Source organism: Urocampus carinirostris, chromosome 2 (assembly GCF_059441175.1).
Source record: "Urocampus carinirostris isolate Australia breed hairy pipefish chromosome 2, RoL_Ucar_1.0, whole genome shotgun sequence".
Taxonomy (NCBI): domain Eukaryota; kingdom Metazoa; phylum Chordata; class Actinopteri; order Syngnathiformes; family Syngnathidae; genus Urocampus; species Urocampus carinirostris.
This window is the reverse complement of record NC_142350.1, coordinates 46,097,138-46,234,551: the sequence shown is the minus strand read 5'-3', so window position 1 is coordinate 46,234,551 and position 137,414 is coordinate 46,097,138. Positions and strand designations below refer to the sequence as shown.

Below are 137,414 nucleotides of genomic sequence, written 5' to 3'. Positions count from 1 at the left end.
TTTCCTTTTAATAACACTCAATAAACGTTTAGGAAGTGAGGAGACTAGTTGTTGAATCGTTGATAGTGGAATCCTTTCCCATTCTTGCTTTATGTACAGCTTCAGCTGTTCAACAGTCCGGGGTCTCCTTTGTCTTATTCTGCGCTTTATAATGCGCCACACATTTTCAATGGGAGACAGGTCAGGACTGCAGGCAGGCCAGTCAAGCACCCGCACCCTCTTACTACGAAGCGACGCTGTCGTGAGACGTGCAGTGTGTGGCTTGGCATTATCCTGCTGGAAGAAGCAAGGGCGCCCATGGTAAAGATTCTGTTTGGATGGCAACATACTTTGTTCCAAAACCTGAATGTACTTTTCTGCATTAATGGTGCCTTCACAGATGTGCAGGTTACCCATTCCTTGGCCACTCATGCACCCCCATACCATCACAGATGCTGGCTTTTGCACTTTGCGTGCATAACAGTCTGGGTGGTTCTGTTCTTCTTTGGACCGGAGGACACGACGTCCACAATTTCCAAACACAATTTGGAAAACTGACTCATCAGACCACAGAACACTTTTCCACTTTGTATCAGTCCATTTTAGATGGGCTCGGGCCCAGAGAACCCTGCGGCGTTTCTGGATGTTGTTGATGAATGGCTTACGCTTTGCAACATAAAGTTTTAACCCACACTTACGGATATAGCGTCGAACTGTATTGACTGACAGTGGTTTTCCAAAGTGTTCCTGAGCCCATGTGGTGATGTCCTTTACACATTGATGTCGGTTCTTAATGCAGTACCGCTTGAGGGCTCGGAGGTCACGGGCATTCAATAATGGTTTACGGCCATGCCGTTTACGCACAGTGATTTCTCCAGATTCCCTGAACCTTTTCACAATATTATGGACTGTAGATGATGATATCCCTAAATTCCTTGCAATTGTACTTTGAGGAATGTTGTTTTTAAACTGTTCAACAATTTGCTCACGCAGTTGTTCACAAAGAGGTGAACCTCGCCCCATCCTTGCATGTGAATGACTTAGCTTGTTCGGGTCTCCCTTTTTTATACCCAGTAACAACTCTCACCTGTTGCTAATTCATCTGTTCACCTGCAAATAGTTGGTTGATTTCCATTCATCCACTTTCTGAGTAGTTATTGACACCTGTCCCAACTATTTTGGCACGTGTTGCTGTCATCAAATTACAGAGTTGATGATTTTCTCCCAAAACAATAAAGTTTATGAGTGAAGACAATAAATATGTTGTCTTTGCTGTGCATTCATTTAAATATGGGTTGAAAAGAATTTGCAATTTACTTGGATCAATTTTTATTTGCAATTAACACACTTTCCCAACTTCATTGGAATTGAGTTTTGTACAAAGCAGTTATCACTTCAGTTTTGTCAGTTCACAAAAATATTGTACATTATACAAAATATTATTGCTGAAACATTAGTCTATATATTCATGCAGTTTTAATCACTTCAGATTTTTCAGTGCATATATTCTTTGCGGTTTGCTGTCCCGCCACAATTGTAATGCCTTCTCAAGGTCCAATTGCAGCAAAGGAATTTCCATAGCTAATTTGTGGTTTTCTTTGTCGTTGTGCCGATCCAATGTGCTTTTCTGAAAGTTCGTAAATGATTTATGCAATCCCGTTTTTTTGTCACGCTGGGTGCACGCATGACAGAACATGTAGCCTCCATTATCATCCTCCTCATAGCGTAAACAGGAATATAATTGAGTCCATTTTGGCAGAAAAGTCATTTTTTTGCTAGGAGTATTCTTTTGTTTATCTTTCGTCGAATCGTTCGCTTCAAAACACGTGTTTTCCTTGCCTTCGCGGTCTTCTGAAGAAATTCTCTGCTGTTTTTTCGTGCCGAAATTATTGCCGTTGTTATCACTTTCTGTATTATGTTTTCGACTTATTACCGACACTGAAGAAATGACCATTTTATTGTTGATTTGCACCTAATACCAACTGTTTCTACGGAGGCATACTTATCTTTCACTCAACGACAACCAGCACAACAATGACGTCATCTCGAAGCAACGAGATCTCGTTTGCCGAGATCGGCGTGAGACCAAAACAACAATGGCGTATCTGCCTGTTGAAAAGTTTGGAGTGTGGTAAATCTTTGTTTAAAAAAAAGTAATTGGGTAATGATGACAATTTGGTGTCAAAATAGTTGCGTCCGGGGGACGTACGTTGATTTGACACGATGCGTCCCCAGCAAAAATGATGCGTCTAGTACGCAGGGACGCGGGCAAATGAGAACACTGCTTGTATAATGGAAAATATGAAAGATACAAATGAAAATGCATTGTTACATCCATCCATTCCATCCATTATCTGCACTGCTTATCCTCAGTAGGGTCACAGGGGTTCTGGAGCAGTGGGCAGGGGACACCATGAACTGATTGTCAGCCAGTCACAGGGCACACAGAGACAAACAACCATTCACACTTAGGGACAATTTTGAGAGGAAACCGGAGTGCTCGGAAGAAACCCACGCAAGTACGGGAAGAACATGAAAACCCCGCACAGGAAGGCTGGATTTAATCCCATGACTTCAGAACTGTGCCACAGACGCGCTAACTATTTATGCGCCCTGCATAGTTACAATTAAATGATATTGCATACGGTTACCGTATTTTCCGCACTATAAGGCGCACATCTCTCATCTCATCTCATTAGCCGTACCGCTTATCCTCATTAGGGTCGCGGGGGGGCTGGAGCCCATCCCAGCCATCTTCGGGCAGTGGGCAGGGGACACCCTGAACTGGTTGCCAGCCAATCGCAGGGCACACGGGGACAGACAACTCATTCGCTCATTCACACCTAGGGACAATTTGGACCGGCCAATTCACCTGAAATGCATGTTTTTGGAATGTGGGAGGAAACCGGAGTGCCCGGAGGAAACCCACGCAAGCACGGGGAGAACATACAAACTCCGCACAGAAAGTCTGGAGCTGGATTTGAACCCACGACAGGTTCCCATGACATGAACTGTGCCGCACAAGCGCTAACCACTGCGCCGCCGTGCTGCCTTAAGGCGCACATAAAATCTGTTTTTTTTTTTAAAAAAAAGCTGACAATGCGCCTTATAATCCGGTGCGCCTTATATATGGATCAATATTGAATTACAAGGTCTCGCAACTTACGGTAAGCAGCCACCGACTCTATTTTTCGCGTAGAAGAAGAAGTCCGCTGTGCATACTGGGAAATATTAAACAACAATTCTCTTTTATTTGTGCGTTTGTATAAAGACCCTGAAATGGCTCCTATTAAGAGACACGCTTACAACGCAGAGTTTAAACTCAAGGCGATCAGTCACGCAGTAGAACACGGGAATAGAGCAGCAGCGAGAGAGTTCAACATTAATGGATCGAACACGAGAGTGGCTCGAGCCGGCAGAATTAAGAGTCCCCCTAGGAACTCGCTAACTGAACAATGGTTCCATGGGTGAATTATGTAAAACCCACTACAACGTTTTACATTTTACAGTTATTATGTTATTGCTTTACTGTTATTGTTTTTGCACTTTGTTTTTGCACATTACGTGTCACTATATTGCGATTGCACTAATGTTTAATTTACCATCACAGTATCAGACGTTTTTTTGCGTGTTGACTAAATGGAGGAAAAGTAAAATGTTATGCCTTGCTGTTGTTCAAAGATGTTAAAGATGTGTCACAAAAATGCTTTACCTCAGAGAAAATAATAAAACTGCTGTTTATTCATTTTGGGAGTGAATGGAGTTGTGGAAAGCTTGTTTGTTATCTATTAATAAAGTTTGACTGACCTATCTGACTGTTTTGTTGACATTCCCTTTAGCGCGGCACCATCTAACGGTTGCATAATGTAACTACATCCTCTACTGTAGCCAAGTCAAGTTAAGTCACATTCATTTATGACGCCCCTAATCAGAAAAATGTCTCGAAGGACTGCACAGGATTACAATTACAAAATTGCACAATTACCTGATCTTAAACCAGCATGCACTTACAGCGCCTTATGATGGGGTGCGCCTTATGTATGGAAAAATTTTAAAAATATATAATTCATTGAAGGTGCGCCTTATAACACGGTGCGCCTTATAGTGCGGAAAATACGGTGCTGTTCACTATTGATTATATATATATATATATATATATATATATATATATATATATATATATATATATATATATATAGTGGTCTTTGAGTGCCCTTTTCAGGTTTACATGTTAATTTTTTGTTGCAGAAATAATTTCTTGTAGTGTAACCACGTGTGATAATGTTAATTTACGCCCTTTGGAATTAATTATTTTAATTTCAATGTATTTATTTATTTCCATTTATGCAACCCTAGTGCTTACTGTAGTTTTAATCCCACGCGCCGTGTATTCTAGCTCGCCTAATATAGGAAATAGATACCATGTCATGTTTATATGTATAGCCCTTAATCACAAGGAGTCTCAAGAGCTTCACTGACTATTGCAAACCACAGAATATTATGACACCATCCCCTGATCTATAACCAACATGAGGGCAAGGAAAAACTCAAAAACCTCAACATGAGGAAAATGAAGAAACCTTGAGGACCGCTCATGAGGTAATGCCCCTTCCAGGATCTTAAAAGACAAATTTGTGCGCCTTATTAACCAGTGCACCTTATGGTGCAGAAAACACATTAGTACTTTTTTTTACCTTTTTTTTTTTCATTAAATTTGACTGTTTTAACTATTTTTATTTTTTTATGGGAGGAAGACATACAAACTGGGGACAAGAGTGGCACCAAATCAACAAATTATTATTTTTTTAATTACATGTATAATAACATGTATATGTATATTGTTGTCATAGTAACCATTTTAACATTTTTTACGGGGTCATTGGGGACAAAAGTGGCACCTAAACAAAATAGTATCATTAATAACAAGAGCATTATAGATGACCAATGTAAAAATCAAATGTAAAAATGGACACTTTAAAAGAATACACAAGATGATCCGAGTCATTCCCTGATAGGCTCCCATAGGCCTCAGTAATATGACCTCAACTTTAAGCACATGTCATTTGGTTGATTTGATTTATTTTGTTCATTTTTTTTTCAATTCTAATAATCATATCTATTTATTATGTTGAATTTTCTTTTGCTCATTTTTTTAACATTTTCATATTTATTTCTTTAGTGTATTTTAATCATTTTTTTTGCTTTTCATTTTTCATCTTTTGTATATATTTTTTAATTTACTTACATTTATTTTTTACTTATTTTTATTTTTATTTTGATTGTCTTGAATTTCTTTTTTGCTTTGGCCTTGGATGGCCACCACCAGGCTGTACTTGCCCAAGACACACCACAGGAAATAGACCGGTGAGGTTAAGGGATCCAACACACCAACCAACTAGCCAACCACCCATTTTCAAATATTTTCTTTACATAAAATTACAACATTTTAAACTGATCTGAATTTGTTTTCTTATCTATGTATTTTGTATATTTTTACTATATACATTTTTAAGTATTTGAGTTTATTTTATACTTTGTGTATATATATATAAAAGAGATATATATATATATATATATATATATATATATATATATATATATATATATATATATATATATATATATATATATACATATATGTATGTATGTCAATACATACATATATATATATATATGTGTGTGTGTGTGTATATTTATATATATATGATGTATTTAAATTATTACTTTTTGTTGTCATTTTATAATTTTGGATTTGAATGTATTCTATTTACTTTTTAATATATGATTTTAAACATAATTTCAATTTACTTTTTTCTTTGTATTTTTATTTATTTGTAACATTTTAAAATACATATTTGTTATCCATCTTGCAGTATTTTATATCCATTATATTTCCAAACTTGAACCTTTAAACACTTTAAATATTTGAATTAGGAGATTTTCAGTTTTGAAACAAAAATGAAACACTAGAGGGCAATACCACACTACCTTTCTTCACTAAGAAGTCATTTTCCGTTGATTGTGGATGGACTGTGGCCCTTTGCACAGCTAGGTAGTCTCTTTTCCTTTTCCGGAAGAACATTTCCCCATAAGATGAAATGGACGTTCGAGGAATATTTTGCGTCGTCTCGGCGGCTTTCGCAGGTAGGAACTCTTCTAGTTGACCTAAAAACAGCAAAATGGTATGATTATGGTAGATTATTATAGACTGTCAAAGTCCAACAAACTAAACCCAGTCATAAACTTAATGATAGTATACCCCAGGAACACAGCACCACTGATTTATAACTTTTTCAACGTAATGGAACAAGATCATTTCGGGGCCCTCTTTCCCCGACTATTTTTCAATGCATCAATTTGCTTTGGGTCCCAAGGCTTGCAGTGAAGCTAAAGGGAGAAGCAAAAACATGATAACCATGGAAGCGAAGCCTGCAATCATCGATACATATACTAGTTAGCAACTCAGTTTCTCAATTTCGACAAACAGTAGACCTAAGGGATGCAGTAACACCACCTTATGATGCTTTCACTTCATGGTGTGGAATACAATGTTTTTTGGGCCCCTTTACGACATCAACGACAAATTATTGCACATACGCAAACACTTGGAACTAAATAATGTCTATAAGATACATGGCCGCTATTGATCGACGTTATATAAAATGCAGGTCGGCTACTGCGCTGCGTCACAATATACAGAAATTGTCAATATGCTATTGGCTGAACTACCTCCCACAATCCCTTTCTCTCTCTTTGTTCAGTTCAAAATCGGATGTGTTTCGTAAAGACATAGCGAGTTGTACTGTATTCATTTTCTATGGGTCCCAAGGCTTGCATTGATGCTATAGAGAAAAGGAAACACGTGGTAACTAAGGAAAATAAATCATCAAGAAATATAAAGGAGGCACACATATTTCTACCCTTGCATGGCTGTAATCAATTAACAATCTGGACTATTGTTAAAAATAAATATGCAATTAAAACAAGGAATGGGCATGACAGTCCTCGCAATTGGAAGTTTTATGATCAGTTTTGATATGAATCCGACATCCCCCACCCTTCATCCACCTGCTACTCCACTGTACCAGTTCAAGTTGAAATGCCGAAGAGCTATCAGTCGGGTCGTAAAGACTTAGCGATTCCGCGATACAATAATATATTTTGTCCTGTTTTTATTGGCTATGGGTCCCAAGGCTTGCAGTGATGCTAAAAGGAGAAGCAATAACGTTATAACCATAGAAATGAAGCTTGCTATGGTCAAGAAATATGGAGAAGGCACAGAAATGGCTACCCTTGCTAAGTCGCATGACCGTAACCAATCGGTCATCGGGACTAAGGAAATCTGTAAGGCCACGACTATCCTTGCAAGTGGAAGTTTTAAAATCAATTTTAATGTAAACCTAGTGTTTCCCCACCTGCTACCGGTTTTATGCCAACATCTTCCAGATCCAGCACCAACTCTCACAATTGCCTCTGGAATTGTCTAGTATTGTACAGCTGATTTTTGGGAGGATATTTAGTTGTTTCCTTTTGTCAATTTGTGCTTGATGTTTTCTCTTTTTTTGTACTGGCAAATATGTTTTGCAGGTCTGACCACGGGATCCGGCGTCCTACCCGATGGGCCTTTAACCGCAGCCGTGGGACATTCAGTGACGCTCCAAACGACGTTAATTCCCACGCCGAATCTCTTCTTGACGCTCACTTGGACCTTCATCAACAGCAGCAACCACGAGATCCCGGTGATCACCGCCACGCCTTCCGGAAACACGTCGGATTCCCATTTTGCGGACAGGATCACCCTCTTCTTACTCAACGGGTCTCTGGAGATTGCTCAGTTGAGTCTGGACGACAGCGGAGAATATAGACTTGCTATCGTGACGGATGAGGGAAAGCAAATCACGGGGTCTACCAGGCTGCAGACGTTAGGTAAGCAGATGTGTACAGAGGACCCTGGGATACGGCATTGAATCGTTCTGAGGTGGGGATTGAATACCTGTCAACATGTACGTTTTTGCCGTACAAAGTACGTTTATTATGCATTTTAAGACATGTACGACGTACAAGAAAATCTGTACGAAAAAACTCAAATATATCCGTTATGGGTACCATCCGGTATATACCGACTATGACAAAACGGCAAATAAATCAAGTCAAACGAGTTCGCCGCGATAGCCTCTATCTCAGTATCGTTTCTTTTCGTTGCAAACGAAGCGAGCGGTTTGATGCTACTGTGCGCATGCGTCTGCCGCCTCGGATTTCATGTGGTAGTTATGTAGTAAAAGGAAGTCCGTCTTTTTCTAGAGAATCGGCTTTTTTGGCTCAACTCATTAAAGAGAGCCGGCTCTCAAACGGCTCACTTGCTTTGATGCATTATATTACGAATCATTAATGTTGTATAAAGATGTTAAGAAAAAAAGGAAGTATAAAAGGAGAAAATGAAAAAAGACAGCCTTGTGGTTATCCCTTAAATCCGAATAGTATCAACAATAATTTAATGCAGAAAATGAATTAATAATTTGAAAGAAAAAATGTATTATTCTACTTAATTATATTTGCATGTATTTTTTCCTTCTACAATGAACGTCCAAGTTTTTTTATAATAAACCTCATTCATGTCGAGCAACTCAGTATCTCACAACCAAATGTTAACAATATATATGCATGATATAACGAAACACATGTACAATATAACATGTCAAACTACATATATAAACATGTTTGAAAAAAAATATATGGTGTAAGATTATTTTGTAAGGGAATATATAACATTTTGTAAGGGCATGGAGCCCTGGAGGTTGACAGGTATGGGAATGTAAGGTGAAATTGCTGTATATACGAATATATGGTGATTTGATTACGCCTTCTAAACCCAAAGCAAAGAAATATTATTATATTGTATGTTACTTTTGAGTTCATGCATTGTCCCTTTAAGAAAAGACGTGTCGTGAGGGAGGGGGTGAAAGATGCGGATGCTTTGTGATTTAAAGTTGGTGTGTGTTATGTCCAACATTAGCTTCTGTGTGAATGTTATACCGCCTGTTATGTTGTCACTTAATGGCCGACGAGACTTAATCAGCGACTGAGTGATTCGTTGAGCAGACCAAGGGGTATTACAGTACATAGTAAGTATTGCGCTCTTTGCATGATATACATGCTTTTGTTTAATAACCTAATACATAATATAGATATCAAGGAACAAGGACATTTACCTGTTGTGTGACATGACTTGAGTTGAACTGGTGCAGTGGAGTAGCGTATGGATGCAGAGGGGGGAGGAGACAGGCCGTTGGATTAGTAATGAAACTCATTTTAAACTTCCTACTTGCAAGTCAAGTCAAGTCAAATTTATTTATATAGCCCTTAATCACAAAAATGTCTCAAAGGACTGCACAGGATTACAATGACACAATTACCTGATCTTAAACCAACATGCGGGCAAGGAACAACTCAAAACCTCAGCGTGAGGAAAAAGAGAAACCTGACTAGTGTGAATTACATTTAGCATTAGAGTACACTAACATAGTAAACACTAGGTAACATGTTGAAAATTTGTCCGGAAAGTGCCTGACAGCAGCGACGCCCCCAGACTGCAAACTAGTCCAGAAAGTCTATGACGGCAACGACACAGCTTCCCATCTCTGCCAGCTGGTCCATGCAGGCGTTCACATGCTTCAGGTCAAACGCTTGTCCGCTGACTCATCTTGCAAGGATTCCAATGCCCTTAAATATTTTCCTGCTTGAATCAGTCCTCAATTCTAATAATTGTCCCAAACATTGATTGGTTACAGACATGCAAGTTCGCTAGGATAGTGATTTGTGTGCCTCCTTTTAAATATTTTGACAATTATTAGGTTCATTTCCATCGTTATCATGCTTTTGCATCACTGCAAAAAGGACAAAAATGGTACATTGCCAACTTTTGAAGTCTGGAGTTATTCTGAACTGAATTATACGAGGCAAAGGTATTGTGGGAGGTAGTTGAGCTAATTGTATTTTTAATAATAGTCCTGATTGTTGATTGGTTATAGCCATGCAACTTAGCTAAGGTAGCAGGTCGTGTTCCTTCTTTGTATTTCTTGACGTTAGCAATCTTTGTTTCAATGTTTATCATGGTTTTGCTTTTTATCTCAAAAATAGTTTGTCAATCTTAATATAGTATAACCCAAACTCACCATAGCTCTGGCGTCGCTCAAGTAAAACAAGTTTGAGATCCACATGTGAAAGTTAGGCCCCAGGGGCCACATCCAGCCAGGTTTTCAATGGCCCCTGAGAATTTCTTGATTCATTATTGTATCATACACCAGGAATTGTATTTTTGTACTATACATTACTTTTGCTAAAGCCTTTAACATTGCTGTAAGAGATTTTACAGATTTTTCTAAGGGGAGCATTTCCAAAAGTGGCTATTTGGAGATGACCAGTTTACAACTATAAAACATCTGCAACTGAGTATTTTACTTTGGCCATTTTTTTATACATTTTGAAAGAGTTATAAAACTTGTCTTTCCAGAAGTCAATCAATTATTGTGCACACTGGCTAAAGCTATTTGGAGATAACAGGGGCGGTGTTTATTTTATCAATACAGGCCCTTATAGGCTAATGAGGGCTGTGGACCGTGGAAAAAAGCATGCTATTGGCTGAGAGTTGTGTCAATCAAAAGGTCAGAGGCGAACTGCCATATTGGGAATAATTTTACGAGTCTGTTTATTTGTAAACGGGAATTATGTCGAAACAGACGGATGACAAGATGGAATATCCAATGATGCAGAAATGCTTTTAGGTGAATTTTTTTTATCCGTCAGAAATATCGTGTGTTTCCACACAAATTCCACACGGTTGGATTCACTGGATGGTCCTGGATGTAACGAGTCCATGTTTGAAGAATATATTCTCATGAGCTGACTACCCAGGGAACTTATATGCTATCCCAGCTTTACAGTTTTTGGGTATCTTGTTTCAGACTCATCGTGACGGGGTTAAACGTTAAGGGGTGAAAGAAAGTGTTGTTTCTGGATAATAGACGTTTGCACCTAATGTTGTTGTAATTTCAAATGAGTGAAAGAAAATTGCTAACATTATTTTTGTCTTTATAGTCAATTCAGCCAGCTTTTGTTAAAATAAAACCTAAGGTTACTGATGGTGTGAGTTACATTGGCTTCAATCAGTACATGTTCATTTAATGGGGCTTTTTATATCAAGGTCTTTTTTACTTGTTGAAAGATATGGATTACTGAAAGAGGCATAAGAAAATATTGCTCTATTTATCTGATTTGAATATATGTGTTGGGTTTTCAGTAGGTCAGGTTCCCACATTTTAAAATTCAATCAGTCCGGCCCTCGGCTTGTAGTAAATTGTTTTATTTGACCCCCAGTCCATTTGACAGGGTTCGTACGGGTGCTTGAAATCCATGAAAATGCTTCAATTTTAATGTTGTTTTATGATTATTGAAAAGTGCTTGAATTTTGGATGAAGTACTGTTTAAATCTAGGCTGAAAATGCACTTATATTCTATAGCTTATGAATGACCTATATTTCATGTTGCTGATGTTTGCTGATGCCCTCGCAACATGCATTGCACCCTGGTCATCCTGGAAGGGGGATATCTCATGTGCAGCCCCTTTTCAAGGTTTCTTCATTTCCTCATGTTGAGGTTTTTGAGTGTTTCCTTGCCCTAATGCAGGTTTTAGATCGGGGGTTGATGTAATAATATCTGTAGTTTGCAATAATCTGTGGTCTATGCAGCATTTTGAGACTTATCTTGAGTGAGGGCGTCACAAATAAACATGACTTGCTTTATAAGTGCTTGAAATTGTTGCCATGTTTCTTAACAAGTCAGCTGAAAAATGATGCAACACTGCTCTCTGGTGGCTTTGCTTTACCATGCATTTCTTCTTCCCATGTGATTAACGGCGAGTGGTCATTAGTTTGTACGGCGTTGTCCTTTGAAGCTTCATGGCCCCCAACGGATGGCGCCTAAAAGGAGAGGTGCATCCCACTCCTACAATCCAAGGATTACGTATCAATTATGGATTATGTTATAGGACTACAAAAAACTATCGTTTCCCAGTGGTAAATTGTAACGGAAAGAACTTCCAGCAACTGAAAATGTCATTTTTACCTACCAATAATATGTGGAGGGATTTGTCTCAAAATTTACACACATGTTCAGATCTACAAATTTATATTTGCAATTTACTCAAGATCTAATAATGAACTGTTTTAATAAAAGTACACGTAAGATTAAAAAACACATATTTAAATTGCAAAAACATTTGTGGCTCTGCAAAATACATGATCCGCACCATATTTATTTAATTTGTACTGGAGAAGTTGCTTTGAAAGTCTTTAAACATGCTTGAACTGGGCCATGAAAAAAGGTGTATAAACCCTGATTTTATTTTGACACCCTGGGTCTAGAGCAGAGATTTTCAACCTTTTTTAATTCACATTTCTTTTATTGAAAATATCCTGTGGCACAACACCAGACGGTGTCTTTGAGTCTCCTGTAAACGTAAATCCAAATTAAAGAAAGCCTTCGCTAGACCGCACAGGCACACAATTTGGACAATTTCCCACAGCACAATACGGCAATTAATAATTGTGCGCACCAATGTGCCGCGGAACAATGGTCTGAAAACACTGGTCTGAAAACACTAGTCTAGAGTATTTTTAATACCTTCTCCTGATTGTTATTTTCTCTGCAGTCCCAGTCTCGGACATCGAGTTAAACTTCAACACCACAGACCTGGTAGAGTTCAACAGCACCCTCCGACTGTCCTGCTCGTCTTCGGGATCGCTTACCTCCTTCCAATGGCTCAACGGCAGCGCCGAGATCTCGGCCGGTGACAGGGTCCAGTTCTTCGATGGGGGCGCCACCCTTGCCATCGCTCCCGTGACCCGATACGACCAGAACCGGTACAGATGCCGGGTCACCAATGCTGTCAGCCAAAGTTCCAGTGAATCGGTGCAGCTCTCCATCAGCTGTAAGGGACGCCTTGCAAACACCTGTAAATTTCAGACTCCTGTCCTGCTTAAAGATCTCATCTCATCTCATTAGCTACACCGCTTATCCTCAGTAGGGTCGCGGGGGTCTCTGCTTAAAGATATACAATGAAAAAGCCACTATTACGATATTTTCCAGACTATAAGGCGCACCTAAAAAAACAAAAAAATGCCGGAAGTCAGAAAGTGTGCCTTCTGGATTGAAAATGCTGTACAGTAAATAAAGTCAGAAATGCATAACAGTAAAATGAAAAGCTTCTACATGCGGTAACCATTTATGAACGACTTGTGTTAATTTAGTTGTGAAATCAGATTTCCTATTTATGTTCTATGAAGTATGTTTTTCTAGATGTGTTGTTGTTGTGCAACACTGTAGTTTTAATTCAATGCGCCTTATAGTCAGCTGCGCCTTATATATCAAATAAATAGCTCACATAGGAATATTCCGAGGCCTTACAATCAGGTGTGCCTTACAGTCCAGAAGATACAGTATATTCGAAGAGTTGATCCTAAGACTGAATTTCACATGTTATGGTTCATTTTCAAAACTCATATATATCACTGCAAAAAGTATTTATTAACGCATTCACTACCAGCCTTGATAAAAATATTTTATGTCTATAGATGTCTATGGCAGCCTAGCTAGAATTGATCTTTGATGTCCTCAGCCATCTACTGCAATCTAGTTAAATATTTTAGGAATTGTTTGATCTAAATGAGAAAAATGTATTTAAAATGAGTAAATGGCTGTAAAAGCCTGGCTAAAATGTATATTTGACATCTATAGCTGTCTATGGCTGCATAGCTTTAATAGATCTTTGATGTCTTTATCTGTTTATTGCAATCTAGTCAAGAAATATTTTATCAAATATCATAATGACCAAAATAAATTTGAAATTAGTAAACACCTTTGGCAGACTAGCTAAAATTGATATTTGATATATATGGCCGTTTATGGCAGCCTAGCTAGAATGGATCTTTCTCCTAATTAACCGTCAATGGCAATCCAGACAAAAATGTTTATAGCCCAGCAAAAAACGACAATCCAGCTAAAACAGTTATTTGACATCTACAGCTGTCAATCGCAACAAATTATTTGATTAAATAAAATAAAAAAAGCGAATATAGTATCATATTCATATATAATATAATATTTTTCAATTCGAGTAATTTTAGGAAATAATTGACCCAAAATAAGAAGAGAAATATTCAAATTTGTCATCTGTATGCCTTATTTGCATTTCTTAATAAATCACAAGTTATTTTCTGCTTCTCCCTTAAGCATTACTGCAATTCTTGGCAGCCATAGCGACGAAATACAGTGCAAATAAATGATTGTATCAGTGAATTCGATACAAAGTACACAATATTCTAAATTGAATAAAGAGAAAGGCATTGTGGGAGGTAGTTCAGCCAATGGCATATCAGCATTTTCAGGCTGTCGAGATGTAATCCAGACCAGCATTTTTTATGATGTCGACCAATAGCAGCAAGGCTTCTTAGAGACACATCAAGCAAGTTAGATGCACAAAATCCGCAAATTTACGGGGGCACGCAAAATAATTTGTTGCAGACGTCATAAAGTGTGGAAAATGCCGTAAAAAGTGGAAGAAAAATATCTAATTCCACACCGTAAAGTGAAATAGTTGTAAGGTAGGGTAGCCATGTCCCGAGGGTCCACTGTATTTACAACCTAAACTGAAACTCATTTCAAATTCTTTGTGTCCAGATGGTCCGGACGACGCGCATCTCGAAGTTTCGCCAAATCAAGAATACATTGCAGAAGGATCGGATGTGTTTCTTTCCTGCTCCGCCAATTCCAGGCCGGCGGCCATCTTTGCCTGGTTCCTGGACGGACGACTTTTGTCATCCTTGGAATCGAAACTGTCCCTACTCGACATTCGGCAGGGTCAGAGTGGAAACTACAGCTGCCGGTCTTTTAACGGCATCACTCTGAGACACAAAGAATCTCGGAAATCGCCTGTTAAAGTCATAGGTGTGTTAAAAATGATCCCACGCAACATAAATACGGACGTTTTTTTGTTGTCGCTTTTTCTTCTCTTAATAATCCTGCTTTCAACAGAGAAAATTTCCAACACTTTCCTCAGACTGTCAACGGGTCAACCAATTGAAGGTCTGCCGATGAATATGACCTGCGTCTCTTCTGGGTCTGTTTTCTTCAGACAATGGACGAAGGACAGTTCGGATTTGGTCCTGGACAAACGAGTGACACTGATCGACGAGAACCGAACTTTATCCTTCCAAACCGTCAATAGATCTGACAGCGCTGAGTATTCCTGTCGGGTTATAAACCCCATTAACCAGGATGAAAAATCGGCGAGCATGGTTGTAAACTGTACGTCATTTCAAAAGTTACTATTAAGGATGCAGGCTAACAGTTTTTTTTCTCCCAATACTGAAAATCGATAAAATCTTGCCTCAAAGCCAATATTGATAACAAGTTTTTTGAAATGCATGTTATACAGTGAAGAAAATAAGTATTTGAACACCGTGCTATTCTGCTATTTCTCCCATTTAGAAATAATGGAGGGGTCTGAATTTTTCATCATAGGTGCATGTCCACTTTGAGAGAGATAAACTAAAAAGAAAAATCCAGACATCACAATGCATGTTTTTTTAACCATTTATTTGTGTGATACAGCTGCAAATAAGTATTTGAACACCTGTGTATGATCAAGAATTTTGACCCTTAAAGACCTGTTTGGCCGCCCATTAGAAGTCCACCTGCACTCTATGTATCATCCTGAATCAGAAGCACCTGTTTGAGGTCGTTAGCTGCAGAAAGACACCTGTCCACCCCATACAATCAGTAAGACTTTAACTTGTAACATGGCGAAGACCAAAGAGCTGTCCAAAGACACCAGAGACAAAATTGTACACCTCTACGAGGCTAGAAAGGGATACGGAGCAATTGCAGAGCAGCTTGGTGAAAAAAGGTCCACTGTTGGAGCAATCAGTAGAAAATGGAAGAAGCTAAACATGAAGGTCAATCTCAATCGGAGTGGAGCCCCATGCAAGAGATCACCTCGTGGTACTCTACCAAATATTAACCAAATATTACCATTCATTTTCTCAGGTGTTCAAATACATATTTGCAGCTGTATCACACAAATAAATCGTTAAAAAATCATGCATTGTGATTTCTGGAAAAAATGAATGTCTAGGTTGCTTGTTAAACGTGAATAAGTTACTGTTCGGGATGCATGATAAATGTTTTTTCTAACGATATAGATAATCACTAAAATCCTGCCTCTGGAGACCAGTATCGATCACTTTTTTTTTATATGCATGCTTTATTCAGAAAAGAACTGACAACGCATGCAAAGTTACTAATACTGTTATGTTTTGGGTAGACGGATCCAAGCACAGAAATGCAAGCGGACTGACAAGACGTCAAGGGAATCAACAGAAGGGGTGCGAACATTGGAGGGAGGGAGTATACGAGTAACAAAAAACAGAGTTCAGAAACACTCATTGCCTGAAAAGTTCAGGAATTTAAAACTAAATTGACGACAGGTGTACTCGGGGAGGAGATTTTAAACATCAAGGGCAAAAAAATTATCAAACAGCTTTTGCTGTCGGCACAGTCCTTAAATACCTGATTACAATCAGGTTCAGGTGATGAGGATCAAGTGTGGGATCTTCCAGTTTGTCTGCCTGTTGGCATCCTCTGGTGAACAGTAGTGTGCTGAATTCAGTTTCTATAAACCTTACTTTTTTTGCCATTAACTATGATAAACTATAATAAGCTATTGTTTTGAGGACCATAATAATAACCTATAGATATCACAGAAAGTCCATATAATTATGATTATGGGTGTATCCAATACATGACAAAAACATTACACAAACGCTCAAATACTTAATGTCACACATGCCTTGGCCAAAATCAATTCATAAACGCTTCAAATCTTTCGAACAAGTAATGTCGGCTTGTTAAATATTATTGTGGATCCAAGTGACTTACTATCAGGTCTTTTTTTTTTCTATCGAGCAGATAACTGACGTCAAATTTTATCGTTATCCAGTAATTGTTTACCCGATAGTTAGCTTGCATCCCTAGTTACTATTAAACCATACAGACCAATTAAAACATGTCCCTGTTTTTCAGATGGTCCAGATCCAGTCCAAATAACCGGACCTAGCCAAATAGCGGTGAAGCAAACGTTAACGTTGTCCTGTTCGGCTTCGTCCGTCCCATCTGCCACGTTTACGTGGACCATTTGGAACCAATCAACGGTGCTTCACAATTCTTCAACTTTCGTCAAAAACGACATCGGTTTTCAAGATGGCGGAAGCTACGTCTGTACGGCGACAAATAACGTCACTGGGAAAAACGTGTCGGCAGTACACGTGTTGGCAGTGACGGGTGAGAATAATCGATTTTTTGTAAATGGCATTTTACAGGAAGATCGGTACAGCGAACCCTCGGACTTTTCACGTTTCCGGTACTTGATTGATTTGCAGCGTGCATTCTGATTGGCTAAACAATCTCTCCACTTCTTCTGACATTAATCGGTTCCCATGTGGGGGGCCCAAAGTGAGATATCTGTTAGCAGGTGACAAACACCTATGATAATGCGTAGCTAATGGGTTGTGAACCCCCAGTACACAAGATAAAAACATTAAAATAACAAATTAGTATATAGAAAGTACTTCTCATTTGTAATATACATGCATATAATTAAATAGCAAAAGTAAACGAAAAAATACATTTGATCTACCATTGGTCTGATGTGACTTGAGCTGGTCAAGTGGACTAGTGGGGTGGATGCAGAGAGTTACAAGATGGCAGATTGAAATTACAACTAATTTAATGACTTGAAGGTTTGTCATGCCCTTAGAGGATTTCCTATCTTTAATTGCCTCTATGAAACTTAGCGAGGTAAGCCTTGGGAACAATAGCAAATACTGAAAATACAGTATAAAAAATACAGTATTTTATCAAAGTCTCATTCCACCCGTAAAATGAAAAAGCTGCAAGGCGGGGATGCCTTAACTGGGGGGTCTATTGTTCTCCTGCAGCGGTCACCAACCTTTGTAAAACCAACAGCTACTTTTTTGATACTGTTCAGCGCAAAAGGCTACTTGTTCCATATGCTTTTCTAAAATAACATGTTATTACTATGTTGTTGCTATGTTATTACTATGATATTACCTTCTTGTAATATTAGACTTTAAAATAGGCTCAGTCAACCACTAAACATCAGGCCAGTTAAAAATCAAGTTTTCTAGAAAATCACAATAACCCTTGTTATATTTTCAGAACCAGTACGCAGGCTATTCGGGATTATAGGGGGCTACCTGGTGCCTGGGCGTATAGTATTAGAAGTTATATTACTGATGCATTTTAGCCAAATTTGGGGAAGCTATGCACATGAATAATGATATCTTGAGCGAAAATTTGGTCCCCGGACCTGAGCTTGATGCCAATCCTTAAAGAACATTTTACTACGTATTTTAATACGTCATATATGTGCAAATTCTTTTACAATACCAATTTGCTCTAAAACCCGTAATGTAATGATAACAGTAGAAAAAAAAGGTTTCTTTTTCACAAATTTTCAACTTTTTGGCAATAAACGAATGTTCACTGTATTGTTTTAAACCTTCACAGACGAAGCAGTTGCTACGTGTTCGGCCGGCTGCATCGCGGGAATCGTAGTTGGGTGTTTAATTGTTTGTGGCGCGGCTGCTGGCGGTGGATACGCCGTTTACTGGAAACGGTAAATATACTAAATGCACATTTTGACATTGCATATCACAGAAATTATAGAGGATATATAAACACGTGTGGTAAAACCAGAAAGCGTGTGATCTTAAGTTTTACTTGAAATGTTTGAAGATGTTCAATGTGAGCACACAACACATACCAAATTATTGCCAAACATTTCCAGCATTGCATTGTTAATGGTTACAACCACTTCTGCTATTAGTGCCTTCAGCTCATTCTACGTCTCTTGGAATACGGCGCACATAGACCAATCCTTTCACCAATCCCCAAAATAAGAAATGGCATGGTGTGAGATGTGGAGATCAGAGATTGTGATGATTCTTCCTTGACCATCCAATCGATCTGCTAGCAGTGTTGTGTTCAGAAATGAAATAGTCTAACCCTGAAGCTCCAGTGTGGTGGTCACCTGACTCTTTCTCACTCAATTCATCCATTAACCTGTTTTCCAGCATGTGGAGGTACATCTCACCACTTACTGTTGCCCTTTCAAAGAACAATGGTTCGTAGACAGCTTTCTTAGAAATGGCACAAAACACAGTCACCTTTGGTGAATCTCGCTGATGCTCAAGAGGCTCATGAGTGTTCTTAGTACCCCATATTCAAGTGTTGTTGTTTTTTTTAACTTTGCCATTTACGTGGAAAGTCGCCTCATTGCTAAAAACAAGCCAGTCGTCAAAGATGTCATCTTCTGTTGCATTTTACTGCAAAAGTCGCAACAAACTGGTTTATCAGTGTTTTTCAACTGTAGGCCTAGTTGTAGCCTGTAACGCATCATGTACAGTCATCCATTTTATGACACACGAAACGGAAGTTGGAGGACGCTAAAGTTCCCTACTGGCTCTTCTTATCCATTTACAGGAGCTCCGCTGAAAAGCAGTTCAATCACATCTTCTGAAGTTGAAGTTCTTTTAGCCTGTAATAGGCACCCGTCTACTGTGAATTTACCAGGCCATCTGACTTTGGACTTCCTCTTTGGTGGCTCTTTTCTGTATTTTCTCTGAAATGCACGTTGAACAGTCTATGATTCCGTTTTTTTTCAAGCACACATAACGCCTTATCTGGTTGATTGAACGCCATTAATGGGTCTGAAAAGAAATAAAAAACTCTATAGCCTTACAACAAACTTAATGTTACTAGTTTTAAACTAGCACAACTTTTATCCTACTACCATGTATAGTTGTGGAGATATTTGGACTTCAAATGTGCCCAATACTTTTGGAACACTCTGTATTTCCAACTGATATAGAAATAACTCCTCGAACTAAACTCTGTTTTTTGTCTAATAACGGTACAATGCAGTCAAAAGCTGAAGAATCGCAATAACACAAATTCCTCGAAACAGACAGGTACGTCAAATTATACTTTATTTTGTTTTTGTACTTCGAATTACAAGAGATGGACTGTTATATTTTACAGGAGGAAAAAGCCAGGACAACATAACAGGATCGACAGATCAGGTACAAAAATTCAATTGGTTCTATAACTGACCGATCTTCAAAGAACCAGGAAGTGGTTTGCCATTATAAACCGATAAACTGGAAAATCAGGCTCATTTTTTTGTATACTAGCTCAACCAATCTAACCGTGAATTGACAACCAAAGTACATTCTGTTGCACATAATAAGGTACCCAGCCTTACAATATTTTTATTTTACGGTGTTGAATACCATAATTTTCCCCACAATTCCAGATCAATAACAAAGTATTTCGAAATTCGAACTTTGAAGTGTTTGTGCGCATGTCAAATTACATCTCTATGATGCAGGTCTGCTATTGGTTTGGGTCACAGCATTATGAAGATGCTGATATGCTATTGGTTGAACTACCTCCCACAATGCTTTACCTCCCTTCACAGAATCTCAAATTCTTAATAAAGACTGAGTTAGTTCAATGCAACACTGTATTTTTTGCCCTGTATTTATTTGCTACAGGGCTAAAGGCTTGAATTGATGCTAAAGGAAGAAGCAAAAACATGATAACCAAGGAAAAGAAGCTTGCAATTATCAAGAAATACCAAGAGGGAACACAAATGTTAAGTTGCACGCTTGGCACTAATCGACGGTCTGGACTATTATTAAGAATAAGTATGAGAAGAAAGCAGGAACATATTCTAATTTTATTCAATTTGAAACCTCCATCCCCCTTGCTGCATCCACTCGCTACTCCACCTGACCAGATCAATTCATGTCACTATAGGTAAATAACATTTATACATGTACAGTATATTCATTCATGTTATTTAATCATTAACCATTCTAAATTACACATATTGTAAGTAGTATACACTATTCAGAACGCATTAGCCAATGACCATAGGGTTCAACAAACGTTTTATAATCCCCCCCTCAGAATGGATCAATATTGTATCCCAGGGGTCTTCTGTAAATTTACTTTTAGAATTGCAACAATATTTTTTTTTCCAATTCATAAGTGTAGTAAGTTTTGTTAGACCTTCTGGTTTGTCAGCTGACTTATTGCCCCAATTTTCTTGATCTCTGAGTGGTCGATTTCAAATAATGTAAACTGATATTTTTTCAAACACCAATCTCAGCGAATTCCATCAAGGTATAAAAATGTTTTCTGAAATGACTTGAAAGTTTTTTATTTTTATTCATCAAAGTTACTGTTTGATTGCTTTTCAGGTATTTTTTAATATTATACAATACAACCGGGTTAGAACGTAGGATATTAAAGGTATTCATTTTTTTTTAAAGGATATCTTGGCTGTTGAGTACAAGGCACAGTCAGGTTAAATATCCAAGCTACTTTTATGGTTCCGATATGCTTCCATTGTTTTATGGCTGATGACTCCGAGTGTGTTTGCGTCATTTCTCTTTGGACTTCGGACCAGGAAGAAGATACTTCACTAACACTTTTATTGATACAGGAAGTATGCAAGATAAAGATGCCATGTGATTATCACCAGTAACAAAAATACAGTACAGAGCCGGGATACGACATATACCAGTTCTGAGGTTGGGATCGACACATGAAATACCCTTATAGCGGGGGAAAGAAACCTATGATTATTAGAGAATGCCTTCCAAAGGTGAATTAGAATTAAAAAACTGCTCTTAAATAGTTAATGGACTAAGGCCATGCAACTTAACGGTAGCGATTTGTGAGTCTTTTTCCTTTTCCTCTATGAACACAAGATTCATTTCAATTATTGTCAGGTTTTTGTTTCCTCCTTGAGCTTTGCTGCAAGCTTTGGGGATCATAGCAAATAAACACAGTATTGTATCGCCGACTAAACAATGCACACCAGACTCTGAACTGAATAGAGAGATAGAAGGGCATTGTGGGTGGTAGTTCAGCCATGAGCATATTTTCATAATGCCATGACGCAAACTAGTAGCAAACCAACATTTCCCAAGACCTTGACCGATGGCAAACAGGACTCATACACACACACTGTTATCCTTTTTGGGTGGACACATATTGGGGAACCAGAGACTGAGGCAGGCGTGATCCAAATAATGATGGTATTTATTTACAAAGCAGCAAACAAACACCAAAATGCCCAAACAAAACCAAACCTGACAGAATGAACAAACCATTAAATGACTCAACAGGAAGCGTCCATCTCCTCTGTCCCTTTCTTGGCAACAAAGTACTGTCTGCCACACCCGTTCCTTGTCCCAAAGGTGAGGAGAAGGTCCCTCAGGGGCTTCTGTTTCCTGCCCCAAGGGCAAAGAGAAGCTCCCTTGGCCGCTTCTGTTTACTATCCAGTCGAGAAGGTTCATGTCCTGACAACCAGATGGTCACTTTGTCGCTTAATGGCCCTGTTTCGGCGAGGAAGGATAAGAACCTTCAGCTGTCCTCTGTTCTGACTTTCCTGCATTTGGGTCCACTGCAAAACGTGACACAAATACCGCAATGGTTTAAGTTTTCGGGATTGAAAAATAATTCGTTGATGTCATAAAATGCCATAAAGACGGGCTGAACAATTTTTTTCCACTCTGTAAAGTGCCGTATCCTGGATGTCCACTGAAGTGAATATATTTTGTTAACATTCCCAACCAGGAGTTGAACTACGCAGACCTGAGTCATCTTCACAAAAAGTCCAGTGGAAGAGTTCAAGTCCAGTTTGAGGATAGCCGGACAGAATACGCTGAAATCAGAATTAACGGTGGGCCGCCGTCCTATGAGGCGCACATGCGACGCATGAAGGGACGAGAGCCCCGCTCATTGGAAACCAACGGAGGACGAATCCGCCCGCAGGTAACTATTTAGCGATTCCTGATCATCATTCATCTTAGTATCGCCGCCTAATGGATCAAATCAACAGATCTAATGACTCCCAACACCTCAGTTGGGTTGAGTGAGGGGGCTTGGAATCCCCACCTCTGTATCAATCTCCCAAAAAGAGTCAGAAATGACTCTATCCACCAATGTGTTGCAATGTTACTCTTATGAAGGCTGCCACTAGGGGGATATGGCTGCGGTATATAATACAGAATATAATACTCTAAAAGTTATTTCACAAACAACATTATATTATCCCATTTTTATGTGGCTTTTTCCCTGGTTTTAGCCAGCCCCCTTCAAGTCCTGGGCCAATCCCAAAGATGACTCAAGTTGTCACGGCAACCCAAAACCGGAGACAAGTGGCCCCAGGAATTACTTCTAGCCTTCAAAGAAACTATTTTTTTCACCGCTGATGGCCGCACTTCAGCTAGCATTGTGATCATCACTGATAGCTAGCGCTTGATTATGCTAACTCTGCTTACAGTGAGAGTATAAAATGTATTTATTTGACCAAAAAGAATGTGTAAAGTGACTGAAAAAGACAAATAAACTACTTCTTCTAATTGGTTGCTTCATTTTTATTCATTGTTAATTATTATCTAGACTGGAAGTTGTTTTTCTGAATTTTTGCTATTATATGCAAAAATTGTAGCTGGCTATAAGATCTTGTGGCCAAGATAGTTTATATTACTGTAAGAATTGGCCGAGAAAATAAATATCTCATGTTTGGGCTTTACAGTAGACTTTTGTTATGAGTTGGAAATCCCAAAGTAAAAATGATGTATAGTAGGTGATACAAAACTATGCTAATGTGCTAATGCCATCCAAACCAACTGTACCCCAAACAAAGCTTTGATATATTTTAGCCAAATTTGAGGAAGTTATGCACAATAAAAAATGATATCATGGGCCAGATTTGGCCACTGGACCCGAGCTTCACATACCGATTTGTTAGCTGTTCTGTATCGTTTAGGGAAAAAACAATTAAGATTGTTCAGTTTTATGGATTTATTATCATTAAAAAAATTATCTGCTTTATCAAAGCACAACAACAAAAATCAAATAAATAAACTGGCTAGGAAAGCGAGCTCTGTTGTGGGCAAAGAGCTGGACAGCCTAACAACAGTAGCTGAGAGACGAGCACTGAAAAAGCTGAGGTCAATCATGGACAATCCATCGCATCCACTACACAGCATTATCTCCAGACAGAAGAGCAGTTTCAGCGACAGACTGCTGTCACTGTCTTGTACTACGGACAGACTGAAGAGATCTTTTCTTCCTCATGCCATGAGGCTCTTTAACTCCACCCGGCAGAGTAAAGGCCCACATTAAACCACACCACCTACATTGGATATTACTGAATCTTACTGCAATATGTATTCTGTGTAACACTATTTAGTTACTCTATATAACACGCTACAGTGGGCATTTGCACGTCACACTGGGTATTTGTATATTGTATTCTTTTTGGCTTTATTATTGTACTGTTCTCAGCTCAGGGATGCTGCTGGAAATGTGAATTTCCCTTAGGGGATGAATAAAGTATCTATCTATCTATCTATCTATCTATCTATCTAAATACTTTTTTAAAATAATTGGGTCTGTTTTTCATGTTAAGTCTGCCAAAATGTCTTTTTCTTATACAATAATTGCATAAATAGCAGGAAACAAAACCAAAGTAGGTAGTTTTATTTGGGTGTAGGAAACCATTCTGCAACCAATACATTTCCCCTAACCTATTCAAACACATCACTCTGCAAACACAACCAATGGCTTACAATCCGTCACACAAGAGCAGGGCACACAAGGGCCCTTTCATCTAAAGGTAGATCTCCAGCTGTATAATAAAGTTTTGAACCCCAGCGTGGTCGTTTGTAATCACAAGATTGATTAAGTTCCTATTCATATTGTTATCATTCATGTCAGAGATTTTTTTCGTTGCGTGTCCGAATAATGTTTTGGCCAATTAATCAGCAAACTGGAGAACTTTATTTTAAAAGGTGTCAACCGGAAACTTCAACAGATCACAGGACACAACTCTGGTGACCGATGACATCATCAACATTTGAAAGGGCAGGCGGCAACGCTGTCGCTCTTTCTTTGCTCCTGCTTCCAGGACAGCGGCCCAAAAGGGGGCCCTGGCTGGCCTTTGCCCCCTTTGGAAAATGGGGACAACGAAGACCAAAGCCCAGGGCTTTGGCAACGAAGCCTGGCACAATCCATCCACAAGGCTTGGATTCTCTGTGGACCGTTATCTCCCTCTCTATTGCCTGAAAGCCGCAGCTGATGAAGTCTGTGGGGGAGGAAAAATCTTTTTTTTTCTCCATGTAGGGCCCTGCCTCCACATGATGCTTTGGCTGACCCAGAGATAACACAAGAAAAGATCATACAACAAACTGTTTGGTTCTAGGCCTGAATATCTTTCTGACAAGCATTAAAGTAATTTCTGATCATTGAAATTAGTTGATTATCTTAAAATCAGGCTTATTGATCAGTACTTTCAACTGCTACAGAAACAACACCCCCCCCCCCTTTCACACCTCGAGTTCTCCTGTCACAATGTGCTTTGGTTTTCTTTAATATTAGTTTGCTTTCCATGTGAATATATTGAAGTTTGTTTAGAGTCAAACCATGCTGCCTTTTGTGTGTGTCAATACTTATACTTGGGATCCATCAATCATTATCAAGATCGATGAACTGAAAAATCGATCATTTAAAGCTTAAATACAATTTGTTTGGATGATTGATTCCTTTAGAATAGTACAGTACAATGAGACTGTGTTTTAGAATCTAATTCTGGCGGGTAATCTTGAGCACCACCCGCTGACCGACTCGATAACCGTCAAATTCTAAACCAAATAAATATACGTAATCTAAAGCAATTCTCCGTACATAGAACAAGAAAAAGATTTCTGTTTACTTTTGGACTTTTTCTATTTTAAAATTATTATTTTTTTGCATACACTTTTAAAAGCAAAATGAATATACAGATTTTGCGGTAAAATCATGGATTTTTTTTTTAATTCTTATAAAGTCGAGTCCTGTCATTTATTTGTAGAGCGCTTTATCACAAAATTTCTTAAAAGATTGCACAGGCCAAAATTACCCCATCCCCTGATCTGAAAGCGACATGCTCAAAAAAACCTCAAAACCTTCGAATAAGGAAAGTAAGAAACCTTGAGAAGGGGCCATACAAAAGGAAATCCTCCTTCCATGATGACCAGGCTGCAGTAGATGTTACGTTGGGTAACAATGCATTTAACGTAAGCAAATCTTCTGACTTTGAACTGGACCTCAGTGACACCTGTGACATGCGAGCATAGCGTTGAACTGGAACAAACCTGCTCCAGAGCCATAGCCTGGTCTTTATATGCTTGTGCTAAGCACATTTGCATGGTGTTCAACTTTCGGCTTGATTTCCACTGATAGACTTAGCCACCATATGGACTCTTGTTAGAGGTAAAATCCTGGGCCTGGGATTCAGGCTTAAAACGTCAATCATTAATTCAGGGCGTCGGGCTTCTCTCTCTCGCCGGTTTTTTTTTCATTTGTTTTGTTATCCTTTCGCAGCACGGCGGTACAGTGGTTAGGCCGTCTGCAACACAGTTCTGAGGTCATAAGATCGAACCTTCCTGTGTGGAGTTTGCATGTTCTTCCCGTGCTTGCATGGGTTTCCTCCGGGCAATCCGGTTTCTTCCCACATTCCAAAAACATGCATTTCAGGTTAATTGGCTGGTTCAAATTGTCCCGAGGCGTGAATGAGCGAGTGAGTTGTCTGTCTCTGTGTGCCCTGCGACTGGCTGGCAACCGGTTCAGAGTGTCCCCTGCCCACTGCCCGGAGATAGCTGGGATGGGCTCCAGCATCCCTGCAACCCTACTGAGGATAAGCGGTGCAGATAATGGATGGATGGATGTTTTCCCTTCAAGGAGACTCTGCACGGGATGCACTTACTTTTACTCAAGTCATTCTTTAGATAAAGAACATGCTTACCAGTTGAACTCCAAATCACCTAATCCAAAGAAAATTTCCTCCTCGGTGTTGGGGGGGGAAACGTGCGACGCATTTTCCTTCCACCTCCCTCACATCAGACATAATTTCCTATCTTGCATATACCTTAGTAGCTTTACAAACTTTCTGCTTTCGGACAAATATTTTACTATTTGCAACCTGTCATCGGCAGAATATATTATTTCCCGTGCCAATTTGTTCAGTTTCACTTTCATTTTCGTTCCCTCCGCATCGCCGAAATGCATACTTCGGCTCCGGAACGTTTATGTCTGCGCTGCGCTTGCAGTGCACCTTTGATATGAGAGACTCGGCCCGAAGTAAACCCCCAGCTGCGTAGTTCGGCACAGTAAAAGGACGCATGGCCGAAGTACGCACAGCTCAAGTAAAGCTTTGTGTTTTCTTTGGCAGGAAATATAAGCTTCAGGTTTATTTCGGGCTCGGTTATCAAGTCAAGTTAATCCGTCAGGTTTTGGCGGGTTCGGGTTTATACACCTGTGACTCGGGTCGGGTCAGGCTGAATTTTTTAAAGCCCGATCTTACCTCTTTACCGTTTTGCCCAGGCGACCTTAATAAACTTTTTTCAGTATCTCCACTTGCAAAGAGACAAGGATGACAAGTCGGCATCCTTTCATCAGCACTCCATCTGCAAGTAGCAGTTCCTGTCGACAAGGCCAGTACAGCTGAAGATCTGATGGAAGAGCCTTCTTTTGGTCAGGCTATGCAATTTGCACCAGGTTTTCCAGTCTGTTGCAGACACTGTCTGCATCAGGTGCAGCACTTATCTGAGCCAGCCGACCTTTAGACGCAAGTAGATGCTCCACTACCTGGTTGACATTGGCATCAACATCTTTTCTCCAGTTGTCATTCTTCTGGCGTCGGTAATTGGGTTCTTCCCTGGCCAAGCTCAATCCTTAAGGTGAACTGAAGCAATCTCAGCCTAAACCTCAAAATTCTTGGGGACAAATCTTGAGAGACTCTTCTGCCCAGCAGGGAAATGCAGGAGGCTGAGGTCCGTCTGAATAATAGAGTCCATCTATATCCAGAAGGACTGGAAGTGCTCACATGCCCAGGTTAGTGCTAGAGTATTTTTCTTAATTTGGGAGTATCTTCACTCCGCTTTTAGCCTGCTTCAGGATATGAGGGCGCCATTCACCTGATGGTTGCTACTAAGACAGAACCAGTGTTTGAGTTTTCCTTGCCCACATGCTGGTTTCAGATCAGGGGATGATTTACTGGTAGTTTGTAGTCAGCGAAGCCCTTTGAGACTTCTTGTGATTCAGGGCTATACAAACAAACATGACTTGACTCCTTATCGTCCTCATTTCTGGAGGAAGTCCATATGTGCCATTTAGGTAAGTTGACGTCACGTCTTTCCGGTCGCTCTCCTTTCATATGACATACTTTTACTCTTGATATTCATAACAATAAAATCATAATCTAATACTAAAAACTAACTGCCATTAAATATAAGTGCTAGAGCTACAATAATCAACTATTTTATTCCCTCTAAATGCGACAGGTCCCGGCATATTAATAGGGTTATCGCATGTGAGTATTTTTTTGGTACGCCATTGGTCCGTTTTTTCTTTTGATGCGTTCACAAACACTAGGGAAAACCCTTCGTGTTGGTTTTGTTTAAACTGATAACAATTGCGTTCAGGTACGCTTGTAAATGGATAACTTTAGTTTGCAGGAAATGTGTCGAAAATAAAAACACCACCTTTAAAGTAAATAACTCTGGAATTCGAATTAGCATCTTTGACACTTATTTTGTGAGTTGTCTTAATGTGTTCCCTACAAATAGAAAAACAACAACATCAGGCATAAAAATTATCATTTTATTTTGAAGCACCTCTACAGGACACCCTAATAAAGGTCAGCCATACAGCATTAATCTACAACGAATATGTTTGCTCAATTTAAAAATCACTTTCGCTCAACTACTTTTTCTGACACAAGGAAATAAAATAGTTTACTCTAAGTTGTAACTTTTTTTATAATGCTGTACTTACGTTGGGATTTTAACCTTTTTTCAGGTAAAATAAGAAAGATAATACTTCAATCAGAATTATTACACATCAGGTCATTTTGATAATTTAAAATGTAGTTATTTTCTATATCTGAAACACATTTATATATGGGAATAAAACTAATCTCTCATAATCTTACTCAATTTAAGAAATGAATCTGATATTTTTTTCTGTTTTGATTCTCCTAAAAATGAAAATTATATGACAAAAGGTTTTAACTTTTTTTCTAATGAATATACTTTAAGTACTTGCTCATTGTAATCTATTTATTCATTCTTGTAAGTAGAATAACAAAAATAATGAGTGAAATTATTCATTGGATATTTCTGATGGTTTTAAGCAGAATAAAACTTAAAAACCATGATTATTCAAGCCAGTAAGATCATTTGAAGTCTACTTCGTTCAATATTTTATAAAGGTTTAAACAATTACAATAATCTCTCGTAATTTTGCTCTAAGAAATTATTTTGTTGTTTTTTGTATGAAAAAAAGCGAAACTATATGACTAAAAGCTTTATTTATTTATTTTCGAATTGTCATTGTGCTCCATTTCTGTCATCTTCCAGGTAAAATTAATAAATTGATAAAGGAAAACACTATGATAATTTTGATCGTTTTATGTGTTATTTTCTACATTTTCCACTTGAGTAAAATAAGAAAAAAATATATTCTAAGTAGCATGTTTTATAAGACAATTTTTGTACTTTTCAAGTTTTTGTCGCATTCTATTCAAGATTTACGATTTTCTTTGTTATCATTAACATAAAACGCTAATGAAGTTTTCTTTGCAACTCCGGTGTACAGTGATTATAAAATGAGTTTTAAACGGGTTACCATCCATCCATCTGCACCACTTATCCTCAGTAGGGTCGCAGGGTAAACGGGTTACAATAAAATATATTTAAATATCTATATGCGAAAAGGAAAAGACCACGTGCATGTATTCTGTGTTGTATGTGCAGATTAAGATGCGACTGCGTAGAAAAGGAATACTACGGAGTAGTTTTGAACCATTAATATTTATCAAATTTAATATTTATATGTTTTTTTGATGGCGTGGGATATTTTTTCGTTCAAGGGTTTAGAATTTATAATGGTTTGACATTTAGAATTGTCTTTATTGTTATCGATAACAACCTAGTTAGCATTGTTTATAAAGAGATTAGAACTGGCACTCCAGGATAAACATGTCGTAAAAGACTTGGAAAGAGGAAAAATAAGGTTTTGGGGGTTCCGTTAATTTGTTGCAATCAATACAAACAAAAATCAAACAAAACAAATAACGGAAAATCCAGCCCCCCGCGACCCTAATGAGGATAAGCGGTACGGCTAATGAGATGAGATATCAATGTCTAGCAATAAAAGTCCCCCATGATGAGATTTTGGCGTTCTCTAGCGGTGAAGTACTAGAACTGTCCAGTTATCTATTGCTTCATCCCGGATGACTTTACCTTTTAGTTCCTGTTACTACTCAATTTGTTCTAACCTGCGGGGAAATTCCACATTGCACCATATCCTATATAAATTGTTGTGAAAAGAGAAGGCGTGGCCAGTCGTCATATATAAATATAAACAAAGTTTCTAAGCGGAAACCTCTATTTCTATTTCAATCAGAGGGAGAAGATGACTGCAATTTATACTGTTTTGATCCTTCTACTGATTGGTAAGAGAGCTCAAATGTATATATTGCATGCATTGTATGATCCTTTGTCTCATTTTGGAAACAGTTTTTATGACACTTTCCTAAACTGGAACAATAATCGACCATGGAACTATTAAAGAGGTATTATTTTAGAGTCAATATTAAACCTACATAAATAAAGCCCTCAAGGATGCCAATTGTAAAACTAGAAATGAAATATTTCAATATTTACAAGACGATATTATTTGATAATCAGACAGTAACCAGAAATGAGGGTGAGAATCAACCTATTTTGAACTATTTTTGTCTCATTATTATATTAAAAAAAATCTACAAATTATTCATTTAATAATTTGAAAGATATATGTGCAAAATACATTTTTTTGTAAAAACAAAATTAAAATCAGGCAAAGGTAAAAAAATATTTTCACGACATATTTTTATTTATATTATTTTAACTATATCTTTATTTTACAGTGCAGTGTTAAGCACCTTTATTTATTTATTTGATCATTAATTCACTCTATATATTTTGTTTAATAATTGAATATATTTTTCTTAATTTTACTGGATTTTTTGTTGTGCATAGCTGCTGACAATTTTAAAAAAGGAAAATTAATAAGACTAAATAAAATAATAATAGTTAGAAATATTTACTGAAATGGAAAATATTACAAATAAAATAAAATAATGCTTCAAATGTGCATAATTATGTAGTGGAAATGATGAAAAAATATTTGTTCAAATGAGGATACTCAAAATTAAAAAAAAAATAACTTAAACAATAACATTATCACAGTTAACATATTAACATAAGAACATGTAGAAAACGTGAAAAATATTTTAATAGAATAAGAAACTATATTACATAGAAACAAACAGAATTAATACATACAATTTGCACAATAATTCTGTAGAAATAATGAAAACATGTAAAACTTAAATAAGAAAAAAAGTCTAAAAAGACTGGATATATTAAATAGCTTGAAATAATACTAAAACAAGCATAACTATGCAGTTAAATGATTAAAATATATAGGACAAAAATGAAAAGCATACACTTGAAAATAATAAAGCATATTAGCATTATTATGAAATTGAAATGATCAACAAATATTTATTAAATAGTGAGAAAATTAATTTCGCACAAATACGCTGCATAAATTATGACTTTATTTTACTAAAAGAAGAAAAATATTGACGATAAAACAAATGTAAAAAAAATACTAGCATAACTATGCAGTAGAAATGATTAAAAAATTAGAACAATATTTCAGATATAAAAACCTAAAATAAAACCTAAAACTAGCATAAACGATGAACCATGAAACAATATAAAACAAGATTAAAAAATAACAGAAAAAAACAGAAAAACAACATTTAACTTATTTTATTATATTGTTTTATTTTTATTTGTTTGGATCAGTGTAGTGTTGAAGGGACAGTGTGTCATATTTATTGCGTCCTAGTGGTACCAAAAAAATCCATACAAGAAAAAGAAAACTAGCCAAAAATACATGAACGGTACTATTTTCTTTGATTAAAAAATTGTATGTGAAGACATTTGTATTTCTTTTACATAGTGGAATCCCTATCGAGAAGTCACCAGCATGTTTGTCTGGCATCTTGCTGCTACACTGCACTCCTGGCACTGGATTTCATCCACATTATACAATACAGTTCCATCTAGTGTTTAAATATTACACACTGGGGCTTGAAGTGTAACAGGACCCAGGTGGATGGGCTAGCTCCAACTGGTGTAACACATTTGTTTTATTTATATTTTTGTTTTTTTGTTTTACCTCATCTGCAAAACAGATGATAAATGTCAGTCTCACACGACACAATTTATTTGTTGGCATTAAGGTTCATTTATTGAGCAAGTCTCACTAAATCACGTGAGATGCCCATAACATTTAAATACAAAATAACATTGACATCAATTGGTACTTTTCAAGTGATCAGCAGGCTCTTCCCCCTGAGATTCGATCCGCAACCTCAGTGGAAATGTTTAAATCTAAGCTTAAAACAGACTTCTATAGCATATGAAGAACCTATATTTCATATTGACAATATCTGTGTATTATTTACCCTCATGTAGGTTTTGGATCAAGGGATGGTGTCATAGTAGTCTGTGGTTTGCAATAATCTGTGGTCTGCGCAGCCCTTTGAGACTCTTTGTCATAATCTTACACCATACTTTTTTTTCAAACGTGTTTATTTATGTAGTTTAACATGTTATATTGTACATGTTTTTCGTTATATCATATATATTGTTAATTAACATGTTGTTGTGAGATCCTGAGTTGCTCGACATGAATGAGGTTTATTACAAAAAAAAGTTCAAAAATTAAGTCGCTTGGATGTTCACTGTAAAAGGAAAAAATACATGCAAATATAATTAGGTAGAATAATACATTTTCTTATTCAAATTATGAATTCATTTTTTGCATTAAATTATTGTTGGTAATATACTGATTAAAGGGATAACCACAAACCTTTTTTCATTTTCTCATTTTGTACAACATAATAATTCGTAATATAATGCATTAATGCAAGTAAGCCGTTTGAGAGCCAGCTCTCTTTAATGAGTTGAGCCGGAAAAGCCGGTTCTCTAAAAAGAGACGGACTTCCTTTCACTACATTAAATCGCTCGCTTGGTTAGCAACAAAAAAAACGATACCGAGATAGAGGCTACCGCGGCGAACTCGTTTGACTTGATTGATTTGCCGTTTCGTGATAGTCGGTGTATACCGTATGGTACCCATAATTGACAAATTTGCGTTTTTCCATACAGATTTTCCCGTACGTCGTACACATCTTAAAATGCACAATAAACGTACTTTGTACGGCGAAAACGTACAGGTTGACAGGTATGAAATAAACTTCCCCTAACAGTCAAATACGGATTACACAACATGAACCTCAAAATATAACATTTTAACTAGGCAGCAACCCTTGTTTTGCCACATAAGCGCTCACCTGTGCATTGGACTATAACTGCATTTGTTGTCTTTTAACTCTTGTTTTTGCAAGGTGGCTGTGTATCCGCCTTAAAAGTGCAAATCTCCTGGAACGGCGACGTGAGCGTCGGGACTCGAACCACTTTCAAGTGCTCGTCCAACTGCTTGTCCGATTGCACGTATTCTTGGTCCTTTTTGGGCCAAACCTTCAACGGGAGCACTTTCGCCTGGACTCCAGATGGCCTGCGACAATCGGTGACCCTAAAATGCACCGGGCGCCAAAATACGGGCGAGTCCACAACTTCCATGCTCATTCTGGATATTGCAAGTAAGCGCTAAATATTCAACTCTAATTATAAAACATTAGATATAGCTCACTCACTGTTTACTCTTAAAGTAAACATCATTTGGGAGAAATGTTCAAAAGACACCCAGGATACAGCATCCCCATCTTCTTTACAGTGAAAATTGCAGAAGTAACCCTGCTCACAGCAATAGTCGACTGGGCATAATGGATCATGCAGGCACAGGTGCTGTTTCTTTTTAGGGGGAGATAACAAAAAAAAGGGACGCCACACAGGGCAAATTTGCTCTCAGCAATATTCAACTGGGGATAATGGACAGTGCAGTTCATTTAACGTGGGCCACAAAGGCATGCTTCAGCAGCCTAATCAGGAAAAAACTGTGCTCCTTCGGGCCCAGTTCATTTAAGGTGGAAAATAACGCAAAAAAGAACCGTCAGGCTCGATAGAAATGCGCTCACACCAATAAGCGATAACTGCACAATAGATTCCTGCCACATGAGTGGAGTTCACTTTTTGTTGGTAAGACTTGCAAAGAGCTGCCAAGCCCAACAAAAGTGTGCTTTGCCTGTTCCCCCCTCATAGCAGTATCGGATTGGGTATAATGGACCCCAGCCACCCAGGTGCAGCTAACTTTTTGGTGGACAGAACAGCAAAAAAAGGGCCACCAACCAGACAAAAGTGCACTATAGTGGCCCCAACTTGCAGCGATATGCGATCAAGGATAATGGATCCCTGCTGCATAAGTGCAGTTCACTTTGTAATGGAAAGACTTGAAGAAAAGAGACGTCAAGCCCCAAAAAAGTGTGCTTTGCCTATTTCCACCTCGTAATAATATGGGATTGGGGATAATGGATCGCAGCTGCCAGAGTACGGTAAACTTTTTGGTGGACAGAACAGCAAACAAGAGCTGCCAGGCCTAACTAAAATGTGTGTTACCAGCCCCACTCACAGCAATATGCGATTGGGATAATGGATCTCAGCTGCAGAGTTCAGTTCACTTTTTGGCATAAATAATGTCACAAAAAGTACCGCCAGGCTCGACAAAAATGTGCTCTGCCAGCCACCTCTCTTCTTGCAATATGGATCGTGGCTGCTTGAGTGCGGTTCATTTTTTGGTGGACAAAACAGAAAAAAAAATGCTCTGTTGGCTCTCGAATTTCAGCAACATGTGCTTGGGGATAAGGGATCTGAGAAAATGTTTCAACTCGCAATGCACTGAGGCCACAATGTACTAAGCGCAAAGTAGCGAGGGATTACAGTATCTTTCAATTTTTATGCAAATGTAAAATGCTTGCACATCCCTGGAAATAATTTTGGGGAAAAAAATTACAGTCCTTAACAATGATTTGCTGTTTCCAGATCCAGTATCAGCAGAAATCAGCCCACCAGGCTCCGCCCCTTCTCTGAACCAATCAGCTGACCTTGTTTGTCGTGTGGATGGAGCCCCGCCTCCCACGGAGCCGGTGGTTTGGTACAAAGATGGCCAGGAGCTGGTTCTTCAAGATCATGTGCACCTTCTCCACAACGCTACGCTCCATTTCGATTCACTGCTAGCTTCCGATTTCGGTTTCTACTACTGTCGCACCGTTCTGAACGAGGCCAGGGTCTTCAGTCGTGGTTACCTGCTAACTGGTAAGAATGTGAAGACCTGGCAGTCGTAGGTTTTGTGCCTTTCTAAAATCTTGATGTTCCCCAGCAGACGCGAGATGGAACGTTAGCATTAGCGGGCCGGACGAGGTTCTGGTGGGCCACCTCAGCACCTTCACCTGCAGGATGTCCTGCACTTTGAACGTGGACTGCACCGTGAGGTGGCCCTTCGAGGACGGCTTCCCGTTAGGGAGTTATATCTCCGTACACGAAGACCAGATTTCGTGGATTCCCGTCATGCCGGGAACTGTCCAGAACTTTACCTGCCTCGTTGAAAACATGGCCGCTGGACATTGGGCGAAGGCGACCAAGACGGTGGAAGTGAAAGGTATCATGTGTAGTGAATTTTAACATTGGATTTTCTTCAGTTGATGCTAATCATTCATACTTTTATTTCCTCTGCAGGTGATATTCAGTCCGGATGCCTAAAGCTCACTGGATTGTCAACTTTGGTTTTCAGTCTGGCTATTATAAGGACGATTTACTAATATTTCACTAGGGGAGGAATAAGTAACTGTACCCCTTTGTCTCAAAAACATTTAAAACTATTTTCAGCAAACAATTCAAGAAAGGCCAATTACTTGTGAGTGGCCGAATGGTAGATAGCAAAAAGTAACAAAAGGGTGAGGAAAAAGTAACTCTACCCTCTGCCTAAGGAGACTCGAAAGCAATTGAAAAAGATTCCACCAAACAATTTTAGTCTGTTGAGTGGCCAGTCACTAGTGATTGGCTGAAAGATAGAATTCCATGTTACAAAAGGGAGAGCAAAACGGTACCCTCAGGCTAATGAGTCTCGAAAAGCAATTGAAACAATTTAAAAAAAAACATAAAAAGTGGGGCAGCACGGCGGCGCAGTGGTTAGCGCTTGTGCGGCACAGTTCATGTCATGGGAACCTCCTGCGTGGGTTCAAATCCAGCTCCAGACTTCCTGTGCGGAGTTTGTATGTTCTCCCCGTGCTTGCGTGGGTTTCCTCCGGGCACTCCGGTTTACTCCCACATTCCAAAAACATGCATTTCAGGTGAATTGGCCGGTCCAAATTGTCCCTAGGTGTGAATGCGCGAGTGAGTTGTCTGTCCCCATGTGCCCTGCGATTGGCTGGCAACCAGTTCAGGGTGTCCCCTGCCCACTGCCCAGAGATGGCTGGGATGGGCTCCAGCCCCCCCGCGACCCTAATGAGGATAAGCGGTACGGCTAATGAGATGAGATGAGACAAATAAAGTGTGGTGTTTTTTCCTAATCACCAATGAGGGGCTAAAAAATTGCATGCAAAAGGTAACAGAAGGGGGAGGAATAAGTAACAGAACTCTCAGCTTAAGAAGACTCAAAAAGCAATCGAAACAATTTTCAGCAGATAAATTAAGTGTGGTGCGTTTCCCCAATAACTAATGAGGGGCTGAAAAATACCATGCAAAAGGTGACAGAAGGGGGAGGAATAAATAACAGAACTCTCAGCTTAAGGTGACTCAAAATGCAATCGAAACAATTTCGTCCAAAACAGACCCTGTGCTCAAAGAGAATCAAAAGAGCAAAACGAAAACTATTACCACCGAACATTTGAGTTTCCGTATCATAACGAGGATAGCATGGAGACAATGACAGAAAGAGGCGAATACATAACTGAACAGTCTGCCTAGAGAGATTTTCAGTGCAATTGAAACCATTTTTCCCCAAACATTTTTAAGTTTCCATATTTCAATGAGTATAGCATGCCAACAATAACAAAATGGGAGGAATTAGTAAGTGAACCCTCTGCCTAAGGTGACTTAAAATGAATTTAAAACAATTTCCACTAACAAATTTAAGTCTGGCGGGTGCCCAATCACCGATGACTGGCTTAAGAATAACGAGCATGCAAACACTGGAATGGGGAGGAATACATGACTTAACCCTCTCTCTAAGGAGACTATGGAGAGCAATTGAAACAGATTTTCAAACCACCGTTTGTGACCAAGAAGGGTTGATATGTGTACATCTAGGAAATGATACAAAAACATCTGTGAAAATCTAGATTTCATCAATAGCCAGTCAAAAAAGTTGTCAAATACTTATTCCTCCCCCTCCAGTAATTGTTTGCATGCTTCATTATACTATGGAAACCTAAAAATGTTCATGTGGTTTTAGTTAAAGAAAAAACGTTTGCTGTTGACCAAGGCAGGGGGTTCTGTCACTTATTCTTCACCCTTCTAAATGCTGTCCTCATCAAAATATGGAAACCTATACATTTTTAGGTGCCTTTTGTTAAAGCGGACGTTGTTTTTCCATGTGTGTTTGTGATGAAGATCAGATCACATGCAGTTACTTATTCCTCCCCCTTCTGTCATTGTTTGCATGGTATTCACATTGAAAATATGGAAATGTGTAAACATTTGGCTGGTTAATTCAAGCAGACACTGTTATGTCATATGTGTAATTTTGACAAACACGGGGTACCACCGCAGCCTCCCCGTGCAGAGTTTGCATGTTCTCCTTGTGAATGCGTGGGTTTTCTTCTGGCACTCTGGTTTCCTCCCACATTCCAAAAACATGCATGTCAGGTTGATTGGTTAGTTCATATTGTCCTGAGTTGTCCGTCTTTGTGGCTGGCAACCATTTCAGGGTGTCCCCTGCCCACTGCCTGTAGATAGCCAGGAGGGCCCCCAGCACCCCCGTTACCCCACTGCGGATTAGCAGCACAGAAGATGGATGGATGTATATACAATGCCATTTTTTTCTTTTAATATTTAAATCTAAGTGTACAAAAGTGTTCATTGAGATTTTTGTTAGATAAAGTTGGAGGTTGAACCTCCGAGATAATCTATTGTACTGTGATTATTTCCCGGTAAAGAAACTTTAGCATGACAAATACAAATACTTAAAAGCAGCATAATTATCTCGTGGACATTATGAAAGAAAAACTACTGACTACAGTAAGAAAAATAATTGAAAAGATAGCATAACATAAGAAAAAAACACTCGGGATTCCTTGAAATCAATTACCGGTATATATAGTCGTTGGAAATGAAAATGAAATGATCTGCATTTCTATAGCGCTTTTCAAGTCAATGACTTCCCAAAGTGCTTTACAATGTGCTCCACATTTCCCAATAGCGGCCTTGCAGCCATGTAAGGCGCTAACCTGCTTATTGGGGGTATTAGGGGTTCAGTGTCTTACCCAAGGACACTTCGACATGTAACACAGGATTCGAACTGCAATCCCTTGATCCCAAGACGAGCGCTCTACCTCCTGAGCTACTACCGCCGACTGTCATATGGTTTTCCTTTTTTCCAGGTACTGTTTATTTTTTCCAGAAAAAAGTAATACCTGGAAGTAATAAGAATGAGTACTTAGATTGTCTCAAAAGGTAATACACTAAAACAATAAAAACAATAAAATCGTGTTATTATTTGTCTGAAATACACAAAATTATTTTCTTATTTTCAGTTCGGTTTCGCATATACTGTACTAAAATTGGAACAATACCAAATTTGTTTATTTGAATTTTAATCAAAATACCTTCAAATACATGTCATGTACTATTGTATGTTATAGTATTGCAAAAAAAAGATTGATAGTTTTCCTGTTTGACTAGAAAAGCTGAAAAAGAAAAATGATTTTTCAGGCACATATTTTTCTTATTTTGAGGTTTTATTTTTTGGATCTCCTAACCACTTGGGTCATACGGGCACAATTTCCTGTGGTGTGTCTCGGGCAAGTCAGCCTGGTGGCCCTCTCCAGGACAACAAAGGTTTTCGAACCGGGGGCCTTCGTGTATTGGGCAAATGTGCTAAGCATTGTAGATTCATTATCATTTTTAAAAAAGTGAAAAAGCAAAGAATTGAGAGGCAGTGTGAACTTCTCTTTCTGTAAGATTCAGATAAATTATGAATTAACTGTGTTTGTGACTTAATATTTAGGCTCAACACACACAAAAAAACCCAACTAGTTTACAAATGGGTAAAAAAAACTACTTTACAATACAGTAATATTGTTGTGATTTTCGATAAACCCAAACGCAGAAAGCAGGAAACTCACAATACTCAAAAAAAGTATGCTCAACAAAGTAACAAACCAAAGATCCAAAACAACTATAAAACTGTCTGGATCACAAAACAATAAAACAAACCTCAGAAAGCAAGATAAATTGGAATATGATGACGAAAAAAAAGGTGGAATTGAAAATCACCCAACACTGAATGCTGGTCCAAAATGTCCTTATGAGGATAACGAGGGACAGTGTGGGGTGATTGAACACACCGATAAAGAACTAGTTAGGCGCCCTCTAGTGGACGGGGGCACCCCAGACACTGACAAATATTATACGTAAACATGTGCCCTAAGGGAGTAGGCTAAAGCCAAAGCTTTTATGTGCCTACCGGTACTCTTATTCCATGGTTCTTCTTGCAGAGAAAACACATTTCTTTGTATACTAATAATATAGTTTTAAGTTTCACTCTATCTTCAAGTTTTAACAATGTGGATATTAAAAACAGTTTGTATGTTCTTTATACCCAGTGTTAAGCACAATTCTAAAAACGTTCTTCTGTAATCGAATACAGTGGGACCTCGCTACTTCGCGCTTCCACGTTCACGGGTTCAGAGCTTCGCGGGTCTAAAAAATAATAATGATAAAATAAAATAATTTAAGCATTTTTGAAGGGGCGTCGCTACTTTGCGGATTTTCACTTTTTGCGGGTGGTTTTGGTCCCCATTAACCGCGATAACCGAGGGATTACTGTGAGCGTTTCTATGTTGCTCTTATAAGTATTTCCCCAAACCTCTATACCTGGGGTCTCCAACGTGCTGCCCGCGGGCACCAGATTGCCTCCTAAGGACAGCTGAAGTACCCGCGGACCTGGTCTGACAATTGTTCATGGTGATTTTTTCGTAAAAAATATCATAAAAATATATAAAGGCCCCCGGTTCGAGAATGGGTGGAAATCTTTGTTGTTCTTTGCTAATTTGGATTGTATGCTATTCATATGGAGTCTCCGATAATATCACGGCTTATAATCTGAGAAACTCTTTAATATGTGTATGTATAATATAGCAGTGGCGATTTCAGGTTCATAACTTTGGGGCTGCTGAGCACCCAGAGTGCATGGCTGATATATATTTTTTTCATTTGACTTAAAATGAAATTACGGGTGTTGGGAATTAATATCACAATGTACCGTTTATTAAATTGTTTGAATTAGTTATCTGACTCCATTAACCAAACACAACCTATTTATGCGCACTCGTTTCTTGAGGGAAAAGATGAACAAGAAAGCCGACATTTTCACACAGGGGCAGATTTAATTTCATTAACAATTTAACTAAGTGTACTCCATCGGCCGAATTAGCGACGTTGGAGTCTTTGGGAAGCCTTCTTCTCAAGTCCTTTAGCTTTTTTCTTCTTGGCCCACGTATCCCCGCAAGATTGTGTGCCGGCTCCTCCCATGGGCGTGCCAAGGAAGCCCAACATTGGGCTTCTCAAAACAACGCCGAGCGTTTCTACGTCATCAGGGTCTTTCTGCGTCTGGATGTGCATATTATCTCATCAGCCTTACGTCCCGTTCCCGCCGTTTCTGTAAACAACATTTTCCACCAGGGTGCCCTGACATTGAACTACAGCCCAGTCAGTGAATATCTTTTGCATTAAATGTAATTTGTAGTCAATTGTATAAAATCCTTTATAGTCAAAAGAATGAAATCCTTCAGGAGGAGGTTGTATGTATTTCTTTATAGTTACTGTGGGTAAAAGACTCATACTCGAACATGGTGATTTTTTACAAAAAAAAAACTGTGAATGTCCATGTTGGTGCTGGGAGGATGACTGCACACAGCATATACACACGCATCTATTAAGGCTGATCATTTTTGCTTTCCATTCAATTCAGTAAAAAGGAAAACTAATATCTGTTTATGATATCAAAGTCATGGTATTAGGTAATAAAATAGTTGTTCAACTTAACTTATGTTTAACATACTCTCATTGTAATAAACCGGCGGCTCCACAGACTCCTCCGCTATGCCGCAAGTGACAAAAACTGAGCAAAAGAGAACTGGAGAGGGGGGGCGAGAGCGGAGTTAGGAATCAAATGGACTGAAGTATTTTACGCAGTGAAGTTGTTCACATTTTGGTTTTATTTTCCCCTTTTCTTTTTTTTTTAATCTAGCATTTTTAATCACATCCCGTCCTTTATTAAGAAAAGGAAATTTTGAAATACTATAATTTTGGGGGTAAGCACGCCCACAAACGGGCTAGTTACACCCATGTTTTACAGTCATTTCTGCCTGCTATCACTGTAAAATCGTATCCAAGCCTAATATTGAGGTGTCGTCAGCAAATAGTGTATATCCTAATTTTGATGATTTCACAAGTCATTCAAATATAATAAAAACAAAAAAGGTCCTAACACAGACCCTTGAGGAACTCCACAGCTAACGCTCATGATTAGAATTATTGTCACCAATACGTACATATTGAGATTTCTTTCAGAGATATGAGTTTGATGATGAGCAATACCTTTTTTCCATATTGCTGTACCTTTTTAAGTAATATATTGTGGTGTATTACGTCCAAAGCTTTTCTTAAATATAAGAAAATACCAATGGAATATAGTTTTTTGTCTTTTTTTGTCCCGGTTGACCATTGCCCCCAATTGGCCCCGCCTGTTTGGCGCCAGCTGCGGCTCGTTGACTGATTGGCTTCCCTCCTATTTTAGCTCAGTGCTCTCACTCACCCTTTGTCAGTCTGTCAACGAACCTTTGCACCCGCAAGACGTGTGCGCTGACTCTGTCCGGTATCCTGTTTCTGTATCCTGTCTGGTATTCATCTCGTCTATCTCGTCCTTCTTGATATCTGACTCCATCCCCAGGGTTTGGTATCGATCCCGTCTGTCTGGTCCTGTCTGATACCTTGCTACAATCTCCGGTGTCCAATATCGATCCCGCCTGTCTCATCCTGTCCGATATTTTTCTCCAGTTTCCGGTATGAATCCCGTCTGTCTCGTCCTGTCTGATATCTGTCTCCAGTCTCCTGTATCTGATATCGATCCAGTCTGTTTGGTATCTGCTTGTGTATCTGGTATCAATCCTGTCCGTCCTGTCCGGTACCTGGTATCCATCTCGTCAGTCTCTGGCTTCCTGTTGTTACACGATGGACTTCTGCCTTACTTGTTCCGCCCAGCGATCACCGAATCACTGGCGTTTGTGTTAATGTGCATGACTGCCCCATTCCCGTAAAATAAAGCTTGTGTGAGAAACATTACGCATCTGGGTCCTCTTCTGGTTCTGACAGTTTCATGCGTTCCATCTTCTAAAAGATCAATTAACGCAAGAGTCTCAGAATATTTTTCTCCGAAGCCATACTGACTATCATTTAGTAATTCACAGTTGTTGATTAAGCTTTGAAAACGTGCAAAAAATAGATTTTCCAGAATTTTTCATAATTGAGGAAGTAGCTATATCGGCGGATAATTTGTGAACAGATGACTGTCTCCATTTTTAAATAAAGGAATGATGTCGGCAAATTCCACGAGTTCAGGAAAATGTCCATTGGCAAATGTTCAAATACTTTGTATGTTAGATAACTATCCTCAATTACTTATTCAATCATCGTTGCAAACAAAGAATATATTTTCCAGTTGATCGCTGCTTCCTGGTTGTCATGGCGACAAAAGTTTGGCATCAGAAAGCCGAGATGCAGCCTGCGTCTTTTGCTTTAAATCATCTTCTCTTTACAAAGGACAAGATAAAGACATTGTGAAATTAAAAAAAAAAAAATAAATTATACAAATCAGGAATGGCTCAATGTCTCATTGTTAATGTCTCAAAGTGTTTTCTTCACAATTTCTTCCACGGTTTGACTTTATCTGCTTGGCAAACATTAGCCGTGACAGATGGTGGCATGAACTTTGTCCAGTAGTCGTTATCGATTCACTCGGAAATTGTGATGTCGTTTCCGTCTGGAATCGAAATAGAAGACGTTTGAATCACAGAAAGCAAACAGAGGGGGGAGACAAAGGCCTCACATGTTTTTCCAGTCTTGACTCATACTGAAATCGTATTTGCAAAAGATTAAAATTAGACAATCATTTAGTTTAACCACCTTAGTTTAGGTGTGTCCATGAAATTTTCACATATTTCAATTCAGATTACAGGTTTTTATCTTGAAGGGACAATGTGTACGATAGATATCTTGACAAAGATTTGCAAAAAGATCAGGCTAACAGAAGTAATCATGATACCAAAGAAAGGAAACCTCCAACTGTGCTCAAATTACAGAACTATCAGTTTCGTCAGCCATGAAAGCAAAGTTATATTAAAGGTCCTAATGAACAGACTGAGGTCACAGGCTGAAAACTTCCTAACCTAAACACAGGCAGGTTTAAGAGAAGGAAAGAGCACCACAGAACAGATATTTAATCCGTGCATTCTATGTGAGATGTTTCAACAACATCAGAGAAACCTCTATCTCGACTTTATTCATTTCAAGAAGGTGTTATGGCAAGCCGTCTAGTGGGCCACCCTGGGGAAATACATAATGGGCCAGAAAATAGTTCAGACCATTGTCAGGAGAGCAACAGGAACTCCTAAATCTCTTTGATCTGTCATTATTACTGATTGGGGGTACCTGCCTCGTTAGCGCCAACAGCCAAGGGACCTGATTGGCTGTTGGATTCTTTTTAAACCCCCGGCTTCCTAAGGGAACCCGTCAAACAGTCTGCAAACCTATGCTCTCAGCTAGGCAAGCTTTTGTATTCTCCTACACTATCCTGCCCTGTTTCCTACCTGATGCCTGTTGCCGACCTCTTTTCTGGATCTGTTTCTGTTTTTGCTCCTCCGTCCCGGCCATCGACCTGTTTTTCTTGCTGCCAACGACTACCCTCGCTCGACACGGAAGTGCCACTTCCGCGTTCCTGCTATCATCTACCCGTGACCGACAATCATCGGATTGTGGATGCAAGCACTGTTCTCTTTCCTAAAAAAAACTGAGTAAAACGAACGCTATTGGGTCCCGTCTCCGTTCCTGGTCTGTGACATAATCGCATGGCCAAAGCGTCAACCCAGTATGGGGTGGCACATAAACAACAAAAGTAATGACCAACAATCCCCAAAACATCACCACAAACAACAGCCTCAACCACCACAGGCTCGGACCTGTCTCTAAATGTAAACATATTGGAGCTGTTATATCAGAAGATGGCTCAAAACTAAATATTATAGCCACGATAGCTCACACCATACTCAAACCCAGCACCAGGGACAAACATATAACAGTGAAATCAAACGTCAGACTCCTACAAGCACTGGTTACTTCCATCTTCCTCTACGCTTGCATGGACTCTCACAACAAAGCTGCAAAGGAAAATCCAGGCCTGGGAGATGCTACGGGAAACTTTGAGACATCCACTAAATAGCCCATGCAACAAATTAAACAGTGCACCCAGTATCATCAGAGGGCATTGGACACTACTAATAGCTGATAACAAACATTCCAGTGGTATGGTAACATTAGAAGATCATAGGATTGGCCAAGATTATTCTTCAGGGCACATTTCAAGAACGAAGAATGAGAGGAAGAAAGAAAAAGAACTGGTTGGACAACATTAAGGAATGAACTAGTGCTAATTTTGCCTGACCCAAACGCAGGCCAGGAACTGTCAGCAGCTGTGAAAGCTGTTCAGAGTTGTGTCCTCAGTGATGCCCTGACAACCCAGGCGGGTAAGGGATCTGTGAATGGTGATTGTGCACAGTTGTTTTTTATTTTGGCTCACTGTTCGGTGTTTTGATTACTATGTCGCACTTAGCATCATTAGTTTGATTATTATGCGCTATTTTTATCATTGTCACCTTGAAAATTTAATCAAAAGAAACGGCTTAGTGGAGGCCCTATGGAACCGTTTGGGCACTTTTATGTAACGGCTTCTCTCCCTGTCCTACTTGCAAGTTAAAATTCCATTGATGTCTACTCTCCTTATTTTGAGTGTCTATGAAAGTTTAAATCTAACACCATCTACTCAAAAGGTTTGTTTACCCCTGTTGTTACCCAAAAATACCTGAATAAACAAAACTCCCCCTTCTTACACTAACTCAACATAGCCCATGTCATCATTTATCATTTGGAGAACTTCACCCAAGATGGCAAATAAAGATGTAACCCAGAAGCCACCTGCAGATAAGAAGTTTGAGGAAACGGAGGGTGGGGGCGTATATAACGCTTGTGAAAAACAAGTGGGGGTCCTAAATCTCAACATGGTCCGAAAACTGACTGCCGCCCTGCTGCTTTCAATCCAAGGTGACGCGGAATTCATCTTTTTAAGGCGCTTAGTTTATTCTTCTGCTTCCTTTTTTCATCCAGTAGGACTCCTTTGGTCCAGTGCCGTGGAGGTGGTCCCGACTTCGAACCCGGCGGCAGCTGGGTCAGACCTGACACTGCGGCTCGAACCGGCAGTGGTCCTGGAAGGGGGCAGCTGGGCGGTAGGTGACTCCCTTATCGTCACCTGGCGGGGGGACCAGCAGGCGGTTTTCCACAACCACAGTGGCAGGGCGGCGGTGGACGTCCAGACAGGGGCGCTCACTCTGCGGCGGCTCACCCCGGGGGACTCGGGGGTCTACGCCGTGCAGAGTAGCGATCCCCCACTGAGGGCCAATGTCTCTGTGACTGTTCTGGGTGAGGTTCTGATCAGTTTTTTAGTTTAACTGTAACAATTCACGGCAAACCGGATCAAGCAACAAGCTAATTTTCAACTTTAGTGCCTCAGACTGTAGTTCTTTATATTGTCCCCTGGTGGCCAATCCAGAAAAAGCTGTAAAAATGTTTATATTTTATGTATTATATAATCCTCGAGTAATCTTGAATACAAATATTGAAAAGTGTTCTTTTTTTTTAAATATATTACCTAAAATAGATGAAGCGCCTTTACATGCACTTTGACTGCACAAATTGATTTAAATTCTGAATGTACAATTTACAACAGCTTTTGAATTTATTTTTGAAAAGGATACATAATTCTGAGCTTGGCTACAGATTTTATTTATGATGACAAAAAATGTTCCCAAGCAATGTGGACAAAAACAATATTTTACGTGGTTCAATATTTAACAGGCATTTTTTTTCTTCTTTATTTCTATATTTTTCTTAAACCAGTTCCTTCTTTCTACCACTATAGTGTATTCCAGAAAAAGCAGGTGAAATATTTACATTTATGTATTAACATAATCCCTGAGTTATCTCAAATTTGTATTTATTTTTTTAAATAAACATTGTTTTCAATGTGTTCAACAGTTACAAGAACAGACGAACAGCCTTTCCATTTACTTTAGCTGCAAAACTTAATTCAGGTTAAGAATGTCTCTAGTTACGAAAGCTTTCGAATCTCTTTTTGAAAAAAAATCAATATATTAATTACGTTAAGCAAAAAGACAGGTTTGATTTATGATGCCCAAAATGGTTCCCAAGAACTTCAAAGTCGTTCAATATTTGAGTTTGGCAGAATTTTTTTCTCGTGCGATGTGAGCTGGTGTGTGTTTGGTTTTTGTTGCCCTTTCTGCTCACGAGACTTTCTGTCGCCTCGCGCATCAACTCCGGTTTGACTCGTCTTGTGTCGTTATGCTCTATTTAGAAGCACACCTTCATCAAATTTTAAAATAATATTTATAAAGCAATATAATGTGTAAATCAATCATAGTCAACAGGCTAATTACAACATGAACAAAGACTACTCACCTTATTGGCTACACTCTTTCCACAACCCCGAAGGGTTAGTTTGATTAATATTTTACTTTCTACTGAACTAAATAGAACAGGGGTGCTCACTTTTTCAGCTTGCGAGCTACTTACAAAACAAGCAAGTCAGAATGATATCCTGACCGTTGAGTTAATAAGAAACTCTGGTATAGAAAGTCTAACGTGTGTAATATTTTGCTTTCTTCCTTTGTATCTTAAACACATGTTCATAATGTGAGCTACTTACAAAATGAGCAAATCAAAACAATGTACCCACCATTGATGTAGTGAACACCTCTCGTCCAACATGATTTGATATTTTACAGTTTTATTGACTCTATATAAAAGGTTTCTTTCACTTTTTCAGAAGGCAAATATTGGATTAGTATTGTGCTCCTTAATGTTTTTTCCAACCCCCTTCGGAAGAAGAAATCCCCTGTTTTTTCATGGGGATCACTTACCTGTCAAGCTCCACGGCTCCATGCCCGTACAGACTGTCGTATTTTCCCTTACAAAATAAAAAATAAATATTTTTTTCAGAATGATGCATGATGGGAAATCCCCAGGCGGCAGACGCATGCGCACAGTAGCATCGAACCGCTCGCTTCGTTTGCAACGAAAAAAACGTTACAGAGATAGAGGCTTCTGCGGCGAACTCCTTTGACTTGATTGATTTGCCGTTTCGTGATAGTCGGTGTATACCGGATGGTACCCATCATCGACAAATTTGCGTTTTTCCGTACAGATTACCTTGTACGTCGTACTCGTCTTAAAATGCATAAAAAACTTACTTTGTACGGCAAAACCGTACAGGTTGACAGGTATGGTATCTACACTTCACACTCAATGCTTTTACTCTGTGCTAACTGCATGGCGTTGAGGTTAACTGTAAACAAACACTGCCGATGAGAGCACCACTGCTCCCTAGTGTAATGGAGGTGTAATTGCACTAGATTCTTTGGGAAGTTAAAATAAAAAATATATATATAAAATTTCTTGAGGTCAAACGCGCCCACGCCAAACTTGACGGAGCCTCGCAATTCCCATGTAAGGACAAAATTTGAGAACTAAAGGATTACCCCAACTGCGCCCTAAAATAAATTGGTGTGTTTATTGTGACCAGAGCCTGTTTCCAACCTGATGTTGACGTCCAATCAAAACCACTTGTTGGAGTGTTCCAAGGCGACGTTTACTTGGTTCTGTGCAGGAGTAGTAAGCACATACACAAACTGCACCACAACATAGACCAGTTATCCTCAACTGATTTCACTCAGGACCCACCATCCCACCCCAAATACAAACCTTGACCCAATTTAAAAAAAAAATCTACTTCTGAATAATGATATCGAGCCGTTTAAACCAGAGAGAGTGGAATATAACTAAAAACCATAAGGAGCAGCAAAACAAATACTAATTCAATTAATAATATTCCCTTCGGGGCAGTACGGTGGCACAGTGGTTAGCGCGTCTGCGGTACAGTTCTGAGGTCATGAGATCGAACCTCCTGTGTGGAGTTTGCAAGTTCTCCCCGTGCTTGCGTGGGTTTCCTCCAGGCACTCCGGTTTCCTCCCACATTCCAAAAACATGCATGTCAGGTGAATTGGCCGGTCCAAATTGTCCCTAGGTGTGAATGAGCGAGTGAGTTGTCTGTCCCTGTGTGCCCTGTGATTGGCTGGCAACCAGTTCAGGGTGTCTCCTGCCCACTGCCCGGAGATGGCTGGGATGGGCTCCAGCCCCCCCGTGACCCTAATGAGGATAAGCGGTGCGGCTAATGAGATGAGATATTCCCTTCGGGGCAGTACGGCGGCACAGTGGTTAGCGCGTCTGCGGCACAGTTCTGAGGTCATGAGATCGAACCTCCCGTGTGGAGTTTGCATGTTCTCCCCGTGCTTGTGTGGGTTTCCTCCGGGCACTCCGGTTTCCTCCCACATTTCAAAACCATGCATGTTAGGTTAATTGGCCGGTCCAAATTGTCCCTAGGTGTGAATGAATATGTGAATGGGTGTCTGTCCCCCCCAAAAACGTCGATTTAACTGTTAAACGGTGGGTGTCAACTCGCATTTGCAGGTCATTATTGACATTTACAGGATTTGGAACTTTTTTACTGTCTGCCGCCATCTCTTGGCACGTTTCGTCATTGTAGCTCATTCATGATGAGTGTGCACGGGTGTGCGGTTCTTACAGGCACTCGAATTAATTCTTTTTTCGTGTATTTTGGGGTTTGGGTTAGCGTTTGGACTCCAATTTAACCAGGGCTTTTTTTTACTTCCACCATTTTCATGCTCCACTGAGTCAAAGTCAACTTTATTGTCAATTCCGCAGCATAAACAGAAAATGTATATGCTGTTTCTCTCAACCCTTAATATCTAGAAGATAAAAAAAAGACAATGTGGTAGGACACACTACACTAAGGCACACAAGTAGACAGTGTGGACACATAAATCATAAAGTGCATATGGTACCTTGGTAAACAAAAGTTCTGAGTTGTGCAAATGTACATGATTGTGCAATGAGCAAGGTTAGCTTATTTTGGTACCAAAGTGTAAAGTGTACAAATATGACACTACTCTCCAGCACTCACCACTCCTTGAACCTAATGTGTTACACCTCGAACAGCTCAGCTAATAGATCAGAGCAGATAGACGGTGGAAAATAAAGCATAAGGGCTCTTTGAACTTAGTTGGGAATTAACACATACTTGATAGAGAAAATATTTACCTTTCAATTTCTTAAGGACACCTCAAGTGACACACCCCACCTTTAAGGAGTGTATTTGACCCTCAGTCGTTCTATTCTTTTATTAACATCATTTTGCCAAGCCAAAAGCCCGCGACCCATTGAAAACAGGTCCGCAACTACATCAAAGTCGGCCACGGACGAGCAGTTGAGTAAGCCTCAATTAGACCAGGTTTATGTATTTACCGTTCGTGATGTTTAATAGCGCTGAATTCGAGTTTTTCATGATCAGAGCCAGTTTCCAATGTGACGCTGAGGTCCAATCGAGACTACCTGTCGGAGTGGTCACCGGCTACGCTCACCTGCTCCGTCTCGTCCGGGTTCTTGCCTTCGTTTTTGTGGTTCAACGGAACTTCGGAGGTTGCGACTCCCCAAAACATCTCGTTATCCGCCGACAATTCCACGCTGGCGCTCTTGAACGTGAGCCGGTACGATGCGGGCCCTTTCAGATGTTCTGCTCACAACATCGTCAGCAATGGCACCAGCGACCCATTCACCTTCGGCGTGTTCTGTGAGTGGAGGAATTTCCAAACCGACTGGAGCCAGTCTGAAATCTTTCGTCCCTTTTTGTTTGCAGACGGCCCGGATAATATGGCAGTGGTTGTGGATGGGCAGGACACAGAAACCTTTGTGAGCGGTACTAACCTGACTTTGAGGTGCGAGGTCCAGTCCGGTCCGCCGGCTCTGCTGAGTTGGGTTTTCGGGGACCGGGTCCTAAATGCTACGGGGTCTACATTAGAGTTGGTCTACGTAAACATAAATCAAAGCGGACCTTATTCTTGTCTGGCCTTCAACAACGAGACCAAACGGAGGAGTAATGTCACCAGGGATATTGTCATTACTCGTGAGTACCCGTTTTAACTGTACAGTGGGACCTTGCTACCTCGCGGTTCGACGTTCGCGGGTTCAGAGCTTCGCGGGCCTAAAAAATAATAATAGGTTAAAAATAATAATAATAATCATATCAATAAAAAAAATATATATATATATAAAATAATGAAAAATATTACATTAAAATTAGAAATTACATTATTTTACAAAATTTGAAAACAAAATATTCAATTAGAATTAGTAATTGCATCATTTTACAAAATTTTAAAACACAAAGAAATGCACGTATACGCTAATCGGCACGGCCATAAACGCAAGCTCATTGGCCAGCACTCGTTGAATACCCGACTCTCCATTGGCCCATTCACTAGAGTAGACCACGCTTATCTCGTACGTATACTGTACAGCACAATACAGTACGCTTCTCGCCATTACTGTAGTTAGCCTTTGTCTCACGGTGATTTTTAAAGTTTTGTGAAGTCCTCGTGATGGCTCCTCAATGCTCTTCATCCCTTGGTGCAGCTTGTGAACCGAAGAAAAAGCGAAAGATGCTAACAATTACCGAAAAAGTGAGTTTATTGGACAAATTGAAAGCAGGAAATAGCTACGCAAGCGTAGCCCGACAATATGGCCTTAACAAATCCGCTGTTAGATACATGAAGCAGGAAGAAGAGAACATCCGCAAAACTGCTGCAATATCTTTCACGAAAGATGCCAAAAGGGTTGTAAACACCCAGACTAAGACCATGGTGCGAATGGAAAATGCACTGGTTAATTGAATCCACAATTGTAGGGCGAAGAAAATCAGCCTGGATGCAAACCTAATCTGAGGTTAAAAGAACTCATGGTAAGAGGTAAGTTAAATTTTGTTTTATTGTTTTATTGTTTAACAAGAATCTCTCTATCTAACCATATTCCATATGATGTACAGTATTGTACTGTATACAGGGGGGTGTACTGCAAAGGTTTTTTTTGGGTTTTTTTTGAAAGGCCGTCGCTACTTCGCAGATTTTCACTTTTCGCGAGTGGTTTTGGTCCCCATTAACTTGGTCTAAAAATAATTTTTAAAAAAAAACATTTTTTTTTTTTTAGCATTTTTAAAGGGGCGTCGTTACTTTGTGGATTTTCACTTTTCGCGGGTGGTTTTGGTCCCCATTAACCGCGATAACCGAGGTCCCACTGTAGATACTTTAGTACACAAAAGAATGTATCTGTATTTGATCCAAACATTGGTCATTTTTACTAAGGTTTCGCAAATGAAAAATCGGAACACAGGCCTGGCCGAGTGAGATGAATGGCAATCTTGGTTCTGTTAGACCTGTCAGCTAGCACCATTTTGAGAAATATAATTAGTGTGACAATCATTCATTACGGGATTTATTGCCTATTTTGTCAATAATAACGGGTTCCAAGAAAGTAAGAAAGTAAGGGGAAGGAAACTAAGGAAACCGTGAGACCCACCACATGAACTGAGGAATGAAATTATTGCCATTTAGGGCCCGGTCACACAGCCGTTTGCGTCTGTATCGCGGGTAAAATTTTGCGGGGGTTTTTTTGCCCGTGGTTGCCCGCGATGGAAAATGCGCAAAATTGGCCAACCCGCTGTTCATCGGTGGTATGCCCGCAAAACAGACGCCGGCGACTGTTCTGCTTCCTCATCGCGTCATTTCCGCGTAATTTTCTCGTGTGGACCACGGGTATAAAAGCTGCCGAGCTGGCGTTATGCCGAGAAATGCATCCTTGCAGAGATTTGCATCCCCTCGCTACTACAACCACTTTTACCTCGTTTTATCTCACTTTTATATCACTTTTAGGGAATTTAATGGTGAACATATAACTAAAACCACTTTGTCTTGCATTTGTTGGGAATGTAATACAACTTAAACCATTCCTTCTTTGTATTTGTTGTGAATGTAATCGAACGGTAATGCACGCCGTATACAAATCACTTTTGAGCAGGTAACATGTTTATTTGGCCTTTTTCTATTCAAATCGCTCGTATTGAAACTGTTATGCACTCTACCATAAAGCTTATTTCTGCATAATAAGCTTTACGGTAGAGTGCATAACAGTTCTCAAAAGTGATTTATATACGGTGTGCATTACCGTTTGATTACGTTCACAACAAAAACAAAGACGGAATGGTTTAAGTTGTATTACATTCCCAACAAATGCAAGACGAAGTGGATTTGGTTATATGTTCGCCATTACATTACCGAAAAGTGAGATAAAAGTGAGATAAAACGAGGTAAAAGTGGTGATAGTAACGAGGGGATGCAAATCTCGGCAGGGATGCATTTCTCGGCATAACACCGGGCTGTAGAAATCATAACCGCTCAAGACACAGTCCCGTGAAGATCAAGATTTCAAGCTATGGCACCGAAGAAGCCAATATGTTATTATTGTAATAGTTTTTCATTTTGATTTTATTATCTTGTTATGAAATGAAAAGAAATGTCAAGAAATAAAAATGGATTAAGACGAGGTCACTACGGTGACGGGGATCCATGTTCACCCCTTGACATCTCGAGCATAACTGACGTGTGCTCGGCAAATAGCGCTGTATATACGCGGAGAAAGGCGTTTGACCGTTACACGCGTAACACGCTAATTTCACGTAATAACACCGCGATACAGGCGCAAAACATGCTATGACCGTGCTCCACCCACGATTACCCGCTGTCATTCCGCGTCATTTCCGCGTCATTACCTCGTGTGCCGCCCGCGGTTACACGTGGTCTAAAGTTTTGAGCAGCGCAAAACTTTTTCGCGCAGCCAACCGCGTGTGAATTCCCGACCGCGTGTAAAGCACTGCTGTATCTCGTCTGTATGGCGATCTCAAAGCGTCCAACAGCGTCTGCTTCACAGGCAGAAATTTCTGGCCGTGATTCAGACGTAAACGGCTGTGTGACCGGGCCCTAAGGAGAAAGGTATACTTTTTTGAGGAAAAACAGATAAAAGTTGGAAAAGAATAAAGAAAAAGTGGGAAAATTAAAAATAGAAAGAAAGAGAAAACTGGAAAAATCAAATAAAAGAAAATAGAAGGAAAAAAAGAAAAAGGAACGATACGGAAAAAAATAAACAAAGAAAACAGAAAGAAAAAAGAGAAAAAGGTGGAAAAGAGAAAAAGGTCAGTGCCATCACAGCAGAGCGAGCGCCAAATGACACCTGGGTATTCCCAGGCAGTCACCTATCCAAGCACTAACCAGGCCAGTCACTGCTTGGCTTTCCAAGTTTGGGCATTCTCAGGTGGGTATGGCCATAAATAGGTAAAAAAAGAAAATGTAAGAAAAAAGATTAAAAAAAAGGGGAAAATAGAGGCAATAACAAGAAAATGAAAGAAAAAAAGGGGAAAGAGGGGGAGAAAAACAGAAAAAAAGAAACTGGAAAAAAAAAGAAAAAGAAGGAAAAAAAGTAAAAAATAAAAATGAAAAAATTGAGGGGGAAAAAAAAAAAAAGGAAAATGTTTTTAAATGTCATATATATTGGCCTGGATGCACCACAGGAAATGGTGCCCCTACGACAATAGTGGATCCAACCAACCAACCAAACATACATATACACACACATTATATATATATATATATATATATATATATATATAATGTGTGTGTGTGTGTAGGTATATAAATGACATCAAGGCAAGAAATCAAAATAAATGAAGTAATTAAAAATATAAATTTCAATAACATAAAATGATTTTTTTAAATACTGTATCATAGACAAAACAGGTAGGAAATGTATGATGTTAATAATAATAATAATACAATAAATACTTATTTAGGATAAATGTATTTAAGAAAATTTTAAGTTCATGCATTTTAAAGAATAGTTCATAGGGCAGATTCCATAACAAAATATTTGGCAAAATTTGTATTATTTAATTTCCATACAGCGATGGCATTAATTAAATGCACCTATTAATAATCAAGAAGGATAATAATTTAGGTTTGTGATTTGTGTCCTTGTCCAGGGTCTCGCACATCAGCACTGAATCCGAACTCATTCAACTTCTGGATCCTTCCAGTGATATCGTGGATCGCCTTTTTCCCGTCCATGCACGGTTAGAGACTAAATTTATTTTTTTGTCCGACACAACATTAGGGACTTTAACGTGCACTTTTGTCCCAGAGGTATCGGGTGGCGCCGAAAACACTGAACTACTGTGCTAAGAAATGAGCAGGAAAAAAAAAACAATGACGACGTGTTTGTTTACAGATACTGACGGACGCCTATGAGCAACATGTGACGCAAACAAGGAAGATGTTTTCACATTTAAAGTCTGATTACATGCGAACAATGTCAGAAGGGGGAGGAATGAGTAACTAAATTGTTCAGACTGACACAGGTGAAACAACTACTTTAACTATAAACACCCAAACATTGCTAAGTTTCCATATTTTGATAAACATAGCGTGCAAAACAATGACAGAGGGGGGAGGAATAAGTAACTAAACAGTACACAATAATTTAGATTAGAAAAATAGTGTTTGCTTAAGCTAAAACCAACAAAACAGGGGAAGGATTAAGTTACCGTTTAAAATCACACAGGTGAAAAAAACAGTGCCTGCTTGAACTAAAACCACCCAGATATTGATAGGTTTCCATATTTTGATGAGCATAGCGCACAAAACAATGACAGAAGGTGGAGGAATAAGTAACTATGTGAAGTAACACTGATGAAAAAAATCAGTGTTTGCGTTAGCTAAAACTGAAGAAATCTTTATAGCTTTCCATATTTTAATAAGGATAGCATGCTAACAGCGGCAGGGGGAAGTTACTCTTTGAAATCAGATATATGAAAAAAACTGTCTGCTTGAACTAAAATTACCCAAATATTTATAGGTTTCCGTATCTGAATGAGAATAGCATCAAAGTTAAAAGTTGGGAGGAATAAGTAACTGAAGCTTCTGTCATTGATTTAACCTTTGTGAAAATTATACATGGAAAACAGTCTTTTTTACAAAGAACGGCAAATACATTTAGAGGTTTCCATATTTTTTTTAGGATTTAGCATACGATGAAAAATGGGAGAGGAATAAGTTACTAACAATTTCTATAAAGGTCAATTGATGAACATTGAGACTTTGATTAAAGGTTTTGGATCCGTTCCCAGCTTTAAAAAGAGCTATGATTCCTAATGGCAGATAATTTAGCCCATTTTATTTATATTTTGTCTTACTTTAAAAATTATTAAAGAAAATGCTTTTTAATAGTTTGGATAAAATATGAAATAAGAAATTCCTAATATTTTTGTAGTAACTATTTTGCTTATTTTATTGTATTTTCCCAGTTAGATTTTGTTTTTATCAGTACTGATTCTGGATCTTTTTTTTCTTCCTCGGAAATTAAAAAACACCCAACGATGTTACCCAGTTATGTATATTTTCTTTTCTTGAAAGAAATTGTGAAAATCCTAGTTAAAAAAGGAAAAATGGATTAATACAGCACATATTTTGCTAATTAAATGAAAATATGTTGCTCTACAAAATGTACTGTCTACTCAATAATTTTGCGTGTTTTCAGGAAAAAATAAATTATCTTATTTTAACAGAAAAACACGTTCAAAAATTCTACAAAAATTTGAGAAATGACACTTAAAATAATCAAGTTTTCTGACAATCTGATATAATTTTATTTTGTATTATTTATTTTATATATATATATATATATATATATATATATATGCAGACGCTGCCCTACTTACGGACGATCGTTCGGCAGTTGAATTTGTTGGTAAGTTGCCTTAATGCTATATTTTGTATGTTTACGGTTTATATAAGTATGTTTAAGGCTCATATAAGTTACCTAGATTGTTTTGTACTTAAAAATAAACATTTCATAAAATAATATGCTCTATAAAGATAAATAAAGAAAAGTTTGACTTATTTTTGGGAGACGCGCTTCAAGAGGTCCTCCTCCGTTGTAAAAAGCGTTTCGACCATTTTTTTCAACCGCATGAAGCTTTCTTATTCCACTTTTGCTTTAAAAGAAATGGCTCGCCTCTTCCTTACACTTTACACCAACCATATTGAATGATGCATGAAATATTTAACAATAAAAACGTCAAAGTTCTTAACGCGCTAGCGATACAGTACACGTTGTTATGATTACACACGAACTAGGAAGAGAAAGCAGATTTTTGTGGATGCTGGGTGACCTCTCACAGCGACACACGCCATTAGTGGCAGAAAAAAAAGCACTACAGTGCTGTCCGTACTCGGAAAAAGGTGAACACAATACAAAATCTATATTACAGCAATGTCCGGATATTTTACGAAATCTCAGAAAAAATGTTCGTATCTACCGTTTGTCGTAAGTCGAATGGTCGTAAGTAGGGGAAGCGTCTGTATATACTATATATATCTTTTAGTAATATTTAATAATTTAAATATTTTAGTCCTACATCACTTTAACAGGGTATAGGGGTTTTGTGTGTTTCAGACAGCGTCTGTATTCTTTATACTCTGAGATGAGGGGGCCAACCATTTTTCCAAAATAAAGCTATTCACACACTGGATATAAATGCTGATCATGTAATGAACACTTTTGTATTGCTTTTTGTAATTTAATAAATTTGGTCACAGGACATGTGTTTATTTTATTTATTGGTTAAAAAAACACTCGGAGAAGACTTTTTGGAATCCGGATCACTTGAAAAAACAAAGCACAGGTAAAGAAAACGTTTGTTGCAAGAAACTGAAAATATTTACAAATTTGTCGAGCACGAGTTGAGTCATTAACCAGTTGCATGTGCAAAATTATATAATTGTTTACTACTAAAATATTGACACTAGGCAAAATAATTTTTGTGTGGTTAAGTGAAATTGGTTGACCTCATTACGCATGACCTTCATTACACAAAATATTACAAATAAAACAAATAATGTTGTTGTTAACGCATTTGTACATAGAGACGCCACCTAAAGAAAAATGTTAAAAACTACATTTCGTGGCATTATGGGTTTTAAAGAAATAAAAAATAAAAAATTGAAGAAAAATGATAATTTGCTGCAGTGGTGGAAATGTGCACCTCAAGCCACAAAAAAAAGGAGAACATTTCAGCTATTCACCTCATTTGTTTTTTTTTAACTATGTTTTCAGTAGTAAAACAAAACAAACAATACTTACGTAATGGTTATTTGCGTTTTTGTTTTAACAAGGTCAGGTAAGTAATGCATCCGTTACCATTTTTTTTTAAATGTACTCCAATGAAAAATGGTAGTTATTATGTTTCCCCCAAAAAATTGTCAACTGTAAATGGAATATAAATATATATGTATACATAGTACATTAGATAAATAGTATCTAATGATAATGACTTTATATATAATTTTTAATCAAGTTTTAAGACCTCAGAGTAATAAAAAACAATTTTATAATTCTTGAAATGGTTCTTAGAGGAAATATTAATACGAATTTAAAAATAATATGTATCTCAGGGTAATGACTGTATATATATATATATGAATTAATTTACATAATATTTATGATTTCATGTAATAAGTTATTTTTCATAACTCAAACTGGCTGTAAATCATTGAAATAAAAATCAAAATAAATTAATCTAAAGATAATGATTTTATCCATCCATCCCTCCATCCATTATCTGCACCGCATATCCTCAGTAGGGTCGCGGGGGTGCGGGAGCCCCTCTCAGCTGTCTTCGGGCAGTGGGCAATGGACACCCTGAACTGGTTGCCAGCCAGCTGCAGGGCACACAGTGACAGACAATTCGCTCGCTCATTCACACCTAGGGACAATTCAGACCGGCCAATTAACCTAATATGCATATTTTTGGAATGTGGGAGGAAACCGGAGTGCCCGGAGGAAACCCACACAAGCACGGGGAGAACATGCAAATTCCACACAGGAGGTTCGAATTCAAGACCTCAGAACTGTGCCGCACACGTGGTAACCACTGCGCTGCCGTGCTGCCCTATAATATATATAATATATATATATATATTCATCTCATTAGCTGTACCGCTTATCCTTATTAGGGTCGCGGGGGGGCTGGAGCCCATCCCAGCCATCTCCGGGCAGGGGACACCCTGAACTGGTTGCCAGCCAATCGCAGGGCATATATATATATATATATATATATATATATATATATATATATATATATATATATAATTTAATTTGATTCTAAGACCTCAAAGTAATAAATTGAAGCACAAGGAAGAATACAAATTACGAAGACTCAAAGTTACCAAAACAACCCTCACTTTTATGCCTAGCCTTTCAAAAGCAACGAAAAAGAAAGAAAAAGTGAAAGAAAAGAAAGAGGAGAAAAAGGAAAAAGAGAAAAACCTAGTTTCTTAAAACTTAAAAGAAAAAGAATATAAAAAGAAAATGAGAAAAATTTGAAAGGGAAAAAAGAAAGAAACATATCAAAAGGAACATTTTTATGAAGCCAGAAAAAAGGAGAAAATAAAAAAGAAAATTATAAAACTGATATAAGAAATAAATAGAATGAAAAATAAGTAACAATGAAAAAGAGAAAAAAATAAATATAAATACTTAAAATGAGCAAAAAGGATCCTACATTTTTTCATCTATGTGCTAATACTTTTCTATTTTTATTTTCTGAAAAAATAAAAAGGATCATATTAAGTCAAAAACTATGCTATGTTATTTTTTAACAGGTATTTTAAAAAAATCATGTTTACATGATAATTCGTGTATTTGGCTTATTATTGAATTAATATTGTTTTTTTGTTGTTGTTTTTTACCACCAGTAAGCACTAAATAATACACACTGTCCCCTTCAACTGGCTGTGACAGGACAATTATAATTATACAAATATCATATTTATCTAATGATGACTTGTATGCTGTATAATTTAATTCACAATTTCCCTGGACTGAATATATATAGACAAAATGTCATTCAATTAAATACAGTTTTAAGAAATCAACATAAACATGTTTAATAACTTATACTGGCTGACAGGATAACTCCCAATGTTGCCTTTGTTAAACACCAATACACCCAATATAGTTGAATGTCTTATTTGTGGACAACTTGTCCCTTGAAACATTCTAGAGTTGATTCACCATCTGAAGGAATGCGCCTGAAGCTCAAAGGTCCTAAAGTCGAGTTAAAACTGAATAGGTAAGCATCGGCATACCCCCCAGAACCCCCAACAAGTACACAAAAAAAGTTGCGTGACCAGAAGAAAGGTTTACAGTAAATGGACACTCCCGTGGTTCAGCTCCGGGAGGATCGGGGCATAACAGGGCGTGGTGGCTTTGTGGTGTCGGCGCTGAGTATTTGCATCAACAGAAAGTTGCGCTCGGCAAATATTTGCTATCCAGACTGCAGGAGAGATTGGTCACCCTTGAGATATTGGAAATAGTTTGAGTCCAGAAGGGATCGCTAGCATGAAGCCTTGGTGGATTTGTCTCATCATCTTGGCATGGTCCTACTCTGCAGGTAAGAATCGTCAATTCCATTAAATCCGGCGATATCACTCGTCACTTAATCGTTCATGTTTTTATAATTGTCTCTTATATAACCATCGGTTATATGAAGACCGTGCAACGGGGCAAAATATAACCGCGTCGGAGAACCCGATCGCCGTAGGAAAGAACGTCACCCTCTTCAGCAGGAACCCGGTCAGCACAGGAGCCTGGCTCTTCAACAACAACCTGGTGGTCCTGATTTTTCCTGGGGGAGCTGTTGCAGCCGCCGACTGGAAGGAAAGGACCATGTTCAATTCCAGCACTTCTGCGTTGACCGTCACGTCACTAAGTTTGTCTGAATCCGGGACATACACGCTCCAGGACGTGGAGTCTTCGGCTTCGCAGCTGATGTTGTCAGTTCAAGGTAAGGTTTGAAGATCCTCGATTGGAGATTGATTGGAGAGAGTTTGAGTGACTTGAGGATCCTTACATTTTGTCATGCAGACGTTACGTGACTCGGAATTATGTAAGGCTTAAATTTGTCATGGATTTAGTAAATGTGACAAAAAGTAAACAGAGTGATGAGGTGACAAGTTTTTCCAGTTCACGTTTGTAAAATATGTATTTTTGAAGTGTTCAAAACGATTAGCTACTGGTCATACCATTGGTCTGAAAAAAGGATTATAATGGTCTTAATTGTCATTAATTACATCCAGGGTTGGGTAGGGTTACTTTAACTTGATTACTTTCAATTACTTTTGGATTACTCCAATACCAAATATGCTAATAAAAGACAAAAGAAACTAAATATGAATAAAACGACTAAATTTTGTGCAGGCTTGGGGAGTAACGGAAAACATGGAACGGCAAAAATGATGTTGGCAAGCTGTTTGGATTTATTTTCATTTTGTTTCTGTCGCATTTTATGTTAGTTTTGCCGGAGATCAAAGAGATCAAAGCCAGGAGAGAAAGCTTACCATGTGTTGTGAGTCATCATTTTATTCATATTTAGTTTATGACAATAAAGGTATATTCTATTCTATTCTATTCTATTGAATGTTTAACGTAAACATGAAGCTAACCCAGGCTAATCGTACATTCGCGTTATTGTAATCTTCCGTACGAAAGATTACGCTAACATGAACGTGTAAAAAAAAAGGATAAAGAAAATAATTATGAATAGGATTTCTTACCTGATCGTAGATTTAGCCATGCTGTATTCCCTAGCAAGATCAGACACTCGCACACCTCCTTCATATTTTGCTGTTATTTCCTTCTTAAATGCAATAGTTGTACACACAACTTTACCTTTTTAACCTGTAGCAACTTTTCTGCTTGCACCGACTTTCTCCGGAGGCATAATTAGGGGCTAAAACACTTCGTACACCTATATTAAAGGCAAAAGCAAAACGAAGCACGTCCGCGCGCGATAAGAGTTGGTCACGAAAAGAGCCATCTACACCCGTACGCAGCTCAGCATCGCACGCTAGCGTACGCAATCACGCATTACTGGCGTTCGAACTCCGATTTTTTTGACCGAACGGCGAAGCAAGAATTTCTCGAAATTTTTGGTCGGACTCCGATTTGTCCGAACTGAGAGGCGTTCGAAAACTGAGGTTCCACTGTACATACTGATGGCAAATGGAAAACAGCGATGTCATATACATGCAATGAATGTTATAAGTAGATTTATAATAAACTTAATTTTAAAATGTTATGTTATATATTCTGATTACCAATCCTTAATACTTTGCAACAAGTTTTTTTGGAGGGATTGATCGTCTTCAAGTTGTGAAAAATGGGTGTCCGATAACTTTTTGTCATTAGTTTCAGACACTGCTATTACGTGTTTACCCTAGAGTGCCATGTCTAATCTCATTGCACTCAAAGTTTCACAATGTTAATGTCAATGACAATAAAGACAAATCTATTTTGTTTTTATTATTAACGTTTCGAATTTACAAAGCTCTCAAGATTCTGAACTAGCCTAAGAGTGAGAAAGGCGTTCTGGGAGGTAGTTCATACAAATACTCTTTTGAGCATTTTTATGATGCCGTGATGCAAACTAATAGCAGACCAGGACTTTAATAATGTTGACCAATAGCACACAGGCATCTTAGAGGCTAAACCTTTTATACACCATAACACTGCACTTTTGGCCACTCAAAATGATTTACTGTTAATGTCTTATAGTGGGGGAAAATGCAGTAAGGAGGGGCCAAAAACATCTTACTTCACACTGTTAAGTAAAGATGTTGCAAGGAGAGGATGCCATATCCCAGGGGTATAATGTATATGTAGGCATCCAGCCCAGCTTGGCTTTATATGCTTTAAAAGCTTCCATGACAAAGCCCTTTATGTTTTAGGGCAATCAACACCTTAAACAAACGTGCAAAACTAAAAAATATATATATTGCTACTTGCATTGAATAATTGGTACTTATATCTTATTTAGTGTCTTGTTTGGGAATTTTGGTTGCTGCTAAAAGTTATAGCACTTATTTTCATTGCACCATTCTTATAATGCACTATCAACATAGACCAGTTTACAAGCACGAAGTTCTAAATATGTTCGCCTGATTGTTATCGTCATGCAAAAATGGCATTACACTCAACTGGTTTTCGAGAAAAAGGCTAAAAACTGTGAAAATTTGAAAACAATAGTTGCATTTAATTAGATGTATACTTTTAAATCACTAACTAATTAGTATTTACACAATGAAATTAATTTGGCAGAACAATCGCTAATTCGCAAATAGTTAAAACATTCTTCAATGCGATTGTCACGGTATCCAATGGTGCCCAATTGGCCCCACCCATTTGGCGCCAGCTTGTTGACTGATTGGCTTCCCTCTTATTTAAGCTCAGTGCTCTCACTCACCCTTTGTCAGTCCGTCAACGAACGGCTGCACCCGCAAGACGTGTGTTGTGACTCTGTCCGGTTTCCTGCTTGTGTCCGGTATCGTTCCAGTCTATTTTGTTCTGTTTAATATCAATCTCCAGTATCGTTCCCGGCTATTTTGTTCTGTATGTTATCGATCTCCAGCTCGGTGGCCTTGGGGGTATGGCCCCGCCCCGAGACTGGAAGGTTCAAGCCTCGGCCAAGTCATACCTAAGACTTAAACATTGGTACCCGTTGCCTCCCTGCTTGGCGTTCAGCATTAGGGGTTGGAATTGGGGGGTTTGGTCACCTAATGACTCCCAACACCTCAGTTGGGTTGAGCGAGGGGGCTGGGAATCCCCTCCTCTGAATCAATCTCCCAAAAAGAGTCTGAAATGACTCTAGCCACCTTCCACTAGGGGGATATGGCTGTGGTATATATATATGTTATCGATTTCCAGTGTCTGGTAGCGTTCCTGTCTAGTCTGTCCTGTTTAATTTCGATCTCCAATGTCTGGTATCGTTTCCGTCCATCTCGTCCTGCTTGTTATCGGAATTTCGAGTCTCCAGTGCCCGATATCAATCCTGTCTGTCCCGTCCTGTCCGGTATCGATCCCTTCTGTCCGATATCTACTCGTGCAATTGGTATCGATCTCGTCGGCCTCTGGCTTCCTGTCGTCCCACCCCAGACTGCTGCCTTACGTCTTCCGCCCAACGATCGCCAAATCACTGGTGTTTGGGTTAACGTGCATGACTGCCCCATTTCCCGTAAAATAAAGCTTGTGTGAGAAACGTTACGCATCTGGGTCCTCCTCCTGTTCGGGTTCTTCGGTTCTTGACAGCGATAGTGGCCTTACCGTTTACAGATTGCTCATGCGTTAATGGCCTTGCCAACATCGGATTAAATTGTAAGAAACATTAACAAAAAATACACGATTTCAAAATGATATCGAATGTGATAATGGCCTTACAGTACAGACGCTGGCCTACTTACAAACGAAGTATATGTTCAGACGATCGTCCGTAAGTTGAATTTGTTTGTAAGTTGCTTTATTGCTGCAATTGTGTATGTTCGAGGTTTTGGTTAAGAGTTATACAAATAAACATGACTTGTATAAAGATAAATAAAGTTAAGTTTAACTTACTTTTGGAACTTCTTCCTCAGCGGTAAAAAGTGAGAGAAAAAAAACCTTTGCTACCATCTTCTCAACCGCATACGGCTTTCTTATTCCACTTTTACTTAAACGACTCGCCTCTTCTTTACACTTTACACCAACCATATCGAATGGATTCACAAGATATTAAACAATAAAAACATCAAAGTTCTTAGCCTGCTGGAGATACCGTATAGAATGTTTGCACACGAACTAGGAAGTAGAGGCCGGATTTTTTCTTCGGGGTGGATGCTGGTTGACCTATCACAGCGCCACGCGGCAGAAAGAGCACTACAGCACTGTCCTCTACTCGGATAAAGGTACACACAATACAAAATCTAACTTACATACAGCAAATATCCGGATATTTTTCGACATCCCGATAAAATGTTTGTAAGTACCGTTGTTTGTAACTCGAATGTTCGTTAGTAGGGGAGCGTCTGTATGTCAGTACGGCCATTACAAGGTATTTAAGTAGTTCAGGCCATTATTGCATGCAAACAGGTAAATAATGGAATTTAGAGTAATACTGTTTAAAATTTTAAAAGTTAATAAAAATATGAATAACTGAGACCGTCTTTCTACCTCCCATGCATAAGACAAAAAAAAAATCAACAGTGCCATTTTCGCATGAGGTTATCTTTTTTTTCTTTTTAAAGCCTTTATTAATTGTTTACCTTGGTTAATCTTCTTCCAAACAATGTTCACTCCTGTGTTATCAATGGCAATTGACAATTCGATTCAATTATTTATGCCTAATACACTTTTCACAAATGAGAAGCAGCAAACTACTATTACATCAGCAGTTACCAAGCTAACTCTAAATCTTTGAACATCCGTACTTTAACCTAATGTGAGTCATCCAGTTACAATATGTATTCGTTAAGTAAATAATCCCGCAGATGTCCCTGTGTTAAACAAAGCTTTTTTCTGACCACAGAGCCAATATCGGGCGTGACCTTGACAGTAAACGGCAGCGACCTCGTTGAATTCAATGACACAGTGACGCTCACCTGTGCTGTGGTGACGGGAACCTCTTTGACTTTCACGTGGCTCAACAACACAGCTGAGGTGACGCCGGGCGGTTACGTCCACTTCAGCGAAGACGGCGATGTTCTCACCCTCACTAAAGTCATGCGATACGATGAAGGTCCGTTCAAGTGTAACGTGACCAACGGCATCAGCCAGGGAATGAGTTCGTCTGCACAATTCAACATCAGCTGTGAGTTAGATCAGCGTTTTTCAAGCAGTGTGCTGCAGAAAATTTCTCAATTTTATCCTAGCAAAAAGCAAAGGTGGCAGGAGATAACATGTGTTTTTCTTTTATATACCAATTATCTGTTTATGAGGTAGTAAAGGGAAATATATAGAATAACTTTTTGTTTGACGAAACATTAAAAAGTACAAAACAGATATACTTTGGGCCAGACCCTGAGCCACTTAGTAGCTTCCAATAACATTTTCCATTGACCATGTCTTTCGTTTCTCCAGACGGACCTTCAAACGCCAACGTTTCAGTAATGCCCCCAAGGGACACCCACATAACAGGCTCTAGCATCACCCTGTCATGCTCAGCTGAGTCTAAACCGCCTGCAACGATCCAATGGACACTGGATGGGGTGCACCTCAACCAAACCGGGGAACAGCTTAAAATACCAATGGCTTCGGAGAACCACTCAGGGCATTATCTGTGTCACCTTTATAATTCTGTCACATCGAGGTTCATCAGTGCGAGTGCCATGATTAGGATTATGGGTATGGTCTATTTTTTTGTTTACATAGCTGGGAGAAAATGGGTGGTTGTCTGTCTGTGAATAACCTTAATTTATCAATCAATCTTTCCTGTGACCTTGCACAGAATAAGCGCTACTAAACACTTGAGCTGGGAAAGAAAATGGGTTGATTAATGGTTGACAAGCATCCAGAATGTGGTTTGTTAAAAGGGTAAAAAGTAGAAAGTGAAAGCATATATTGTGGTATGTTTCTGTCCTTTCAGATTGACAGTATAACCCGCATAACTCACAGTAAAACATCCTGAGTTGGTTCAATCCCAAACAAAGACTAAACAGTTTTATGCAGGCTTACATGCAGGACTGGTTTTCCATCTTAGAAATCTCCTACCATTTCTGATCGAAACCAACACCATTTTTTGCAAATATGTTTACAATAAACAAGAATCTGTCCCACAGCACCAATAACGGCAGTGACAGTGAATCAAACGGAAGGATTTGCGGTGGCTGAGGAGCCTTTCACTCTCAACTGCCACGTGACCGGCGAGGTAGAAATCATCCATTGGATGAAAGACGGCGACCCTGTGACCATTGACAACACTACTGTACTTGGTCTGGGAAATCAAACATTGACCCTGAACCCAGTGGACCCTTTGGACGCTGGGGAGTATAAGTGTCAAGCTTTCAATGCCGTCAGCAATGCCACTAGCAGTTCCTACATCTTGGAAGTCTTCTGTAAGTTAAGACACGGACTAAAGACTGATTTAAGAAAATGTGGCAGGTCAATTATCTAACTCGACATGTTTTGGAAGATGGTCCATCCACGCCTGTGATCACAGCGCCTTCCTTGGCCCTGAGTGGAACAGAGGTGCTCCTAAACTGTTCCAGCAGCTCCCATCCTCCAAGCGTGTACAGCTGGAACTTAAATGGCACTCACGTGGCTAATACAGCCGAGTATCTGACTGCACCATTGACATTCAACATGAGCGGAGTATATACCTGCATGGCCTTCAACAACATCACCGGGAAAAATAGCACGGCGGCACATACGCTCACTGTTTTGGGTAATTAGTTTCAGTCGAGAGTTCCAATGCAATATGTATCCTGACAAAACAATTCTTTCCACAGCTCCAGTGAGCTCAGCCTCAGTAGTGGCGGGCGGCGCATATCCCATCCTTGACCATACATTCAGCCTCACCTGCGAGACCAACGGAAGCGTAGAATCCATCACTTGGTGGCACCAAGGAGCCCCACTCTACACTGACAGCAACACAACCCTCTCCGAAAGTAACGCCACCCTCACGTTTGAGTCGGTGTCGATGTCCCACGAAGGAAATTACTCGTGCAAGGCTTCCAACAGACTGAGTAGTTTCACCAGTGAAAATTACCCCCTCAACGTCGTATGTGAGTTTTTTTAAGATCCCCTCATATCCCCCTCATATGATGATGTCAGTCAACAATCTAATATTTGTGGTTTAGATGGTCCTGGGGAACCAAACGTCACACTACTCGTTGTCACATTGGAAGAAAGCACTCAGGAACTCAGCTGCAGTGCCCTGTCATTCCCCCCCAGCCACTTCATGTGGTCCTTCAATGGCACCGTGGTGGCAAACACATCTGTGTATGCAACAACTACCCTCAGCACAAACATGAGCGGCACGTACACCTGCACGGCAACAAACCCCATCACCGGCGAAAACAGTTCGGCTGACACCGAGCTAACCGTACTTGGTGAGATTTTCCAGACATTTTTTTACCAAGTACCTATACCTTTTCCACTGTCTATGCCAACTCATCTACCCTTTTACAGAAAAATTCAGACATGTACTTGTACAACTTCCCGAAAATCCTCCCGTGGAAGGATATTCTTTCACGCTCGAATGCAACATATCTGGGCCTGCTGACCAAGTATTATGGCAAAAGGACGGCGAGCCTCTGATAACAGGGGCCAGGATCGAGATGTCTGCCGATAACCGAACCGTTGTCTTTAACGAACTACACCGCAATGACTCCGGACAGTACCATTGTTGGGCTATTAATCTGGCTCAACAAATGATAAGCCCACCTTACCTGTTACTTGTAAACTGTGAGTATGATGATTCATATCTACGGTATATTTTTGACACTAAAAAACAGAAATGTTTCCAGATAAGAAGTATTTGTTTCCTGTATTGTCAATTGAAAAAGTTACGCCTTTTTATTCCTCCTCGTGTTTGTTTACATCCGGGTTGTGAGACGGGTAAAACAAGTGCTGGAACGGGCATGAGCAGTATTGTCCAAGTTTTATTACAACAGAATTTGCCGAATACAAATGAGCTACAGGGCAATGGTTTGTAGGATTAACAAGTGCGGTGTCAAAATGGCTGACGATTACTTTTTTTTTTTACTGTGACGGTTGGCCATGACAAAAAATAAACTTTAGAGGTAGTTGAAAAATCCTTTCACCAGACTTTTATTTAGACCACGTCTGGCTAGTCGTGATAAAACTCAAGGCCTTCTCCTAGCTGCAAACCAAAAACACATCTTGAAAAACACCACTTGAAACAAAGTAGAGATTAAATAACAAGTGTATGGTAACATAAAAGGAGTCAAGTAATTAGATCAGAACTAAAATAATGACACTTATATACACGAATGGTTATAAAGTGCATTAATAATGAATTAACACGAGAAGGAGATATAAATGACTGAAATAATTTAGATGTTATAGATGAAGAATTCATACAGACATATCCATATATATATATATATATATATATATATATATATGCACATTTCTACATTGTAACGCAATCTACCAGAAAACAAAAGCAACTGTGCTTTATCATTTCAGATGGACCAGAGATGCTAACACTTTACGGTCCGACGATAGCCGTGGAGGGCCAGTCGATCAATTTTAGCTGCTCGGCAGATTCCGTGCCTGACAGTCACTTCAGCTGGTGGTACAACATGACTGAAGTTGCCAACAGCTCAGTGTTTATAACGCCTCCTTTGACGCTGAACATCAGTGGCAACTACACGTGCATGGCTAGCAATCCCGTGTCGGGAAAGAACAGCACTGGCGACCGCATGCTCCAGGTTATTGGTAAGAATCAGAACGTCAGTCTTGATCAGGGATAGGTAAACTACAACCTGTTGGCCACATGTGATCTGTCAGCCTTTTTAATCCATACCATGCTACTACGACACTTTTACACAAAATAGATGAGGCATTTCAACAAAAAATCTGTATTTTTCCAAAAATGCACTGATCAAACAACAACACTTTCAGGGGCCTCCCACTTAATAGGGCAAATCTAGCACAAGATGCTAATTTACTTGATTACCTGTCACCCCCTATCTAACTGCCAGTTTCCCGGACTTTGCAAGATGGTGGGCCCTACTAAAGTCACTGAAAGCCTCTGGCAGCAGGTTTTCTAAATGATAACAAAAGGGCCAACCCTATCAGCCATAGTAAGTTGATCATTCCAAATCCTTGAAGAATATTGAAGCACAAACTCATTGAAGCTGCCCAAGAGGGCTAGTCGCACACGGAAGACAATTGCAGGACAGGACACTACAGAGGATGTCATTGGGTAATCGTTTCCACACTGCAGCTGGAATTGTCTGCCACTTCATTGCTGACCATGATAAGGATCTGTCAGCATCTGGACTGAAGTCCCACGCTGCAGTGACCAAACCTCTTATTAGCAAAAAAAATATATCAAAAAGCTAGACTGAGCTTTGCTGAGGAGCATGTTGTATGGACAGGGGAGAACAGATCCAGAGTTCACTTCAGTTATGAAAGCAATGTAATTTATTTGGGTCTGATGGGAAGCATTATAGTCCACTGCACATTGCACAGCAGATGAGAAGTCATTCACAGCAGTGAACTGTAAACTTCCTATTAATTGCTGACAGTTGAAACCTTCATAATTATTTCCCATATCGAAGCCATTGTTGTTCACCAATTTCATTCAGTGTGTTCTCTAATTTGATGAGTGCGTTTTCAGAATTTTTATTTTGGTGAAAAGCCTTGAGACATTTTGTGAAAGAAAAAGAAAAGTGTGGTAGTAGCATGGAATAGACACAACAAAATGTCCTTAAACTGTTGAGCAGTGAAGATGGTATTATATCAAAATTATTCAGTTTCCCCACTTTTAATATCCAGTGTATAATTACTTGTTTTTCAAAAAAGTACTTCTAAAAATGCATTTATTTTATTTTTCAATATATTACACAATGATATAGCTAGTCCTATTGCATTTTGAGTTTTTCAATGCATATTATCAAATTTAGCGCTTACAAACAGGGACTTAAAATGGTCAAAAAAGTAAAAAAAAAATGGTGTTCCAAGTATCCCTTCTCCCCCATGAAAATAAAATAAAGAAGTATCAAACTGGGTGCCCGTTGCGCTAATTAATAACAAAAAGTAGCTCTCCGTTTGAAAATGGTTGGATACCCCTGGTACATAGTATATGTAGTGTAGTATGTAAAATAGTAAATGTACTAAAATAATAAATACTATTATAAATAAAATACTGTATAAGATTACATTTTTAAAGTACAAGTGTATAAAATATATCAAATATTTAAATATAGTATATGTAATTACATATATATATATATATTATAGTATATTTCTATTTAGTACAAAACATGATAATAATAAATAATTAATAAAATACTATAAAAATATATATATATAAAAGGTGTAAGACTCTTTACACCAAAAAACAAAAGCAAGCACGAGCTGTATCTGAGTCTGATCAGGAGGCACCTTCTGCTAATGGCAACCATGGAAACCAGTACTATCTTGTCTCATATGGGGGAGCAAACCCCCAACCCAAAAAAAGTCTGAAAAGAGATAGGCTCCGCCAGGCTGCACTTGCAAAAGACACACCACAAGAAGTGGAGCCCTACGAAAATGGTGGAATCTGTGAACTGAGATTAATAAGTAGTGCGTTCAGCCAATGTTCAATGTTCAGTGTTTTTTTGCTTTTTTTCCCCCTCTTTTAATTTATTTGTTATTGTATGTGTTTGTCTTGCTGTCGGTCACCCCTCTTGAGGGATATGACCAAGATAGATAGATAGATAAAAATCCATTCTTATAGGCCTTCAGAAGCAACTTTGAAGGACTACATAATAACAGACCAATTCATGAGACATTTATATTGTTATTGCCTGTTGCCATTGAATATACTGAACATTTACTGTACTGTGAATTCCAGAGGACATTAAGTCTGTGAAGGTGGATAACGACACGATACCCATAGACGGTGCAAACTTCACCTTCATCTGCATGGTGGACGGTCCATACACATCTGTCCAGTGGATGAAGGATGGCATGGACATTGCGTCCAACTGGTCCACGACTAATAACTCCCGATACTACACGGAAGAAAACAGACTTCTCTTTGCACCTTTAATGCGCGATGACAATGGCACGTACGAGTGCGTCGCCAGCAACTTGGTCGGTCCGCACCAAAGCCCTCAGTACGAGCTCCTGGTCAACTGTGAGTAAAACAAGTCAAGTCATGTTAATTTCTATAGCCTTTAAATCAGGTTTTTTCAAAATGGCTTATTTTACGTGAGTCTTTACTGATTATTCTTGTATAGATATTTGATATTTCAATAAATCCCCCAGGTTACCAAATTAATCTGTTCTGAAGGGAAGATTGCAAAGGGAAATATTAGTAATAGGGTAATGACTTATGAACCCCAGATATCCCAGATAAAACATTGAAATAACAATATATAGTAAGTACTGCCTGGGCGTAACATACATGCCTCCTTAATTTCAATATTAGTCCGGATCGTCGATTGGTTATGGCCATGCAAGTTAGGTAGGGTAGGGATCCGTGTGCCTTCTTTGTATTTTTTGATAATTGCAAGTTTTGTTTCCAATGTTCATGTGGACGCCGTATCCCAGGTGTCTACTATATTGCTCAATACAAAACTTTATTTACCTCTAGTTTTTGGTCTATTCACTGCCATTGAATATAGGTGGCTGGAACCAATCATCGGCGATGAATCTCATTCCACACCGTAAAGTGAAAATGTTGTAAGGCAGGAATGCCGCATCCCGGGTGGGGGTGTACTGTGTAGTTCTATTCAATGACATATTTAGCCGTCAATGACAGTAAATCTCATTTCACACCATAAAGTGAAACGTCTCAAGGAGGGGGTCTGCTGTACATCTCAGGAAACAGTTTCAGTATTGCCAATTCAAATGTAATTTTGTCTCCCATTCTAGATGGTCCTCTCAGCATAACCATTGAAGGTCCATTATTTTCTCAAGAAGACCTGACCATCTCCATCAAGTGCGTTGCCGATTCCCGGCCGGAAAGCGAATACGAGTGGTATATAGACAACAAGCCATCATCAGTCATCGGTATCGGCGACATTATTCAAATCTCATTGCTGCATTCCAACTACACGTGCAAAGCGACCAACCCTGTCACAAACGTAACAAAGTCTCACACCAAGTCAATCAGTCTTATCGGTAAGAACAACTTTTCGTCAGTGTGACACAATTGATGTAAAATTCCCTAAAAATGATCTTATTTCTCTTTCAGGTTCAGCATCTGCCCTCCAATCCCCATCCCGAAATGTACTCATTCTTTTAAGCATTTTAATCTTATCCATTCAGGTTCTCTTCCCCTAAAGGGCTCAATTATTTGTAATTTTGTAGTTTAGGACCAGGTGTCCTGCAGAGAGTGTTTTTTTTGGGCTTTCAAAGACAGACACAACATACATTTGTACCAATCAGATAGACTCTTGTCATTTTTCCTGGCAGCGTGTTCTGATTATTGCTGTCATTGCACTAAAACACTCATTTCAAAGGGCCTCTATTATCTAACTTGATCATCAACTCTTGCACTTCCTTTCCTAAGTCATGTGAGAACAAACTGTATGAACAGTGTATGAATTTTATTATGAGTTGATTTGTAGTATTTATTTTTGAATCAATAAAAATTAAAAGACTTGTTGGCCCTTGTACATGTATTATCATTACAGTAAACCCTGGGATACAGTGTCTTCATCTTATGACATTCTAGCTTTACGAGAATTAGAGGTTTTTAGGCAGCTCTACATGGCATTTCCAAAAAACTCCAAGTTCTGCTATTAACTGACGTCATATACAATGCAGTTCCACTATTGGTGGCTAGTGGTTGAACTCTTGCCCACAAATGCCTTTGTTTTTCTTCATTCAGTTAAGAATCGTGTGTGCTTTGTCAAGATTTTGCGATTCAGCAATACAATACTGCAATTATTCGCAATGAGTTCGAAAGCCTGCAGTGAAGCCAAAGAAAAGGAAAAACATAATAGCCATGGAAACAAAGCTTGCAGTTATCAAGAAATACGAAGAAGGCCAACTAATCACTACCCTCGCTAAGTTGCTTGGGACCATAATGAGGAGGCAGTTAATGGAAGGGCATAATCCTTGCTAGTGAAAGTTTTCAAAGTTTTTTTTTTTAATCTGTACTTTTAGTCTTTTTCCTCCCCTATATCCACTCACTCTAAAGTACAGGCTCAAATCACAACAAACCGAAGTAATGAAATTATATTTCTCTTTCCATCTATTTTTTTTATTGCTTTTCGATTACATGCACATATATCATACTGTAGTACTGGCTTTATTTTCATGTTTTTATCTGGTTTACCGTGTGTTCAAATCTAATTGGCATGGGTTTCTATCCTCTAATATACAGAAATTTTACTTTGATTCCCACCTGAGAAGCGATTCATGTTGTATCTTGAGGTCTACTGTATTCCATCCATCCATTATCTGCACCACTTATCCTTGGAGTCACGAGGGTGCTGGAGTCCATCCCAGCTGTCTTTGGGCAGTGGGCAGGGGAAACCCTGAACTGGTTGCCAGCCAGTCCCAGGGCACACAGGGACAGACAATTCGCTTGCTCAATCATACCTAGGGACAATTTAGACCGGCCAACTAACCTGACATGCATGTTTTTGGAATGTGGGAGGAACTCATGACCTCAAAATTATAGGACAAAAATTATTGGTTAAATTGCCTCTCATAAAACAGAGTCTCAAGTGTAAGAAGCAACAAGGAGAAAATAACAACAAAAACACCAAAGAAATTCACTTTTCTTCCTTTAATTCTTCTTTCGGCATATACTGCTGAGAAATCAAAGCAGTGGAATGTTCCCCATGGCCGAATTCAAGCGAGGCTTCCCGACACAAGACTTGTACAACAAACACAATTGTGGCAAAAAAAGCTTCTCATCTGTGGTTTTTAAATACACTAAATAGCTGGAGCAAAAGTCGCTTGATGACAATAACCACGTCATATACGAAGGGTAATAACAGGATGAGGACAGGAGAGGGGAGATTTATCGGGATTAAAGCGGAGCTTTAAGTCTTTCTCAATAGCGTTTCATGTTTAAGTGTTTTGGTCTCGTTACCTGTAATAGCAACTGACAACCATGTCACCCGCCGACGCATATTAATCAAATCTATTTGTCGTTGTTGCCAAGCTAGCAGACTGTGAAGGACCAATGTGAGTTGTGTGTATATAGTATGCGTTTCTCAGTTCTCAGCAGACCTGTCTAGCATGCACTTGAGGTGAGCGTGCAGCGGCTCGCACACCGCCTGGTATGCCTGCGGTGTCAGGTGAAGGTAGTCGTACATGTCCTGGTGCGAGATGCTGCCATTGGAGTGCACAAAGCCTGGGTCCACGTTCAGGAAGGAGGCATGAGGAAGGGAGGAAATTGCTTCCCTCACCAACCGGTTGACTTCGGCGTTGCGCTCACGGACCGGGTTTGGGGATTTACCTCTGGGTAGGAGACCCTGGACGGAAGAAGAGATGTACATGTAAAACAGTAGCACCCCAGACTACAGTAGACTCCCAGGATATGACATGAATCTGTTCTGATGTGATGATTTTAAAATGAAAGTGCTGTATGGCAGAGGATAGAAATCTGCGCAAATTAGCTAATGCGTCCCGGACACCCGATACCCCAGATAAAAACATCAATATAGAAAAAAGTTGGTACTAGTTATTGTGATATGAAGACTAGATGACTAATTAACATTGTAAATAAATATACATGTATATACAATGCCAGAGCTTGTACAATGGATTAATGGGGGGATGCAGAGCAGGAAAGAGACGGCCGATCAAAATTCTCACTGCGTTTAAAATTTCCATGAGAGGATTGCCCGGACTTTAGAATCGAATAGAAAATAGCTTTATTATCATAGTTAAAAAATGGGTTGAACATAATGTGACAACGAAATATGACGTGGCATTTCAGTTTCACATTTTACAGTGAGAATAAAAAACAATTTAAAAAAGACAAAGATAATTTACACAATATTTACACAAGAAAGTGTGGGCATGTAGTAGCAGAAGATATTTACATTGGGTATGAACTTACAGTATGATATTGTTGGAATTATATACATATATTTATCCTACAGTTGACATTAATATGTTATAAGTGTTCTCAGCCCTTTTTGTAGAGTTTTCAGTTTGTAAGCTGTTCTTCAAGGCCATGGGTTGTTTTTGTGCAGTCTGTCTCACATACCAATGGATGCACCCTGACCTGGAATAATCTGAGCATGCCATAACTCAAGTTGTTTTTCACCAAGAGCCTTGAAAGAAGAAAGGAGGAGAGAGGCCAGCTATGATCATCGGGTGGAAAGCAGGCCGCGCGAAAGAAGATTAATTAACTGCGTAGCAACAATGCGAACCTTAAGAAGGGAGAGATCGGAGATTTCTTTAGAGAGAGGGAGGAGATTTGTAACAGCCCGGTCTCCGCCGCTCTCATTATAATGATTAATAAAATAACCAATTCTCTATGACCGATTCTCTATGTCTTCGTTTATTTCAGAGTGTTTTATTATAAATGTTGGAGACTTAAACCTAACAGAAATCGTATTAGTGCAATTTGTGGTAGTGCAAAATAGGCAACATTGTGCAAAGTAACCATGGAATGAATATAATTATACATCTGTATGATGTGGTGTGTTTGTAGGTATTCCTCCTTAAAGAGCACTTGTGGAGAGTTTCAGTTTTTTTTGCACTGTGTGTTTAGAGTGGTGATGGCTCTGGGGAAGAAACTGTCTCAGAGTCTGTTTGTTTTTATTTTGTGTGACCTGTAGCGTCTGCCGGAGGGCAGTAGGTCAAAGGGGTGGTGGCCGGGGTGAGAAGTGTCCTCGATGATGTTTTCTGCTCTGCTGAGGTAGCAAGAACAGGTAATGTCCTACAGACTGGGCAGAGAGCAACCAACGATTCTCTCGGCTGTGTTGATAAATAATAATAATAAAAATGCATTTTATTTAAAAAAACGCCTTTCAGGCCACCCAAGGACACTGTACAGACAATGAAAAAAAGTACAATTTAAAAAAGTTGTAAGCGAAATAAATAAAAACAACACATAAAATCATAAAAACATAGGAAATGGAGAAGCTATGTGTTGTAGGCAGTCCTGAACAGGTGTGTTTTTAGACGGGACTTAAAAGTGGAGAGAGGTGTGCAGTTTTGGAGGTCCGGGGGTAGATTGTTCCAAAGCTTTGGAGCAGCGCGACTGAAGGCTCTGGCTCCCATGGTGCTCAGGTGGGCAGGGGGCACTGACAATCGGAGGGAGGACGAGGATCTGAGGGAGCGAGTGGGGACGTGCACCTGAAGAAGGTCGGACAGGTAAGGAGGGGCCACGTTGTGAATGGCCATATATGTATATAGGATCAGTTTGTAGCTGATGCGATGTTGAACAGGAAGCCAGTGTAGCTGTTGGAGAACGGGGGTGATGTGCTGCTGGGTAGATGTTTTTGTGATGATGCGAGCAGAGGCGTTTTGAACCAGCTGAATTTTATGGAGGGACTTTTGAGGAAGGCCGAAGAGGAGAGCATTGCAGTAGTCAAGGCGGGATGTGACAAGACTGTGGACGAGAATAGCAGTGGTGCGGGGGGTGAGGGAAGGGCAGAGTCTGGTAATATTGCGGAGGTGGAAATAAGCAGTGCGGGTGATGGTGTTGATATGTAAGTGGAAGGTAAGCATGCTATCCAGGATGACACCCAGACTCTTGACCTGGGGGGAGGGGGACACTAAGGAGCTGTCAATGTTGAGAGAGAAATTGTTTACTTTGGATAAAGTGGATTTGGTGCCAAGAAGGAGGAATTCTGTTTTATTGGCATTTAATTTAAGAAAGTTTGTTGTGAACCATGTTTTGAGTTCGGAAAGGCAAGAGGTGAGGGAGGGAGGTGGGAGTATGGAGTTTGGTTTGCAGGAGAGGTAGAGTTGGGTGTCATCAGCAAAGCAGTGAAAGTGGATATTAAATTTGCGGAGGATATGACCAAGAGGCAAGAGGTAGACTATGAAGAGAAGAGGACCTAAGACAGATCCCTGGGGTACACCTGTGGTGACTAGGGAGGGCTTTGAGGTGAAGGATTTCCGCTGGACAAACTGAGTGCGGCCAGTGAGGTGGGAATGGAACCAACTGAGGGGAGTATGGGTGAGACCAATGGAGGAGAGTCTATTAAGGAGCATAGGGTGAGAAATTGTGTCAAAGGCGGCGCTCAAGTCTAGGAGGATGAGGATGGAGACTAAACCGGAGTCAGATGCTATGAGGAGATCATTTACAATACAGATTAGGGCAGTCTATGTGCTGTGGCGGGGGCGGAAACCAGACTGAAAGGGTTCATAGAGAGAGTGGAGGGACAGGTGGGAGTGGAGTTGAGCAGCAACAGTTTTTTCAAGGATTTTCTAAATAAATGGAAGGTTGGAGATGGGGCGGAGGTTGTCAAAGTTGTTGGGGTCAGCACCATGTTTTTTCAGTGTAGGGGTAACAGCTGCGGTTTTGAAAAGTGATGGGACAATACCAGAAGAGAGTGAGGAGTGGATAATGGCAGATATGAGAGGAAGCAGGGAAGGGAGGCAGGATTTAACAAGGGATGAAGGGAGGGGATCGAGCTGGCAAGTGGTGGGCTTGGATTTGATTATGAGGTTGGATAATTCAGCAGTCGTGGGTGGAGTAAAACAGGAGAAGAAGTGACAAGGAGAAGAAAATTCAGATGGGGAGGGAGCAGACAGGTTATGATGGAGTTGGTGATGAATCTTAAGGATTTTGTGATTGAAGTACTCCATTATGGAGTTGCAGGTTGTTGTGGAGTACAGGTGGAGGGGGAGAGAATTTGGTGGCTGGAGGATTTTGTTCATGACAGAGAAGAGAGTTCTTGAATTTCCTTCGTTGGAAAGGATGAGGTCGGAGTAGTAGCTGGATTTGGTTTGTGCAATTTGGTCCTTGTATTTAGCAGTATGGGTAATGTACATGTCCTTATGGATGGTGAGGCCTGTTTTCTTATATAGTCGCTCGAGTTGGCGGTTCTTTGATTTCATTGACCTAAGAGCGGGTGTAAACCAGGGGGCAGATGTGGAGAATGAGGCAGTCCTGGTCTTCAGGGGCGCGAGAGAATTTAGAATATTTGTGAGGCAGGCATTGTAGTGAGCGCTGAGGTCATCCGGGCTTGAGAGAGCGTCTGGGGGCGGGGAACGGTCATTAATGGAGCAGAGGGTGTCAATGTTGATATTTTTGGTATTACAAAAAGAAATGAGACGGGAGGTTTTGAAAGTAGAGAGACAGAGTACGGTGTTAAAAGTGAGGAGGACATGATCAGATTCAGGAAAAACATCAGCAGTGGGCTTGGAGGTGGAGAGGCCAGAGCAGCAGACCAAGTCCAATGTGTGGCCTTTAATGTGGGTGGGGAAGTCAATAAGGCTGTGTATCCCGAGGCTCTCCAGGCAGGATGTGAAGTCTCTGGTGAGTGGCAGGTTGGGGTTGTCCATGTGAATATTGAAATCTCCCAATAAAATTAAATTTGGCGAGAGAGTGGATAAATGTGTAATTAAGCTGGAGAATTCATTGATAAAATCACTATGTGGCTTCGGGGGGGCGATAAATTGTAGCAATGATGGTTGGCGAGGGTCCAGGGAGCTTAAACACCAGGCATTCAAAAGAGCTTGATGCAGTGACAGAGACAGGAAAGACTTTCCACTTCTTGCGGTGGATTACCGGCGTTAGCCCGTCGGCTAAGTTACGATTGGGGTTTGATTGATTAGGTGAAACGATGGTTCAGGTTACATCAACCGCAGTACCCACAGTCCAAAACAGAAGGGCAAAAGAAAGATCAGAAAAAATATCTGAGCTTCGAAAATGTTTTGGAGTGAGAAGCGGCGACATACACGCCAGCGTCCTCTCACCCCGGATATGATGACCCTCTGAAGTGTTTTCCTGTCTGCTGCCCTGCACCCAGCATACCACACCGTAATGCAGTATGCCAGAATGCTCTCCACTGTGGCTCTGTAGAAGGACACTAGCAGCTGCTGTTTCAGATGATTTTTACGGAGCACTTTCAGGAAATGGAGTCCCTGCTGGGCCTTCCCTACTACCGCTCTGGTGTTTGCAGACCAGGAGAGATCGTCGGAGATGTGCACACCCAGGAATTTGAAAGAGTGGACTCTCTCTACGCAGTCTCATTTTATAATGAGTGGTGCTGGGTTACTGCCTTTCCTCCTGAAGTCCAGTACGAGTTCTTTTGTTTTTGTGGTGTTCAGTATGAGGTGGTTTTTCGAACACCACGTTGTCAGTGACTCCAACTCATCCCTCTACGCTGCCTCGTCCCCTTCAGAGATGAGGCCTACCATGGAAGTATAGTCTGCGAACTTAACAAATTTGTTTGAGGTGGGTTGTTGAGCAGTCGGAGGTGTAGAGGGTGAAAAGCAGGGGGCTCAGTACACATCCTTTGGGGGAGCCGGTGCTCAGGAAGTGTTTATAACATTTTCTTGCTTTAATTGCCTCCCTATTTTTAATAATAGTCCCTAATGTTGATTGGCAATGGCCATGTAACTTAGGTAGTGCTATTGTTATGTTTTTGCTTAACCCTTTCACATGCTACAAGCTTTGGGACTCATAGCGAATACAGTGCCAAAAAATACTGTATTGCGGGGGTGTCTAACTCATTGTAGCTCTAGGCCACATGGTAGGAAAAAAAAGCGCAGGGGCCAAACTAGTACTGATGTTACAAATGGACCTGTAGTCGCAAGTCATGCTCCGCACAAAGGGGGAGTGGTTCAATGGAGCCTGTATCGAGGTCCGTCTCGTTTTTTTCCTCATGTCACGTGACCGAAGGCAAACAAGGCCCCGTTTTTAGCGCTCACGTGACTGACTCGCGTCGTGATTTGCGCTCAATAAATAGGCGCACAGAAACCAGGAGGAGTCCCCTGCATGACCGTCTGACGTGAGTCTTGGATCACTACTGGATTACTTCGTCTACTTGAAAATGGAGCCACCCAAAAAGCGAAGGACTTCACCAGTTTGGGAGCATTTAGAACAGATATCTCCCAACAAGGTATAAACAAACATGCTTAGGTCTCTATATTTATACACATACACTTGTTGTGTGCATGTGTGTCACACAGAATATATATTAATTATAATTTATTATATAAAATATGTAGATACAAATGTCACAGATTTTATTCCTCTATAAAATGATTGTCCCAGTTACACAAGCACATCAAGTTACTGAACATACAACTGACAAATAAATGGACAATATTTCATGGACAAAACTTCCATTATTTTGTGCACACATTTACTGGTTTGTTGCCTGTTAACCACATAACATCCGCGTTACATCAAATGACCAGCAGATGTCAGCACTGCTAAATGAGCTACTAAATGAGGCCGCGATTGATCAGGCTTTTGGCAAAGCAATTTGCCCAAAACACTCAATACATTCACGGGGCTTCATCCCCCCATCAATTCGAACTAGTAAATGAATGTCTATAAAAGTGTGCCTTGGCTGCAGGACTGCGGGTCTTTTCGGAAGCGCCCAATTAAATTACGATTCAGGGATGCAAGAAAAACTATTGTTTTTTTTCATTACTGAAATGTAATGTATAATATTTGTTATCAAATCTATGTTGTAAAAAAAAACCACATTTGAATTCATTTCCACTACAGTTAATTTAACTCGCCGAAACTAATGCATACTGGGAGCTTTGTTTACATGTTTATCATGTTTTTGCTTCTCACTTTAGCATCACTGCAAGCTTTGGGAACCAGAACAAATATATACACTACAAAAAATATTGTACGGACACCTTTACAAACAGCACAAGATACTGAACTGAATGAAGACGAAGGCATTTCAGACCAGCATTTTATGATGTCTCATCATACGCACGAACACCAGAAAGTTTGAATATTATTCGTTTTTGAGCAAGCAAAATATTCTAAAGCAGGGAAAATACCATAAAGACCCCAGGGAGGCAGACGCCATATCCCAGGGGTCTACTGTACTCATCTTGGTAACAAGAAACAATGATTGTGTTAGGACTGATCATCTTTTAAGTTACCACAACTATCAGGGACAAAGGTGTGATTAGCACTTACGAGTACAAGTGTGTTAGCGTGCGGCAACTTGTTCTTAATCACTTGGACAATTTCCATGATACCTCCGCAGATTTGCTTGGCAGTGTGGCCGTGATTTTGGGTCCCCACCCACAGCACGACGATCTGTAAAAGGAGAAAATGACACCACGGTGTCCTCCTGTTGGATGTCAAACGAATGGAATACCTTTGGGCTGATGTGGTCCAGTTCACCATTGGTGAGCCTCCAGAGAATGTGCTGAGTGGCGTCACTGCCAACCCCAAAATTAAGGGCGTGGAGAGGGGAGAAAAGTTGGCGCCACACCTGCAAAGACATGGCAAAATATTATTTCAGATAGGACGTGAGAGAAGAACATAGGTGCTAGGTTCTTACACCAAACTGATGCATGTGCTGCACCAGAAAGTCACCAACGAAGAGGACATCGGGTTCTTTGTCTTTACTGTCGGACAGGAAGCGATTGTGCTGGATGCATGAAAAAAAAGATGAGATACAGGGAATGTCTTCATAGATGTTTTTTTTAATTTGCATTACAATGGTATCTCAGCTTTCGAACACCTCCGCGCTCAATCCACCTGCCCCCCAACCATAACTTAAGATAGATTTGCCTTTGGTTTTGATTTCATTTTTTCTCTTAAACCGTCAGGACAGAGCCTTTAGGCAACAAAGCAAAGTCAAGCCGAATGATGAACAAAAAAGACCATAATGGTACAAATACAATCAGAAAAGTCTCGACTTTTCGGACCCGTTCTAGCCATTTTTGATGACCCGAAAAAGTAAAGTGCGGGTACCGGAGGGAAACATATATTGGTCTAGAGAGGGATGGGTGCCACCAGGCTATACTTGCCCTCGAGACACCACTGGAGATGGTGCCCCTAAGACCCGTGTGGTTAAGGGATCCAACCAACCAACCGTAAGCAGAGAGGACGTTTAAAGTGATAAAAAGGGCTTAACTTTTAAAACTGGCCCTGGCTTGTTTGAATTGCTTATCTATCGTGTGACTAGACATGGAATGACGGTGAGTTTGGACCAAAAGGCAGAAGTGTTCCACTTGTACGTTGTTTTTGTCGTCCGGGGGGGTAAGACACACTCACAAGGGTAGAGTGATAATTGATCAGAGAATTGACAAACCTATACAGCCGGTAATATTTTAGACGATGACAATGGATAGAATACAGCAAATACATGATTGAATTATGTGTACCTTATTAAGTGTTTAATTCCAATGAAGGGGAAGCCATAAAAGTCACTACAAAGTGTTTTGTAATATGTTGTACAAAAACATGCTTATAGATGGCATTATCATTACTTTAATACATTTATATATTAGTAGTTTAGGACTAAATTTCTGTTAAATACCTGCATTATTCAAAAAAGTGTACTTTTCGTATGGGCCAAAACGAAATACCTGAGTTTAGCAATTTTTCTTTTGGGGAAAATAAATTCAGACCTTGACCGCCAACCTGAAACAGATTGAGTTCAAAAGCTGAGAGACTGAATCAAAAACTTTGAAGGAAATTGAAAAAGTATATGAAACGTGTGAGGATAACCCAGAAAAGAGATTGAACGTTGATGCGTCATAGCAAAAAGATTGTGAAGTACAAGGCAAGCAAACATATGTAGAGCATCTTTACCCTTTGTGGTGCTGGGGAACCAATTTCAAATGATTTGAGGTGCTTCGTTTCACAAAGCGGTGTGTGAAGATAACCAAAAACTGGGGTACTGAACCTTGACGAGACCTAGCAAAGCATTATTGCAATAGAAAAGTCTTCAGGGGGATTATCTCATGTGCGGCACCTTATAAAGGTTTCTTCATTGTGATCATGTTGAGGTTTTGAGTTTTTCCTTGCCTCCATGTAGGTTTTGATCAAGGGATGGTGTAATAGTGGTCTGTATTTTGCGATAATCTGGTCTGTGCAGACCTTTGGGATTGCTTCTGATAAAGGGCTATACAAATAAACATGACTTGACTAATTAAAGCATCGCTTGGCGACCATCTTAAGGCTTTCTGGAGCCCAAGCAACGAATTTGAAGTCATTTTATCAGCTTCGTTTCACAAAGCGGTGTAAGAATATAACAAAAAAAACGGGATATTGAACCTTGAAGGGTCCTAGATAGTGAATTTTGCAGTACAAGGCGGGATATGATTTAAATCACCGCTTTACGAGCATCTAATCGCAACCGTGCGCCAAGCAACTAATTGGAAGTTTAAGCAGCTTCGTTTAAAAAAAACGGTAATTTGCTCCAATCTTGTGGATATTTGACTGTGTAAACGATGTGCTTGTGAACTATTCCGTACAAAATGATCAGAGTTGAATGATGCAATAAAAAAAAAAGACAATAATGGTACAAATACAATTAGACAAACCATCGACATCCACCGCCCGTCTCCCTGGATGTCCTCACAGGCGGTGGGTGTGGCGGCCGGGTTCCGCTCGTCGTCGTCAACGTTCATGGTTCGGTGTTTAAGTCAAAATTCGGCGCTTTCCGAAGTCAACGACCAGAAGCAAACCGAAACACCAAAAAAAAAAAAAAAGCTAGCCAGGCGACCCGGGTGCTAGCTCGCGACTAAATATTACGAGCAGCTAGCTTGTCTACTTTTTTTTAACAAAAGCGTTTTGTTTAAACAATTATAATATGATTGTGTTTAAAATACATTAGTGGTATGAATTAGCAAAAGCTTACAAAAACAATGAGCAGATATATTTAAATAATACAAAATCTGGTCATCGTCTCGAAAATTCCTTTTCAGGAAGTGGGGTCTCAGTGACAGACTGTACCAATTGTGTCCACGGGTTAATAACCAATTCTGTTTAACAAACATCTAATTCCTTTGGTAGTTTATTCCCACCACAACTTAAAATATTATTAATATTATACATCATAACATTTTACAGTCGTTTTTTCTTTTATTGTGTGAGAAGTGGAATTAGAATACATTATTAGACTCCCCTACATGACTACTATACTTGATTGGTTCCGCCTCTTTACAAATTTTGAGATCGCCATTGCTGCGCTAGCAAAACGCATTTACACCATCGACGGTTATTTTTTGAAACCTCGGTCAAACATTTGACAAATGTATTCAGTATTATTTTGTTTAATGGCAGTTATGTGACTGATTCGACTTGAATCAACAGCTCAAGTTGGCCATGTTTGACTTGCGTCAAGTGCTGTAATGTCAATCAGGTGCGTTTTGTGTTAAAATTGCACCAGTTAGGCACCACCACGTTTTGTTGTAAATGTAAAAAAATATGAATAATTTTGCAGGTGCTTTTGCTTCCTCGCATGCCGATGTAGCTCCTGTTTAGGTTCTGCTGACACCCGACAGATGGCGACCTCGTCTCTTTGCAAGTAAACGCTTGTAACATGAGGTACATTTGCACGTTTTTAGTTTGAGAAATCAATTCAATGATAAAACTGGGCACATGGCGGCGCAGTGGTTAGAGCGTGTGCGGCACAGTTCTGAGGTCATGAGATCAAACCTCCTGTGTGGAGTTTGCATGTTCCACCCGAGCTTGCGTGGATTTCCTCCAGGCATTCCGGTTTCCTCCCACATTCCAAAAACATGCATGTCATGTTAATTGTCCGGTCCAAATTGTCCCTAAGTGTGAATGAGCGAGCAAATTGTCTGTCCCTTTGTGCCCTGCCCACTGCCCGAGGATTGCTGGGATGGGCTCCAGCACCCCCGCGACCCGACTGAGGATAAGCGGTGCAGATAATGGATGGATATTTAAAACAGCAATACGTCAACCTTAGAGCAGATTATAATATCTGTTTTAATTAGCTACAGGAAAAGGTGCACAAAAAAACAAACCACTCCCCTTTGCAATTTTATTTTAAAGGCACAGTATGTAATATTGAGTACCTCCTAGTGGTACAAAAAAACTTTTATTTATTAAAGCTAATCGTTAGCTTCACCCTAGGCATTTGAACTGCCACTGTTAATAGACACATATTATTTATCATCAATACATTGTATATTTAATGTTTTGTTTTATCCTTTTACACATCTTTACCTTTTTACTCTTTATAATTGCACTAAAAACAGAAGCTCTCGAATTTTGCTGTACTTGTATAATGACTAAAGAACATTCAATGGATCATTCATTCATATTGTTTGTTGTGACTGCTGAGATTGACGATTATTGCAATGTTATGTTTCTGGTCAAATATGTTACTGTTAGGCGACTCAATGACACGCTTGCGTGTTGACCCTAAAATAGTGTTTATTCTATCCATCTATCCATCCTGGTCATATCCCTTGAGATGGGTGACCGATAGCAAGACAAACACATTCACAAAAACAAAGAAAAGAAAAAAGCAAAATGTAGCAAAAAAACACAAAAAATGTGACCATGGCCAATCCAAATTCCCAAACACCCAAACAAGTTAAGCACCTCGGCACCCATGTTGGTCATTCTTTTGTCCTCCAGATGAAACGGGACACAAGAAAGCGGCCATGTCACTCGGGTCAGGGTGACACAACACACTCTTCTGTTCAACAGCAGGGCCCGACAGCTTTCATCGGTTTACCCCTGCCGTATCATACAGGTGCCCTGCCCATCTCATAGAACACGTCTAAACATCCCACTATCCTTTTACAACACCTCTCCACTCATTCCTATCACCAACAAGAGCTCTAGCTTCTACTATATTTAGACCTCTTTCCTGCAGGGCACTCTTAACACCGTCCATCCACGTCAATCGCGGACTTCCTCTGTTCCGTAGATCCTCTTCAACATTCGCTCCTCATCTATCCTCTCCATGTGTCCAAACCCACCGAGTGCTCTCCTATCCACACACTTGCTCAGTTCCACTACTACTCTAGTTCTGTCCTTCACAATTTGATTTCTCAATCCATCCAATCTTGTCACTCCTATCATACTCGTCAAACACTTCATCTCAAAAACATTTAATTTCCTTCTCAAATCTGCGTTCAGGCTCCAAGTCTCTGCACCATGCAACACAGTCGGCACAATCACACTCTCATACAGTCCCATCTTAACATCCATACTCATACTTTTGTTACTAATTTATTCTGAATACATAAAATATGAATACATTAGATATTTACTCATTGCTTTGGAATTAGATCCCAGGTAAACTGGGAACGAGATTAGTGTTTATTTTTTCAACACAGCAGCTTTGAAAAACCCTGATCCTATGGTGAGTCTGCCTGACAGTAAATGTACAAGGATTTAGAAAACAAACCTAAGCCTGTTACGAGGGAAAAAAGAAAATGTTAAATAGCCACATATAAACACTATAAAATAAAACAAGAATGGCGTTTTAAAACTTTCAACCAAACATAAGCTTGCATACAAATTTGACAATATTGTAAACTTGGTGTTTCATTTTGGAGATCACTGAAAACCAATTTGTTCAATATGATAGCAAATCATTTTAAAAATCTGCAACAAAGAACACCCAATGATTTTCCGGGCTGTGTACATGACCCTCTTTAACTTCTTTTAAATGTCTTTTCAATCTGTTTGTGCTAGATGGAAATTACAAGGTCTATTTTTCTTCTCAAGTTAAGATGAGCCAGCCAACAGGAGGACGATCCATCGGTGCCAGGAAACGCCAACCGGATTCAAGCAAGCTCAAAACAAAACGACTGAAATCGCGTAAGGAGCGCAGTCAGATGAAGGGCATCAAGGACCCCCACGGGGTCAAAGCGCACCACTGCCACCAACCGGCCAGCTTGGACCTCAGACAGCTGCACGGATGTTGCCGCCACGCCCGGACAAAGGACGCGAGGGGCCCTCCCTCACCCATTCCGGTGCAGCAAGAGACAAGCATCATCACCAAAGCACGCCTCATAGGCCACCGCGGACTCTTCAATCGAGAAGTCAAGTCCTTCGAAATAGAAAGGTTGTTGTCGGAGGACAACGAGAAGAAAGAGGAGGAGGCCTCGTCTGCAACAGTCATTAGCGATGCTAGCGCTTCAGATGAGAAAGCGCAGAAAGAACCTGAAAAGAAAAGCCAGACAGATTCAGACGTGACGCCAAACCACCTGCAACAAGAACCTGTTTCATCATCGGTGAAGAGCAAAAAAACGCAGAACCCTCCTACCAGCCCGATTCCTCATCACTCGGTCATTGTGGAAACCCCAGCGGAAGCTGTGTTCCAAATGACTGAAGCTACATGCAGGTCTGTGGCCGTGGTGGGGCGCCGCCTCTGCGAGACCTTGCGCTTCCCTCTGATGAGGAAACCGGACTTGGCAGTGGAGAGCAGGCAGGTGCTAATGCGAGTCCTGCAAGAGACTCACGGGCAGAATCTGCAGCAGAATATCCTCCACATGTACACTGGGGCCAAACTCCTACCGCGTTCCAGTAAGGAGGCTACCGACACGGAGGCTGCACAGAGAGAGAGCAGTAGACGCTTTATGCCAGGTAGGTGGCGTTGGCACGTAAAAAAATTCTGAATTCTGTCCAGCTCCTTTCAAAGGTAGTACAAAGAATCGTTAAAATATTCATAAATTGTAGATGCCTTTTTATTGTTTGTGCCGGGTAAATCATTTTGACCTGTTCATTTTATAAGTAGCTCGCATGCTGATAAATGGGAGCCCCCTGCTGCCGAAGGACCCGTTTCCTTCAAAAAGAGCTACACTGCTGAATCAAAACATGATATCCATAGTTAAAACCTTAAAACATGTCATTTAAGAAACAATGAGGAAATGATCTCTTTTTTTAAAGTGCATTCCTGAAATTTGATATAGGAAATCCTCATTGACTACTCTAATAATTCAGCTGGGATACAGTGAATTTCAGCCTGCATTTTCACAATCCAGGGTCCTAAGGAAATGTCAACCGATCTTGAGATAACAAGGCTACTAAATCACTCCAATCATTGCCATTTTAGTGTAGAAAATTAGACACACAAAGACTTTGTTTATTCAGGTCAGTTTGGTTGGAAGGAGATTTAATTTCTAAGAAAAAAAAAATGATGACGTTGACGCACAATCATCTCTCTGTAAAAGAATGCCGTCTTGGTCAAGAGTCGCATAGTGCTTGTATATGTTATCGCTTGCCCCTTTTGTGGGCCATTTGTTTTAGGTTGAAAGATACTGTCCCCTTTGAGTAATTAACATTTGTTTTCACCTCATCCTGGAGGCAGACGAGAAAACTACATTGCGCAGCAGGAGTGCCGAGATTCTGAGTAGCCCACACGGGATGCCAAATGTACTCTCTTTTTATTGATTCACATTGGCTGAGATCCTATGATCATTAAAACATTTAATAAAGTCCTGTTATCCCAAGAGTCAGTAACGTTTCCCGGCAACTCTTTGCCACAGGGTATTTCTTCTTTACCATTTCCTTAAAAAAGGTCACCTATAACAACAATATAACTGAAAAACGGATTTTCAAATACTCTAGGTGCACTTACACCACCATTACAATCCCACTCTTCTGAGAACTCCTGTTTCCGAAAGAACACTCCCGTCTTGGAGAATAAGAGGAAGAAAAAGAAGCACGTTTCCTGGGATATTGATGTACCGCAAGAGCAGAATTTCTGTCAGGTAAGAACAGACTATCTGACTTTTTGTCTGGTTTTTATTTTAGACAGAGTCTTTAGCCAATCCCAACCTGTTCTCCTTTTTAGACCAGCGCTCGGTCACCTGGCCCAATAGACACCCCACCGGACTTCTTGAAGGGCATCAAGTCTTGGAACTCCCCGGATTTTAGCTTAGACTTTGGGTCTTCCTCTGCGGCAGACGGTAAACTGTTCGCCTCGTCTCCCTCTAGCTTCGGCAAAACAGCTGTCCAGATGGATCCTTTTGAGACAGATCCTTTCGAGGACATTTTTTTACCGAAGAGATGGAGTCATTCACAGGCCAGCTACACGCAATCCAACCCACGTCCGGAAAACTGTTCCCTGGAACAGAACACCTTGTTCAAAAGTCCACTGTTCCCTTTCAAACCCGATTTTTCCTCTCAGCCTTTCACTTCTGTCCATAACCATCACTGGCCATCTTACAGCTTCCAGAGCCCTACATCTTCATTTTTGTCCTCGTCGAGCCGCAAACGCTGGTCCTACAGCCACAAGACGCTGTACTAAGACACCATTACACATAAAATCATTACTAACAATCATGTGTTTTCTGTGCCTCAGTTAGTCCAAATATTATTTCGACAAATATTGCATTATCAGAGCAAGAATGGGGTAATTTCTACCTTTGGTTGTCATATGAGATTTGGTTCTGAGGTAAATGATGTAAACTGAAATTAAAGCCCATATTCTCTTAGCTTCCCCGCTCACTAAAAAGGGCATTAAGATCAAAATTGATGAATCCATTCAACTCTTGGCACAGCACAAAAATGCAAGAACTATCAGAAAATAGCATTTGGATTAATGCAACACATAGAACAATTTGTCAGTAAATAAACTAAACCTGTTCTAAATCACTTCTTGTGTATGTCTTATTATATGTGCGCATTTTTAACATTAATTGAATGGAGGTGTGCCTTTTAAATTATTAATCATAAAGTGTTGGATGTTGGTAAAAAAAAAAATGCATCGATTTCCTTATCTTTACTAGGGTTACGGGGTGCTGCAGTCCATCCTAGCTATATACAGGCAGTGGGCAGGTGACATCCAGAACTGGTTGCCAGACAGTCGCGGGGCACACAGAGACAGACAACTCACTCGCTCTTTCACACATTGGGACAATTTGGACCGGTCAATCAACCTGCCATGCATGTTTTTGGAATGCAGGAGGAAACTGGAGTGCCTGAAGGAAAACCACACAGGCACGGGGAAAACATGCAAACTCCGAATGGGGAGTCTTGAAGTTTTAATTAAACCCTGGATATCCACATTGTGGTTTTGACCCGCTAACACCTTGCTGCCATGCTGTCCTCGGTTAGAAAATGTCCTAGTAAATACTCTATTGACTCCCAGGAAATGGCTACCCTACCTTATGACATTTTCACTTAACGGTGTGGTACAATAACTTTTCCTGGTCCCTCATTAATGCATTTTACACACTGTAAGACAACAACAATTTATTTTGTATTGCCAAAAATGGAGAAAATAACTACTTTGTAGTGTTCTGCATATGTAGAGTAAGGTCACTAAGATGACTGCCTGCTATTGGTTGACATTATACAAAATGATTATCTGCTATTGGTTTGCATCACCGCATGATTAAAATAGCAAAATGCTATTGGCTGAAATCCTCCCAAAATGCCCCTTTCACTCTTTGACCTGTCAAAAAAAAGTAAACTCGGATTCCCAAGGGTTGCAGAAGAAGTAAAAACAGGACAACCTTAGAAACAAAGCTTGTGATTATGGAGAATACAAAGAAGTCATGTAAATGGCTTACCTCTTCAGGGTATTGCAAAAATGTGGTTTTCCCCAAAAATACATCAAGTGGGTAGGACTGCTATACCGAGACATCTACAGCAAATTCATGATTAACGGGAATTTATCGGAAGCAATCGAGATCAACTGCGGTGTACGTCAAGGTTGCCCTATGTCTCCCCTTCTCTATGTTCTTTGCATTGAACCTTTGGCACAAATGTTAAGAAAAGATAGATTTGTCGAAGGCATCAATATCCCAGGAAGTGGGGGACAAATTACCAAGTGTGTTTTGTACATGGATGATTTTAATATTTTATGTACTGACCGCGCATCTGTTGGAAGAGCCCTTGACTTGACTGACCTGTTTGGGAGGGCGTCTGGGTCAAGGCTAAATAGAGAAAAATCACAAGTGAAGTTTTATGGAATGTGGAAAGAGACAGAAAAGGCAGGACTCCTGCTGACGGTGTTAAAGACAGACCAGAAAATCCTAGGGATAAAATTCAATGCGGATGGAGGAGGCGAGACCAACTGGGATGACGTGACAAGGAAAGTTAAGCAAAAACTTGTTTTTTGGTCACTAAGAAAAATGACAATAGAGGGGAAGGTCCTAATCATCAAAGCGATCATCCTCCCAATGCTTTTGTCAATCAGTTTAGTTTTTATGCCTAAAAGAAACGTGCTGTTACAACTGGACCGAGCCATCTTTCGCTTTGTCTGGGGCTCAAAGTGGAAAAGGATAAAAAGAGATACAATGAAAAAGGAAAAAGGGGGGAAAGGAGTGCCTGACCTCCAGCTTTTCCTGGGAAGCAAATATGTCTCTCTCCACTTCCAAAACGCTGTGGGCCCACCCAACAACCCGAAAAGTCAAGCAATGACCCGGTTTTGGATGGGCTCATATTTGCGGAAGCTAAAGCTTGTACCAAACAATCGTTTGATTCCAGTTTCATTTAACTTGCCACCAACACATCTCTTTATTCGGGATTTTTTGAAGAAGTTTGATTTGGAAACACAAGAATGTCACACTTTGCAAAACCACAGGGCCCTTATTCCTATTGTGCAAGAGCAAGCTACAGTAAGCCCTGTGCGGGGGCTTGCGTTTGGCGAATCCACAACGGTTTGGAGCAACGTGAATCATCCTGCCCTCCCAAACAGACTACGAGACTTGTCATGGATGGTGGCTCATGAAGTTCTCCCAGTCAGAGCCGTAATGCACCACCGAGGAATGTCAGCGACTTCGACGTGCCCTCGACCTGGCTGTGGCGCCCAGGAGTCGGTGAGGCACCTTTTTTGTGAGTGCAGCGCTGCCCAGGTCTTGTGGACAATGGCCGACCAACTAGGAAAGTTCCCGGACTTGCCAGCAGGGGAGGTCCCTGATGCACAGTACGTGCTTTACGGGGTGAGTCGGTCGAGGAGGCCTCGGAACGACTTTGCCAGGGACTGGCTCACTCTCGCCGCCATCAAGGACGCCATCTGGACCTCCAGAAACCTGCTGGTATGGAGGTGCAGGCAGATCCCCCCCGTGGCTGTGCTCCAAATGGCTGCAGATACCATACAATCTGCGAGCGGCGGGTCTAGGACACAGCCATAAAGAAGACTCGTCTGCACCCACCCGGAGGGGGGAGCTGGAGCTACACTGTGGGAGTCTCGGCAGCAACGGCCTGGGTTGTGGAACCCAGAAGGGAGAGGACCCACACAGAGGACTGGAAGAATGCTGCTTGGGAGGGTGGGATGGCAGAGCTATGCCCTTGCACAATAGTATTGCCTTTTACACGCTGGTTAACTACTGTTAAAAGAAAATAACTCTGAAATTGTTTGGTTGATGTTGAAAATGTCAGGAAAAAATGTTAAAACGTCTTATTGTCACGTCATATTGTCAGATATAGGGAATTGTGGATGTGCTTGGTGGCTGTTGAGATTGTCGTGTTTGTTTTGCTGCTGTTGGTGTCGGTGGATTTGTTCTGACCGAGGACAATCGACTTTGGCCTGGACGGATCTATTGACACTAACAAAGATGTTATATAATGAAATTGTGAATATGCTTGATTGCTAATAAGATTTTCGAGAGGGTTTGTTCAAACCTCACTTTGTGTTTGCTGTTAAAAACGTAATATTGGAATATAATATTGTGAATGTGCTTAATTGCTGTTGATTGTTTTCTGTTTTTAGTGTCAATAAATTTGTTCAAACCAAAAAAACCCTTGTTAAGGAATATGGCCGTAAGCAATCGGCAATTGTGACTATTATTGAAAATAAGACGCAAGTATATCTCTTAGGGGCATGACAATCCGGAGAGGTTTTAAATCAGTTTTAATGTATATCAGCTGTCTTCTATCCCTTCTGCATCTACCCACTAACTCAACAGTATGTTAACTCAACAGTTGCCCCAGTGTTTAAAATAACGTGTGCCCGGACGCCCGGGGCGCGCATCTTTTACGTTGGGCGTACAACTTAAATGCCCGAATATACAAAGTTTTGTACAACTTACAAAACTTCTCTGCCCGGGTGGCTTACAACTTTTTCAAGAAAAAAAAAAAAAAAACGCAAAATATTTTTTCAAATCAAACGTCTGTTTTATTCGGTTTGGAAATTTCTGAATTTCGGTTCGTTTAGCTATTTGCATACTCGGCAGCCGATCAGAAGACTGCATCAATTAGACTCTATGCACGAGAGACAATGACATATCTCTGGAAAAATCTCAGGATGGTTGGAAGTTTCCGGTCAGCGCTGGTCTCAATGTCATGCTAGCAACAAACCCGCTAAAGCCAAATACGTTTGTTTTTGGACGTTATTTGCAATTAATTTCAACTTTTCTTATGCCCACCGAAGGTCAAAATGACTTGTAAACACACAAATGTTTGTTCTAAAAAACGGGGAGACAGTTCGGCCAGCTACCACTGCTGTGTACCTGAATGTACAGCATCGGGTACTTGTAATGCGGTCCTAAGCTTCCATACGTTTCCCCAAAACTCTGAATTACAAAAACGGTGGGTCATCAATCATCGAAGAGACAACTTCATTGTTTAAAGTATCTCTCGAGAGTGTAGCTGACATTTTTAAAGCTCGGACCTGATTGCTAATGCCCACAGATGTGTATAGATATTTGACTCCTGATAACTTACCTGCAATATGCTTTAGTGTAGAATTTTGTGTTATGTTTTTGCTTTCTTTAAATTACACACATGACTCTCGTTGCAGCTTGTTGACTTTTTCCTTAATAAAAGTAATGCATTGAAATTGGTTCCATGTCAACTTATTTGCAAATTGAAAGGTATGTTGACATATATGTGTACAAGAAAAACAAATCAACTTTTTGTTTCGCACAATGCAACACAGCATTGTCTCTGTGAATACGCTGCACAGGAATGTCTTCATTGGTAAAGACAACAAAGTTGCACCATTCAAGTCCTGTAATCAGCAACTGCCTCTGGACTTGCCAATAATAGCAATGGCTTTCTTTCAGCTTATGCACACCATGATCAATTTTGAGTTACTGTCAATCTGTGTAACTTTGTATATTCGGGCATTTAATTTCAACAAGCCAAAATGATGATTGATGTCATTACATGAAATGAATATTATAAGTAAATTTATAATAAACTTAATTTTAAAGTGTTGTTCTGTTATATATTCTGTTTATCAATCCTTAATGCTTTGCAACAATGTTTTTTTTTTTTTTTGCGATCAGTCGTCTTATTGTGTTTCAATTTGTGAAAAACGGGGCAGGCAACTTTTCACAGTTGTCTGCCCGGGTTTCCGGTAAATTTTTGTCACATTTTTCAGACACTGGTTGCAGCTCAAGTTGAGTCAAACCCAAGGCAAATAAAATATTTTTTTTTCCCCTACATATATATTTATTTAAGATGTTATTTAATCTTATGCATGCATTTTACATAGGAATAGTACTAACTATATACTATTTTGTTATTTTAATGTTTTTAACTGAGGTACAAGGGGTTGAAAACACATTAGCTTAGTCGCACCCGCCACATTATGGAATTGTCAGTGTGATTCCCTCTGTATTGTATCTCATAAAGTCATCGGACCTTTGTCTAGGAAAGATTGATTACAATAAAAAGTTCATTTTAAGCCTTTAATTTTACAATTTCAAATTGTTTACTGTTCCAAAGTGTATTAATCATCAAAATACCAATATCAAGGATTTTTATCAGCCGTTATGAGCTTTTTTCCCCAGATTTTATTATTATTTTTAATGAGCTAAAATTAGCTGATATCCCAAGTTTGAATTGGAGAAAACACAATGTAATTTTATTATTTTATGAAACTTAATACAGGTAGTGATTTCCATCCGCTATGAGGGTCTCAGTATCTGAATCTCCCATATCATCATCTTCTGGAGTATTCTGAGTTTTGTCATCGGCCTCTGACTCCAGTTTGCTTCGCGCCTTTACTGCGCGGCGCAATTGATTCCAGAAAAGCTCCTGGGCCAGTTCGGGGTTTATGCAATCTAAAGACGGCCACTGCAAGTACGTCTTCTTCAGCATCACCTTCCTCATGCGGTGATAGGACGACATTTGACGCTCTGAGACAGACTCTAGAAAAACAAGCACGAGAACATCGCGGTGCTCGTCGAAGAGCCGGTAACTCGCCAGCTGGATCTCCAGGGAGCACCATTCACTTTGGAGGAAATTGCTGCTCACCACACAGATGGTCTTGCGACTGCTGTAGACAGCTGCCACAATGTTATCCACGATGTCCCGTCCGGGCTCAAAGTCACGGTGATGTAGGCAAAGTTTCAAAGACGACCCATTCCCCTCCAGGTTGGGCAGCAGTTTTACCATGACCCACTCTTCGTCATTGGAGTTGTAGGACACAAATGCGTCATACTTACAATTTTCCTCCTCATCTCGGAACTTGCGCCAACGTTCGCCCAACCAGGAACGAAAAACGTAGTAGCCGTACCTAATTTTCCAGTAGAGTTTGACATAAAGCAACGGAAAGGCCGTCATCAGAGTAACAAGGGCAGCAGTACTGAAGAAGAGATATTTTCCCAGGTCAACATAACAGACTTTGGTGTCAAAGTTATGGAAGCCGTGCTTGTCGCCTTCCTGGCACGGCAGGTCATAGACATGCACCACTTGGACGTTCTTGTTGCGTATGGTCCAGTTCTGGAGCAAGCTGTTCCGACAAGTGCAGCTGAGAGGAAGATTGCGAATGTCCAAGTATCTCAAATTGGACAGATTATTCAACAGGTCCACATCAAGACTTTGCATCCCATTGTGGTTGAGCTGCAATGACTGCAACCCGACCAGATCACCAAACACCTCTTTGGAAAAATTCTGGATGCCGGCGTTTTCTAAAGTCAGTTTGGTCAAATTGCCAAGATTTTTAAAAATGCCCCGTTGTAGTGGTATGTTCACGTCGCAACATTTGTCCAAGGTGAGGAACGTTAGGCCTGTGAGGTCATCAAAGGCATCGGCAGAAATGTATGCAATCTGATTGTTGGTAAGGTAAAGTGAAGTGAGATTGCGAAGTCCGCTGAAAAACTTGCGTGGCAAGAGGTTGAGGCCGTATGACCGCTGGCCACCCATCTTCAAGTCCTTGAGGCTGCTTAAGTTAACAAAAGGCGAGCCGACATCGAATTTGGTGAAGTGGAGAAAGTTATTTTCTAAATCCAGAACTGTTAGCTTACGGCTGAAGTGGTTGTGAAGGCATACATCTATCTGCTTCAAATTGTTTCCATCCAGGTATAACTTGGAGAGACTTTGCAGTCCCGCTAGGCCCAAAGGTTGTATATGGGCGATCTTGTTCCCTCCGAGGTCCAGCGTTGTGAGATTGGAGAGCCGGTGGAAAGTCTTGTTGAAAAGGACTGAGATGCGATTGTTGCGCATGTTTAAAGTTTGCAGCGATATCAGATCCTCAAAGGTCTCCACATAAACATCGGTGAGAAGGTTGTTGTCCAGGCGTAGCGTCTTGAGCTTGGTCAGCCCCTTAAGAGCATTTCGAGCCAGAAAAGCGATAGTGTTGATGTTTAAATTGAGGGTGACAACATTCGGTGTGTGATGGAAAGCATAGCTGTCTACTATGAGGACACGGTTGTAGCGAAAACTGAGCTCCTTCATTTTGTAGAAAGGCCACTGCACATGCTTGCACGGGACGAAGATGGTCAGCAAGTTGTGTTCCAATGCAATACTTTTTAAATAACGGTTGTTGCCAAGAAAGCCAAGGCAATTGGGATTGGTCTTGTTTGGGGGGCTTCTAATGGGATTTCTTGATAGGTCCAGCGATGTAGTGATTGTTGGGCAATGGGACAGCGTGTCCTTTTGTAGGTGCCTGATACCATTGCTGCTGAGACGCAGCGTGTCGATACTTTTCACTTTTTGCTTCAGCAGCTTGCAAAGCTCTAGCAGCATTGAATCGCTCTTCACCCCCGTGCCCGTGAAATCAATGTGGCCAACGTCGATGTTGCTAACGTTCAAAAACTTCATCAAGTTGACTGCGGTCCTTTGTAACTTCAGGTAATTGGTTCTTGACAGATCCACATCGAGAAAAGCTTCCGCTGTCAGACGGTTATTTTCTGACAAATCCAAAACTTTGATGTGGCAGAGAAAGAGACGATGGCATCCCAACATGGACAGGTTATTTTGGCACAAGTACAGATTGGTGAGGGATCTGGGTAACAGAATTTGGTTGTGGTGCAAAGAGGTTAATCGATTATTGCAAAGGTTCAGTTTCTGTAATTTTCCCAACCCGGACACGTTATCGACAATCCCTGAGAAATTTGTCAGGAAGTTCTTCTGCAGCGTTAAATTGATCAGATTGGGCGTGCCTGAGAAAATTCCTACCGGTAGCTGCTTGAGTTGATTGCCCCTCAAAGAGAGGTAGGTAAGATTGTGCAAGCTTGCAAACACCGAACGAGGAAGCCGGGAGATGTAATTGAAGGACAAGTTGAGAGACTGCAGTTGAACAAGGCCATAGAAAGCAAAAGGGTTAACGCTTCTCAGATTGTAGCCTAAACCGAGCACCTGAAGAGTCTGAAAACCAACGAAGCTTTTGTCGTTGATAGACCGGATGGATTTGGAGGAGATGGCCAGACTTGTGACGTTCTTCGGGAGGTCGGCTATCATAGCGGAGATGTTTGTTTCCTTGAGGCTGTTGCATTTGAAGCTGCCATTATTGGAGTTCCTCTCTTCAATGCAGTTCTTAAAAGTATACGCTGCTGACGCCACCAACATCAGCTTAATCAGCAATAGCTGAAAGGCGAGTGCCATGCCTTTTTCTTTTACACGAGCCTCATGAAGAAAAATCTGAGAGCGGAGACAGAAGAACATGCGTCACAAGAATCGTACTTAGAAGAACCTCAGGTCACAAAACCTAGTTTGTTCAGACCCTGTTCTTGTATTCAAATCTTGCAAAAACCCAAGATTGCAAAAGACTGTGCCAAAACCTTAACTCCATTCATTGGGTATGGTTAAATACAAGGAATAATCAGATTGAAAACGGAATTCTGCCAATCGTCTCGATTATGTAAAGCCATGTAAATGCGTACATAATTTGATTAAGGTCTTAGTCTGACTGAAAGCAATCTGATTGTGATAGTTAGGGCAGTCCTTTAATTTTCCAATTACTCATGTGTATGCATTTGAGTAATCTGATTGCTTGTTTCCCTCATCCTGGGATAGTTCGATGCTGCATTTTGTAAGGGTTATTGTTCTATCTTCTTTATTCATTATCCATTATCTGTTATCGGTCAGTTCATAATACGCTACAAAGCCTAGGAGCCGGGACTCTTACTCTCAGCCAAAAGGCCAAGCTACAAATGATACGCGCTCAAAAGTTTGACACAAAGATCTGACACTTTTTTTCGATAGAAATGACATCAGACAACATTTTAAAGTACAAGTACAAGTAGAAATATTTGTGTAAGCTTTGTAATGTATTTTTGTAGGGAGTCCTTCGTCAGTTCCATTTCCCTCAAAAAGGCACTGCCACTTAATCTACCTGTAACTTGATGTTCTTCAAAAAACGCATTATTCAAAATGTTGTTGTTGGATTATTTAAAGGAACACCTATTTGGCACAAACTACAATGGGAGGACAATGGTGTTCCTACAAATATTACCCTAATTCCTTATTTCTGTACTTACAATAATCATGTCAAACAAGTATTTGAAACCCCAAAAATACAAAAGTATGAGTAGAACTATTTTGGCAAGCTTTGGTATGTTTTTTTGATGGTAGTTTCTTTGAGTTAAAATATTTCCCATCTGCTTGAATGGTTTATCTTCTTTAAAAAAAAAATGCAATAGGTTCCTGCTAGTTGTAAAAACACTAGCATTTTCTCGTTCTTGGATAAACTATGCGGATGCCATTTTCGGGAATTTGGCTCATTTACTAAAATAATGTCTTTGGTTTAAATTTGTGTAATCTTTTCATGTTTATTGTATTGAAATTATTTTTTTGTTGACTGATGTAAAGTCATGCAGTTAGCGTTTTTCACAAATGGCTTTATTTATTTTATTTTTTTTAATTAATAGACAAAACTGTTCAACATAACAGGCAATTGTACATGGTTTTGTTTTTCTCCGTGTTGCAAATAAAAAGTCGACAATAAAAACTTCAATGTTCATAAAGAAGCAACCCCCCCAAACAAGCTTCTGAAATAAAATAATAATAATAATAATAATAACAAACAAACTACGTGCCTGCTTGATCCGTTTCCAGCTTCACTGGTGAAGGATCTGTTTGGGATCTTAGGACCATCAGTTTTAAATATTATTAATATATCGCTATCCTCGGGTATTGTTCCTGTAGCCTTCAAGTCTGCCATCATTAAACCCACGCTTAAGCGACCTAACATTGACCCAGAAAGCCTAGGTAATTATAGGCCAGTGTCAAATCTGCCATTTTTTGCGAAATTACTTGAAAAGGTCGTTGCACAGCAGCTAAATGACTTAATGTCAGAAAATAACCTTTTGAAACTGTCCAGTCAGCATTTAGGGCAAATCACTCTACTGAGACAGCCCTGGCTAAAGTAACCAATGATCTCCTTTTAACAATAGATTCCGGTGCCTCATCAATGTTACTGCTGCTGGATCTCAGCGCTGCTTTTGATACGGTCGACCACAACATATTATTGGTTCGTCTAGAACGCATTGGTATCTCAGGAACTGTACTCTCGTGGTTTAGGTCCTACCTGTCAGACAGGATGCAATGTGTTAACTATGGGAATCTGACCTCTAAACAATTTAATGTCCCCTGTGGTGTTCCTCAAGGCTCTCTACTTGCCCCCCTTCTTTTTAGTATTTATATGATCCCGCTTGGTGACATTATCCGCAAGTATAATATTAGTTTCCATTGCTATGCAGATAACACTCAACTGTATGTGCCACTGGAAAAAAATGGACATTTAAGTTGTAGAAATCTGGAGGCTTGCCTTACTGAGATTCAAAGATGGATGTCAAATAATTTTTTATGCCTTAACCCAGAAAAAAACTGAAATGTTGATTATTGGTCCAGCTCACTGTCGTCAGTTGCTTTCAAACACTACCCTGAACCTAGACAAATGTAATATCACCCATAGTGACTCGGTCAAAAATCTAGGTGTTATATTTGATCCTAATCTGTCATTTCAGTTACACGTGAAAAATATTACTAGAATAGTTCTCTACCACCTCCGTAATATTGCGAAGATTCGTTCGATGCTGTCCCATCAGATGCAGAGATTTTAATTCATGCGTTTATTACTTCTCGGCTTGATTACTGTAATGTATTGCTTTCTGGTCTCCCGATGTCTAGCATTAAAAGTTTGCAGCTGGTTCAGAATGCGGCAGCTAGACTTTTGACTAAGACCAAAAAGTTTGAGCATATTACTCCTGTATTGGCCAACTTGCACTGGCTCCCAGTCCACTTAAGATGTGACTTTAAGGTTCTCTTATTAACATATAAATGTTTGCATGGGCTTGCACCCTCTTATCTCTCCGATTTGATTTCCCCCTATGTTCCTGCACGGAGTCTGCGCTCGGAAAATGCCGGTCTACTTGTGACTCCGAGAGCCAAGAAGTCTGCAGGCTCGAGAGCGTTCTCCACCCGGGCCCCTGTGTTATGGAACACCCTCCCTCTGGAGATAAGATCTGCAACCTCAACGGAAGTTTCTAAATCGAGGCTTAAGACACACTTCTATTCCAAAGCATATGATTGATGCCCACGTCATATTCTGTTTTGTCCTGTCTTTTTCCGACGCCTGCCTGGCTGATACGAAGGAGAAGGATGATTTGGGATGGGTCAGCGGACCAGCGTCTGACCTGCAGCATGTCAACCCCTGCACTTACCAGCTGGCAGAGACGGGAGGCAGCGTCGTGGCCGTCATGGACTTTCTGGACTGATTTGCAGACTGGGGGCGTCGTTGATGTCATGCACTTTACGGACATTTTCAACATTGCACCTAATGTTTACTATTATGTGTACAGTAAGGCTAATTGTAATTCACCCTGGTCAATCCTGGAAGGGGGATTACCACATGTGAGGTCCTTTCTCAAGGTTTCTCTTTTCTCCTCACACTGAGATTTTTGAGTTGTTCCTTGCCCGCATGCTGGTTTAAGATCAGGTAATTGTGTAATTTTGTAATTGTAATCCTGTGCAGTCCTTTGAGACATTTTTGTGATTAAGGGCTATATAAATAAATGTGACTTGACTTAATAATTAGGGAAAATAATAATAATAAATTAAATAAAAAGGAAATATCTTAAATTGCTACTAAACATAACTTAATACCATTACTGCTTGCATTTTGTTCAGCCAGTATAACTGAATGTTTTGGAACCCCAGCTTTGGACCATTATAAGAAAGTATTATGGTGGTGGGAGAGGTGGCTGCTCAACGCATTATAGAGTTAGCAGTCACCAGACCCTGACATCCAGGTATATCATCCTGTTCCAAAATAGTAGAGAAAAGGCTCCCAATGAGTATAGAATGTACTGCCACATCCTCTGAGATGAAATTTGACTTTTTCCAATTTGGGGAAAATAAGTATATCATGCAGCCGTGTTTTAAAGGGAGTTGGTTCTGAGGACAACCACAAAAGTAGTATCTTCTTTCAGGCTATCAAAGAATCCAAGCCTGAGTTTTCGAAAGATCATCAGGGGACCTGCCAAAGTGGGGTATCTGTAACTATTGATTAATTTGTTCTCCTAAAATATCAGAAATGCATCCAGAAAATAATCTCCAATATGTAATCAGTTAATAAGGTCATGACAAAAGCATACGAGTTAATTGACAAGGAGTTTTGAGAGCACCTGTTGCCATATTTATGACCGTGCTCCACCCACGATCACCTGCTGAAATTTCGCGTCCTACCCATGTGTAACCACGCCCTGGCCGCGGCCAGAGCACGTCCTTCCGCGTCATTTCCGCGTCATTACCTCGTGTGCCGCCCGCGGTTAACACGTGGTCTAAAGTTTTGAGCAGCGCAAAACTTTTTCGCGCGGCCAATCGCGTGTGAATTTCCGACCGTGTGTAAAGCACTGCTGTATCTCGTCTATATGGCGATCTCAAAGCGTCCAACATCGTCTGCTTCGCGGGCAGAAATTTCTGGCCGTGATTCAGCCCCGATACGCCCGTGAAAGGCTTGGTGACCGGGCCCCAAAGTTTTGAGCAGCGCAAAACTTTTTCACGCTGCCAACCGCGTGTGAATTTTCGACCGTGTGTAAAGCACTGCTGTATCTCGTCTGTATGGCGATCTCAAAGCGTCCAACAGCGTCTGCTTCATAGGCAGAAATTTCTGGCCGTGATTCAGACGCAAACGGCTGTGTGACCGGGCCCAAAGGTGTGAGCGATGCAGAGCAAGAATCAGCCTCCACCCGAACCCACCTATAGTTGGTTCACGATGCCAGGAACCAGAGTGTTATTTTATGTGTATTAACAGGCCAATAGTAACTGAGAAAATTAAGAAGACCCAGCCCAACCACTGACCTGTTTCATTGTAATTACGTTTTGCCAGCCCTGGCTTGTTTGCCAGCTTAGACAAATGTTAAAACAATGCTACGAATCAAAGCGAAAAAGGATTTTGGAAGAAATACTGGGAGTCATTGGAATACATATTAGTACCTGGGTAACACATTGGATTTTATGGTCTGTACTAGAGGTAAGATCTTGTCAGGCGTTTAATTAAGCTGGGCCGGGCTTCTCACTCGATGTTTTTTTTTTCTTCTTGGAGGACACACAGCATGCACTTACTTTTACCAAAGTAGTTATTTGGATGACTACTTTTTACTTTTACTTGATTGATTTTAGTCTAAAGTCACCGTATTCACATAAGCCTCCACGAGAGTGGAGAAGAAGACGTTCTGCCTCTGAGGTCAAAAGGAGATCAAGTTCTGTTTTGAGTTTAAACCTATCTTTATATAGAGCAGAATAATTGGTGGTAGATGGTACAACGTCCAGTTTACCTATAGCTTCCTCCAGTTCACTTTGACGGATTCTACGCTGCTTGTTTAGATTTGATGAATGTGAGGCAACTCTTCCTCTAGCATAAAACTTCAGAGTTTCCCAAAATGACAAACTCTCGTCACTTTTTTTGGTCTCACGGAATAACGTAATTGATTCCGTTACGCATTCATAGTCATTCTTATCAGCCAGTAAATCAGGGTCAAAGCGGCAGGTTTTATACTCTTAGGTTTAAGGTCAAAACGTAACCCTAAAATTACTGTAGAATGATTCAATATTGTGATGGGACGGCATGGAGTAGAACAACGGAGGAAATCTATTTAAAAAAATGATCGGTAGGAATGTGAAAAATAGGAGTACTGTCAAGCCAAGAGTTTAAAGAACCTCCATGGGTCGACAAAACCATATTGTTCCATGTCCAAGAGGGTCTGAGCTGTTTTGGATGTGGATACGGAACAAGCGCTAGAGCTATCCAATGACGGATTTAAGACACAATTCATGTCGCCTGCTATTTTCAAAAGATGAGAATTCAGGTTTGGAATGTCATATAAAAATGCTGTCATCAAATTATGATCGTCACAATTCAAAGCGTAGACTGAAACCAGTATTAATGGTTTCTGATATAGTGTGCTCATCACAATAACAAATCATCCCTCAGGGTCTACAATCGTTTTTATGATAGTAAAATGAATATTCTCCCAGAGTGATATGGCTACCCCTCTTGTTTTCACTTTGAATGTTGAATGGATAGTTTACCCAATCCAGGGCCTACTAAATCTTTTATGGCCAGAGATTTTTACATGCGTATCCTGGAGGAACCTTATATCGATATTAAGGTTCTTCATATACGTCAGGATCTCATTCTGCTGCCGTGTTTAAGGAGAATTCTCACCAACCGTCCATCGGCCAGACCCCGTCACTTAGATCAGAAATGTCATTAGACAAGACTGAACCAGGTCTAGACTGAAAAGAAGTGAGCTTTTAGACAACATGTAGCTTTTCCAATAGATTTAAAAGTCACTAATTTCCATAATGAAAACAACAAACCCAAAAATGAATACATTATTCGATAAATACAAAAGTCCAGCGGCCCATAACAGTCCATCCATAGTCTTACCGGGCGAAGTCAAAACTTGAAATGTCGCCGGTGAGCCAACTTCAGTTTGAAAAAAGAGCAAATGGCTTTATTTTGAAATACAATTTATTTGTAATATATTGTGGGGCTTTAAAACACTTCTACTCAAAATGTTGAGGAAACATATTTTTCATAAAATACACAAACAAAAGCAGTTGTGAAAATGTTCATTTCCTGTTTTACATGCTGGCAAGTGTCCAACTTGATTTATTGTGTTCTCATTTCCCTTCATTCCCTATGACAGACATAAAATAAGGATTAATAGTGACTAATGGAGCCTGTGGGCCAGATGATAGTTTTGCCCCCCCCTAAAATGAAAGCTTAATGTTAGCGCAGGTTTGATGAGATGCTATCTCCGCGCTTAAAAGTTAGGTGGGGGCTCAAAATTGAGGACCATATACTCACGCTAACATTTGATATCGATGAACGTCTCCCCCTCGACATGATTAAATAGCCCAGGAGCTTTAATTTATTTTAGCTCGGGGCTGCATGGTAAAAAAAAAAACACTCTCACAGGGGCCATACTAGGAGAGAGAGAGAGAGAGAGAGAGAGAGAGAGAGAGAGAGTGAGAGAGAACAAAAGATGGAGAAGGAGAGAGAAAATTAAGAAATAATGAATGCAAGAAAGAATGTATGCAAGAGAGAAAAAGATGGTGAAAGAGAGAGTAACAGAGTAATAAAGACAAAGAAAGGAAAAAAGATGAAGAGTAACAGGGAGACAGAAAGAGAAAAGGGGAATAGAGAAAGAGAGAAATTAAGAGAAAGAGACAGAGAGAGATGAAAAAGACAAAAAAAGAAAATGAGAGGTCCAACTATAGAAGATAGGAAAACTGGAGGGAGAAAAGGAGAAGAAAACACAGAGAAAGAAAAAATAAGGAAACAAATAGAGAAGTAGTGAAATAAGGGAGAGCGAAAGAATGGGAAAGAGAGAAGAAAATACTGTTCCAGTTGCTCTGGGAGTGGTGTTTGGCTTTGGCAAAATCAAGTGGACATATTTTAAACTAAAGTTCTTTTTGTCTATTGCGTTTCTCTAAATTTTGTTTCGCAGGCTGGATTAAAACCCATGGCGGCCCCAATTTGGCCCGCGGGCCACATATTTAACATGCATGGCACGTTTGACACTTGATAGACTATAAGTTTAAACAGATTAGTCAATACAATAAATCAGCAATCAAATCGTGTAATATTTTATTCATTTTGGAACGCAATTCGAGTGGAGGCCGGAAGGAGATTGTCTCTGCTGTTGAACTGAAGCTTAAAGGAGAGTGGATTCACCTGACACGTAACTTTTGGTGAGTTTTTGAATTGAAGCTTAAAGGACAGAAGATGCCTTTGCACAAAACTTTTGGCCAGTTTATTTCTTTTGAATTAAGGGGGCACGGGGAACGGGAAGGAGATCCTCACCGCTGTTGAACTGAAGATAAAGGACAGTGGGTTCAACTTGTATACTTGATTTGATTATTCTTATTTCATGTGGAAAAAATATTGGCTTACAGTGGAATTCTTTCTTTTTAGAAAACTTGATGCTGCCCACTAGTAAATTGAATTTGTGATCCCTGCTTTGGAGTAACTATTAACCACTAATATGTGTATATCTTCTAGATAGGAAATGGAAATGGAATAGGTTCCTACAAAAATAAAGATCTTAGCATTATTTAACTTCTCTTTTTACATAAACAATCACTTGCAATCTAGAAACAATTGCAACGTGCGTGCTTCAACCACAATCTCCCAGACACTACAGGGGTTTGCATGAACTTCATGTGCAGAAATTCTACAATAAAAATAGAAAAATAATAGTTTTTGAAGAATAAAATAAATTATTTTATTTCTTACCCTATCCAAAGGAAATGCTCCCAGTCGCCCTCTCAGTTTCAAGTTGGTCGGAAAGAGGAAGGCGCCGCTTTTGCTTGTGTGCTTTGCTGACGTCAAATAAAACATTTAAAAAAAAATAGCAAGAAAGAGATGTTTCTCAGTCCTTCTTTGTGGTGTTTTCTTTGACACAACAACAAATTATTTTGCGTGTTCAAAAAAAGAATACAATTTAAACTTGTGCGTAAAGAGAGTTACATCTCTAAGACGCCTATCTGCTATTGAACGATATGATGTAAAACTGGTGTGATATTGGTTAGCATCATGAAGATGCCTATATGCTATTGGTCAAACTCCTTCCCACAATGCCTCTATCTCTTCATTTAGTTTAGAATCTCGGGTGCTTCATAAACACTTCACAAGTCTGTGATATAAAACAGTTTTTTTTACAATATTATTCTCTATGGGTCCAAGGCTTGCAGTGATGCTAAAGGGAGAAGCAAAAACATGCCAATTGTGGCAAAGAGCTCACAATTATCAAAAAATATCAAAACAGCAAACACATCACTACAGGGTTTTAGAGCCAATTAGCATAGGTTTCTATACAGCAAGTTCACTTTGCGATTCCAACCCAATACCAGATTTTTGCCGTATTCTGAGGGTCTACTGTATTCATGATTTGGCAACACATAAACAAGTTGGGTTAGTGTAATATTTATTAAATGCATACAAAATAAATGAGTCTAAATGCATCAAGGACAACAACATAAAAATGATATATCAAGTGGATCTTTTGTCACGTTGAAAGATACAAAACCTCAAAGTTAGCATGTCTTTCTCATCAGAATGAGTGATACAATGGACTTTTATGATTTATGACTTCACCTGTCATATTCATGCTCTTGAGGCATGATACTGTAATCATGACATTCCTAGAATTCTTTTGGGAATTAAGATTGATTTATAACACCGGCGTGCCCTATATACTAAAAAGGTAGCATTAGGATGACAGCTTGATGTCTTGAATCTTTTTAAATTGTTAAAGGAATTTAAGGATTTTCAGGAATGTAATAGCTATCGTCGCAAATTGTTTTTGGTTCCATTAAATTTCTTTATATATTTCATGAAAATGATAACTATAGCGTGAATCCTATTTTCATAACTCATTAGCATAAATGTTATATGAGAGAGTCATAAATCATTCATAAAGGAATTTCACAAAAGTAATAACTGTGGCCAAAATGAATGCTTTCTTTAGACGTTAAGATAAATATGATAGGCTGGTATCATACATAACTTTTAACTCTTAAACAATATCAAGAATGTAAATCTATAGTAATCAATCATATTTTCGAAACCCAACATGAATATGACCGTTTGGTGTCTTATATCATTCAAAATTCATGAACAAATTTCAGTTATACCTTCAGTCATGAACCCTATTTTCACAACCCGTTAGCCTAAATACTTCAGCTGGGTGTCTTAAATCTTTTGTAATTCAGAAAGGAATATCAGGAATAAAATAGCTATTCATAACTCATATTTTATTGTCTCATTAGCATAAATAATGTAGATTTTTGTCTTAAATCATTCACAAATATTAAAGACATATCAGGAATGTAAAAACAAGTCATAATTCATATTTCATAACCCTCCAGCATAAGAATTATATACGTGTGTTTTAAATAATTGATAAAGGAATTTAAGTACTGTAAGAACTGCAGTCATAAATCACATTTTCATTTCTGAAATTCAACGATTTCCTTAGGAATTTTAAGAATTTAAAAACTAGTCAAAAAACACATTTTCATCAATCTTTAATATAAGTATGATAATTCATAGTCTATTAAGGAATTTTGAGGAATTGAGAAAGTCCTGTTGCCTGATGACTAAAAGGGATTACAAAATTGGAGTGGTGGTTCTACCCACAATTATACAGATGCTGTTTGTCATGTAATTGATGTTGAAAATGTCAGGAAAAAATGTTAAAACGTCATATCGTCAAAATTGTGAATATGCTTGATGGCTGTTGAGATTGTCGTGTTTGTTTTGCTGCTGTTGGTGTCGGTGGATTTGTTCAGGCCAAAGACAATCGACTTTGGCCTGGACGGATCTATTGACACTAACAAAGATGTTATATAATGAAATTGTGAATATGCTTGATTGCTATTAAGATTTTCGAGAAGGGTTGTTCAAACCTCACATTGTGTTTGCTGTTAAAAACGTCATATTGAAATATAATATTGTGAATGTGCTTAATTGCTGTTGAGATTGTCATGATTGTTTTCTGTTATTAGTGTCAATAAATTTGTTCAAACCAAAAAATATTCCATGCACCATGGATCTTGAGAAATCAATTCTTAAGGTAAACAGTTTGACCTCATATGGCCTAGAACTGTGATGTCACCGGACAACATAGAGGAATCAAAACAATGAAAGAATTGAAAAACAGACGGCGATTGTACTAATCAGCAAATGCATCGTGCTTATTTTTGCTTGGAGAAATGTGTTTCCTGTGTTGCGTTCTTTGATCATCAAAAGCTGCTTGGGGTGAATTTACCTGCCGTCATGTACAGTGTACGTTTCTGTTTTGCCTTTGCCTCCTTTTAGGTATGTGATTGTGACTTTTTCTTTTGTGTATTTCGCAGTGTGTCTTGAAATTAGTTTTATATTAGACCCGCTAGCATCCGGCTAGCTGGATAACCTTCCATGCCCTTTGTTTTGTTTCCCCAACTGGGTCTGTGTTTGTTGCAGTATTTTTTTGTTGTTGTTAGGTCCAGTGCATCTTCGCTGCTTACCACATGTTTTTGGTTGGCACCGATCGGTCCCAGTTAGCCAATATCTCGGCTGGTTTAGCCCCTGTTAGCACTGTGTGTGTTAGTTTTGCCAGTTCAGGCCATTTTGGCTGCTCACCATTTCTTGTTGCATTGTTACACAACGTCAAGTAATTCTCTACAAAAACGACCACTTTGCTTGAAACACTCAAAACCTTTTTGACTAGTTCACATATAAACCAACAGGGTGTGTTTGCTAGTTTGCTGGTATGCTTCACATGACATCAGAGCCCAGGAAGTCAAGATGAGACAGACTGTCTTCCATATATACTGTATATATATATATAGATGGATAGATATATTTATTTAAAAGCATGTACTATTTTTTTAACATTTTGTATTTTTTAGAATTTATTAACAGGTTTGGCTTTTGTTTGTGTTTGTGTGGCCAAAACGAGGCACTCTGAAGTTGATTTCATTCCCAAAAAATAAATATGATGAGGAAAAGTGTTGACTCGTTTTTAAGCAATAAATCAGTGTTCCTTTAAAATGTGGTGGATATTCATTTCTCATTTGAAGACTTTTTCATCCTCTCATCTTTTGCTCTCGTGCCATTTGGCACAGTCCACACTGCATCAAGCAGGCCATGACGCACCAATCTTTACACACCGAGCCCTGTGGGGGGAATTTGAACAATCAGTATAGAAAATATCACAGTAGTATCATTTCTTCGTTACGGCATCTAGTAATAGATTAGATCAGGTTAGGGTGCCCCCACCTTATGATGTTTTGAGCACTATACAACCGCATCAACAAATTATTCCGCGTGGCCAAAAACATTGAGACTTAAATGACAGTGGATGCACCTTGTACGTAACTTTCAGTGACCACTGTTGAACTGAAGCTTAAAGGACATCTAAACTTTGTGGTGTTATTGGTCTGTTATTGGTGGATGTTATATAAAGTGCTCGTCTGCTATCCGCTTGCGTCGAGGCATGTAAATGCCAAAATACTATGACTGAATTCCCTCCCACAATGCCTTTCTCTCTTTTCATTCAGTTCAGAATGTTTTTTGCTTTGTAAAGTTTGATTGTGCTGCATCTATGTAAGGCTTGCAGTGATGCTAAAGGGGGAAGCAAAAGCATGATAGCCCTCTATAGAGGGTCGGAAAAATATCTGCATGAGGAGCAATTCAGCGTTCTCGTACTCTATGCTTGAGACAGCGCTATCATAACTGTATTTAGCTAAGCTTTGTATGTAGATATAAACATGCCCATCCATTCGGACTGGCTAAACGAGGGTTGTACAGTGCCGTGAAAAAGTATTTGCCTCCTTCCTGGTTTCTGTGTTTTTTGCCTAATTATCACTCACAAAGGTTTCAGATCCTCATACCCGTTTGAAAATCACACAGAGACAACCCAAGGAAAGACAAAACACATTTTTGAAATGTTGATTCCAGTTATTAAGGAACGAAAACAAAAATCAAAACCTATCTGTCCCTATGTGAAAAAGTAATTGCCCCCCTGAACCTCATAATCATTTCTGCCATCTTTGGCAGCGGTAAGAGAAATCAAATGTTGACGATTATTAGTCATGAGTCTTGGGGAGAAATTTTGGCCCGCTCTTCTTTGCAAATTTGTTTTAAATCTGACATATTTGAGGGTTTTGCAGCATTAACTGCCATATGAGGTCACATCACTGCATCTAAATTAGATTTAAATACAAAAACCTTCATTTTGATTTTTTGAGCCATTCAGAGGTTTACTTGCTGGTGTGTTTCAGATATTTCTGCTGCTGAATGATCAAAGAGCGCTTGTGTTTAAGAGCACAAACTGATGGCTGGATGATTTTTGGGTAAACACCAGAATTCAATATTCCATCAACAACAGTAAGTTGTTCTGGTCCTGAGGCAGCAAAGCTGTCGAGACTATCACACTGCCACAATCATGTTTTACTGCTGCACACCTTCCAAAAAGTTCAATTTTTGGCTCATCCATCCAAATAATGTTTATCAAAAACTCTAAGCATTATCGAGATGCTTTATGGCAAATGGAGTCTTTGTGTTATTTTGTGACAGCGGTGGTGTTTGACTGGGAACTCTCCCATTGGTGCCATTTTTGGCCAGTGTCTTTTTTATAGTGGAGTCATCAACACTGACCTTAACAGAAGCCAAAAAGGCCAGCAGTTCCTTGGATGCTTTTCTAGGTTCTTTGGTAACATCCTGGATGAGCCATCGTCGCACTCTTGGAGTAATATTAGTTGGTCGAACACTACTGGGAAGGTTTGCCACTGTTCCTAGTTTATTTTTCCATTTGTGGATAATGGCTCTGACAGTGGTCCGCTAAAGGTTTTCAGTTTTGGAAATGGCTTTGCAACTTTTTCCGGACTGATAGTATTGAATCACTTTTATTTTCCCTATGGAATTTCTCGGGATCGTGGCATGCCAAATGTGTTCTTGAGATTTGGTAAACTTCTTCACTTTGGCTAACAGATTCAATTTAAGTGGTTTGTTGATTAAACAAAGGTGGTGGCAATTAATTTCGAGTGTGGCCTGTGGAATTATACTCGGCTTTAACAAAACTGTGGTTGGTCACAGTTGCTTTGTGATTTAACGAGTGGGAAAACTACCTTTTCACACAAGACCACGCATTTTGTATTTCGTTGGGTTGGGATTAAAACTGATTTGAAGAGCTGACAACTTTGTGAGAGAAAACTATGCATATTTGGGAAGGGGGCATTTACTTTTTTGTAACAATATCAATGAGGAAGAATTCTTAAACTGTCAGAAAAAGATCCTAATTCATTATCGGAGCCGATAAAACAGTACAAAAAATACAGTATTCTCTCACAAACTTGTGAAAAGTTTACTATGCACCCGAGATTCTGAACTGAATGAAGAGACAGAGAGGCATTGTGGGAAGGAGTACGGCCAATAGTATATAGGCATTTTCTTGACGCAAACCAATTGCATACGAGCATTTTATATCACTTTGACCAAAGGCTGACAGGTAATGCAGTAACGCACCATAAAGTAACGACAGTTGAATACCAAATGTTATTGAATACACGTTACGGTACTCATCGGCGAGAAGAGTAATTGTGTTCCTTTGTAACGCATTAGTCCTGACGATTTCTGGGAGTCTACTGTATAAAAAAAAAATCACACTATGCAGGCTATTATTTTTTTATACAAATGAAAACAGATTAAGTGTATTACGTTAGTTTCTAGTGTCAATCTGGAATATCAGGATGTTATCTGTAATCCGTATCTGTATGGACAAACGGTTACTGTGCATCCTTAGCGATAAGGATTCTCCCTATGACTTTGTTATGCACTCTACAACTGGGCTACCCAACCTTTGTGCCACTAACCAGTCTAAGGCCCAATGATAACATTAGTGATAATAACAATGATAATAATAACAGAGAAGGCTTAATCCACATTGTAATTACTAGTCCACTATGAATATATGTGACATGGGAAAAGGCATCAGCTTTTATCTCAAAAAACTCTTTAGTGTATCTGATGATGAATTGGACTTTGAAGGACATTGAATAAATACGATGTAAAGTTTATTTTGGTATAGGGTACATAGTTTATGTCGTCTACAAATTACATCATGGCCCCTCATATTCAACAACGTGGCCAGTGAGTAAAAATAGTTGATGATGAGATCAAATGGAACACTTTTTCCCATTTCATCTACATCCTTAGTGGAGTAATGGTTAAATTTTGACACTTTCACTGATCTGTGTTAAATTCCTGTTGCATACATTGTTGTGCAAATATGCTCTGAGATATTTTACGTCTGATCAATCATTGCTCAAATGCAATAATAGACAACTGTAAAATCATGTGTATAATGGCCACCCAAACTTTAAGTTATTTTTTGGATTAAAAAAAAGTGCATTATTGACTATTTACACGTGACATAACGCCGCATTCCTCGGAAGTATGTGCCCCATGACGGACGGCAAAAGCACCTGAGCGCACGTCAGTTGAATAGGCAGTTGAGTTCAAACAGATATCAATAACTACGACAGAAGACAATGGTGATTTCTTGCTGTGTGGAGGGCTGTGTGAACCAGCAGTGTTCTAAGCCCAATTTGGCATGTATTTATTATTCATTATGTTAAGTAGATATGAGTGCTGTGCCTACTTTCCACTCCCTTGCGGAATCTCACTCCCCATCACGTGAAAGCGCACTCTGTGTTTCTTAAGCCTCTCAGTGCTGCGCTTCTGACGGAACCTGTGTCGCGATCGTAGTCTGTATAATGTGTTCATTAAGGAATATTGATAGGTATTGAAGGGGGAGTGAGATTCTTCAGGGGAGTGGAAATTAGGCGCAACAACGAGCAACACTCAATGTAACTACAAATAAGTTAGCTATTGCTACTGTAACTTAAATAAAAATAATAAACAATTTTGAGCAGCTTTCAGTTATAGTCGATTTGAGATTTGATGGCAGCCTGATAAAACATGTTAGCATACACCGCTAACGTAAGTTTCTTACCTCTGCCGTTATGAGGTACCTCCCGTTTCAGCGCAGCAACGCGTAGCGGTAACCCTTTTATAAGCTTTTCGATTAGCCCAGGAATATGACGATACTCCTTTTACAATACTGTATAGTGGTATGGATCGTGTGGACTTAAGTCAGGCAGACTGGACAGTTTAGTTAGATCTGTGAATAAATAAGAAAGAAGAAGGTATGGGAAGGTACCTAGCCCTGCTGTCCTAGGTTTCTCTAAATACCGCTCTTTGTGGTTTCCGGCAAGGTGAGGCACCTCATCCGACAGCAACAATATTCGTTTGACCCGTCATTGCCAATGGCGTTGAATTGTGTAGCTTATTTTGTCTTTGTTTACTGGCCTCACCCTCAGGGTGTACTGTTTACTACGATTTACTGCCGTCCGTCATGGCGTCGTCACGTCTGGTCTGCATTTATATAGCGCTTTTCAAGTCAATGAAAACCTCCCAAATGCTTTACAAAGTGCTTCAAACTTACCCATTTCACACACACTCACATACCAATAGCAGGCAACTACCTGCTCCAACTATCTGCTCATTAGGGGCATTTGGGATTCAGTGTCTTGCCAAGGACACTTCGACATACAACACAGCCGGCAATCAAACCTGCGACCTCTTGATCCAAAGACGAGCGCTTTACCTCTCGAGCCGTGACATCCTACTGCCACCCCATGTGTGCATAGGGGTCAATACATGAATAAATATGGTATAAGCAAAAAAATAAGGCAACTTTTCTTCTTTATGTGCAGCCTGGTACTAAACAACCCATAGGCCAGGACCGGTCCTCCGCCTGATGGTTGGGGACCACTGCCATACATCCTTACTTCAATGCGATACTTGTGGCGAATGCTGGTCCTCAAAGCCACAGAGGAACCCGGGAGAAAGGCCAGGCAGCAAGTCTCCCCATGGTCCTGGGCTACCTTGCACTCCAGGATGCACGGCAAGAAAGTCCCGCAAAGACCTGCCAAAACAAAAACACCGTGTGGCCAAACCATCGGGGGGCCACGGTCCTGTTTAAAGACTCACAGATGCCGCAATCGGAAAAGCAGTCCAGCGGGCCGGAACTCCAGTCGGTGGTCACGTACTGGTGGACCACCACTTGAGGCTGGGCGCTAATTACGCTGGGCTGGAAAGACATGACCGCCGAGGGAAAACACAAACGTCACCGTTGAAGGTGGGTTTTTATACTCACCTGTTTGATTTCAAGGCGTGTCTTTTTCCATTTTTTATCAGATGGCGGTATTTGAAGAGCAAAGGAGGAATGAAAATGGAGGCAGGTGTGGCGTTTACGCACCCTCTATGAAGCGTGAGCCCATCAATTGTGTATTTGTATTTGCACAGTAAGTAATATAATGAACAAATCATCCATTCAAACCTTTTCTAAAGTGCCCCAATGTCCTCAGTCGATATGCGGCCGAGCCCATCCCTGCTGACTCACGCTGGGGTCCACACTTAATTGAAGGGCAAGTCCATATTTTTATACTTTAGTGCAATGTTTCTCAACGGGTGGGTCGCAACCCAAGACAGGGTCGTGGAGCTATTTTCAGTGTGTTGTATGCCTTTTTTATGTCCTGGGATTTGTTTGTGTGCTGTGCTTCTCTTTGTTTGTTTTTATGCAATGTGTGGCTTATCAACCCACTATAAAAGCTTGGCCGTCGCAGCAGCACGTCGCTGGTGAATTCTGTCCTGCATGATTTGGTTCCTGTTATACGAGTTTCCTGATCTTGGCCAGCCTCCTCTACCTGCTCTCAACTTGTAGAAAACTAAATCTGCTCATGGTTCTGCATTCGAGGTCTAGCCATTTAGAAAACATAACACATTTTCCTTAGCAAAACAAAGAAAGAATTGACTGAGGGTCAATTACACCTTTTAACACTAGATGGCGATAATGCCCTCCAAATGTGAGTTGCCACTTGCCAGTTCACACTTAAGACTGGTAAAGTTTCTTTACACTTGTTTAACATAGCCCAAAAAAGATACTGTACAGCGGAGAATGGATGAGAGATGGATTTTATCGTATCTAATGGGGCTGTGCGATTAACTGAAATCGAATTGATATTGCGATGCGACGTAGTGCGATTTTGTCATTGCAAGACACTTTGTTTTTTCCAAGGATTTATAGTTCCATGTTCGGGTTTTTTCCCACTATTTTATTTGAGGGATGGAGTGTTTGGCCAACCAGGATTGTTTTTTAATAGCGCCTTCCGATCAGAGGCCAGCTTTAACGCAGGGATCTCCAACGTGGCGCTCGCGAACACCCTGAACTGGTGGCCAGTCACTGGACACACAGAGACAGAGAAGTCACTTACTCAATCACTCCTAGGGACAGTTAGAATTGGCTAAATAACCTGATGTGCTTGTTTTTGGGAATGTGGAAGGAGACTGAAGTGCTCGGAGGAAACCCACACAAGCTCGGGGAGAATGTGCAAACTCCACACAGGAAGGCTGGTAGCTAGATTTGAACCCATGACCTCCGAACTGTTCTGCAGACGCGCCAACCACTCACCTGCCGTGCTGTCGCATTTTAAATTACTTCAATGAAAAATCAAAATTATTTAGCTTTACATAGCACATTTTTTATGGCTACTTTTGCACAAATACAGTAAATAATTTTGAAGACAATAAAAAAAAGAGAAGCAAGACTTCTTAGACTCGCTTCAATATAAATGTCCCCTCCAAAACCAAAATAGGAAGTGAAATCGATGTGTTGTTATCATGAAATTTGAAAAAAAAAAAGTTTGATAGTCATCTTGCATGCTTCTCCACAGCTGTAGGGGGCATTAAAGTACAGTTAATTAAAGCCACACAACTAATAAGTATCTGATTGTATATACAGATAGAAACATATAGCTACAAATATTCAAAAAGCATGCCAAAAGTACTACTATTTTTCTATAGGGTTGCGTCCCATTTTGGGCTTTTTGATATTTTTGAAATGTTGAATAATAATAATAATAATAATAATAAATTCCTTTGTATTGTCATTCTTTGTAACAATGTACACAGAACGAAATGTCGATACACCTGACCCGTTGTAGCGAGTCGATGCAGCCGCAGCCAGAGGGCGCCGCCATTATACCAATTAGGTATGTCTCGGTCGAGGCGCGAACCAGCGACCTCCCAGTCTCAAAGAGAAAGTGTTGAAATTTAAGCCAGCTAATTACAATGTATCAAGGTTCAAAATACAGCTAAATCAGTGATTAAAACAAGAAATAAAAGAAGAGGTATTATTTTTTAATATATAGCATGCCAAAAGTATTATCATAGGAGAGGACATATTTTGTCCTATTTTGGGATTTTTGTTTTTTTATATCTTAAAGTTCCACCCAGTTTATTAAAATGCAATCAAATTGAAGATGCAGTTAGAGAATACACCTTGTAGGTTTGTATGCACCAAATTCCACATTTACATTATTCCTTTTATTTTCCTATAGATAAAGAAGTGCAAACATATTTGCATACATATCTAAACTGTTGGTCAAGGGCAGACATAGCCAGAAAACCAACTCCAAGCCACCCTGTCGGGACAAAATCAACCACAAGGCGAATCAGTTCCTCTCTTTTTGAGCGGCCGAGATGTTTAAGAATATAAATCGGGGAGGGAAATAAGATTTTTTTTAACTGAGCCTAGATATGTGGAAGTGAATCATCAACACACTGAAACTGTTTTTTTTTCTTCCTCAGAACAACACAACACATATCATACATCCAGGTGGTTAACTTAAGAGGCTAGAGAAGGAAACAGTGTCAAAAAAGCTCCAGATACTTGAATCCTGGAACCTAGACATTTTTGCTGTGGAAAGCTGGGACACTGAAGTACAGAGCAGGAGCCATTAGAAATAACAATAGCAGATAGCGAACAGCCATTGACTTATACCATGACGCTAACATGAGTGGCTGGAGAAAGAAACAGTTGCATAAAAAGTCAAAATGCCCGAATCACAGAACTCAGCAACGTTTGCTATCATGACACACTGTGAAAGGCGAGTCACATTGAAGGACCAAGCAGGAGCAGGAAACAATAACAATAGCAGTGACACATAACTGTGGCTAATGAGAGTGGCTGGAGAAAGAAACCACGGAAAAAAACACAAATGACACTCAAAGGCCAAGCAGGAACAGCTAAGAATGAAAATAGTGGTTAGCTAAGTGGACATGAGTGGCTAGAGAACGAAACAGTGGAGGGAAAAGCACCAGACGCCTGAACGACGGAATACAGCGACGTTCTTTTGCAGGACCAGCTGTGGAATGTGAGTGACACTCAAGGACCAAGCAGGAACAGCTAAGAATGACAATGGTGGTGAGACATTGCTTGTAACCAAGTGGCTGAAATGAATGGCTAGAGAAGGAAATTGTGGGGGAAAAAGCATCAGACGCCTGAATGATGTAATTTTGCGACGTTCTCTTGCAGGACCAGCTTTGGAAGGTGAGTAATGCTCAAGGACCAAGCAGGTACAGCTAAGAATAATAATAATGGTGCGACATAGCCTGTCCCCAAGTGGCTGACATGATCGGCTAGAAAAGGAAATTGTGGGGAAAAAAGCATCAGATGCCTGAATGATGGAATTTGGCGACGTTCTCCTGCATGACCAGCTGTGGGAGGCGAGTGACACTCAAGGATCAAGCTGGAACAGCTAAGAATGACAATGGTGGTGAGACATTGCTTGTAACCAAGTGGCTGAAATGAATGGCTAGAGAAGGAAATTGTGGGGGAAAAAGCATCAGACGCCTGAATGATGGAATTTGGCGACGTTCTCCTGCATGACCAGCTGTGGGAGGCGAGTGACACTCAAGGATCAAGCTGGAACAGCTAAGAATAACAATAGTGGTGAGACATAGCCTGTGACCAAGTGGCTGACTTGAGTGGCTAGAGACGGAAACCGTAAAATATGTTAAATAATTGAAATATAATATAAGATAAAATGAAAAAGATGACCAGTTGGCCAACATGAGTGGCTAGAGAAACTGTGGTAAAAAAAAGTGGTCCTAGAGTGTGCTACTCAGGTGTTCTAAGGAGGCTATCTCTCTTATGGTGTATGCAAATATGACCTAATACTGGATTGTTACTACATTGTTTATAGTATATTGTCAAACTGTATCACTTTTGTAAAAAAACTGATACTTTTTCTGTTTATTTTCCACAGCGTCCTCGTCAGTCACGCACTGTCTGTGTTTTTAATTGTGTCTGCAGCACTTTTTTCTTTTTTTTGGGGGGGGCTCCAAAACGTGTCACAATTTCCTGCAAGACAAAAATAAGCGACTCATCCATTCCTACAGCAAACTATGTTTGCAGATGTCCAAAAAAGTTTGAGGATTCGGTTCCCGAAATCGTGACTTCTTCCCTTTTTTTTCTCATCCATGCAGTTGCTGCTGCGAAAAACAGATTTTCTTGTGCCTTTAGCAGGCTGCAGGTCATTTTCTCGCCTCCACGTCTGCAACTAAAAAACATGGATGATTACATGACAAGCACTGTGGACTATTGGGTGAGATTTTTTATTTTTATATTCAAAAGAAAATTAAAAAAACAATGACATATAGAACATTGTAGCACTTTTAGAAACAAATAGAAAGATACATATTTTTAATATGTATCTTGATTCTATATTTTTTAGATGGGATAAATACATTTGTATTTGATGTGTTATTTGTCTCCTATATTTCACATTTTACAAGAAAATTAACCATGAGATTGAAATGGAGAATATTTTCATCACAAATAAAGCAGAAATTAGGAACATTATATAACACTTATTGTTTGTGTTTATGTTAGTAAAATTCGAATATGACATTGCACATTTTCAGTTTTTTATCATAGTATTTGAAAATCATTGTTGCTAATATTGGGGCGGCAGAGGTTCAGGTTTCAAGTCCAGTTACCGCAGCCTCACAGTGTGGAATTTGCATGTTCTCACCGTGCCTATGTGGGTTTCCTCCGGGCACTCCGGTTTCCTTCCATATTCCAAAAACATGCATTTAAGGTTAATTGGCCAGTTCAAATTGTCCTAAGGTGTTATCGAGTGAATGAGTTGTGTCTCTGTGTGCCCTGCAACAGATTGGCAACCAGTTCAGGGTGTCCCCTGCCCACTGCCCGAATATAACTGGGATGGGCTCCAGCATCCCCGCAACCCTACTGGGGATAATGTATGGATGTTGCTAATATGAAGAACTTGTGTCATCAAGTGGCAGAAGAAAAGTGTTCTCATGTGGAAATATACACGCTTCTAATATGAAAATAGTCTAACACTTGTCACTAATATCCAACATGACCTACTCATGTCATCAAGTCATGTCTGCCTCACGTTCCTGGGTATAATTCCTCTAAGTGTGCAATTTACACGTTTTCCCTGAGTGTTTCATTTTTTTTGGGGGGGGAACATTCTGCTGTATGCCCTGTGATTGTCTGGTAACCATCTCTGGGTATCCTGTGCACGCAAAAATGCATACCAAAACACACATTATAAGTACCAAGATAGATAATTGCCAAAATATATGACACAACAAACAGCAAAATGCTCGACAAAAGAAATGGCAAAATAAACGAGAAAATACATACAGAAATATAAATATGTCAAAACACACAACCAAACACACAACTACATGAGAAACGTGTATGACAAAACACATAGGGTGTCAGGACAAGAACGGAGACAGGAACCACTTGCGTTGCGTTTGTTACAAGTTTTATTGGAAGAAAGAGAAAGGGTTGCACCCACGATCCGGTGATTGCTGGATGCGGGAAGCAGGTCGCTCTGAACGCGGAAGTGGATCTTTCGTGTTGAGCGATGGCAGTGTCGGGAACGAAAAAACGGGTCAGTAGCGGAGACAGGAGAGCAAAAACGTGGTCGCTGTCGGAAGCAAATCGTAAGCCAAGAAAGGAGAGTAGACGTGGTCGGGGACAAAAAAGGGGTCGAAGCCGGGGGACAGACAGGAGCAAAAAACAGGTGGGAGTCAGGGTTGAAAAAAGGCTTGGCTAGTGTAAACTGAGGTTTGCAGACGGACAAACAGGAGTGGTTCTAAATAGAGACAGAGAGCCAATCAGAGTCCGAGGCAGTTGGCGCCAAAGGGGTGGGCACAGGCGAAGCAAATCGGTAATCATGACATAGGGAAAAACATTAATGTCAAAATATATTAAAAAAATAAATGATAAAAATAGATATCTAAATACATAAATGCCAAAATACTCCACAACATACACCACAAACCACAATAATGTAAATGACAAACTAAATGACAAAATACATGAACTAATAGATGATAAAATAAACACCAATATACCTCAATTTTAAAATACATGACAAAATATACGACAAAATAAATGACAAACTACAGTACACAGTGTCAAAATACATTCATTCATCAAATAACATACACACCAATATAGATGGTAAAATAAACGACAAACTCAATGACTAACGACATGACATGTTAAATGATAAAATAGATACCGAAATATCCAAATGTCGAAGAACATGACAAAATAAATGACAAAACACACAACAAAAATAGACGAAAAAAATACATGACAAAATACATACAAAATAGATACCCAAATACATACAGTACTGTATATGTCAAAATATACGGTAAATGACAAAAAAACACGACATAATCAGTGACTACACAAGAAAATAAATGAAAAAATATATAACAAAGCACATTACACAATTGGGGGCAGCGCTGCAGCGCAGTGGTTAGCGCGTGCGTGTGTGGCACAGTTCCGAGGTCATAAGATCGAACCTCCTGTGTGGAGTTTGCATGTTCTCCCCGTGCTTGTGTGGGTTTCCTCCGGGCACTCCGGTTTCCTCCCACATTCCAAACATGTCAGGTTAATTGGCCGGTCCAAATTGTCCCTTGGTGCGAATAAGCTGTCCTTCTCTGTGTGCCCTGCGATTGGCTGGCAACCAGTTCAGGGTGTCTCCTGCCCACTGCCCGAAGATAGCTGGGGTGGGCACCAGCACCCCCGCGACCCTACTGAGGATAAGCGGTGCAGATAATGGATGGATGGATTACACAATTGGCTCCAGTAGCCCCAAAATCTTAGTTAAGAAAAGTGACTGGAAAATAAAAAGTATCACTAATATCCAACATGAAGCCTCAATGTCATCCAGTGGCAGAAAAACAACCACAACCCAATAAAACGCGTTTCATGTTTGCAGATATTCGACTACGAAAACGACACATTGTCCCCGGAGAGCAGCCGGTCTCACGCCACCCCCTGCCCCCAGGAGGACATCTACACCTTCGCCCAAAAATACTTGCCTGTGGTCTTCATGCTCGTTTTCTTCCTAGCAGTAGTGGGCAACGCGCTAGTGCTAGCCGTGCTACGCCGCTACCGAAAATGTCGCGGCGGCGCTTGCTCTTTTTCGCTAACCGACACTTTCCTCCTCCACTTGGCGGTTTCCGATCTCCTCCTGGCCTTAACTTTACCCCTGTTTGCCACGCAGTGGACGCACCAATGGGTCTTCGGCGTGGTCGCCTGCAAAGTATCGGGCGCACTGTTTTCGCTGAACCGATACAGCGGAATTCTTTTTCTGGCGTGTATTAGCTTCGACCGCTACTTGGCCGTGGTGCACGCGGTTAGCTCCGGATGGAAGCGCAACACCTGCCAGGCGCAGGTGGCGTGTGCCTTTATCTGGGTGGCCTGCCTGGCACTGGGAGGGGTGGATGTGGTCTACAAGCAGGTGACTGAGGTGAGGATGTATTTTGTCTTTGTTAGGTTAACCCCAACACTTATAATAAAACCTGCACTCAAAGAAGACACAGAGACGTGAGTATAACTTACTTGCAAGGAGAAATGACCAGAGACTGCCAGTTACAGTCTACCAGACACTCTGAAAAAGTCTCTTTCATCCTTGCCTTTTTATTGAATTAGGAACACCCTAGTTTACATAAGGTTTCTTCTGCTAAAGGGAGGGGGAGTGACAAAAAAACAGTTGAGACCTGTTTTCACAACAACATGTTATCGTATCAACACCTGTTTAAATTCACAACATGTTATCGTAACAACAATATTACTACTATTGAACTAGGCGAGAATGGCACACTAAGCAAGAATAGTATGCAATAGTAGAATAACATATTTACATTTTAAATCCATCAGTCTTGCCTTTCGTCATGTAGCTTGTCATTTATTTATTTGGGTACTTTGTTGGGTATTTTACAAAATACTTTTGGATATTTTCGTGTGTTTGGTGTACAACACTGGCGTAACCAGCCATATTATGGGTGTGCTCAAGCACCTCCAAAAACTATAGCATTTTTAAAAGCATACTTCCTGGATAGGCTTTAAGGGGGAGTGGGTAGTTTGAGGTGAAATGTTTAAAATTAAATATTTTCTCTATTAAGTATGTGTTGAAATGTTTACATTCATAACTATGTGGATTATTTGCATTTATCGCATATGGTTATTTATTATTGGATTCCTTTATGTATTTTTTATATGGCATATATTTGCAGATATTTACTTATTCTCATAATTATTTCTCCATGTGGCAGGATCACACTGGGCCTGGATCCGGTCGACTTCTTTGCCAGGTGTGGTTCACCCACAACGCCCCCCAGTGGCATGCCGCGTTACAGCTCCTCAGCGTCAGTTTGGGCTTCGGCCTTCCTCTCCTGGTGATGCTCTATTGCTACGTTCGCATCTTCCGCTCGCTGTGCAACGCTAGCCGCCGGCAAAAACGCAAATCCTTGCGGCTGATTGTTTCCCTGGTGGCGGTTTTCGTTCTGTGCTGGGCGCCCTACAACGGATTCCAGTTAGCGGACGGCCTGCAGCGGTTGGGTGCCGTGGCCGGGGGCTGCCAATTCGGACGGGTGGTTGACATGGGGACGGTAGTGACTGAGAGTTTGGGTCTGGCACACTGCGCACTCAACCCAATGCTGTATGGATTTGTGGGGGTTAAGTTCCGGAGGGAGATGGGAAAAATGTGCAGAGGGGTCCTAGGGGAAAGGGGGTGTCTAGGGGAGGCGGATTGGAAGGAAAGGAAGCGGAAGAACACTGGGTCCTACAGCTCCGCCGAGAGCGAAAACACGTATTATTCTGTTATGGTGGGGAGATGAATCCCTGATCAGCTAGCTGGGTCAAATCAAAATGTACCAGTTTTCCGCACTATAAGGCGCACCAGATCAAGGTGCCCTGCCCATCCCTTAGAACACGTCTAAACATTCTATTTACTTCAGATCTGTAGATCCTCTTCAACATTCGCTCCTCATCCATCCTCTCCATGTGTCCAAACCAACCGAGTACTCTCTTATCCACACGCTTGCTCAGTTCCACTACTACTCCAGTTCGGTCTCTCACAATTTCATTTCTCAATCTATCCAATCTTGTCACTCCTAACATACTCCTCAAACACTTCATCTCAAAAACATTTAATTTCCTTCTCAAATCTGCATTCAGGCTCAAAGTCTCTGAACCATACAAATTCAATCACAGTACTCTCTTAACATTCATACTCATACTCTTGTTACTCATCATATAGCTTAGAAAAAGTGAAACAAAATTTGATTCCGATTTTTAATCACTTCCTATTTACTCTTTGTCCAACACATCTGGTGCGGCGACAATAAATAGTGTGATAATGAAACTAGACATAATGCCTTTTTGTAACTTGTCAATACTTTTGCCAGGCAATGTTTAAGGCGCACGTTCAAATTTCTGGCCAATTTGGGTTCTTTGGGTGCGCCTTACAGTCTGGAAAACACAGTATTTGTTTAGTTCTCAGAATGTTAAATACACACGCACACAAACACACACACACACACACACACACACACACACACACACACACACACACACACACACAAACACATGTACAAATAAAATTGAAAATAAAATAAGAAAACATTATGTTAAGAGCATGTGAGGAAAATGACCTGAAGAAGGCTCTTAACATCCTCTCAGATCAGCAAAACATGCACATTTTAGCAAAGACATGTTGGTCACTGACCAAAACCAGAATTCAACTGGGTTGTCTGACACCCTCACTGTACTGTAGGGTCACCCACTATTGCAGTGTAAACCAGCTTAACAGAAAATTGATGACACTTGATGTTTTTGTGTCTTTTAAGCTGATATTAGCCCTTTTCAGGTGTTGGCCTGGAGAGGGATGTGCGCCGCTGGGCTGTATTTGCCCAAGACCCACCACAGGAAATGGTGCCCCTACGACCATAGTGGTTAAAGAATCCAACCAACCAGTGCACTCTGAAAACAAATAATATTCAACAATGTTTTTGAGGCCCTCATTTCGAAAAGTGAAAGGGAAACTCCTTTAAAACTAATTGTGGAGTGAGTAGCTATGCCTGGAAACTGGTTCTCTGTGGTATTTTAGTTCCGCCTAATGTTTAATGTTGTTGCTTTAAAATGTTTGAAAAACAGACTTTGTTGGAATAAAAACTATTCTGTCGACGCTGTCTCTTTTTGAATTTTAAATCATTCAGAAATGATTGTGTGGTGTGAAAAAAGTGGGCTTCATGGACAAAAACGTTTTCATTCAAGTATTAATAAACATTTTCAAGCAATTAAGACAGTGGAATGATAATACATTTGTGTATTAAACAAATGTATTTATTCGTCTTTTTATTCATCTTTTATTATTATTTATTTTACTGGAAACAAAAAGATTCCAATTTATGTGTTTTACAAAGCGAATGAGGAATATTATGTGTATTTTTTCAGCAAGCTATTTGGATAACTTTAGCTTTCAAGCTAGCTCACTTACTACTTTTTTAGCTATTTAACAAGCTATCTAGCTACCATTTTACATTTTTTGCATGCTATTTAGCTAAAATGTTGGCTTTTTTGCCAGTGTAACATGTCGTTTTGTGTGGGTAATGGATTGCTCCTCGTTCATGAAAAACTATTCAGAAACTCTTTGGAGAGCAACAACCGTCAGCACCCATCCATCCATTCATTATATGCACCGCTTATCTTCAGTCGGGTCGCGGGAGTGCTGGAGCCCATCCTGGCCGTCTTCGGGCAGTGGGCAGGGGACACCCTGAGCTGGTTGCACAGAGACAGACAACTCACTCACTCATTCACACCTAGGGACAATTTGGACTGGCCAACTAACCTGACATGCACAGGGAGAACATACAAACTCCTGACTGGGAGGCTGTGGAAGTGAGACTTGAACCCTGAACCTCTGAAATGTGGGGCTACGCGCTAACCGTGCAGTCCCGCTTAACCGTCGGTACCCGTTTATTGAAAACACACCAAACTTTAAAACTAAATGCGCACAAACTCTATGACTGACATCATTCACGCATTCACATTCTACGCTTACACTAGTTGTCAAGCTAAATTCTTACCTCATTTCTTGCTAGCTATTTAGCTTTGTTTTTAGCTTTCTTTTTAACTATTTAGATGGCTTTTTACTCCTACGACTAGCTATCTAGCTCCCTTTTAGTTGTTTACCTGTTTACTTTTCAAGCTAATGTTTTTGCTATTTAGCAAGCCATCTAGCTAATTTACTATTTAAGAAATGTATATCAAACTGGGTGCAGTTTGCACTATTTAGTAACAAATAGTAGTTGTAGCTTAAAAAGGTTGAATACCCCTGCATTTGATGATCAACAATTTTTTATCAGACAGTCTTAATTATTTTATTCAAATATTAGAATCAGAATGTCATTATTCTCATTGATAACGTTGCATACATCTAATCTTACAGTGAGATGAGACACGGTGTTATGCCGAGAAATGTCTCCCTGCCGAGATTTGCATCCCCTAGCTCAGGGGTGTCAAACTCATTTTAACTCGGGGGCCACACGATAGAACAAACATTCTGTCAGGGGCCGGACTAGTAGATTAAAGAGAAAGAAAATGAGAGATAAGGAAATAAGAGAAAGAGGGAGAGAAAAGGAGAGAAGGCGGGACCAAGAAAGAGAGAGAGGGTGAGAAACAAAAGAGATAAAAAGAGAAGTCGTGAGAGAGGGGGAAAGAAAGGGAGCGGAAGAAAGAAATCCAAAGAGAAATAGAAAGACAGAAGGAGAGAAAAGAGAAAAGAAAGCGCAAAGGGTAGGAAGAGAGAGAGAGAAAAGGACAAAAGGAAGTTAGAGCAAAATAAGTTAAAAAGACACAGAGAGAGAAAGAGACAAAGAGCAATAAAGGAAGAGAAAGAGACACAGAGAGTGAAAGGGACAGAGACAGAGAATGGGAGAAAAGGGGTGAGAAAGAGAGGGAGAGAGAGAGAAATACAAGTACAGTGTCTTTGTGAGAGACACCTGGCTTCGGCAACATCAAGTTGACATATTTACACCTGCAGCTTGTTTTTCTCTTGCGCTTCTCTGAGTGTTGTCTCGCGGGCCGGATTCAATCCCTTAGCGGGCCTGATCTGGCCCGCGGGCCGCCTGTTTGACACCTGTGCCCTAGTTACTATAACCACTTTTACCTCGTTTTATCTCACTTTTCGGGAATGCAACGGCGAACATATAACCAAAACCACTTCGTCTTGCATTTGTTGGGAATGTAATACAACATAAACCAGTGCTTCTTTGTATTTGTTGTGAATGTAATCGAACAGTAATGCACACCGTATATAAATCATTTTTGAGAACTGTTATGCACTCTACCATAAATCTTATTTCAGCATAATAAGAGTAGAGTGCATAACAGTTACGAGCGATTTGAGTAGAAAAGGGCAAAATAAACATGTTACCTGCTCAAAAGTGATTTATATACGGTGTGCATTACCGTTCGATTCCATTCACAACAAATACAAAGACAGAATGGTTTAAATTGTATTACATTCCCAACAAATGCAAGAAGAAGTGGTTTCGGTTATATGTTCACCATTACATTCCCGAAAAGTGATATAAGAGTGAGATAAAACGAGGTAAACGTGGTTATAGTAGCTAGGGGATGCAAATCTCAGCAGGGATGCATTTCTCGGCATAACAACGGCACTGCAAGATAAACATGCAATAAAATACTTAAAAGAAATAAATAAGGTGAAAAAGAGTATCAGGACACATGGGCAATATGTAAAACTGTAGTGTATTCGTTTTTATTTCAGAATACATTAAACACAACCGATTTGAATACAGCTAAAGTGCGCTCTCTAAGGGTATTTCCCATTACTACATCCGCATTGTGTGTCAAGTAAAAATACCCCATACCCGGATGTTCTAAATGTTTTAAGGTTGTCTTCAAAATAAATATATATATCTTAAATTACTTGAATAATTTAGATATTTCCAAATAGTATTTTCCAGTTTTTCGCTTTATCTTATAAAATAATAACAATAAAACGTAGAGATTTATCATATAGTGCTTTGACCTTAACGCTCAGACGACTTAAGACATTTTATTTCGTAATTACACATATGCCGTCGAGGTATTCATGGTCTTTAACTAAAGTTCCCCCTCTATCGGCGATTTGCAGTTACTACACCCACGTTGTGTCATGCTTTGTTCACGAGCATCAAGTAAAAAGGAAACTAGAACCGGATGTTTCAATTCTCTCTAGACTAGTCTTCAAAACAAAAGATAAAAAATATTAAATGTCTTGTAAAAACGATTAAAATGTTATATTTGCATATTTATATTCATTGAAATATATAATAAATTTGATTAGACGAAACATACCATTTAGCTTTGTTGCTGTGATGCCCGGACGACTCTTTTATTTTGTTTTGAAATGCACGTATGTGGTTGCTGTGTTTGCGTTTGTAAGATGTCTTGTGGACGCTTTTTAGGTGACATTTGTTGACTCTCATAAATCAGATTTAATAATGTGTTATCTACTGCAGCGAATTAGTGAAACGCGCAGTTTTTTCGTGCTGTTCTCTTCCCTGCAGTGTGTTTTTTTTAATTCCTTTTTTTAGAACCAGTTACCATCGCGCGACATGATTTCCTAACTGCAAACCCCCGTCAGCGTAAGAGTGTAAGAATGGGAATATTTCTGCTTTCGTTTTTAGTCAGAATTTGAAGTCTTGCGCACATTTTCTTTGAAGAAAAAAACTATTTTGTGTGCTAGAGAGCTTTTTCCTGTTTTTTTCCCCATCAAGGCGAACCTTGCAGCTGTCATCTTCCGTAAAAGGTGAGCACCTTGTGTTTAGCTCTTGATTTTTTAAAGTTTCTTTCTCTTTATATTTAGATTTTATAGTTGCTCAATTGTACCTAACCTACTGAGTATTTGAGGGGAGCAGGCGGAGAATGGTTGAAAGCGCTCTAATAAACACCTTGTGTACGGGCTTCTACGGTATTCTCGACTCTAGAATCGAGAGGTGTATTTATCGTGTAAAATTAGACGAGGTGTATAAATATAGACACCTATTACTAGTCTGAACTTGGATGTCCATTGTAAATGTAGACGTCCCAAAAACGTTCAATACAGAGATCCCTCTGTTGTTGCAGTTAATGGAGACCAGAACCACCCGCCTAAAGTTAAAATACGCGATCGAATGAGAGAGAGACAGACCGACAGACAGAGACAGAAAAAACTCAAATTGAATTTTAAATTAGTCGATGTTTTTATTTTTTCGTGCACCTTGATTAAAGCCCTGCTGAGAGAGAGAGAGAGAGAGAGAGAGAGAGAGAGAGAGAGAGAGAGAGAGAGAGAGAGAGAGAGAGAGAGAGAGAGAGAGAGAGAGAGAGAGAGAGAGAGAGAGAGAGAGAAGTATTAGCTATTATCATAACATTAGTTCAGCAACAGAACCTTAAAATCACATCTCAAGCTAACAAGGAGCCAATGCAGGTTGATTATATTGGGGCAATGTGATCAAACTCTCTTGTCTTAGTCAAAAGCCTCGCTGCAGCATTTTGTACCAGCTGAAAGCTCTGATTTTGGACTTCGGGAGACGGGAGAGTAGTCATTACAGTAATGGAGAAGGGAGGTAACAAACGCATGAATTATAATCCCCGCATCCGACTGAGACAACATAGGGCAAATCTTAGCAATGTGCGAAGATGGAAAAAAAGATGTCTTGTAATATTCTTAACGTGTGTTTGAAAGGACAGATATCTGTGTATTACTTGTTTTTGCAACATCCATTGTAGCCTGGTCATCCTGGAAGGGGGATTACCTCATGTGCTGTCCCTTCTCAAGGTTTCTTCATTTTCCTCATGTTGAGGTTTTTGAGTTTTTCCTTTCCCTCATGTAGGTTTTAGATCAGGGGATGGTGTAATTATAGTCTGGTTTGCAATAATCTGTGGTCTGTGCAGCCCTTTGAGACTCTTTGTGATTAAGGGTGTCACAAATAAACATGACTTGACTTATCAATCAAACATGTATGTTTGTGATTTAGACGAAGCATAAAAGGCTCACCAAAGTGGAAGGCTGAGTGATTAGCTGTTACCATAACATTACTTAGGAGTGCCCAAACTTTTAAATCTGCGAGGGCCATAGAAATTTAGATGCACTTTTTCTAAGTTAATTTAAGTCATGTTGCTTGTATTGACATTTTTCTTTAGCTATTGTAATAATTAAGGGAGCTATTTAAGTTTTTTATGTACCTTCATAGGAGTGCTGCTAAATTACTTCCTGCACTGCTAGTTTTTCTTTTAAGTAAAAGATTAGTCAAATTAGTTGTGTTGAAATTCTTAGTCTTATATCAATTATTTATAATAAATATTCTTTGTTTCTTTTTGCATTATTAAACATTTTTACAGCTATTTTTAAGCTTTTACAGCAAATGAATATCTTCTCCAATTATCAATTATCGGCCTCTTCTTAATACTCATAATCGTAACGGCACTGAAAAACCCAAATCGGTCGATCCTTAATTATAATACCAAATAATGTAATCGTATGTAAAATAAAAAGTTGAATTAAGTGTAGACAAAATCTATAAACATAAGAAAAAAGGTGACGTCTGTGACAAGTGTCATGAGCGAGTGGAGTGACTTGAATATTACCTCACAACATGATGAAACCTCCAAAATGGGCGAGTCATCGAGGTGACTGCTGTTGTTTGTCTTTGTTTAGTAGCGACTTAGAGTATCGGTGTTGGTCCATGACGTCGATGACGCCGATGACCCCATTCAAATGGAAAAAAAACATCACAACAAGCCATCTCTAAAAATACTCAAAAGTTCAGGACTAGAGTTTCAAAAATGAATAATTAATCACTTTTTATTTACGTTATACAATATCTATTCAGAACACCTCAAAGTGAGTATTTAATCAATAAATTAAAAATTGTAGTTTTTGGTATTTATGAAATTCAATGTTCACCCAAAATTTAAAGTACAGTATTTAGATATATTTTTTTCTAATTTAAGTTGCTTTAAATACTCAAAATTATGAAATAGTATTTAAGAATAGCTATTTTATTTGTGCTCAACATAAATTAATTTTCCATTAAGATATTTAGAGACATACTTTTTTTCAGTTTAATAGCCCAACATAATATTTTTCCTTAACATTGCATTTATTTAATATTGATCAAAATTCAGGTACAGTATCTAAATTCCAGCTGATACTGGCATCTGCTCCTGTTTTTAGTAGGTATCAATAGGCTGGTATTGGTACTAATAACTTGTTCAACTTAGTTACTGTTAGTGTTCCAATAGATGTTCTGTGTTGTCCTATTTTCATCTTTCGTTCTGCTATAGTTAGTAAGTGTTCCACTATAAATTGGCACGCCCTATTTATTCTTACACCTTTTTATGTACACAGAAAAAAGAAGTATTACACATGATAATTTAGCTATGACCTTCTTCATCTTCCTTTCATGTTTTGTTCATTAGCTAGGGTTCCAATATGTGTACTGAGTTGCCTGTCTTGCATATTTTTTGTTTAGTTTGACCCTGTTAGTGTTACAATATATGTCTTGTGTCATTTTCCTTTTTTGTTTTTTTCAGTTGGAGTTAGTTAGGGTTCCAATATATGTTCTGAGTTGTCTTTCTTTCATGTTTTGTTCATTAAAATGTAGTGTTCGAATATATTTTGCAGTTCCTTTTTTATGTTTAATTGTTCCATTTGATATTGTTAGTGTACCAATATTTGTCCTGTGTCTTCTTTCCATTTGTGTTTTGTTAAGTTATAGTTAGTACGTTTTTCCTATAAATTAGCAAACTGCCTTTTAATCTTACCCGTTCAAAGAAAAACAAATGGGTTGTCGCTACAGACAATAACTCCATTTAAAATATCTTTGCCTGCGTTGTTATTTTTACTTGCAACAATTTTACAAAATAAATGACATTGTGTTTTATATTGAATTGATCAGTCATAGAAGTTCTTAAGGAATACAACCAACCAACCAACATAAAATTCATATGGAGTTTTCTCAGCTCAAACTTTGTGGTTGCTTGGAATGGTATTCAAATTTGGGTCACAGCGGCGGGAGCACTGATTTCTGACCACCGGCCCACCAGAAGTATACATGACAAACAAAATGCAGTATATTTTATGTCAGTATCGCATTGCTTCTTGTCCCGGTACCAGAGATGAATGTTAATTTTGTTCTGCGTTTCACATGTTACAATGGCAATAAATTCAATTAATATGATATTCTTTTCCAAGCTTTGTAAGTGACAAATTTATTGTCATTTTAACATGTGAAATGCACATCAAATATAAAATATTTCTTTGTTACAGACTAAAAAAGTGCCATAATGAGATAAAACCAATGACCTTTTTCCATGTTTCCTACTGTATGTCACTGGTGGTTCAGTGTATAGAAATCTTTGCTTCACCACGTGATCTTGATTCGAATCCCCCTACGACGAATGTTTTGCGATACTACCGTAAAACGTTATGTATGATGCACACCTAATATTTGAGGGTTTTTTTATGTAAAAAAGAAAACGCATTATACACGTCAGAACCTTGTATTTTTATTTTGACGATTCAGTACACAGGTCATTCATATACAATAAAAACAATAAAGTTCTCAACAGAGAACCTTGAGGGACTCCACAGCTAATGCTCAAAAGACTTGAATTGGTTTTGGCAATCTGTACATATTGCGATCTTTTTTAGAGATATGAATTTACCCTGTGATGAGCTGGGTAACATTTCGTCACACTTCCTGACATTTTGTGCATTCAAAAAGCAGAAGAGTCACTTAAAGTTCACGTCGAGGAGCGTGGGGGCCTTTTCCTGTAGCGTGTGACCGATAAACTTCCGATTTTACGCGCGCTTATGTCGCCACATTCCCACGTGAAATGACAAATCTTTAAAACCGTCTTCTTGTCCCTACCCGTCAGGACCGAGATGGATGTGGACCTAGACGGTCTTTTCCGGCTCAACGCCAGCTACGATTACGACGACGATTACGTGTACCGGGATGACGACCCGGAATCCCTCGGCAGTCGCCGGGTTTGGATCCCGCTGGTGTATTCGGTGATTCTGGTGACCGGATTAATTGGAAACGGGTTGCTGTTGGCGGCGCTAGTGCTGAAGAAACGGGCGTGGAGAACGTCAGACATCTTGGTGCTGAATCTGGGCGTGGCCGACGTGATACTGTTGCTAACGCTACCGCTGTGGGCGGCGCAGCCAACCCGGAGTTGCGGATGGTGTGTCGGGATCGCGCTTTGCCGGATTAGCGCCGTCATTTTTAAGGTTTGGAAATATCAAAATATCATGTAATATGTAATAATAGAATACAAGATTTGAAATATATAAATAGGAATATATAAAGTATAATGTGATTATCTTATTGTACTTGTAATTTTCTGTCATGCAATAAAAAATATCTTAGCTTTATTTCATTTTTTTACCTTCTATGGGAGGTTTATATTAAAAAAAAGATATTGAAAAATACGGAGATATTTTAATTTATATTTTTTACATGTCATGTTGGCACAAAACAGATTTGTTAGGTTATGAAGTTGGATTTTTTTTCACCAGGATTCTTTTCATAATTTATTTCTATACAATAGTTTTGTGAGTTTTTTTAAGGTTAGGAATGAGAAATATTGTCTGTTTCACACATCTTATTCTTTATCTTAGCTGTTATGTGAAATTTTTTTTTGTTTTTTTACATTTTTCCATACAAAAATGACACTAAATTTGAACATCCGTTTTTTTCACATGACAGCAACATTATGCTAAGAAAAAACAATATATATATATATATATATATATATATATATATAATATAAAATATACTTTTTTTTTACATATAATTTTTTTTTTATCAACCAGAAATAACTTTATAATTTATATCATTGATTAATTCTGACTTCTGACATATTCACATATATAATTTTCTGTTATGTTAACAAAATATGTGTTCATGTCTTTTCCTTTTTTTCCACCTTTTATGGAAGGTTTACACGAAATGGAGATACATTTTTTCACGTCACAGTGATGGCCATGTGGAAGGAAATATGATACGGACAAAACGAGTTTGATCTTACATCACAGTTTTTTATCCCTCTTTTAGAGAGAGATATACTATTAGAAAGTTGTTATTTTTTCAATGACCACTAGAAGTTACATTTCATAGAGTAAGGGGAAACATGGAGGGGAAGAGGAAGTAATGAGAATTATCTGAAATCCCATCCCTTTAGCTCAACTTTTAGACAGATTAGGGTGTATTTAGCACTTGTAGGTAGGTTTTGCTATAGTAAGTTAGCAAATTTGAGGTGAAGAAAACATAAAAAGCTTGATCTTGAATCCCACTCTTCTCTCTAGTTGAACTTTTACATAGATATATAAACATAGTTTATTTTTAAAGAGGGTAATTTATAATGACCAGTGGAAGGTAGTTATTGCTAGAGTAAGGAGAGTAATAGAGGTGGAGGGGAAGGGGAAGTAATGAGATTGATATGAAATCCCACTCTCGCTTAAGATTAACTTTTGGAATGTATTTCATAGAATTTTTTTTTAATTACCGCCGGAAGGTAGTTATTGCTCGAGTCAGTGGCAAAATTCATGGAAAGGGGAAGTGATGAAATTGATCTTAAATAACACTCTTCTCTCACTCAATTTTAGATAGATATATGATTTTAGAAGATATCTTTAAAGAAGGTGTTATTTTCATTGACTCTAAAAGATAGATAGATACTTTATTCACCCCCGTAGGGAAATTCACACTTCCAGCAGTCTACCCCGTTGTTTATGAACAGATTAACATGATGCCCTAGGGGTGCTTGTAGCGGAGTGGATGACGTCACGCTAGTCCAAAAGTTCGACATCCCTGCGGCAGATGGAAATCTTTTCTTTGTGAAAATCCAGAGCTACACCACCTTGTGTTAGCAAGTCCGCCTCCTCTCCGATTCCCCCCGGCTTTCGTGTCTCTGTATAGCGGCGTTGAAGCTGGATAGCTCCGGGTAGCTCCGGGTGGCTACACGTTAGCGTCCGGAATGCTAAACGTGAGCCACGTTTCCGCAAAACACAGCAACTGCGCTCCCTGTGCGCTTCAATATTTTCAACCAGCACTCGATGATCTTATTTGGTAGTTATTTTAAAAGACAGTTAATTTTAGAATAAGGTGAAAATCAAGGTAATGGGGAAGTAACCAAATTGATCTTCAATCCCACTCCTCTTTTTAGTTTAACATTTGGATAGATATATAATTTTAGAGGATATTTCTAAAGAAGGTATTTTAATGACATTTAGATGATGGTCACTTGCTAGAGTAAGGGTCAACACTAAGGGGAAGGGAAAGCAATGAGATTGATCTTCAATTCCACTCTTCTCTTTAGCTCAACTTTTACATAGATGTACTATTTAATTTTGTAGAGGTAATTTTTAATGACCACTAGAAGATAACTATTGCTACAGAGAGAGACAAAATGGAGGGGAAGTGGAAGGAATGAGATTGCTCTTAAAACCCCCTCTCCTCTTCTCCTTAGCTCAACTTCTTCTGTGGTCTCTTCCTCCTTACCATCATCTGCTTGGACCGCTACATGTGGCTATTTCATGCCAAGCAGCTGTTCTCCCACAAAAAACCCATCCGGGTCCACTTGAGCTGCTTGTTGGCGTGGCTAGTCTCGCTAATCCTCACCGTACCCGATTGGTTCTTTCTGGTTTTGGAGCGCCACCCATGGAAAGAGGACAAAATCCAATGTGTCCTCAGTCTCTACCTTCCCGAGAGGCGGCTAGCGGCCCGCATCGCCCACCACGTCTTCGCCGCTATCGCCGTCCTCGCCATCGGATTCTCGTGTGCTGCCCCTTGGTTCCGACGCCCTCCCTCTAGTTTTAAACATAGGGTGATCCTCCTGGTCCTGGTTGGGGTCTTCGGTCTTTGCTGGATGCCGTACAACGTAGCGCTAATTGTGGACACTGCCAGCGGGGGGGAGAAGATTTCCGAGGGTTCGGGGGTGCCGAGGAATCCCCGGCGGAGTTCGTTGACAGTGACGGCGGCGCTAGCTTGCGCCCACGCTTGTCTGCGTCCTCTAATATACCTGGGATTGAGTGGCCATTTTAGGAAGTGGGCGCTAGATAGCTTAAGTTGCATTAGAGCGGAAACTGGGGTGGGGTCCGTGTGGGAGTTGGGGGTGGGTGATGATGATGCCCCGCTACAACAAAGTCCTGAGACGGAGGAGCTAAAGCAGGTTGCTACTGTGGAGCAGCAAATGCAGGTTAAGATGTGCTCGTAGCACAGAACTTGAAAGTAAGAGACATTGTGTAATATTTAAGCACCATATGTCGCTTTATTGTGTAGTGCTACCAAAAACGAGTGCTGCAAAGCACAAGGAGGAATAAGAACTACGAAGGCTTAAAGAGACAAAACTGGATCATTTTTCTTTTATTGTTTTTGCTCTTCACAAGGTTTTTGGCTCATGGGGGTACCCTTTAAAAGCAAGATGGCCGACAATCACGTCAGCCCCCTATAGGTGAGGCTCATTATTTGTAAAATGAATACAAATTCTCGATGAACAAGTATTTTTAAAAAAGCCTACCCTCATGATAATGCATGTATTTTTGCTTGTTTTTCAAATGTCCTTTTGGACAGTGTGTATTGTTAAGCATCTCCAGGTACTATAAAAAACGTAATATATAAAAAATAATAATAATAACAATTATGTTTTAACAAATACAATTCTCATAGGTTGAGAAATTTGATATATTTGACATAATATAAAATCATAAATTATTATCAGCAATGTCGATGTTAAGGTTACACAACTTTTTAATTTTTCTTTCTTTTATTTCATTTTTCTTTTTTTCTGGCTTTTTTTCACCTCTATTTCCGTTTTCCCTTTATTCTTTTTCTTTCTATTTTCTTTCCTTTTCATATAAAAATATTTTTAGAATTTTTCAAACATTATAAATTGTTTTAATTTAAATTAAAAAAACATGAAACAAAAATAAATGGATAGATTATATATAATATATTTGATTATTTTATTATGTATTATTATTCTGTATATTTTTTAAATTGTATTAATACAAAATAATATGTTATAATGACTTTTCAAACATTGTAAATGGTCAAGTTTTCTATAATAATAATAATGATAATGAGTAACAATAATAAAATATAATACAAATTAAGAAATAAATGATTAATACATAAATTATATATAATATGTTTTATTAATATTTTTAATTCAATATTTATTTTTTAATTGAGTTATTTTCAACATAATATTTAAAAATTTAAAATGGTACCTAAATATCCATGGATTAACTCCCCTCCTGCTCTAATTTTCATTTTAATTTATTTTTGAAATACTTTTCATTTTACATTTCAGAATCATTGTCAAACAGTTTAGAGGGATATTTTTTATTATTTAGCGCCTCCTAGTAATATATAGGGCAGCACCACGGCGCAGTGGTTAGCGCGTGTGCGGCACAGTTCTGAGGTCTTGAGATCGAACCTCCTGTGTGGAGTTTGCATGTTCTTCCCGTGCTTGCGTGGGTTTCCTTCGGGCACTCCGGTTTCCTCCCACATTCCAAAAACATGCATGTCAGGTTAATTGGCCAGTCCAAATTGTCCCTAGGTGTGAATGAGCGAGTAAATTGTCTGTCTCTGTGTGCCCTGCGACTGGCTAGCAACCAGTTCAGGGTGTCCCCTGCCCACTACCCGAGGATAGCTGGGATAGGCTCCAACAGCCCTGCGACCCTACTGAGGATAAAGGATGCAGATAATTGATTGATGGATGGATAGTAATAAATAATATAATTTATTTAAA

The 137,414-nt window shown here is 39.7% G+C and overlaps 10 protein-coding genes across 16 annotated transcripts; 7 read left to right on the top strand and 3 right to left on the bottom strand.

Moving 5' to 3' along the window:
• Positions 1-6,010: 6,010 nt before the first annotated feature.
• On the top strand, positions 6,011-23,421 carry LOC148372076 (cell adhesion molecule CEACAM20-like). Its single transcript, XM_088326751.1, has 11 exons — positions 6,011-6,123; positions 7,567-7,905; positions 12,686-12,964; positions 14,713-14,979; positions 15,067-15,339; positions 17,116-17,373; positions 18,622-18,730; positions 20,038-20,084; positions 20,155-20,195; positions 22,765-22,962; positions 23,276-23,421. The coding sequence occupies exons 1-11, from the start codon at positions 6,078-6,080 to the stop codon at positions 23,369-23,371; spliced, it is 1,953 nt and encodes a 650-aa protein (XP_088182877.1). The 5' UTR covers positions 6,011-6,077; the 3' UTR covers positions 23,372-23,421.
• A 7,167-nt stretch (positions 23,422-30,588) lies between these two features.
• LOC148372075 (cell adhesion molecule Dscam2-like) lies at positions 30,589-38,227 on the top strand. Its single transcript, XM_088326760.1, has 5 exons — positions 30,589-30,691; positions 33,707-33,961; positions 35,298-35,570; positions 35,635-35,913; positions 35,991-38,227. Exons 1-5 carry the CDS (start codon positions 30,652-30,654, stop codon positions 36,071-36,073), a joined length of 930 nt encoding a protein of 309 aa, XP_088182886.1. The 5' UTR covers positions 30,589-30,651; the 3' UTR covers positions 36,074-38,227.
• A 7,464-nt stretch (positions 38,228-45,691) lies between these two features.
• On the top strand, positions 45,692-56,192 carry LOC148372074 (cell adhesion molecule CEACAM2-like). The gene is made up of 6 exons (XM_088327709.1): positions 45,692-45,848; positions 45,912-46,223; positions 50,248-50,526; positions 50,593-50,859; positions 54,820-54,909; positions 55,065-56,192. Exons 1-6 carry the CDS (start codon positions 45,692-45,694, stop codon positions 55,082-55,084), a joined length of 1,125 nt encoding a protein of 374 aa, XP_088183835.1. The 3' UTR covers positions 55,085-56,192.
• Positions 56,193-60,106: 3,914 nt separating this feature from the next.
• ceacam1 (CEA cell adhesion molecule 1) lies at positions 60,107-73,001 on the top strand. The gene is made up of 13 exons (XM_088326750.1): positions 60,107-60,288; positions 60,388-60,681; positions 65,233-65,514; positions 65,784-66,047; positions 66,482-66,757; positions 66,835-67,086; positions 67,151-67,426; positions 67,502-67,753; positions 67,833-68,108; positions 68,856-69,107; positions 71,233-71,517; positions 72,258-72,506; positions 72,580-73,001. Exons 1-13 carry the CDS (start codon positions 60,237-60,239, stop codon positions 72,666-72,668), a joined length of 3,099 nt encoding a protein of 1,032 aa, XP_088182876.1. The 5' UTR covers positions 60,107-60,236; the 3' UTR covers positions 72,669-73,001.
• A 1,108-nt stretch (positions 73,002-74,109) lies between these two features.
• pafah1b3 (platelet-activating factor acetylhydrolase, isoform Ib, gamma subunit) lies at positions 74,110-84,206 on the bottom strand. The gene is made up of 5 exons (XM_088326761.1): positions 83,790-84,206; positions 81,797-81,886; positions 81,611-81,727; positions 81,427-81,549; positions 74,110-74,818 (listed from the first exon to the last, which is right to left on the bottom strand). Exons 1-5 carry the CDS (start codon positions 83,874-83,876, stop codon positions 74,558-74,560), a joined length of 678 nt encoding a protein of 225 aa, XP_088182887.1. The 5' UTR covers positions 83,877-84,206; the 3' UTR covers positions 74,110-74,557.
• On the top strand, positions 83,422-89,826 carry prr19 (proline rich 19). Of its 7 annotated transcripts, XM_088326753.1 has the most exons (7): positions 83,422-83,655; positions 84,532-84,610; positions 84,692-84,795; positions 85,858-85,975; positions 86,959-87,819; positions 88,804-88,946; positions 89,030-89,826. In XM_088326753.1, the coding sequence occupies exons 4-7, from the start codon at positions 85,858-85,860 to the stop codon at positions 89,483-89,485; spliced, it is 1,578 nt and encodes a 525-aa protein (XP_088182879.1). In that variant the 5' UTR covers positions 83,422-83,655; positions 84,532-84,610; positions 84,692-84,795; the 3' UTR covers positions 89,486-89,826. The 7 variants fall into 7 exon arrangements, with proteins under 7 accessions (XP_088182879.1, XP_088182885.1, XP_088182884.1 ...); XM_088326752.1 differs by lacking the exon at positions 83,422-83,655 and having other exon boundaries at positions 83,843-84,610; XM_088326756.1 differs by lacking the exons at positions 83,422-83,655; positions 85,858-85,975 and having other exon boundaries at positions 83,843-84,610; positions 86,964-87,819.
• Positions 89,827-94,849: 5,023 nt separating this feature from the next.
• Positions 94,850-106,180, bottom strand: tlr21 (toll-like receptor 21). The gene is made up of 2 exons (XM_088326749.1): positions 106,103-106,180; positions 94,850-97,995 (listed from the first exon to the last, which is right to left on the bottom strand). Exon 2 carries the CDS (start codon positions 97,957-97,959, stop codon positions 95,014-95,016), a length of 2,946 nt encoding a protein of 981 aa, XP_088182875.1. The 5' UTR covers positions 97,960-97,995; positions 106,103-106,180; the 3' UTR covers positions 94,850-95,013.
• Positions 106,181-109,241: 3,061 nt separating this feature from the next.
• cnfn (cornifelin) lies at positions 109,242-114,518 on the bottom strand. Its single transcript, XM_088327995.1, has 3 exons — positions 114,407-114,518; positions 114,205-114,341; positions 109,242-109,527 (listed from the first exon to the last, which is right to left on the bottom strand). The coding sequence occupies exons 1-3, from the start codon at positions 114,516-114,518 to the stop codon at positions 109,438-109,440; spliced, it is 339 nt and encodes a 112-aa protein (XP_088184121.1). The 3' UTR covers positions 109,242-109,437.
• Positions 114,519-118,672: 4,154 nt separating this feature from the next.
• On the top strand, positions 118,673-124,747 carry cxcr3.2 (chemokine (C-X-C motif) receptor 3, tandem duplicate 2). Its single transcript, XM_088327994.1, has 3 exons — positions 118,673-118,863; positions 121,537-122,070; positions 122,876-124,747. Exons 1-3 carry the CDS (start codon positions 118,828-118,830, stop codon positions 123,437-123,439), a joined length of 1,134 nt encoding a protein of 377 aa, XP_088184120.1. The 5' UTR covers positions 118,673-118,827; the 3' UTR covers positions 123,440-124,747.
• Positions 124,748-128,069: 3,322 nt separating this feature from the next.
• cxcr3.3 (chemokine (C-X-C motif) receptor 3, tandem duplicate 3) lies at positions 128,070-136,709 on the top strand. Its single transcript, XM_088327993.1, has 3 exons — positions 128,070-128,421; positions 132,534-132,888; positions 135,129-136,709. Exons 2-3 carry the CDS (start codon positions 132,541-132,543, stop codon positions 135,873-135,875), a joined length of 1,095 nt encoding a protein of 364 aa, XP_088184119.1. The 5' UTR covers positions 128,070-128,421; positions 132,534-132,540; the 3' UTR covers positions 135,876-136,709.
• Positions 136,710-137,414: the final 705 nt, after the last annotated feature.

What these genes read in the sequence shown, in the direction of transcription:
- LOC148372076 (XM_088326751.1), top strand. Translation starts at nt 6,078, where the DNA reads ATGGACGTTCGAGGAATATTTTGCGTCGTCTCGGCGGCTTTCGCAG. An exon ending in GGCGAGCATGGTTGTAAACT is followed by an intron (nt 15,340 to 17,115) that starts GTACGTCATTTC and finishes CCTGTTTTTCAG; the next exon opens with ATGGTCCAGATCCAGTCCAA. An exon ending in AAATTCCTCGAAACAGACAG is followed by an intron (nt 20,085 to 20,154) that starts GTACGTCAAATT and finishes TATATTTTACAG; the next exon opens with GAGGAAAAAGCCAGGACAAC.
- LOC148372075 (XM_088326760.1), top strand. Translation starts at nt 30,652, where the DNA reads ATGACTGCAATTTATACTGTTTTGATCCTTCTACTGATTG. An exon ending in TCGTGGTTACCTGCTAACTG is followed by an intron (nt 35,571 to 35,634) that starts GTAAGAATGTGA and finishes GATGTTCCCCAG; the next exon opens with CAGACGCGAGATGGAACGTT. An exon ending in CAAGACGGTGGAAGTGAAAG is followed by an intron (nt 35,914 to 35,990) that starts GTATCATGTGTA and finishes TTTCCTCTGCAG; the next exon opens with GTGATATTCAGTCCGGATGC.
- LOC148372074 (XM_088327709.1), top strand. Translation starts at nt 45,692, where the DNA reads ATGGCAAATAAAGATGTAACCCAGAAGCCACCTGCAGATAAGAAGTTT. An exon ending in CAGGGATATTGTCATTACTC is followed by an intron (nt 50,860 to 54,819) that starts GTGAGTACCCGT and finishes GTCCTTGTCCAG; the next exon opens with GGTCTCGCACATCAGCACTG. An exon ending in CTTTTTCCCGTCCATGCACG is followed by an intron (nt 54,910 to 55,064) that starts GTTAGAGACTAA and finishes GTTTGTTTACAG; the next exon opens with ATACTGACGGACGCCTATGA.
- ceacam1 (XM_088326750.1), top strand. Translation starts at nt 60,237, where the DNA reads ATGAAGCCTTGGTGGATTTGTCTCATCATCTTGGCATGGTCCTACTCT. An exon ending in CACCGAGCTAACCGTACTTG is followed by an intron (nt 67,754 to 67,832) that starts GTGAGATTTTCC and finishes ACCCTTTTACAG; the next exon opens with AAAAATTCAGACATGTACTT. An exon ending in TTACCTGTTACTTGTAAACT is followed by an intron (nt 68,109 to 68,855) that starts GTGAGTATGATG and finishes TTATCATTTCAG; the next exon opens with ATGGACCAGAGATGCTAACA.
- pafah1b3 (XM_088326761.1), bottom strand. Translation starts at nt 83,876, where the DNA reads ATGAACGTTGACGACGACGAGCGGAACCCGGCCGCCACACCCACCGCC. An exon ending in ACGGGCGGTGGATGTCGATG is followed by an intron (nt 81,887 to 83,789) that starts GTTTGTCTAATT and finishes TCATGCATCCAG; the next exon opens with CACAATCGCTTCCTGTCCGA. An exon ending in ACGCTAACACACTTGTACTC is followed by an intron (nt 74,819 to 81,426) that starts GTAAGTGCTAAT and finishes TCTTCCGTCCAG; the next exon opens with GGTCTCCTACCCAGAGGTAA.
- prr19 (XM_088326753.1), top strand. Translation starts at nt 85,858, where the DNA reads ATGAAACGGGACACAAGAAAGCGGCCATGTCACTCGGGTCAGGGTGAC. An exon ending in ACCCCTGCCGTATCATACAG is followed by an intron (nt 85,976 to 86,958) that starts GTGCCCTGCCCA and finishes TTTCTTCTCAAG; the next exon opens with TTAAGATGAGCCAGCCAACA. An exon ending in CAGTAGACGCTTTATGCCAG is followed by an intron (nt 87,820 to 88,803) that starts GTAGGTGGCGTT and finishes CAAATACTCTAG; the next exon opens with GTGCACTTACACCACCATTA.
- tlr21 (XM_088326749.1), bottom strand. Translation starts at nt 97,959, where the DNA reads ATGGCACTCGCCTTTCAGCTATTGCTGATTAAGCTGATGTTGGTGGCG.
- cnfn (XM_088327995.1), bottom strand. Translation starts at nt 114,518, where the DNA reads ATGTCTTTCCAGCCCAGCGTAATTAGCGCCCAGCCTCAAGTGGTGGTC. An exon ending in CTTTTCCGATTGCGGCATCT is followed by an intron (nt 114,342 to 114,406) that starts GTGAGTCTTTAA and finishes TTGTTTTGGCAG; the next exon opens with GTCTTTGCGGGACTTTCTTG. An exon ending in GCCACAAGTATCGCATTGAA is followed by an intron (nt 109,528 to 114,204) that starts GTAAGGATGTAT and finishes TTCCCCCCACAG; the next exon opens with GGCTCGGTGTGTAAAGATTG.
- cxcr3.2 (XM_088327994.1), top strand. Translation starts at nt 118,828, where the DNA reads ATGGATGATTACATGACAAGCACTGTGGACTATTGG. An exon ending in CAAGCACTGTGGACTATTGG is followed by an intron (nt 118,864 to 121,536) that starts GTGAGATTTTTT and finishes TCATGTTTGCAG; the next exon opens with ATATTCGACTACGAAAACGA. An exon ending in TCTACAAGCAGGTGACTGAG is followed by an intron (nt 122,071 to 122,875) that starts GTGAGGATGTAT and finishes TCCATGTGGCAG; the next exon opens with GATCACACTGGGCCTGGATC.
- cxcr3.3 (XM_088327993.1), top strand. Translation starts at nt 132,541, where the DNA reads ATGGATGTGGACCTAGACGGTCTTTTCCGGCTCAACGCCAGCTACGAT. An exon ending in TTAGCGCCGTCATTTTTAAG is followed by an intron (nt 132,889 to 135,128) that starts GTTTGGAAATAT and finishes TCTTCTCCTTAG; the next exon opens with CTCAACTTCTTCTGTGGTCT.